Raw genomic sequence first — 135,640 nt, forward strand, 5'->3', positions numbered from 1 at the left:
TGGTATCAGGACGCCCTTGGCAGTGGTAGTCTTTGGTATCAGGACGCCCGTGGCAGTGGTGGTCGTGGGTATCAGAATGCCCGTGGCAGTGGTGGTCGTGGGTATCAGAATGCCCGTGGCAGTGGTGGTCATGGGTATCAGAATGCCCGTGGCAGTGGTGGTCGTGGGTATCAGGACGCCCGTGGCAGCAGGTTGATGTCCTTCCCCCTCCTTATGGATGCAACTCCAGGAGGCAAGAGGCTTCTAAAGCAGAAGTGTTACATAACAGCCGTGCTCTGGGAAGCTGAAGTCATTAATGCAGACACTGCTTCTGTATGATGAGAACAGGAGCAGATCAGATTGCCTTTTTACTGCGTCTGAGATATTCATGACTTTTCTCTTATCTATCTATTGTCCTGTAAGTTCTCCCATTGGCAAAGAAATTATTGACTTTTTGACTGAAATGATGATCAGATAACTGTCTTTGGATGAGCCAATGTGCAATAAGCTACTGTATCTGCAGCCTAGCCCAGTACAGTTGTTGGTACCACATTTAAATGTGTAGACCTAGACCCCAATCAACATTTTCTCCAAGAGTTAGGGTTTCGGCCAGATACTAGATATTCTCCATCTGTCCAAAGTGTTAGATGTTGGCTGTAGTGTGCTGTAATACAGGATGATATCATGTTTTGTTCAAATTCCCATCGAAATGCTCTATTTAGGAAAGTCGATTAACTTTCAGATATTTGCACACTCATGAAGTAGTTCCTGTTTTTTTGCCACATCATGGTTCTCCATCAATTGGCCAAACTCATTAAGGTGAAATTGACGGTCACATCAGGAGCGTTTCCACTGCAGGAACGTACAGAGGCTTTACAGATACAGATACTTTAATTATATCTTACAGTCAGCTTTTTGAGTTGAGGTACGTAGAATGAACAAACTAAGATCCAATGAAAAAATCAATTTGGAACAGCTCCTCATAACTTGCAGTGTCTATTGTCTTCAATTTAGTCCTTTTGAAGGTAGCCAATTTGCGAAAAAATCTAAGGCTGAATCTAAGGTTGATTTAGGTAGTAAGAATGTTTAGATTACAGTAGCTGAACACATAAGCATGATAATAAAGAATTTAACAACAGTGCAGTATTTCAGTGTGGTGATAATATTTGCTGCAGCTGCCATCAGATTTGACTTGAGCTAACGAGCGTTGTGATGGCAGGGTAAAGGCTGCATCAGAAGGTCCTGTGTCCTGTAAGCAGTGGAGACAAAATGGCTGAAAGGGCTGAATAGCGACATAGCCACATTACCACCTCAAATGGGCATTAATGACAACCAACTAACTACAGGGTAAGATTAAACTGAATTAGATCCCATGTTAAAACATCACCAATATCCCTTATGAACTTAGAAAGTAGCACAAAAGTATGGAAGAAGTATGCAGACAGCTGATATGTTTATTTTATTCAACTGTGGTACATATAACCTCCTAAACTACTTTTTGTGATATTAGGAAACAGAAGAACACTACTGCTTCTACACATATTGCTACTATATTTCAGAAGTGTCAAACCGATTACGGTACATTATGTAAATCAAGCCTGTGAGAAATTATTCAACCTTTTCCCGAAAACGTACTGGCACCAAAGCCTTCGACTAAAGACTGAATAACTCTTGTGTTCATAAGGTCTGACATCTCCTTAGAGAGGGAGAATAAATTTGGCCTTCAAGCACAGTACACTGGAAAGCGTGACAGGATTGTTTAAGCAGCTTGGGCTGAACCAGCAAGCTCTTCTGCAGATCTGTATACCCAGACACATAAGACGGAGTAATGTCTCCTTTACAATTTACATCACACTACAGCTGATTGAACAATAGTCAGGGAACAAAAATAATGACATTGAGGAAAGATAAATGATCTGTATGAGGTTTGGTAGGTTAGGACACAGACATGACAATCTCAAGATCACTCTTGAAAGACCAAGCAATAACTCAATCAATAATGCTGCTTTCAACAGACAATAAGCACTTAAAAACATAGCAGGTTTTATGCCCTGAAGCTGGCTAAATAGTGTATGGATATACTGTAACATGCAGAGATACTTGTCTCTCCATATAGGGTCACTGTAGTTCAACGAGGTGCTGGTGGAAATCATGAAAAGATCAGAGCAGCTGATCGCTGTGAGCATGTTTCATATGCTTTTGTTTTTCGTATGCTTGATTAATATAATCGTTTTTTTTCATACTGGACACCAGAGGAACCTTTTATTAACATTCCGGTAACTTACTGCTTAGCTTGCTGATTAGGGAGCTAATCTTGGGTTTAGACACCTATAGGCCAGATTACATACGCACAATAACATCGTTTTGACTTGACAGAGTAGGCTACCATACACTGATCCATTTTCTTATATTTGCTAAATAATACAAACCTAAAGGTAAGAGGTGCTGTTACCTTGTTTATTTGTTCTGTAAAATTCAGCTTCAAATCACAGGTTTTTTAAAAAAAATATTGTATGTGATACTAGGCCGAAAGATTTAGTATTGGGCAGTAATACATACCAATAGGCCTGGATTGTTTTTTTTGCAAAGCATTTGTGCGATTGCCTGGCAGATGCCCAAGCAAGCACTTAACCTTGAATAGGATGGATGGCAGGAGACGCATGAGATATCAGCCATCTCTTTATTAAGCCATAGTGTATGTGACCAGCTTCTAGGGTCTAAAAGACTCCTTGTTTAAAGTGGTGTGTTTATCTTTAAATATTCACAATTTGAATCCTGGCAACTTTGTGTATGATAAAAATGTGACAGGATGAACATGGCTGATAATGGCAAGATAAAAATATAAATATATATTTGATATTTATATACAGTATATATTTGTAGAGAATATTAACTGACACAACACTTACATAAGGGCTGATATCAGTAGGCCACTCTAAACTCATAGCAGGATTGTCTAGCCATGATTCACTTTCGTGTCCCAGTCACTAACCAATATGTGATAAGACCCCTTCAAATAATTGCACATGGAATAGAAACACAAAGCAAATGTTACAAAAATTTGACATGTCTGAATCAGGTAACTGTGCATGTTTGGGTCCATTCTTCACAGTGTGCAAAATGAGTGCCTGTGAGAACCCAAGTGAAGGACGGCACAAGCACAAGCCAAGAGGACAGTATGCAGCTGCTCAGGCCTGTGAGTGGTGATGAGTTGGGAGAGCATGAGGAAGGTCTCAGACAAAGAGAGGATGCCACATAGCGATCTGCTTGCGGGGGTTGTCAAACATCTGCTGCCAGTGCTGAAGGCCGGTGCCAGAGGCCTGAAGACCCAGCTGGCAGTGGCCAAGGGGCTCCAGCTGTCCCTGTCCAGTCTGGTTAAACACCTCCAAGTCCAAGCTGGACTTGGCCAGCATCTCCCGGGGAACCTCCAGCATCATCATCTCATTCCAGACAGGGTTGATCTTGTGCTTGACTCGTCGCGTCTGCTTCTTCTTCAGCTTGGTGGACTGGTGCTTCAGGGCCAGCTTCACAGAAAGGTCTGAGGACAGAATGGAGAATTAAAGAACAGGGAACACCGTTCTACTGAAATCAGTCAATCAATGGATGGTTATGTTACTTGCATATTGCAATATGATGAGTCCTTGAGTTAACCTTTATTGTGAAGTTACATTTGAGGATGGAGATAATTTCATCATCATATACAGTACGTTTGGAAACGTTGAAGATTACATGTTCTCCATGATAAGACACAAAGAGGGGGAAGTAAGTATTGAACATGTCAAAGAGGGGGAAGTAAGTATTGAACATGTCAACATTTTTTCTGTAAGTACTGTATACCTCCAGTGAGGCTATTGACATGAAATGTCCACACATATATTAAATAAGCCATAAATAAAGTTATGTAGAATAAAGTGGAATGACACACATATATTAAATAAGCCAAACATTAACGTCCATAAATAAAGTTATGTAGAATAAAGTGGAATGACACAGGACAAAAGTATTGAACACGCCAACTGACATTTCTTAAAGCCTTTCTTTGTAATAACATTTCCTGCATGACGAAACTAATAAGTTGCAGTATTCAGATGTGATTTTGGGCCATTCTTCTAAACAGATAGTCTTTAATTATTGAAGATTCCAGGGGCCCCTCTTGTCAATCCTTGTGAAAAAAACATGTTATAGCCCATCAATATACTAACCCAGCCAGCTTATATTAGTTTGCACAGATAGGAGGGATGATTACTCTCTAACGGATCACAGCTCATTCCTTGCCTTTCCTCGCCTTGGGTGCACTGCTTTTTTCTCAGCATGCATGTTCAACATGTTTTTCCTGTCATTCCATTTTATTACACACAACTGTATTCATGGACTTTAAATGAATTGGTTAGAACAAAAAATCTCAAGCGCTTAATGAAGTTTCATGCCAGGCTGTGTGAAACAAGCGGTTGGAATAACTTCCGGACTTCAAAACATTACCAACCCACATTACCAAACCACACTGTATCACACAAGTACTTCAACACGTGAACAGTCAAAACATTACCAACCCACACTGTATCACACAAGTACTTTAACACGTAAACAGTCCATTTCTAGCAGTTCCTAAAACCTCCCTGTTGATTTGATTTATGCTAACAGACAGAAATAACTGAGCGTGTGCCTGCATGTGCGCTTACCTATGTTGTTCTTCAGCCTGTCGGACTGGAGGCCTCTGGCCTTCATCACCACCACACCCAGCCTGTTAGCGGCCGGCAGGTAGCTGATGGACAAGAGCATCTCACCTGCAGACGCGGCCACCTCCTGTTGTTTGGAGTAAACACACACTTCTAATTAATAAGGCATGAGAGAACATTCCATCATAATTCATGCTGAAGGTCACTGAGAGACAATACAAGTGGACAGCACATGCATCTGCAGCAATGATGACTGGCCTCATGCTAAATGTCAAACAGTTTCTGTTCTGGCTAGTGCGCTCATCAATGAATATGTATGAAGAGGTCCCAAACTGAATAGGTTATCAGCGAATATGAATGAGGTTGGTAACTTTCAGGTGTACTACGTACACAGATGGACAAATCACATGATTTTAGTCATAAATGTATTTTGCCATGAACTGATTAAATTAACACAATACATTGCTTCAACTACTGATGTGAAATGTGTACATTTTACATAATGCACCCCTACCCCCCCGTCCCCCCGTCCCTCAATGAGCAATGATTTCTGTACACAGTCACACTGTGGAATCCAAGAAAATTAGAACATGTCCATTTCCCTCTGAAAACAATTTCGCGTTTCCATTTACAGAGAGAAACATTGTTATCAGAGAGATCTTTTATCCATTTTAAAAACAGGAAAAGAGGTTTTATTAATGTAAGACTGCTAGGAGGTCACAGAGGACCTTGATTAAAATAGGTTGAGGACATATCTCTTTCAAACCTGCACAGCATAGATGATTTCATCACTAAGGAGGAGACTCAAAAGGGATCATGCCACAAGAATAAGATGTGGATACTTATGCAATGTGGGGTACTTAATGAGTGTAAGTACACATTGATTTAGACTGAGTTAAACTGCTGTGTTGTATTTAGAGTTAGTGTTAGAGTTTATTAGAGTTAAAATGTAAAATGTAAAAGATAAAAGCAGCTGTCAGGAGTTGTCTCTTAATAATACAATGGTAAACGTTATTGGCCAAATTTGATTTCATTATGGAACAGGGCGAATAAGCCTGCTGTGAACCCAAGGAGCGCCTCTCTCTGTACTGCCTGCTCTGAATGCACTCAAGAGAATTGATGATGATGTCATTGATTTCCTATTTCAATCTCCGCTACATACTGTATACTCCAATGAGACCGATACAATTACACTTGGGAAAGCAAACACACTGTGACCTAATTGTGAAATCTATTTTGCGCTTTATATCATGTTTTGAAGGCATGTTATGAAGAGAAGACATTTCAAAAATATATATGACTCAGAATGTTGAATTTGCATGTTCGACTCCTCTGGTCCATCTGCTGTCTCCTCCGTGTCATTTTTAAATAAGGAAACGGGAGCCTCTGGATGCACAAACTGTTCAATCATTTATGGCCATGCTTCACACTTACGCAGCACTTGCGTCACAGCCCTCCCCGCTTGCCAATCCCACCTTCCTGCCTCCTCACCTTCTGTCCTCCTAGGGGACGCTAGTCTACTACCTCACATCCTCTATTACCTCACATCCTCTACTACACACACTTGATTTCGCCAAGCCGTAAATCAACTTAAATTCAGCTGTGATTTTATTTCTCAGCCGTTAGAATTCAACCTTCAGAATCCACTGTTCTTGAACAGAACACACGCATCTGTGATTCCTCGCGGCGCATCTATGAAACAAAAAAGAGGGAAGAGCGCCCTGAGGGATTCTGGGATGACGCACGCACACGTCTCTTGCCTGCGGAGCTCCCACTTGCTGTCGACCGTCGACAGGGCAGGACAGAGCAGGGCTTGGTGGGAGGACAGGTGGATGTTTGCACACACACACACACACACACACACACACACACACACACCCCACGTATGCCTCATTAGATACTGATCTGTGAGTAGAAGGACGATGGCAAGAACAGCTTGGTAAATAAATGCTGTTGTAAAAGGACCAATTTCTGCCCCTTTTATTCGAAAATTTGAAAACAAAGAGTATTCCTGTCTGTCTACTGTATGTATTAACAATAAATTGAGAATTCTCGTTGCAAAATCAAAATTCCACTGGAGCTCCAAGTGGTTTTGAACACACAGCCTTACTGCGCTGTTTACAGCTCTTCAAACCACTGTACAATGCCATAATTTACATACCCTTATGGAGTGGGTACCTGTGTTTCTTTAGGAGTCTCCCATCTTTGTTTTTATAGAAATTAATATTATGTGTGAAAATAGGGCTCGGGCGGTAATAGGTCACTTGTGTGACATCAGAAATGTCTGTCCATTCCCACTCCTCCTGGCTGGATTACATGTCCCAACAGAATAGAGGGGAAACAGAGCTGCTGCTGTGGAGGGTTTATATGACCTCTTCATCTAAACGCAGTGTACTAAAATAGTTTCAACATGATTAACATCTAGATGAGAGAGTAATCACACACAAATGTACAGTATACACTCATCCTCAAGCTACATGTACATGCAGCTTCAAAACAAAAATGATTGAAGACAAACCTCTATCCTCATCAATAGCTTGTGAGCATAGATGATCACAGAGCACCTCCACTGGAACATGCATTGGGCATTTTAATTTATCTTCACACTCTAATTTTATGTGTTTTGAATGTTAGTAATAGACATGGCATTGCACAGTATAATGCACTGGTAGTTGCCTTGGATACTACTAGAACTGTGGGGCAGTTCGTTGATGAGGTGGACAGTACCTGTTTTGGAGGTTGAAGGTCAACCCAGCAGTCTGCATCTGACATCATGCCCACGTCGGCCAGCTTAAACCTCATGGCCCCCAGGTTGGTGTTGCGGGAGAACCGGTCACAGCTGTGGAGGGACAGAGACACCTCTCCCTCCACCTGGTAGCCGTCTGGCAGGGGGAAGATCAGCTCTTCTCCCCACTGAACATGATCCAGGAGCCGGCGCACGGAGGTCTGAGCCTGCCGCTCCCGCTCCCTCTCCCGCCCCTCCACGCTCAACAGGCCGGCCACATAGCCCTCCACGCCGGCCTCCACCGCCACATGCTCCGCTGTGAGGACAACCACAGAGTGAAGAGCTGCAGTGCTCACTGTGTGTGTGTGTGTGTGTGTGTGTGTGTGTGTGTGTGTGTGTGTGTGGAGGACAATCAGAGAGGGAAGAGCTGCAGTGCTCACTGTGTGTGTGTGTGTGTGTGTGTGTGTGTGTGGTGGAGGAGAGAGGTGGAAGACACCTCTTGAATCTGTGCCCACACATTAGCAAGAGAAATTGTGAATTAATGCTTCAACAACAGCACACAAATAACTGAATTTAACTCAACAAATCAAAAACATATATCTGTACTTTGTTAAAAAATAGTATGTTGTGTGAACTATATCATATATGAACCAAGACAGGCTATTATGGCCCCAGCCGTGGCGCAACTGGCTGGGGCACCTGCACCGCACGCCGGCGACCCGGGTTCGATTCCCGCCCCGTGGTCCTTTCTGGATCCCACCCCTGCTCTCTCTCCCACTCGCTTCCTGTCATTCACTCTACTGTCCTGTCCAATTAAAGGCATAAAAAAAAAAAAAAAAAAGCCCAAAAAAATAACCTTTAAAAAAAGAAAAAGACAGGCTATTATGATCAATATGAGAAAAATATTTTCTCACAATACAGAAAAACAGTAACAACAGTCACACATCATTACAAATGCATAGCAGCATCTTGTTCCCTCGGGGAAGGAAGTGTCATTTGAATTATCTAATCCAACCAAGCAAAACTAATACACAAGATTTGCGGACTAACTGCATTGAGCACTAGGAGGAAAATATTGGAATCTTTATATCTTTATGCTAATGTTGTTCAATGGAGTGATTTTGCTGCGATAATATATAGCCTTATCCCAATTTATGTTTTGTTTCACACACAGACAGCATTTTTGGGATTATATCTCTACCATAGTTTTAGCCGCAGCTTATACATTGATTTTGCAAAATTTCTTCAGCTGTGAGGTTAATACACACGAGCAGTTCATGTGGTATTGATATGGTTTTGTTTCTTTTAACTTAATAAAACACTGTTTAAACTCAATGTGTACACATTACAGAGGACTACACAGGATAATAAACAGGAAATGACTGTAAGGCACTCTTTTTTAGAGAGGCTGCAATCTCAACACCCTCGTTTGGTATGTTGTAGGCCTTGGGAATATGATCATGAATTACATCGTAGAAGATGTAGTGTGGACGTTGTCATGCCGACAGATACATTCAAGTGTCACTGCATTCTGAAGGTGATGACGGCTCGAGGCACTCTCAGTTGGAAAGAATGTGTGCGCATATCTAATTAGCTGTGTGTGGTGGTACTGCTATGCTGACCTTTATGTCAGTCATTTGAGTGGACAAGCATTCTTGCGATAATGCAAACACAAACAGAAATACCAGAAATAACAGTCAACAGATTATCAAGACCATTGAGGACATTTTGACAGCTGAGTGCTAAAGACTGTTTTACTGAATGTTATTCATTTCTATGTGAGCTCCACTGTAGGCTACACGTGAGGATAATGTAGCATGTTATTCATTTCTATGTGTGCTCCACTGTAGGCTACACGTGAGGATAATGTAGCATGTTATTCATTTCTATGTGTGCTCCACTGTAGGCTACACATGAGGATAATGTAGCATACATGCTATAAAGCCGAAATAGCCTGATAATGCATTCAGTGACTCTGATTCTGGCTGTTTAAGCTACTAGCTTACTATACTGTATATAGTGGGGAGAACATGTATTTGATACCATGCTAAAGTTGCCTAAAAAGAGGAATATAAAATCATCATTTGACAACTGATCTTAATGTCTTAATTAAAAAAATTAGTACAAATCAAACCGCTAAGGACACAAATTTTCTTTGTGACTGAAGAATGTATCGTAAAGAAATAAATGTTCTTCCTTAAATGCTAGGGGGCATAAGTATTTGACCCCTATGTTAAATTCCCATAGGAGCAGGAGGATTTTTTAATATGTTTTTATTTGGCCAGCTATTTCATGGATCCAGGATATTATGCATCCTGATAAAGTTCCCTTGGCCTTTGGAATTAACATAGCCCCACATCATCACATGCCCTTCACCATAGCTAGAAATTGGCATGGTGCTTTTTCCAGTTCGCCTATTAGCCTGTTTGATGCTCATTGAGCTCAATGCAAATCAAACAGGCTAATAGGCGAACTGAAAAAAGCACCATGCCAATCTGTAGCTATGGTGAAGGGCATGTGATGATGTGGGGCTATTTTGATTAAATACACCCAAACACCTGCTGTTTTGTGGAGTATTGGAGTATTGTGTGTAGAGTGATGAGGAAAAAAAAAATAATTGAATGTGTTTGAAGATGAGTCTGAAACATAACAAAATATGGAAACTTGAAAGGGTCTGAAAACGTTGTGGTTGCACATGTACTGTGTGTGGGACTAAAGAGCTGCTGGCTCACCTTCTATGACTGTGACATGCAGCTTTCTGTGTTGCACACTGTAGGTGAGAGAGAAGTGCAGCTTGGGATGGAGGATGGAGGTACTCGTGGTCATCCCATTGCTCAGCTCGGAGCCAGAGGGCGTGCCCTCCGTGGAATCTGGAAAAGAGGGACCAACGCCGACATCGGATTCAGTTACAGTGTTCTGCCATTTGATAATTATCCCATTTTTTAAATCTGATATAGGGGTTTATATTGAAAATGTAGAAGTGCAACACAATACACCATCGCTCTAAATCTGATATAGGGGTTAATATTAACAATGTAGAAGTGCAACACAATACACCATCGCTCTTAGCTCCACACGCTGTCTGTCCAATGCCCTGACTCTGTAACTGATCCGCATTAGTTACTCTGTATCTGGAGGCTTCGTTTGTCAATTCTGCAGCGGTAACTGAGTATCATTGCAAGCACAAAAAACATTTAGAGTCCATAATATATAATGATAGTGTATGTGTGCTGTCACACAGCATTGCCTACAGTGGGCAACAGTGAATCTTTTTATAAACAGGATTAGTTACAGTTAGTGAACAGTATAGAATAACAGTGTATTGATAAGGGATCAGGTAAAGCACATTTGATTAATGCTGTTTATAAGATTGCTACCCAGTTGAATTCTGAGATGATTTATTTACCCTCTCTGGGGATGGCAAAGACTTCTTCTGGCCCATCCGTTGCTTGGTTACAAGCATCAGACTCTTTGGCAGTTTCCTTCGGTGGTGTTTGTTTTGTTTGTCCAAGGTCAGCACAGTTTAAGACTTCAGGTGAGGTGACTGATGGTGTAGGTTTGTAGATTTTGGGGAAATTCAGCAGGGCTTTTGGCTGAATTGGTTCTGTGGATTTCTCCACTCTGAACTGAAAGAATATGAGAAAAGAAGTATGGCTGTGTTATACAATACAGACAGGAAATGCTTTCAACAATAAGTCAAGGTCCTTGTTTCTAGTCACTGGTCACACACACACACACACACACACACACACACACACACACACACACACACACACACACACACACACACACACACACACACACACACACACACACACACACACACACACACACACACACACACACACACACACACACACACACACACACATTTGCGCTAATAATAATTAATAATATACTGTACAGCATATTGTCTGCAAATGATCTGTATAGTCTTGAGAGTGTCATACGATTGGCCCCGCCAGAAAAGAAGCCAAGAAATACAAACAAGACGCATTCTTATCCCACAGAATAGTCTCCACTTTCACACATATTCTTATCCCACAGAATAGTCTCCACTTTCAAACTCCTACTGAGAGTAGCTGGAGAAGGACTGTAGAAGTGACATTTCAATGCACTCCAGGAGAGCGTGAATGGAGCTATGCAGATTTGCTGAAGATGAGCCTTGCTCAAGATCACATCTTTCAAATATGTTTCCACACACACTACACAGACCTACAGCACACTGTTGAGCTCTTGCGTAGACCCCCTCTAGAGTGGCTGAGTCATTCATATCTTCATCACAGAGTCATGTCGGTATGCAGTATTTCTGCATTAGTGCCCATTTTCTCTCACTGAGGCAACATGGTGTTCAAGAGGTTAGATGGATAGCACAGAAGTTTGAAGACAAATGGACTCATAATGGAGTCAGACGGTGAGAACAGGTCTCCAACAACTAAGATGTAGATCAGGAGAGCCAAAATAAACAACTGCAATGTGAAGGCGGGTATCAAGTCAAGTCAAGTCAAGTCAATTGTATTATCCCACAGGGGGAACTTAGTTGTAGCCAGGTGTTAGGAACACATAACAAAGGACACAAAATACAAACTAATAAATAAAAATGAAGACAACAATTACAACACAGATAGACATGGACCAGTACATAAAATAAAATACAGTGCAAGATCACTCCACGGAGAGGCCAAGATGAGCAATAGTCCAAAAGTACAGTGTGCAACAGGAGCATAAAGTGCAATAGTGACATCATTTGTGCAAATTCAGCATGTTAATTGCAGTACATACAAAGGAGAGTTGATAATGTTTAGTCCTGTGGGTGGGAACTCCATATATTCTACCTGAGGGTAGAAGCACAAACTCGCTATAGAGGGGATGGTCAACACAGTCCAAAATGGCCAGAGCCTTCCTAAGGACATGACGGGCATCTTACAGACTACATAAATTCACAGATGGGTATTAGATTTACTCCAGAGGGCACAACCTTACATCATCACCGTGTGGGGGAGAAACTGACTTGAAGGAAGACATCACAAAAGAAAGATATAAGCGTAGATACTGTAGAAAATTAACAGTAGGCTACTCGGCTACACTTGTCATCAAGGAATATTTCCTTCATTCAAATAGACTCAATAGACAGTGGTATTACAAAGACATCCTCTGAAGTGGACAATTATATACAACTACAATCTGTAGAACAGATATGACTGGATTAGCAGACTGTATGCCCAAAAGTGTCTAGGCTAACCTCTTTCTAGCATTTACGGTCTCATTAGAACCATCAGACCCAGAAAATGCTTTGGCTGCTGATGTTTCTGATAGATTATAGAAAATAGATAATAACTACCAATCCAACTGGCTAGTCACCATAATGTGCCTGTTAATCAAAATTATGTTCTCTATTCAGACTCTTGAAGATGTAATGACTTTTGAGGGTGAATGGGAAGGCTGAAGTTTGCAACCAACACAACAGGCGTTCGACTCGTCACATTTACGTAACGTAACTCGCTAGCCTACTGCACTCAACCGCATACTGATGTTGATACAGTAGTAAGTGGTTCAGTGGAATTCTGATGGAATTTGGTTCATTCTAATTTCATTCATCAACAAACCAAGGATTTGATTAAGAAAAATGTTGTTAAAAATCAAACAACATAATTGTTATTATTTTCAGGAGTTACAGCCTATGTTGGAAGTGGGGTTGGTGACACAGACAGCTTGGTGTCAACCCCCTCCCCCTGTCTGTCCATGGTACCAGACACTGATGACTGATTTATCAGTTAGAATGGTTCAAACAAATCTGCAGCTAGGGCGTCATAGAGATGTGCCCTTTCCCTTCTTCAACATGGTGACTGAATCGTGAGTGTGAGTCATGCGTTACTCCGAGACGCCATCTGTGTTCTAAAGGAGGGCCCTTGACTCAAGCTCTTGGAAATCATGTGTGTTTGGTGTGAATTGTGAATATGTTATCTGAACTGGATGATTCAACAAAGAAAATAATCATTTGCACCAACTCAAGGACATATTCTCAGTACTTCCTGTTTGTTTTGACAGCTTCTTGTCTTTTTTTAAGGTATTTTTCATTTGCACAGAAAGAGAGATGTGAATTGTGTGAACAGTGGGAAATCTCTTTCACACCTTTGATGATGCTTTGATTTACAAATAATACACTTATTGTTTATTTTCTCAAATTCAGTTTCAAAGACCTGTACATGCAACATGAAATGGAAACGTGTTTGTGAAATGGGTTAGAACTCAGGTATTATGAAAATAGTAATAGGAATATGAATAATAACAAAAAAAAACCAAAACATACATGGCACTATGTCTGCATACACATGAATAATTAATGTATTGTTTGATTGTCTCTCTGAGTTTGGAATGGAGGGTAATGTTGGTGTAGGTGTGCATCATTGAGAGGGACACGTTGAATGGTTTTTGAAATCAGCTATTTTTAGTTGTAAATGATTCTCCTCAGGCATCATACAAAACTACTCCAACAATAGGAGGCAATACTCCGAGCAAAGCTGCATCAGTTACGTCCCGGGTATCCTTCAGCCAAAACAGATCTAATAATAGAATCACTGTCCTTCAGTCCTTACAGCTGAGAACCTCTGATTAAAACAAATGGCTCCCCGCTGGCTTGCCAAATGGCAATGCTACTATTTGATCTCAAGCCATTAGCCTGAACATGGCCACAGTATTCTGTATGGCAAAATGAAATGGTAATAAAACTGAGATCTGTTTTCCAAAAACAACAAAATACCTTAAGATGTATTTAAACCCTTCATATTATGAATATTTTTAAATTATCAAATAACTTATTTTTATATTTATGATTTCTGTTGTTTCTGCATGTCTGCATGTGCAGCGGTTTAGGTTTGCACTTTGTGCATACAAAAATGTGCATTATAAATAAATGTGACTTAACCTGACTTTAATATGCAGCCTATCCCAGCGACCCTTATTAAATACATATCATAAACTGATGCTATATGAGGAGGGGATCCTTCAATAGATTCAATAGACTGGGTAACAGAGTACCATTGGAGGTCTGTATGATCATTAGCAACTGTTCTTGGTGGTGATACACTGTGATAGGGACATTGCAGTGGCAAGCCATCAAGGTGCTTCTCTCTGTTTCCATTGTGGACACCTGGATGCCGTTTTCTAAACACAGCCACTGAAACACTACAATATGCGGCCAGACAATCACAATCAGACAAACATTGGTGTGGAGAGGCCATGTGTCAAAATGCAATGCTGAAAATGGTTTCATCTACAGCCAACATGCAGCTATATGCAGATAATGGTGGACAGAGACACTCAAGGTAGTGATATAAGGGATATACTGTATATTGTGTCCTTGTGCTGATTTCTATAGCCAACTAGATGCAGATATGCAGTCATCTTCAACAGGTAAAGACTGCGATTAGGGCCCAGATATGATGTCTTTTCATATGGTATGACTAAAAAGAAAACAAAGGACGGGGATATGATCCCATTAAGCTGGAGATGTCTGCAGTCCTCACAAGTCCACCCAGTCTGGGCTGCTCTAAGCACAAAGTGATCCCCAGTCAAGTACTCACATTGGACCACCAGTTCAGCAATGAAGAACAACAGTGACCTGGCAATCTACTATTCCACAACCGCAGAAACAATTTAAATGGGCCTACAATTTATGTAAAAGCTGTTTAGCTCATGATTGTGAAACTGGCAGAGACAGTTCAATCATAACTTAATGACCACAGTAGGGAGTGGAGTAATAAAAGCTTTTTGCCCGAGTCATAACGAACTGCTCAGCTTTCCCACATGACATCAAAAATGTCATTTTCCTTCACTATCACTTAATTTGGCTACTCTTAGCTCCTTTTTCTCATTGAACTCTTTCATAAAAATGCTGCTAAACATATGAGCACAAATCACTCTTATTTTTCCACAGTCAGGTATGCCTTTGAACAGGATATTCATTTGGCATGTTAATCACACGGAATGAATTAAAGAATTAATGATTGCATCTCACAAAACAACACGCCTGGACTTACATCGGCATCACTGCATTCATACAAATAATTGAAGCACCAAAATAATGCCCAGATTATTACTGATCTGCTGTTATCCCTCAATAACGTGTGAAGAGGTAAAGGGGTATGACATAAAACAACATGATTTTATGTCATCATTATTTAGAAATGTTTTGTTTCTATTAAAGTTGGGCCTACATTTGACTCACTCATAGTAATAAAAATGACTAAGTTGTGTGGTCAAATGAATGACTCAGACCGAGTCTCAGTGGAGTCTCAATGGAGAGTCAATGGATAGAAAACACTTACAATCCTACACATCACAAATCATGTTATGGTAGCTTTATATGGCAAAGGCTAAAAGTGAAGCCTCAGACATTCTTTGTATATATTAGTTTCAGATCTATTTCACTCTTTTCATATCCTAAATGCTGTCATCATGGCTCTTCCTTAAAGGGATATTCCGCCATTTTTGGAAATACGCTCATTTTCCACCTCCCCTCGAGCAAAACAATCGATATTTACCTTGTTCCCGTTCATCCAGCCATTCTGTGAGTCTGGCGATACAACTTTTAGCTTCAGCCTAGCATAGATCACTGAATCGGATTAGACCATTAGCTTCTCGCCTGCTAGCTTCATGTTTAAAAGTGATTAAGATTTCTGATAATTTTCCCATTTAAAACGCGTCTCCTCTCAAGTTAGAAAGTGCAATAAGACCAACTGAAAATGAAACCTGGCGTTTTTCTAGGCTGATTTGACATGGAACTACACTCTCATCTGGCGTAATAATCAAGGCAACTTGCAAACGTACCATAGGCGCAGTGATATCGTACGCAGCATCTGAAAATAGTCCCCATAGACATCAAGCAGTAGTAGTGCCAGTAGCTGCAAGTTGCCTTGATTATTACGCCAGATGAGAATGTAGTTCCATGTCAAATCAGCCTAGAAAAACGGCAGGGTTCATTTTCAGTTGGTCTTATTGCACTTTCTAACTTGAGAGGACACACGTTTTAAATGGGAAAATTACCAGAAATATTAGTCACTTTTAAACATGAAGCTAGCAGGTGAGAAGCTAATGGTCTAATCCGATTCAATGATCTATGCTAGACTGAAGCTAAAAGTTGTATCGCCAGACTCACAGAATGGCTGGATGAACGGGAACAAGGTAAATATCGATTGTTTTGCTCGAGGGAAGGTGGAAAATGAGCGTATTTCCAAAAATGGCGGAATATCCCTTTAACTTCACTCTTCATCTGCTTGAAACTATGTCATCTGAACCAGATGAAACTCCTGATGGCAAAACAATAATAACAATAATAATAATAATAAAGGGCTGGTAATGACTGTCAGCTGAACCAGAAGAAGTGAGAATGTAGAGCTAATCTAGACTTACCCGCTGGAGGGAGTGCAGAACACTGGCTTTGGCCTTTTCAGGGTCAGTCCCAGCTGCACTTTCTAGTTTCCCTTTCTTACAGGATTTGCAGAGGAGAGAGAGTCCACAGAGGGTGAGGATTCCTGAAGCGGTCCCCAGGGTTGCGCCCACAAAAGCAGCCGTAGTGAAAATCATGTCGGAGCTGCTACCAAACAGAACACAAGTGAAAGTGCTGAGAAAAATGAGAAAAGAGAGGGACTGAGCAGGTGGAAGGTCAGTCTTTAGACCACATTGCAAAGAACAATCTTCACTGATCTCATTTTAGTCTGTCCTCAAAACATGAAAAACTCCCCGTAAAAATGGTCCAAATTCAAGAGATAAGAGCAGGAAGTGATGGCGTGAGAGAGATCTGAGACCCCACACTCCTCACCCCAGCGGCAGCAGCTCGCCTAATGCTGTCAGTAGTCCACTGATCCGAGAACAGACAGGAGAAGGCTTCTGTCTGTGTGCCCGCGCCTGCAGCAGGAGGGAGGAGCAGCGCCGCGCATCTCCTCTCATGAATCCAGAGCAAATAGGAGAGGGGGAGGGGACGGAGGCAGAGGAGTACAAAAGGGGAGGGCGAGAGAGAGAGAGAAGGGAAGGAGGTAGGGCTGGCTACACATACAAAAAAGAGAGAGAGAGAGAGAGAGAGAGAGAGAAAACACACAGATGCGTTGCTGATGCAGTCCCAAGAGGGACAGTCATGTGTAATGCATAATGATGACGTCAGAAGCGGCCTCCTCTCCGAGTCTCTGAGCCAGACAGGAGCCTGAAGTCAGTGCACACACAAAGCCATCTCACATGTTCACCTGTCATCACAGAGTCCCCATCTCTGAGGAAAGGCTCACAAACCCTGATCATGAGCTGTTCAAGTGGCATTCAACTTTGCAAGATATGAATCATAACGATGCATTACAATAAAAATGTCCCAATTTTTTCCTGTCCTGTTCTGTATCAAAATAATTTACATTTTAACACTTACACACACCACCTTATCATTTCACAATTGGATCACTCTATACAACAACACTGTCCAGAGGCTTTTGACAATAGGAGGCAGACACAATTGTTTTTCTGTGTTTTTTAAACTCATTAACAGTTAACATTAACAGTGGGAATGAATTTGAAAAATTACACAAAATGAAAGTGGAAAACATGCACTGATCCACAAGCAGTTGATGTTCTCTTCTCTTTCCTTATCGAGGCCAGTGAATTCTCTATCTATTCTATTTTAGACCCCTCCAACTTTTGCATTAAATATAGACGTAAATGTGTTTCCATGGAAACCCCCACACCCTCAAACTGAGCATGCCCCTTCCCTTCTTCTCTGCAGCAATCCAAGGGGGGAAGCCGTGTAGGACTATCTCAGTTGCCATTTCCAAGTTCATATTCCTTCCTAAGATGATATGATGTTAAGCTCATAAAGTTGTCTCTGAGTCACTCATACGGACACTCTTGCATCTCATGTTGTGTATGCTCACTGATATGGAGCATATGCACATCCTGCAGCATTCTCTCCTCTTTGAGGAACACACAGCCACACAATAACAGAACACAAACTGTAGGCTACCAAAACAGACATAGCTTCTCTACAGTTCCTCTTTTAATGAGCAACATACTGTAGGTCACATGTCTATACATTTGAATCATATCGGAGTCATTTGATCACTGCTCACACTAAGCGGCGCTGAAACAGTGGGTTTTTTTAGGCTAGAGTAATTAGGAGGTTGATAAAAAAAGCCCATGAATATTGCCCTCTCCACATAGCCAACAGAATGTCAAATTACACCGACAACTTTGCATTATTATTGACATTATTTTCTTCACAATAGGGTCCACCACGTGCTATATACCTTGCAAAGCAGTCAAATTTAGACTTAAAGCAAACACTAAAATAAATATTGGTTGTTGTCATTACTTATGTCTCTACTTTAAACATTAATCTAAATGTTAAGCTAATGTTTCCCTATATGTCTCTACTTTAAAGAGAAACTATGCAGGATTGGCGATTTCATCTCCAGTTTCGGTTTCGCTTTTCGTTTTCGCTCATTTTATGCTTGCATATTTCTCTGCAGAGCTTCCCCTACAGCTTTAGCATGTATATTTACACATATATAGGCAGTATATATATAAATAAATTGCAAGCGTTGTTCTTCTTGTTCCTTACACGTCTCAGACTTCCAGATGTAAACAAGGAGCGATCGCCTCCTGCACAAACTGCAAAGTTGCAATAGCGGATAGGGACACTGGGGGCGGGAGGAAATATGACTGTTTTCGATAAAACCGGATAAAACTGGTCAGTCAAGCAAAACAACGATTTCTAAGCGATTTTATGACTATGAAAAAGTTGCATAAGGTCTCTTTAAATATTTATTTAAATGTTAATATAATGTTAAAAAAACACTAAAGCTAATGATGTCCACAGACAAGGTAGAGTATGTTGCACGATTATATGAAAGTATGATGCATTGCGACATCAAAGCAAGTCAAATGTGTAGTTGCTGATGTCTCATTTCATCAAACTACAGATAGCCTGCCCTACACTGCCCGATCTGGTAAAGTTACATAGTGCGGTTATAGCCGATAGAGGGCCGCGAAGTGAAACCAGAAGTTCCTTTCGCCCTGTTACAAGTTGATGAACCGCTGAAATGATTTTGGAAACATTATTTTTAAGGTACGAAAAACTCTTTAGTGTTGCTCTAATGTATTGTTTACTGATGTCATTGTAAGTTCTCTAAGAACCAAAAACAAGTACTTAAACTAATGACTTGTGACAAATGCATTGAAGTGTGTCTATCAAAAATGCATAGAGCCAGGAAAATGAAATTGGTATAGGCTATTAATATTAAATCAGGAATTATGTATTTCAAAAACAAAAAAGGCCCAACTTACAGTGTTTTCTACCCAAGATGCTCTCTTGAGATCCGTCTGTGGGTCTTGTGTGCCACCTAGTGGTTAAAAGAAATTGTGAAAATTAGATCTATTGAAAAGTTTATAAGTTGTTATGCCTTCTGATTAAAAAAAAAAGCTCGAATTTGAAGCACAACACCACATAGCCTACTGTAGGCTTATGCCACGTGCTCTACTACATATCCTAAGCCTACAGGCCACAAAAAGCTTCAATAGGCTATCTGCAACGTTCAACATTGAGAATGATTTTTAAGTTGGTTAGAGTAACATGTTTTCAGGCATGTTGTCGTGCAATTTGTCCTACATTCGTATCCCTCTCACCACCTGCAATGTGTGAACTATTTGACAACGCAGGAACTTGCAACATCCACTTATCGAGTCAGAAAGTGTCACGTGGTCACATCGAGAGCTTGACCTCAATGGCCTGCAGATAGATAGATAGCCAGCTTGGAATGATAAAATCAAAACAACTGATCCAAAACGTGTCAGGCTAGGCTAGGCACACAAGACGTAGGCTGCCCATGTAGCCTGATGATCGGGTGTCAAGAAATTTTAGAAAGTTCAATCAAGTTCAAATTCAAGTTCATATTGAGATGTATTAACCTATTTAATACACCAATCTCCAGTCCCAACAACCATTTGCATAGGCCTATACCTGATCGAGTCTGAGACTTCTACAAACACCCCATAGTGGACCATCGAGTTTTTCTCCTGTGAAGTCCACACATGAGAAATAGCCTTTTTCAGAATAATATTGCACTGTAGCTGCTACACTTCAAGCGTGAGCTTGGTTCCGCCCATCAATGCATCAGGTTCCAAGATGGCGGCGTCCATGGAACTGCGCTTGGATAATTTGCCTTCGGATCCTTTACTGTCGATTTTATCTTTTCTTGATTTCAGAGACTTGATCAGGTGAGTGCATGTCATCGCATTTGGTATTAAGAGAGGCACGTGTTATTGTGTATAAATACACAAGGAAAAGTTGTCGATATCGTATAGTACCTTTAAAAGTTTTGCAGTGTTGTTGTGGCTTACTTAGCTAAGAGCTAGCCAGCTAGTTAGCTGTTTAGGTAATGTAACGTTAGGGTTATCTCCGGTTGTTGTTTGGCTAGCTCGTATTATTTCATGTCGTCCCTCTTCATCCAAATCCTCGAATCCCACAATGCAGCAATCAGATTTCCCATCTCCCCGAGTTATTATAGCAAAATCTTTATGCCGAAGCTGAGTTTTATGTTCCCTGAAATGTAGTGAAAGTTTGACATGACAGTGAAATTGAGAGCGGGCTGATATGCAACGTTAACGTTACTTAATGCTAACATCTGGTATGAGGTTGTTTTAAATCGAGTTTTCATTATCGACCCACTTTCATGTTTATTTCTAAATAAACCTGCGATCGCATGCTTTAATCACTGGCTTAAACATGTGTAGTTAAGAGGATTGTGATGTTAGATAACTTACGAAGTTGGTTTCATAATTTCCTATCTAAACGCACAATATAGCATAGCCCCGTCGTTGATTAACGTAAGCCAGATAGCCATTATCTGCATCAGCTCCGAAACAGTAATGTGTCTGCAGGTGCCGTATCATTTCGAAAACATTCAGGTTTAGTATGTTGTGTCTGTCAAAGTCCCACAATTCATCTACCCCTATGACGTTAAACGTTGCCTATTTTTTGTTTCAAAATTATTAATTTGATGTTTAGATATCATCAGGTTGTTGTCAACATACGAGTCAATCGTTTTTCCCCACGTGAACATTGTTAATGTAATGTAATTTGATATTTAAGTGAACTTCTTTGCCAATAGATGTTGAACAATAATCATGTGCGTCTGTATAACAACAGACATGTCTTTGTCCATGCCCACAAACATTGTGTTTGTCCAAATGGGTAGAACATTTTTACCAGGTCATGTCACTGTCTTTTCAGCTTTCAGTAGGCATGTGAATCGAGCTGTTTTCTTGTAATCTATTCAATTGTAATCCTGCTACTCTGGAATTTTATAATGGTCTTCCTGAATAAACCTATTTTAATTTTTACCCAATATCCATTCTATACCACAAAGAAGCTTTCCCTCAGAGATGTTCAAGGGAGGATCACGGCATGCTTCTGATGGTGTGAAAGTGATTGTGGGTTAGGGGCCCAATTTGGGGCTCGAAAATGTTGTACCCCGACGTTCATGTGAATGGCTGGATTATGTCAGAGTAATAACAACAACAGGTTTATGAAAAAAAAAAAGTTATATTAGATAGACCATAGCATACATAAGAGAAACCAGAGCATACGAAAATTATGGAAAAAAATATTATGACAAGTTAGCCATTTTGACTAGGTCATTCAGTCTTTGAGTTTTCCAAGAGCCCTTTTCCAGTTTCCCACACAGCCCTGTGTTATTTTGAATGAATAAAGCTGAATGTTAAAACTGTGTTGGCCCAGGCCTCTTCTCACAGCTGACAGAGCTATAGCACAAGCTAGTATCTAGATTTCCGTGGGTTTATGACATGATGACAGAGTCCAGGCCTGCATGCTCTCCAAGTAGGCTTAGTTGGGCTGCTAGTCAAGTAAAGCTCAATATTTTAAAAAGTGCCTATTAGCTCACTGTCCTAAGAGAAAAATGGACATTTCTTCTCATCAGGACAAACAAACAAAACTGACAGCCAAGATTCTGGCAGTAGGCTACAGATTTGGCACAAAGGAAGCTAAAGCAATGTTGTTGATGGTTGGTAAGGAGAATAAGCCTATATAAGGCCTTAATAAAACTTTTTGATTTGTTTTGTTCATGCACTGCCCTAATGTAAATTGAACTAAATGACTCCTCCCATAACATTTGTGTGTCGTATAGTGGACTTGTGGGCCTGGCTCATGAGTCTTTGCCATAGTTAGGTCAGGAGGTATGCCATCAGACACCAAGACCTGTCACGCTGCCTAGGCACTAAAACATCTTGGCCAGCAACATAAACACTAGTTTACAAAAATACTTGGTTATCTCAGTTGACTTCAGCATTGCTACAATTGTTTTCCATAGCTGCAGCTTTGTGAATCGCCGACTCAATGAGCTGTCCGGACACAACCCACTATGGAGGAGACTCTGTTTCAAACATTGGCTTGTAACTGAGTGAGTTGTCCATATTTTATACCTACATTTGGTATTTCTATAAATGATTCTTGTGCCTTTGCTTTCATACAGAAACGCTTTCAACAGGGGTCTTAATATATCTGTTCAGCATACACTTAATTAAATGTTTTTTTATGAGTTATGGTTTGTATATTACCTATGGTATTTGTTTATTTTCATTAGGCTATTGATCATTGATATTGCACTGATATTATTGTTTATTATTGCCATTTTCCTTGATGTAGTCTTACAAACATTTTAAAACTGTTCACTGTTAATGTTTAACTATTGTAGGCTACTGTTTTTATTTGTAAGTCGATTTGGACAACAGCATCTGCTTAATCATATAACCATAACCATGACCATACAGTTCGTATGCTTATATTAGCAACAACAAATATGGATGTTTCGGCGAATCACATTTTGGGCTTTTTTGTTTGTACCCTCTGCGCACAATTTTTTTATTTTTAATTTTTATTTAAGTCCTATTTTTCTACAACAACTGCCTCCATATAGGTATAGCTTTTCTGGATTAAATGTGTCCATAATTGTTAACTTTTTCTTTATTGTTTTGATTGTTCAGGTCAGAAAAGACACAAAAGGGGCAGTCCTGGAAGGATCTTTTCCGATGGTACTACGCTGATCTGGGTCGTTATATAGACCACTACACCGTCCTGAAGAAAGCCTGGGATGATCTGAAAGCGTATCTGGCACACAGATGCCCGAGAATGATTGAATCCCTCAAAGGTAGAGTGGAAACATCAGCAGCAGTTTGTAAACTATGCATGACCTATACAACAGGTTATTTAGATTCATTTTCCATAGTTTTTCAGTATTGCAACTTAAATCTTTGCATGGTTAGTATAATACGTGATTTTTCCACAGCTGATTTTCATGGAATCCATTGTACTGTATCATTCTACTATGTGGATCCTGCTGCTTCTCAGCTGATATGTACTTCACTGCTCTGCTTTGATGTGTTTTGTTTTTAATAGAGGGAGCTAAGGAGGAGGAACTCGATGCCATTGAGGCCCAGATTGGCTGCAAGCTTCCCAGTGACTACCGCTGCTCTTACCGAATACACAACGGGCAGAAGCTGGTGGTGCCTGGGTAGGAGCAAACTTTTTGACAGGCTGATTTTTCAGAGAACTTGTGAGAGACAACATAGACGCTTGTGTAGTGAGTCAAGTGTTAATTAAGGCCTGTCATTAAGGGCCCCAGCTCTTAGCATGTAATGCACTGTCTACTGTAAGCATGTGATGTACTGTCTACTGTCAGCATGAATGGACTTGGTGAAGTTTGTAATCACATTGTATTTCTAAGTATTTTGTGTTGACAATTTTTATCTTATTTTATTTTCTGGCAACCAGCAGCATCTTCTGGAAGCATGTTTGCTGAAGTGTAGGAAAGAGTGGGACGACCAAATATATGATTGCCACTTTGGCCAATGATGGACATTTTGTGTCTTGAACTTGAAATGGGTCGTCATTCATTTTAAATAATACAGCATCATATTGACGTAATTTCTCAGGCAATTTGATACAAATGGATTTAACTGTGGTTCTGATTGTGCATGTGCATCCTATATGACCATGCTACATGTTCATTCGGCGAGACTAGATAGTTTCAAGGCAGCAGGTTTGTGGAATTTCAGTGTAGTGTGGAAATGTACAGTAGAAGATATTATGTAACCAGTAGCTAAAGGAGCACTTGTGGATGTTTGTCAGGTTGATGGGCAGCATGGCCTTGTCCAACCACTACCGCTCGGAGGACCTGCTGGACATGGAGACGGCCGCCGGGGGGTTCCAGCAGCGCAAGGGCATGCGCCAGTGCCTGCCCCTCACCTTCTGCTTCCACACGGGCCTCAGCCAGTACCTGGCCCTGGAGAGCACCGAGGGCCGCGAGCGCAGCGAGATCTTCTACCACTGCCCGGTAGGAGCCCCCGCCGTGCCACACTCCTTTGAGACCTACAGCTCAAACTTACATGTGTCAAGTCTTTCTCCTAAAGAGCTGCAGCTGGTGTCCTGTCCAGTAGCAGTGGTAGTGGTGCTCTCATGTAGCACAATATTGTTCTTTATTGAATGAAGACTAAGTGTACGGTTGCCACATATAGTTTTTTATCTGGGAATTTGCAGGCAGTTCAGTGCAGGGTCCTCTTTTTTTCTCCTGCATAATTGTGTTGTCACCACTAGGGGGAGGTCTCGCCCCCTGTAATATTTAAACTCACTCCTGAACCACTCTGACTTGCCATTCTTTTATAGGATCAAATGGCCCAGGATCCATCAGCAATTGACATGTTTATTACAGGTATAAAACTGTTTCTGTTTTCTCATAGTACAGATTTATTCTTAACAATTGACATGTTTATTACAGGTATAAAACTGCTTCTGTTTTCTCATAGTACAGATGTATTCTTAACAATTGACATGTTTATTGCAGGTATAAAACTGTTTCTGTTTTCTCATAGTACAGATGTGTTCTTAACAATTGCGGATGAGCTATAGAGTAAACTCAGTCACCACTCTCATCATGTCTGTGACCGAGTGGCTTGTATGTTTCTGAGCGTCTGTAACTCATCACAGGGTCCAGCTTTACGGAGTGGTTCACCTCGTACGTCCATAATGTGGTGACGGGGGAGTACCCAATCATCAGGGACCAGATCTTCAGGTGTGTGTGTGTGTGTGTGTGTGTGTGTGTGTGTGTGTGTGTGTGTGTGTGTGTGTGTGTGTGTGTGTGTGTGTGTGTGTGTGTGTGTGTGTGTGTGTGTGTGTGTGTGTGTGTCTGTTTCTGTACCCAATCATCAGGGACCAGATCTTCAGGTGTGTGTGTGTGTGTGTGTGTGTCTGTGTCTGTACCCAATCATCAGGGACCAGATCTTCAGGTGTGTGTCTGTGTGTGTGTGTGTGTGTCTGTGTCTGTGTCTGTGTCTGTATCCAATCATCAGGGACCAGATCTTCAGGTGTGTGTCTGTGTGTGTGTGTGTGTGTGTGTGTGTGTGTGTGTGTGTCTGTGTCTGTGTCTGTGTCTGTGTCTGTGTCTGTGTCTGTGTCTGTGTCTGTGTCTGTGTCTGTGTCTGTGTCTGTCTGTTTCTGTACCCAATCATCAGGGACCAGATCTTCAGGTGTGTGTGTGTGTGTGTGTGTGTGTGTGTGTGTGTCTGTGTGTGTGTGTGTGTGTCTGTCTGTTTCTGTACCCAATCATCAGGGACCAGATCTTCAGGTGTGTGTGTGTGTGTGTGTGTGTGTGTGTGTCTGTGTCTGTGTCTGTGTCTGTGTCTGTACCCAATCATCAGGGACCTGGGGCCGGTTTCCCGAAGCCTTCTTAACGCTACGTAGTTCGTAACCTCTATCTTAAGCTCTACCTTAAGTAACTCACGCATTTCCCGAAACCTTCTTTGCTACGAATGTCTTTCACACGTCGTTCGTTGGTAAGAGTGGTCTGGAGCACTCTCAGATCTCTCTTAGCTGCACCTTAGCAATGTTTCGACTCGCGACGCTAGTCGCCGCCACTGTACCCTACAGCAATTTCCGTTACGCTTGCAACTCATATGATACAAAATCACTATTTTGGTTCGCCAATGATTTTATGTAAGTATGCTAATTTAGAAAATAGTTTCTGGAAATGTTGTCATACAAATATGAAACGTGCATGCATTTGAAAATAGTTAAAAGCGCTTTATTCTTTGCTTCCCCCCACCGCCCTACAATGTTTAGGCCTAATGTGCGGGCTTGCTGTCATGTTTAATGTTAACCAAAGGCACACAATACGGAATGAGGATGTTGGTCAATCAGCTGTGATTAAAAAAAGTCTACATAGCCTATTTCAACTAGAAAAGCACAAACCTCCCCCAAGCAAACACATGTATAGCCTACGCCTCCTGCATCCAGACGGTGATACGAATCACTCACAAAATTAAATAGTTTCTTCCTTGGGTCATTTCAGATCTTCCCTGGAAATTTAATCGAAATCCATCTTTAACTTTTAGAGTTAGCCTATCTTGCAAACAAACGGAGAAACAAACAAACAAACAAACAAGCTTGAAAAGCACTCAGAGAGCGCAGACCTCTGCTTTCAAACATGAAGCGTTCGAATATTTTTATCCATGCTGGAAACAAACTAACACACCAACAAACAAACCCAGATGAAAACATAACCTACTTGGCGGACGTAGATCATTTAATTTCTAGACTACTTTTTTATCATTGTGTGCTAATAAGTTCATCCACGTTGAAGTTGCGTGAATGTTGTGGGGGCGATAGGCTATTATAAGCAATGTTTTTTGGTGCAAAGAACGCTTTCATAAGTCTGTCAAGCCTCCGCGTGAAATAAAAAATCGATTTCTGAGCAATCGATGTCACCTAATTCAGCACCTTCATGGTGGACAGTGCCTTATACGTCGGACGTAAGGAGCTTTTCGTAAGAAGACTCCTAAGTGATAGTTCGGGAACCACGACTAGAAAGGTAAACAACTTTGGTAAGTTATACCTTTGGAGTCTTCGTAGCTCGCTAAGAGTGAACGTTATCGGGAAACCGGCCCCAGATCTTCAGGTGTGTGTCTGTGTCTTGTGAACTCCCAGGGCTCCAAAGACACGAGGAGAGAGGTTTCCAGCAAAAATGGTTCCTTTTATTAACTTATAAAGCCTCAAACAGAGGTACTCAAAAAGGCAACAAAAAACTTCTCGATCTCTTTCGGATCTTGAGTCTGGAAGCTGGATGGGCCCTCTTGGCTAGTCTCCAGTCCACTCCGCTCTTCAGAATTCCTGGGCACAAATGATTAGACGTGAAAAAGATTTAAACAAACAAATCACTGCTTTAAACCAAGGAGATTGGCTTTTCGAGTCTCACAACCACAGCCCTGCTGTACTCTCCTCGTCTCTCCTAAAAACAGGTCCTTCTTGAGTGCTGTTCAGAACAAAAACTAACAAGTTACACCTGAACTCCAATTAGTGGAAGGGCTGACGAGCAGAGCAGCTCCCCATAGACAGGGAAAAATCCAGAACGATCTAATAAAGGTCACTACCAAACTTTTCTCAATTGATTCTATAGTACTTTTCCGCGTAGAATCCATTTCTGCTTGGGACATTTTTATATCACGCATAGTTAATTAGATAATTTGCATATTTGAATACATTAGGGCAATTCCATATCAGTTGGAACAGGTCCGACACCATGGTCCTCAGTTTTTCCTGATTTTTGGTCCAAATGTTCCTCCATGTCTCATTGGAAGAAAACCAAAATTTTAGCTGGGTATCTTGTTTAGTTTCTGAGATATGGGTCTTCAAATGTAGTTAGACGTGTCCTAAAAAAAGGCTGAAAATTCCTGTATTTAATGAGCACCACTTTTTTTTAAACCCCTCTCCTCTCTTAAGGCTACCATATTATTTTCTAAAAATTTGAACACTGGGGCAGTACCCTGTGTTGTTGTCCAAAATCACAAAGGAATTACAGTCCTTCCCACCATTGGAGACTTATCCATCGAAACAAACCCATATTTTTTTTGAAAGCAATGAAAAAAAAACCTGTTTTTGTTCTCTTATGGTCATGAATGCCTAGCACTCACATTTTTAAAACTCTACATATTTATAGTCCATGAGTAAGAGAACATGTTGATAAAAAATTGAGATGTTTTTTTTTCTTATTTCGAGGCTATGAGCCTTCAAAGTTGGCCAAAATGGCGTTTTTTCCTAAAAATGCCACTTTTATTGCCTTTTTCCAAGGACAAGATGAAATGCAAATCCAACATTTCTTTTTTTCTGCAATAGTGTGGCACTTCGTAGACCATGTGAATGTGGTAGATCCGACCTGTCCATTCTAATATCCCCACAGCACATGTCTGAAGTTAGAAAAAATGAAAAATAGTCTTGGCTGAAGGAGGTGTTGGTTTGATTTGTATGAACCTCTTAGAAGGACAATATGGGGTGTAAACCCATTTTTTCTGTTTGAGGGATCAGAATGCCATCTTGTAAATAGGATAAAAATGTTGTATCCCATTTCTACTCTTTAGTGATCCCTTAAAATATGTCCAAAAGTTGTCAAAAATGAAAAAGGCAACTACAGTTTTTCTCGATTGTTAACACACATTTTCTGAAAACATGCCTCATATTCTCAGAACTCTACACACAAATCCAAAACAACACACACAATGGGCAAAACTCCACAATTCTCCTGCAAAATGACACTTTACCTTCAAAACAATGTAATTTCTCCTCAAAATGCTATTTTGTTCTCAAGAGACACACACAAACCATCATATATCAAGACATTTATAAGGACCAGTTGAACACTGATGTGCTCAGTGTAAAACACTGTGATGAATTGAAAACACACATTATAATGACTTGGGCCTTTTTTTGTTCAGTGTTACACTACAAACAATAGATAAGCTGATACAGTAAGTTGATATGCTTACCCTATCAATATTTTGAAATATCTCATTGTTTTCTATTATTTTTCTTTGTATTTGCTGTAATGTTATGCCGTTTTTTCTGGGACAATGCTCATGATTTCAGTTTCCTGTTCAGGAGACAGAAGCCCTTGTGTTGGTAATCTTTCGGCTGCCAAACAAATAGTACAATACTGTAAACTGTGTAGGAATACAAAGTAGGATTACTTTCCCCAAATACTTGAAACATACTTTATTTTTACAGTCTTACAGAACAGCCCACAGGCAATACTGTACTACTGTGCTCATATAGCTGTATTGTACTGTCCGGTACTGTACTGATACGCAGCACTGCAGTGTTCTGGTGGCTCGGATCTCATCAGAGATTACGGTCCTTGGCCTCCCCATCCTCCTCCTCTTACTCTCACTCCTCTGGCTCTGCCTCTGCCTGTACTACTACTGTAATACTAAAGCTCTGATTGCTAATTGTAAGACTGTGTGACAGGAGTTTGCCCATCTGATGAGTCAGTGTGCATGGTAGGGCAGTTAGCTTTAGAATTTGAATGGCAGTGTGTTCTTTGTGAAAACAAGACATTTTCTTCATGAAAATTGTGTCTAATGCACAGAATTGTGTGTAGTGTTTTGAAAACAGTGTGTTATAGAACTGCAATTTGAGTGTAAAGCAGAAATTGTGCTTATAGTTCAGCAGAATTGGTTCAGGAGGTTGGTGCATGAGCTACATATTATGAGGATTGTGTCTCAAGTACCAGATATTGTGTGTAAACAATTGAGAAAAACTGTAAATTGAGGGGCTTAAATGGCCAAGTGGATCAAGTCACACAAGGTTAAAAATGTAATATAAGACAGATGAGAAACTGAGGGAGAACACTGTGAAATGTTTAACCCTGTTACGATGGCCTTTGAACCCACTGTGTCCCTAATATCCTGTGATAACCGGAAGTTGGTTTAAAACAGGAAATAAACTTTAAAAAGGCTATATCTAGAGAACGGAAGGTCATAGAAATAAACATTCACTTCTTGCTTGATCCTCATGGGCGAATTATGTCTGATGGAGCAAATCAGATTGAGTCTACGACCTTCCGTTCAATAGTTGTTCGCAAAAAACTATTTCCCATTGAAATGAATGGGGAAAAAAAACAAAAAACTGTAAGTGTTGAGGCCAAAATCATGGTTTGAGATATTGTGTAGGAGTATGTTTCAGACCATTTGGAGTTGATCGGTACCCACTTTGTGTGACATAAAAAACATATTATTAATTTAACTTATGGATGGATATGGATGACCAAAAAGTGTAGGATTTTCACTGGTCCTAGGGTTATGTTTATCTAAGTGGATCTCAGGTTAACTGTCCAGGGATACCATTAGAACAAATCACAATGCATGCTGCATCCAACGGTAACTCCAACAGCAACCAGGAGACAATATGCTTCATGCAGAAGAAATTTGTTTAATGAGAATGAACCTCAGTTAGGGACACAGTGGGTTCAAAGGCCATCATAGCAGGGATTATACATTTAACAGTGTTCTCCCTCAGTATCTCTTCTGTCTTATATTTCATTTTTAGCCTTGTGACTTGATCCACTTGGCCATTTAAGCCCCTCAATTTAGTCGCCTTTTTTCCCCCATTTATGACAACTTTTGGACATATTTTAAGGGATCACTAAATAGTAAAAATGGGATATAACATTTTTATCCTGTTTACAGGATGGCATTCTGATCCCTCAAAAAGATAAAATGGGTTTACATCCCATATTGTCCTTCTAAGAGGTTCATACAAATCAAACCAACACCTCCTTCAGCCAAGACATTTTTTCATTTTTTCTAGCTTCAGACATGTGCTGTGGGGATATTAAAATGGACAGGTCGGATCTACCACATTCACATGATCTACAAAGTGCCACACTATTGCAGAAAAAAAGAAATGTTGGATTTGCATTTCATCTTGTCCTTGGAAAAAGGCAATAAAAGTGGCATTTTTAGGAAAAACGCCATTTTGGCCAACTTTGAAGGCTCATAGCCTCGAAATAAGAAAAAAAAACATCTCAATTTTTTTGTCAACATGTTCTCTTACTCATGGAATATATATATGCAGAGTTTTAAAAATGTGACTGCTAGGCATTCATGACCATAAGAGAACAAAAACAGGCTTTTTTTCATTGCTTTCAAAAAAAAATATGGGTTTGTTTCGATGAATAAGTCTCCAATGGTGGGAAGGACTGTAATTCCTTTGTGATTTTGGACAACAACACAGGGTACTGCCCCAGTGTTCAAATTTTTAGAAAATAATATGGTAGCCTTAAGAGAGGAGAGGGGTTTAAAAAAAAGTGGTGCTCATTAAATACAGGAATTTTCAGCCTTTTTTTAGGACACGTCTAACCACATTTGAAGAGCCATATCTCAGAAACTAAACAAGATACCCAGCTAAAATTTTGGTTTTCTTCTAATGAGACATGGAGGAACATTTGGACCAAAAATCAGGAAAAACTGAGGACCATGGTGTCGGACCTGTTCCAACTGATATGGAATTGCCCTAATGTATTCAAATATGCAAATTATCTCATTAACTATGCGTGATATAAAAATGTCCCAAGCAGAAATGGATTCTACGCGGAAAAGTACTATAGAATCAATTGAGAAAAGTTTGGTAGTGACCTTTATTAGATCGTTCTAGATTTTTCCCTGTCTACCAGCCTCAGAGCAGCTCCCCAGGGTCCTAGAGCCCTTCCAACATCGCCCTGGTGAGGTATATGCCGTCCACAACCTTTCCCAAGGGGATTCGGCGACGGTTTGCCCTAGTGGGACAACAAGAGTAGCTTGGGGTACCACAGTCTGTGTGTCTGTGTCTGTGTCTGTGTCTGTGTGTTTCTGTGTGTGTCTGTGTGTGTGTGTGTGTGTGTCTGTGTCTGTGTCTGTGTCTGTGTCTGTACCCAATCATCAGGGACCAGACCTTCAGGTATGGAGCAGGGAGCGTGTAGTTGTATATTGGGTCATGATTGGCATGCAAATTACAAAGGTGTCTCTGTCTGTATGTCTAAATATTGGATCGGACTGTCAAATTGTGACCTGCTAAGGGACTGTAAATTAGCCCAAGACTATCTTTGGCATAATGCATCAAATGGCATTTATGTTTGAAATTGTACAGGGTCTCTTACAAATTGATTAAATAAACAAGTAAAGACATTAAAGATGCATCAGAAACAGAACTCAAAAACAAGCAAACCCGTGTAAGATGCATCAGAGACAGATCTAAGAGAATTCTTCACCCTCGGTGGGCTGGATCAGCACACTCTGGCAGGACTGCACTAATTAGCGCCTCCCATGCTGAGCAGCCCAGATGTTCAGGAGAGGCCGAGAGACCTGCTGTGACTCCACTTGTGCCGAGTACCTTCCTCTGGCCCTGCTCATGGTCCCTCTCCTCTCTGCTCATGGTCTCTCTCATCTCTGCTCATGGTCCCTCTCACCTCTGCTCATCTCTCCTCATCTCTCCTCATCTCTCCCTCTCATCTCTCCTCATCTCTCCCTCTGGCCCTGCGCATGGTCTCTCTTCTCATCTCTTCCCCTGTCCTGTCTCATGGTCTCTCTTCTCATCTCTTCCTCTGTCCCGTCTCATGGTCTCTCTCCTCACCTCTTGTCTCAGGTATGTCCACGACAAACAGTGTGTGGCCACCACAGGTGACATCACTGTCTCCGTCTCTACCTCCTTCCTGCCCGAGCTCAGCTCTGTGCATCCCCCGCACTTCTTCTTCACCTATCGAATCAGGTACGTTTCACTCAGGAGAATGATAAGGGCGGCATTCTGTGGGTGTACATTAACTGACTGTGTGTGTGTGTGTGTGTGTGTGTGTGTGTGTGTGTGTGTGTGTGTGTGTGTGTGTGTGTGTGTGTGTGTGTGTGTGTGTGTGTGTGTGTGTGTGTGTGTGTGTGTGTGTGTGTGTGTGTGTGTGTGTGTGTGTGTGTGTGTGTGTGTGTGTGTGTGTGTGTAAACTCACTGCTGTGGTGTATCGTCCCTGCATCAGGATCGAGATGTCCAGAAGTGCGCTGCCTGAGAACGCGTGCCAGCTGGACAGCCGCTACTGGAAGATCACCAACGCCAACGGCAACGTGGAGGAAGTGCGAGGCCCGGGCGTGGTCGGTAAGACACCTGCCAATCAGGTGACAGACCTGAAGCACTAGCTGTGGCAGTCAGACCAATCAGGTGACAGACCTGAGCATTAGCTGTGGCAGTCAGACCAATCAGGTGACAGACCTGAAGCACTAGCTGTGGCAGTCAGACCAATCAGGTGACAGACCTGAAGCACTAGCTGTGGCAGTCAGACCAATCAGGTGACAGACCTGAAGCACTAGCTGTGGCAGTCAGACAGGTGGGGCCAAGTGTATCAGTGTTTGTGTGTAGCTTGCCATAGGACCATGTGTATGCGAGATCCCACAATTTATCTGTGGACAGTTTTAGTCCTCGTTATCAAATGGTACATGCAGCTCTTCATGAATCTGAAAGTGAGTCAAATGGTGTGTATATGAACATGCCTAATGTCCACCCCATAATGATCCTTATGTGGTCTACACAGTGGAGCATGTGCTGTGGATGGCTCTTGAGCTACAGTAGCTCATGTATCTCCGCTGTGGAACCGCGGGCTGTGTTTCATCCTGCCCCTACTGTGTTCACTCGGACGCTGGATATCTTATTTATGCCCAACAGGGCAATTCTTTATTCAACCTTGACACACACATAAATCCTTCAGCCTCTTAGTGTGCAACTCATTCACTAGGTGCAACACTCCACCGGGCCGTGTTAACAGGTACGCTAACACAATAGCAGCCACAACGGTTACGGTCCATCGAAAATTTATGAGCAGGCTGAAGAGCCTTCCAGGAAGAGCCTGGCATTACATATGCGTGAATGCAATGATTGATACACAGGCCAGTTAGCCTGCTTGCATCACTTTCAGCTCCTTTTGGTGACCGCAATCTGCAAATCACAAATATTATGTGAAAGGCACCTCCAAACCACTATGTGCAGAAGTAGGCTGGTTTTCCTGCTGCAAAGTATCTTTTATGAATACTGTTCCACAGGTCGTGCTGTGTGATTTCAGTGTGTGTGAACCTTTGATACATGTGGTCTTATAGACATCACATCCCGGTATATTTTGAAGTTATGAATGACAATAGCATGTGTTTGTTACTTAGCAGCAGCTAAACAGATTAAGATTTCCATTCACATTAAGATTGCTGGTGAAATGCCTTAGGGACACTTCACCGATTAGCATTAAGCTTTGTATCTTTAGAAAATCAGTCATGTTTTTGAATGGTCGTGCATCATTCCCTCAGTTTGCCTTAAGATGGGAGAAATACGAATTTCAATGTTTGACTTCCTGCTTTCAATGATGTAAAAATCATTGAAATCCGTATTTCTCCCATCTCAAGGCAAACTGAGGGAATGATGCACGACCATTCAAAAACATGACTGATTTTCTAAAGATACAAAGCTTAATGCTAATCGGTGAAGTGTCCCTTTAACAGTTAGCGGTACTCTACTGTTGTTTCCTCCTGTGAGCTTGTGACTTTAATATATTCATATTGTGTTCAGGTTAGTGTGTGACTTTAATATCGTGTCCAGGCGAGTTTGTGACGTTAATATATGAATATTGTGTTCAGGCGAGTTTGTGACGTTAATATATGAATATTGTGTTCAGGCGAGTTTGTGACGTTAATATATGAATATTGTGTTCAGGCGAGTTTCCTGTTATGACTCCGGGGAAGGTGCACGAGTACGCCAGCTGCACCACCTTCTCCACCACCTCGGAGTTCATGGAGGGCCACTACACCTTCCACCGGCTAAAGAACAAGGAGGAGCTCTTTGACGTGCGCATCCCTCGCTTCCACATGGTCTGCCCCACCTTCCGCGAGTCCGTCGTTCGCTCCGTAAGTAGCGCCCGTCCCGTGCCTCTGGTGCCACAGCCACTCTCTGTGTACTGTACTTGATCAGTTGTGCTAGATATTGCCTGAGTTTGTGTATTTTCTAAAGCCGCTGTAGTTTTCTGCCTGCATTTTAGGGGAATAGTGCTGGTTTCAGGCCGCCAGAGCTCCTGTTCTAATTCCAAAGGTGATAGCGCAGGTTACACTGGTGCCATGACCCAGATTGGGTGTGTGAGGTTTAGGGGACGAGTGACCGATCACTACCCAGAGATGTGGCCTCCTTGCTAGGATACCTTCCTCCATGTCAGAGGTTACAAGTGTCAGTTTAGTTCAGTGTAGGACTGTGGCTACACAATGCAGTTTACACCAATCCTTAGAATCAAGCATATCATGCAATGACTGAGATTTGAGCTCTCTCTTGTCTTGCTGGACTACTCAGCCTTTCTAAAGGAGTTCCATGTAAGTGCCAGCCAGAACATTGCCCAAAGACAAAAGCCCCTAATTAGAGATATCCATTTGCCCAGATTTGATAACAGCAAGATTTGATTTCTGTTTTCGTGTTTGTCCTGAGAGATTGTAAGATAGTAATTGAAACAATTCAATTATATTTACACATTAAGAATTTCCTTTTGTTCTGTTTTTTGTTTTGTTTCCTTTACTCCTTAACGACATTCGAACTGCAACTGGACCATTTAGAGGGAATTACCAGCACAGCCACAGGATGTTATTTTAATCAAGGAAAGCCTGAGAGTTGGACGTGTACTTCTAAGACCTGTGCCCACAGCTCTCGTTTTCACACTCACCCTCGTGTGTGTCTCCCTCTCTCTCTCCCTCTCTCTCTCCCTCTCTCTCTCTCTCCCTCTCCCTCTCTCTCTGCTCTCCCTCTCTCTCTGCTCTCCCTCTCTCCCTCTCCCTCCCTCTCCCTCTCTCTCCCTCTCCCTCTCGCTCTGCTCTGTCCCCACCAGCAGAACCCAGTGAGCCATGTCTCCGTCGCCCCGTTCCACGAGGACAACTCTTCAGACACGGATGACTACGATGAGCCGGACCTCCGTGGCATGAACCTGGCCGCCCCGTCCGGTCGCTGCCCTCGCCACGTCTGACCCCGCCCGGTGGCACAGCACTACAGTATGAGAGGGGCGAGTGGGCAGTGTGGCAGGCCTTTACTCATGCCTAAGCTTTTTTTTAAAAATTGTTTTTAGCACAGCCGGCAGTAAAGGATGGTCTTCTTGCCCCTCTCGTGAATCTTCCACAGAGAGTTGAAGCTGCCAGTCTTCTTATGGTATTCTTTTGGTGATGAACAAACGCAGACTCAATGCTTTTGCTTATTTGTGTGGAGCAGATCTAAGGATGCGGCACAAGATGAGTGTGCTCCTCATAAGTTACATTTGTGCACATACAGACAAAGACAAACGACTCAGAGACTTGATTGCTGTGGCCTGACTTCTCCAATCCGCTGTTACAAATCTGCTTGTCTGCATCAGTGCAGTTGGTTTGTTTCCCAGAAAAAGACAGCTTTGCCACTAATGCTATGAACCACTGGACTCACATTCAGTGACGTCACAGGCAAAGAGGTCAGATATGACCACTTGAGTGGTTCTACTCCATCGAGACACAAATATCGGACGTGGTATGTAATAAAAATGAATTATGGTGCCCATGTCCTTACCAGCATAGGATTGATGTGTGTGAAACTTCCTTACAAAATATGATATTGGCCACAGACAACAGCATCCCACGTAGTTTAAAGATTTCTGTAGAATTTTGTGATTAACAGAGAAGTGGGAAGTCAAAAAGCACAGGAGTCCGATGCTAAAGTGACGCACACAGAGTAACGGAGTTACTTTATTATTCATCTCCCACTCTGGGGTCACTCACGCTCCCATACAGGCCGCTGGATTTGTTTGCTTGGTCTGATTCCCTGGCTTGATCCTGATTCATTGTTCATCCAGCGTTTAGCTTTATGGTCATCCAGTGTTCTCTAGTCTGTAGAACCTGAGTGTGGAATAACTGGTCAGGTGCAAGAGATGTATGCACCGCTTTGACCTTTTTGAAGCAGGCCATCATCTTGGTGTAAACACAGAACTGGAGAATGATCTGGTTCAATCAGAACAAAAATATTTGAATAAGTACCATGGTAAAGATTTCTTTTTTCATGTTTTGCCAAGTGGGTAAGTGTTCTACCCTTTTTTGGTGTACAGTATATATATGTATAGAGAGAGAGATAAGAGTTTCCTTTTCTTTTGTTATATTTTCATTTTATTGTGGGTGATTGCTAATTAATGTTGTAATTAGTTTCTCCTTTTCTGGAAAATAAGCTGTGCAATAGAGCTTTCATTTATCTTATATTGTTTGAAGAAAATCTCTTATTTGCAAGTGTATCAATTATATTTTTTTCTTTAAAATGTGTGTCATGTTTTTTATGTTTCAGGTAAAATAAACACTATGCTTTACTTGGCTGTGGAGTGACTGCTTTTTACCCAAATACACTTTGAATGGTGAATGAAACTCCAAATAGATGAATTACCACAAACTGGCACCAAAAACATTCAGACCAATACAGAAAAAAATCAGTCTTTGGACTGACCCCGGTTTTAGTTTAGGGGGAATATCTAGAATTCACCCGTGTCATTTGGGATCTAATGCATCTCTGGCTTCAACAATGACATCGGTCAAAGAATGACAATAATTCAGAGCACTTTCAACAATGGCATCTTTTGAGGTTGAGATTTTTTTTAATCCCAATGGCTGTTCGGGAGGACACATAGGCCTTTGTTCGGAGAAGCCTAGTCTTACAACAATCCTTTATGGGCTGTTTGCTCTCTTTACTTCGTGCTGCCAGCGTGACCTCAAGAGGCCTTTGTGGTGTGGGCAGGGGGCCTTTGTTTCGCCGCCCAGGGCAATCTGGAGCTGCTATGCCTTCATCCCTGTCTCCCGTGTCTCCACACTGGTCCTAAACGGCCCACCACTACTCACAACATATCTTCTTATGTCTCCCATGTGCTCATTGATGTGTACTCTTAGGGGAAGACGTATACGTTTGAGTTCAACAGGTTGTAAAGTGTGTGTTGTCTGTAGCCAGACAGAGGGCTCTGGTTGTGAGGGAACCTTACTCTTTTATTTCATGCACACGTTTTTTTCCATTGATCAGGAGAGGGAACAATTGAACCAGCAGTGACAATGACCTTATATTTGGCATGGTCACCCGTAGGACCAATTGTAATTCTGGCCAGAAGGCTTGGGGGCGTAAAGAGCCTGTGGGGTCCTCAGTATAGCGCTGTGCACAAGATCAAAACTCATTGGCAGAAGAAAGTAGAGGGTGCAAAGCTTCTCAGTCTCAGTGTACTCCAAGAAGGTAAGAAGCACACAAAACTATATGGATCATGCATGTGTTTTCAGGTGCTTATGTGTCAAGCAAATAACAGAGATTTAAGGCATTAACAGCTATCATGTGTATTTGTCTTATTTGTCTTATTTGTCTGGAGTTTGTGGTTACTGTGACTGCTGGGCAGATTCAGTTCAATGTACCTCATAACCAAGGGCTCATCATTAGAGTTGGCATTGGAAAAAGAGTTTGTTTCAGACAATGTTTCAGCTTGACTTGATGAATACTTAAATATTTACAGACATAAACTGATCATTGGGTGATACGTATTCATTATTTTATGTCTTTTCAGGAAGGAAGGGAGATATTTCTGGCATCCAAAGGGGATTTGATATTTGCACACAACGATGAAAACGTCTGTTGGGATTTGCATTGTTTTCTGTCTTGCAATATTTGGACTGGGTATGTAAAATGTTTACATTATATTGATGATCATTTTTCTTCTTCATTATTTTTCTCCTCCCTCGTAGTACAACATAACAAAGCACAACAACACACTAGACTACATTCCCATGAAATACCTATGGTTTAACAAATTATTTCTAATCTTTGTTGACTTCAAATGCTATAAATGTATCCATATCAGCTGATGTCATCACCCAATGTATTCCAATCTTCTTTATTTTCTCCTAGAATTGAATGAACAGCCCACAGTATCTATTTGATATTGTTGTTCTGAATGTACATGGATTCAAAGTTTATGACTATTTTGGAAACTGTATAACAAAACTTGTTGTTAAAGTGAAGAAGTCAATGTACAGTTTAGAAGTCAATGTACAGTTTTGACATGGCCAGTGCTGTGGGCAGACGATTGGACTGGACTCAATGAAATGTAATCATAAAGCTCCACTGGTACAGATATACTGGCAGGACACAATGAAATGTAATCATAAAGCTCCACTGGTACAGATACAGTATACTGGCAGGCTAATCCTGATAGAGTTGTCCCTTTCAACGTACGCCCTGGCTAAAGAGAGAGAGACTCTTCAATTGACCATCTAGATATATTAGTGCTACAGAATAAGTAACATATCAATTGACTATCTAGATATAGCCTATTAGTGCTAACTCAATAAAACCTTTCTCTCCAGGCTCTGCGCTGCAGTGCTATAAATGTAAAGACTACACGGGGAGCTGCTCCAAGGTCAAAGGCTGTGGCTGGGAGGATGCCTGCCTGACCCTGAAGGAGAGAGGTGATCTCACTTCTACACTCATTTACATCCAGTAAACTACACTGGCTCATCTTATTGGAAGTAGTGAAGAGTGGCCACTCTTTGCAAACATATTCATTCTTAGGTGTAAATTTCATGTCATAACATTTTATCGGTTTATCAATATATTGAATGTTATGAACCATGGCAGATATTGTTCAGTAATATTAGCCATGACCTTGGCATACAGTAGATGATGATGGGTAATGGGGTATTTGACTATTATAAGAATGAATCCTAACTCTTCTGCCCTCAACGCATAGGTGGCTTGATCTACCGCCAGTGTATCAAGTACTCCGACTGCGATTACAACCGGCTCTCCCAGATGTTCCCCTCAGTGGCCAGCTTCACGTACAGATGCTGCAGCAGTGACCTGTGCAATGCGGCCCCTCTCACCGCTGCAGGCAAGCCTCTGCTGGGTCTGCTGGCGTCCCTGGCCGTCTTCTGGTGGTGTGTCCTCTAACCAGCCCGGCCCGGCCAGCAGACATCCAAACAGTGTTGCAGATGGAGCAGCGATTCGGGGAATGACTAATCGCATCCTTGCTGCCTTTCCTGTCTGATTTGTGCACTAGGCTTTGTTTGTATGTGAATGGGAATATGCATTAATTTTATACGTCTAAAATTGACATTTTTGTTTGCAAATGAAGTCTGCGTACTTCAGAAAACACAAGGCGTAGATATGTGTGGCTTTGTGAAGATAGCTTTAGTAAGGGAGTGCTGTGGCACTCTAAGTTTCAGCTAAATGAGTAAAGCTCACACAGAACATAGTGTATGCACTACTGCAGTTATTAAGGAAGTGACAGGATAAACTTGCACATATGGCAAAAAATAATCTTTATATCTGCACATGCGTGTTATTTGCTGTATTTTGTAAAGACGTTTGTGTTGTTTTATGAACCACCTGCCATTACCAAACCATTTTCATTCTTCGCCCTACTCTTAATTCCTAAATATTGCCTTTCTACCCTATTAAAATAACAAAAAAGTATTTATCTTGGTTCTCCTGTGCCTTATAGTCTAGATGACATAGTGATTAATAGTCCACGTGATTACATCTGATGGACACAGGAGCAACATGTTTACTAATAGGCCAGTGGTACAACCACACAGGAAAAAATCCATCTCAGGGTATCAGATATATTTTACCTGTTAATGGCTTTCATGAATGTTTTTGTACCATTTAGTTAATCAAATCCATGTTCAGCTAAGTTCAGCTCACCCATATTCAACCTTTAGTTTCCATGTAGATACAGTAAAGAACGGTCACCTGTCAAGAAGAATGTTGTCATGTTAGTCAAAACAGTGATTTTATTGTAAAATATAGATGTTTACTGGGGCACAGCAAAGGCTTTCATTGTTGTGATTTTCTGTTTAATATTTTACACCCAAATTCATGGAGTGGAAAATGGAAAAAATTGATTTTTTTTCAGACTAACTGCTTTTTGCACAGTTTTCACGAGCAGTGGCTACCTGCTGCCTTGTCATGTGGAGCCAGAGGTGACTCTGGTGTGAGGTGACGTGTGGGAAGCTGCTCTGTGAAAGGGGAGAGTGCTCCAGAGGCCAAGGCTCCCTCTAGACTCCACCCACCCCTCTAGACTCCACCCCCTCTAGACTCCACCCACCCCTCCACAATGAAGCGCCTTCACATCTGCTGTCTGATCTCAGCACAACTGCTTTCTTTGAACGGCTTTCACAATGGATTGGATTGGTGTCAAAATTTAAACTGGAGTAAACAAGCTAATCTTGTGGACTGTCCCACGGGTTTCCCTGCGTATTGATATCTCTGGCTATCTCTGGAGAACCACTAGGTGCTGGTTGCTTGAGAGACTTTGTTTGTTACTGGGAAGACTCTGGGGCTGCCACAATATGTCCGGACATAGAAATACTCACTGGAGAAGAGGGTGGTAGAGCAATTGGAATACCAATGAGCAAGCAGTTGGGAGTTGGTTATGAAATACTGTAGCCCACGACAGTGTTTGTAGGGCAGAAAATAGCATGATACTACATCCATAACACCAAGCATTGAATTGTTTAAGTTATGTGGTGTAAAGCCATGGAGGTCGCAGAGTCTCCAAGGGTTTGAGATGAGAGACTACCTGACAGTCAGGTAGTAAGTAGCAGAAAAAAAACTTTAAACCGCATTTTAATGGTAGTCTGTCACTGAAGGTAAATATGCAGAAGTAAATGAACTGTGCACCAACTGTCTCCATTTTTCACAGAAAGGTACAGTATGGTATCTTCTAAACTGCAGCACTGGGGTTCTGCTCCTGAAGTTACAATGATATGCAAATGTCCTAACAGTACCAACAACAACAACACAAAGACATGGTTTCCATAGCTACCCTTGGTCCAAGTAAACTACTGCTGAAGTTCTGTACTGTAGGTGCACGATTCTCTGTAAATGTAGTCTGCTCATACAGATGCTGTGATGCCCTTTCAGTAGTTAGGTAGGGAAAATGGTCAAACCTTCAGCTGAATGATTAGAAACTGTGGGAAAGTAATAATAATGTATGATATATACTGTATAATATATGAAAAATATAGTAATAATAATAAAAAAGTATACTGTAAGTAGCCTATAAAGTATAACTTATCATATCAGTGCATATTAATAGGTCTGGGGGAAAGTCACCAATGCAGTTGTCCATACCTTCCCATTTACAAATACAAAATTAGTTTTTGTTTTCTGCTCGAGCAGATAGCTCCATTTTGTTCAAAACGTCGATTATGGGACGAGAAGTCTTGAAGACTTTATATAAAAACCTTACAAGCTATGATGTATAAGCAATGTGTCATTATATTAATCATATCACACCAACAAATCAGTAATAAGTACTCATGACTTTTTAAAGGAGTAATAAGAACAATGTTACACACCCAAAACTGCTCTCCGCTGGGATTGCTGCATGTTGATTCAATAATTTTGTGTGTGCTTCTCTACATCCTCGGCCAATACCCCTGAAACTAGTGATTTTTTATTATATATTGATACACCACACAGGCATATATCACATAGTAGTTTCTGATGGACAAAATGACAAATAATGAATTAAACCGAATACACCATTTTCTATAATGTTGTTCTCATGTATGTTGATTAAACAACTGAGGGGGAGCGTTCATTTTGTCCAAAAGTCAATTAAATAATAACAAGAGATTGTGTTCTGGACTATATTGCTGGGGCATTATGAAGATGAGATGGACTGGCCATTACTGTAATCACTTTGATCAACTACATTAAGAAAAAGCTCTCTTCAAAGAAATAGTGATGGGATCCATTATCAAAATATTGCAATTCTATTGCTGACTACTTTAATGTCTTACTTTATAGGCAAACGAATGACATGAGAGAAGATTGTTTGGGGGATAGCTTTTAGTTTTTATTGTGGGCCTGTCACTTGGTCGCCAAAAGCTTGAAACGGGACACAAATGAAGGAAGGAAATGTGTCATGTTGCCCTCAAAAAAGAGATGAGTTTGATGTATGAAAAAGGAGATGCTACTGTACTTGTGCAAATGACTATAACAGACACACTTTCATGGCAGAATATTTTTTTCAGACCCATCAGGTAATTACTGAAGCAAGAACTGGAACATGGCCTGCTACTGAGGTCATGCTAATGAGCTGAGCTCACTGAGCCCCTTTAATCAGTATGGAGAACGTTAGCAACATGCTACAGTATGTCTCTATGTCTGAGAGACTCTTGCTTGCACTTCAGGCTGGGAAAAGCATGAGGGTGTCTAATCCAGTGAATCCAGATCATTCACACTCCTACTCATCCTCTGGAAGAGCAGGTTTTCTCACCAAGGACAATACAAATGTGCAATCTGTGCCAGCTATACACGCATAGAGACACACTCTCTTCTATACCCCACCCCCCCCCCCCCCCAAAAAAAAAAACAAAAAAAACAAACAAAAACACATTCATTGCATGAGTTGTTCTTATACAGTCATGACTACTTCCCTTACCCCCCCCCCCCCCCCCCCCCCCCCCCCCCACAGCTTGTTGACCCCGTGCCCTTCATAAACACCATCCTGTTTGAACAGCTGGCCCCACATTGTGCAGAGAGTCTGAGAGGAAGTGAGAGAAAGCAGTGGGTTGGTGAGTACAGAAGCTGTGGCTGTATGTTCATTAAGAATTCGAGTGTTTATGGACATGTATGGAAAAGGGCATTAGCACAGAGTAGAAAGGTTATTGGTTGTGTCTTGAGAGAGTCACACAAAACACAGGCCCACACTCCACTATTGTTATATCCTGTCAAGGAAGATATCTTAGCCCTGCACCAGGGTTTTCTTACAAAGGAGATTTTTTAAAGCTTGCATGCATTCATACCCTGTATTCTGTCATTCCTGACTATCAAAGTGTATTAAAGCTGACTCAAATGAACGGCAAACCTAAATCTCTGTGTTGTCAGAAGGAAGAGAAAAACTCATTGTGATAAGCAGGTGTTGTGGTAAGCAGTGGTTGTAGGTTGAGATCTGTTGGTCTTTCACACACTCACAATAAGAAAGTGTTGGCTCAACATTAGCAAGGTGTTGTCACAGTAACATCTTGTAAACAACTGTTCTGTTGAAGCTCATCAATTCACCTCCACTCCTCCTATTGACCCTGCGAATACAAACCATCATTCCACTTTCCACACATAACAAAAAGAACAGAGTTGTTTCTCTTTCAGGGTTTGACTTCTGTTTGACTGGATTAGTTTACAAAAGAGGTGGAATGTTCATAATACAAAAGTACATTTACAGATCTAATGTCAAAAGGTAACAATCAACCTTCTGACTCAGTCACACTGATTGCTTCACCTTACACACATTTGAGCATCGTGTAACTTGACATGACTCACAAATCTTTCTGTTTAATCAAAAGATCAAACAGTATTCATGGCCTCTTCAAGGCCAATATGGCACCTGATCCTCCACCAAAAATCAATCAGACATGGTTACCATAGCTTTGAACATATTTTTCACAGATGTGAGGGTCTTTTCTTTGAGTACAGAATTAGGGCGGTGAGAACTTTCATCGTCCATCATCTGTCTACATTTGGTCTGGCGTCAATGAACAACCAGAGCAATGTAGTCAGCTGGCACCGTACGCGTTTCTACATGTTGTGTCATGAATGACAACAAGTTTGTGGAGGGGAATAGCTTTAGGTCTGTCACAAAATGGCAGTGTGCACACAGTTTGTGTTTGCAGAGTGGGAGGGGGGTCAGGGAATGTGGGGGCTGGCTATGGGATTGTCAGCAAATCTCCGTAAGCGGCAGCAGGGGTGGTCTGGACTGTGGAGATGAGCGGGACAGAGGAAGCTGGACGAGGCGAGAGAAGGGAGGAGTGCTGCCCATCATAAAACCGAGCGGCTGCAGACCTCGTCCCAGCAGAAGGATGTGAGGTGACCGGAACAGAGGACATGCAGGACACACACGGCACTAGCGCTCCTCAACACAACAGCCAGGACCAGAGAGTGAAGCACTGGACCAGTCATTGGACCGCACATCAGCCAGGACCAGAGAGCAAAGCACTGGACCAGTCATTGGACCGCACATGCTGAGGTAAGATCCTATTGAGTCCTTATTGGCAGCCAGCATGGAGATTAGTCTCCCTAAAAAGTTTGTTGAAATAAATCTTGTTGTATTCTGCTCTCTCAAAAAGGGGAAAGAATCTGTGCCGACAGTACACTTCACTTGGAGATATCTACATAAGAGTGACATGACACTGTCATGAATGTGTCCTAAACATTATAAACAAGTCAGAAACATCAGGGTTAGGATTAGGGTTAGAGGTTAGAGTTAAAGTTAGGGTTAGAGGTTAGAGTTAAAGTTAGGAGTAGGGTGTCATGACAGTGTCAGGTCACTCTTATGTAGATACCTTCAAGCAAAGCGTTGCCAAATCTGTTTTGATGTAAAGAAAATCACAGTACACATAGTATCACATAGTGTCACATAGGCCAAGATAAAATAATTATTCGATTTCAGGGGGAAAGATTCATTTAGCATCAAACCATACTTTCTGCTGATTCTGCTGAGGACTAATGTTAGGACCCCAGCATGTATACTGTACTGAGCTTGCATGCTTGGCTATCAGGTCACTAAAAGTCACTTGATATTTTCATGCTCATGTTTCTTATCATCTATTGGGAATGTCATAGAAAATGTTTTATCTTTATTCAATATAATGTTTGGTCAGCATATGAAGAATATTCCGTTACACATCTTCTTCACTCTTAAATAGCTGTGGATTGGTTTCCTTTTCAGCTACATCCTCTAAGAAGCGGAAAGGTAATTAAAGGAAGGAAAGGGGTACTGACTCAAGAGCCAGGCCAGCGGCGATAACAATCCCCACACCCTGCACGCCCAGGCTCTCCACCGCCCGCTACAGCCCCGCCGGACAGAAGGCCAGCCTCTGCTGAGAGGGAAGAGGACCGCTATCGGAGTCTTGATCAGTGGAGGGCCACAGTTACAGGAAGCAGCGCTCGTCAGTGGACGCTCCACACACGCGCACACACACACGCACACACACACACACACACACACACACACACACACACGCCACGCTGGCTGTTGCTGCCAACTGGGGAGCCATGTCCCTTCCGGAGGCACGCTTCTCCACTCCTTCACCTTCCCCTTCCCCTCCCCCCCCCTGCGACTACAGCGAGTGGAGCCCCTCTCTGGTCTTCATCCCCTCCGTCTACGTGCTGGTGTTTGTGCTGGGCTCTCTGGGCAACGGGCTGGTCCTCTGGGTGTACCTGGGCCGGCCCAGGGGCCGAGTGGCCAGAGTCAGCAGCTGCTCCAAGTCCAGCAAGCCCAAAGTGGCCGCTTGCAGTGGACCCTCCGGCCCATCGTCCTCCCGCTCCATCACGGACTCTCTGATCGCCAGCCTGGCCGCAGCCGACCTGGCCTTTGTGCTGACCCTGCCTCTCTGGGCGGCCTACACAGCGCTGGGGTACCACTGGCCCTTTGGCAAGCCCCTGTGCCAGGTGAGCAGCTACGTGGTGACCCTCAACATGTACGCCAGCGTCTTCTCCCTCACGGGGCTCAGCGTGGAGCGCTACTGGGTGATCGCACGCCGACGCCGGACGCGGGCCACGCGCGGCGCGCAGCTGTGCCGGGCCTCCGTGGTGGTGTGCGTGGTGTGGGGGGCAGCGGGGGTCCTGGCCCTCCCCGCTCTCCTGCTCAGGACCGTCAAGCAGGTGGTGCTGGGCAGCCAGAGCGATGAGCAGTGGCCAGACGAGGAGGAGGAGGGGGAGGTGGAGGACACTGCCCTGAGCTCCATCTCCTCCTGTGACATGGACTACTCCAGCCTGCTCCCCGCGGGGCTGGTGGATGAGGGCGAGCGCGAGCGTCTGGAGGTGCTGTGGGGCGCGGCGCTGGGGCTCAAGTCTACGCTGCTGGGCTTCCTGCTGCCGCTGGCCGTGCTGCTGCTGTGCTACTGCTCGCTAGGTCGCGTGCTGGCGCAGCACTTCCGCGAGAGCCCTCGGCCCGACCGCAGACGCCAACGCAGGCTGCTGCGCGTCATCGTCACCCTGGTGCTGGCCTTCTTCCTGTGCTGGCTGCCCTACCACGCCAACAAGAGCCTGGCCATGCTGGTGGAGCTGGATCTGCTGCCCTACTCCTGCCCCTTCGACCAGCTGCTGCTGCTGGCGCACCCCTACACCATCTGCCTGGGCTACGTCAACAGCTGCCTCAACCCGCTGCTCTACGCATGCTGCGACACCGCCTTCCGCCGCCGCTGCAAAGCCCTCCTGAAGAACATGGGCTGCAGGTCCAGGTGCAGCCAAGGGCCTGAGGCGGAGGAGGAGGAGGAGGAGGAGGAGGAGGAGGAGAGCGGGAGCAGGAGCAGGAGCTCAGCCATCCCCTCTGGACTGCACACAGCAGGGGACAGCCAGAAGGACGACCCCGAGAGAGACTGGACTGGACAGCTCCGGGGGGTGGGAAATGGGGAGTCTAATCCCTGTGGGACGCCATAGTTCAGATGGAGTCAGTTGAATACATGGACACAAGTACACTGTTCGTGAAATCTGAGGAACTGTGGGAACGGACTAGTGGGAATTAGGACTTGTTTATTTTATTTTGCAATTCTGTCACTGTTTTTGAGATTTGAGATGACCGAAAGAATTCCCTGTTGGAGAACCACAATGAGGATTCAACTCCCCGTTGGTGAACCACAATCAGGCTACATTTCACAGTGACTAAAAATAGGGTTTTTCTCCACGACCAAGACTGCATTTTCACTATAGTTCTCACCTCGTTAAAATAAGGAATATGAGCCAAAGAAAAAGACATCCTACAACTTTAAGACAGAGGACGATTTTTAATTGTCTGAATGTATATTCTAAATATTAGAGGTCGTGTTGAATGCATGACCTGTGGTTATGAGGTGCTATCCTGTATTTTGACATAAAATAAGGAGTTTCACTGGTGAAGTGGTTCAGTAGGAAAATTAGAGGCCCAGAATTAACTAAATCACTCAACATGAAAGTAGCATTCAGGAAATTGCAATATTTGAATAGCCATGCAAAATAGGCAATCAGAGACGTTTTATATGAATGTAAAATAATTTTTCCTTGAAATCCAGTTTTCTCTGGAAAATAAAATGTGGAGATGGCTAAACTGCACAGTGCCAAACAACATGGATGTGTGTCTTCTTCTATTTGAATGCAGATGAGCAATAATAACAGCAAGGCATTTCAGGCAATACTGTATACACTGAAATGGAAATCATGGGTAAGAGCATTCAGAACTTATATTTTGTTAGATCAATCAAGTATACAAATCATCTTCAACACTTAAACAATTGTCCACTTTCTCAGTGTCCAGCAGTGTTCTTCTGTGTGGTTATAAGATGCTACTATTTATATCTTCAGCAGGAAGTCAATGCCCCTTCCACTCTCCTCTGTCCTGAGCACTGCTTCCCAAATCTTACCCAGAGTGCAGCTGTCCTGCAGCTACTGATGTTCTGGCCACGTAGCCCATATAGAGAGAAGATATCACTTCCTCCTATTCTTCTTATCTTCACTCTGCTTCCTCCACACTTGCAATCTCATCTCATCTTCTATCTACAGTCTTCCCCGCTCAGCCTTCTCCTCTTCCTCTGCTCTATCCTGTTCTGCAGTGTTGTTAATGGTGTTAACGGTTGTCTGCTTGTTTTTGTTGTTGCTCATCAGTGCTCGAGGGACTTCCCCACTTTAAAAGCTAATTGTTGTGTCCACCACCAAAAGTAAACGCTTCCACAAGTCGGAGCTGGAGACACTGACTCACTCCTTTAGACAGGACACAGCTCACATTTACAAAAGCTTGTAATGACCTTCATTCTACTGTGGAGCATTGGCATAGGCCTGTGTTGGAGCAGATTGCCGTCTCATCCACCCTTCGCATTTTTACCCACCTGATGGCGCTGTTACGTTGCGTTCCAACATCCTTGCGATGAAGGTTTTTAATTGTTGATGAAATAGGCCTATAGGCTGCTACTCTACTCCATTTTGTGGAGCAAAACAACACAATATCAATATCATATATCAATTAAACAACATAACGCTCTTAAGCAAAATGTCAACAAAAGTGAGATTTGATATAAAAAAGATCGGAGTAGGCTACTTCTCACCATCCCCGTCTTTTCGACCCAAGAGGTACTGTGGCTTAAGGGAACACTTGGCGACAGTTTGTAAATGAGGTCAGCAAAAATGAGGTTGGCGGGTTTTCATCCATGTTTATGCTGAAGCAGAGGAATAGCTTCCTCCCTCCGCCACCTGCAGGCAGTGGTGGCAGCAGTCCACTTCGGACCGCCTCGCATCCTGCGAGGGAGCTTCGATGTGCCAAACTGGGGGAGGGCAGAAGCAGAGCACAGATGTTCACGGAAAACATGCACAGTTTACACAAACATGCCTAAATTTAACACGACGGCTAAACAATGATTATTGAAAATATTTTGTTAATACTCAGTCTTATTAGCCTGTAGTTTAGACCTAGCTTATTTTCCACGTTGAGAAGCGCAACACTGAAACGTTATTTTAGTGTTGCTGATAATTACCACCTGGCCTTGATGAAAAGGATGGGGCCTCATTTAGAATATGCACTGACTGGACATGGTCTACTGTCAATAGGCTCTCCTCTTTTATTTCATTATTAAAATGTAGAAGCTATCGAAAATGGATTGTCTGACGCAGGTTGTGAAGGAGGTGACGCACATGGGCGGATTTTCGGCGTCGTCCACCAATTCACTCGGACTGGCTCGCCTCGAGTCTGATGTTGTCTAGGTGCGACTGCTAGGCGGCAGGTGTGAGCTCACGCGCAGCTTAAGGCCAGCGAGCTCTATCTAGCAGCTTATCTCTTTTTAATTATAGCCAGCGACCTGATTTCAGCACCGCGGGTACGTAACAGCTCCACAGCAGCGCTCTCGGAAACGCCACCTTGCGCCTCCCCGTTCAGACACGGTGATAGGCACCGGACAGCGCAGTCAGAAGCAGCAGCGTCACCGTTAGCCAAGGGAGCTGTCCAAACCTGTCAGCACTTTCTTGTAGTCGTTCACAAGGTGTACAGATAGAAGACAAAATACGAAGTGAACATACCGGGAGCTGCACTCCTGGCCACAACTAAAATAATTTAGAGGATATACATTCAAGAATGGCGTCAAAGAGCTTGGGGATTCTGGTCTTAATTCAGGTTTTTGCTCTAACCGTTCACCATCTCTCTGCCTTCCCAACACCTGCCAGTGCTGACGGTAAGTGGACTCCAACAACACTATCATACGAAGTCATAGCCTATGCAGAAACTATTTATGAGCAGGTTTTCTGTTTTCTCATAGCGATGATGTAATAAAATGACAGTCCTTTTCTCAAGCGATTGCTGAAAGACACGATCTAACTTGATTATCACAATATAATGTTAATAACTGATTTTAATACAAGCCTATTTTGACTTAAAAAGATGAACCCTAATGTTACATTTTGTCTATTTCATATAATTGTAAGTCGATTGCGTTCTATTTTCATGGCAGTTTAATCTTTTGTTCACTAATCCTCTTATTCCGGTCTCTCCGATTGGACAGTGCAAGGCAACTTAATACAGTAGGCTAGTCTACATCGCCAGTGCAAATCATTAGATTTGGACTTGTTAGAATAAAGTAAACAGAACACTTTCTAACGAAATACCGTGCCATAGATTTTAGCCTGTGTACCTTATATTGAGTGTGTGCAGTTTATTTGTTATATCCTACTTTTTTGCCATTTCAGATCAAACAGTACACAACAGACAGTTAACTGAGGAGAGACCTGTTCAGGAGCAGGTGTGTGTCATTCAGATTTTGACATTTTGTTATTATTTTATGCCAATATTAAAGTTCTGAACCTTTAATATTAAAGCAAAGTACTTTCTGTATGCTCTATTTTTCTCATCATATAGGCCTGTAAGGTTGTATTAAAGCAGAGTAAAGAACTGTCAAGTAATTGAACTGTCCTTGCCTAGAGCTGAAATCATAAAGAATCCAATAGTATTGTTCAACCCAATATTCTTACTTTGTCAGGTAGATGTATGACATATTTTCTTGTCCTTACAACAGATTGCTGAAGCTGACAGTATTAAAAAGGCAGACACAACAGGTAAGACAGCAACCAAAGCCCCTTTGATTTACCCAAAGAAACTATTTCTTTCTGGGTTTGTTTTTGGTAAAACATTTATTTATTAACAATATTAAACATATTTCAGCTCCAGATACGAAGCAAGCTGAGGAGTCGAGCGATTCAGCAACCAACTCTGATAGTGATGACTTCACTCTCTTGAAGTCGCTGGCAGAGAAATCCAAGCAGGCCGAAAACGAGACCCCCAAGCCCAGTAAAGATGACCAGCTGGTCCCTGACGAGGCTGACTCCACCAAGAACAGAAGGCTAGCAGATGACTATGATTCCACCAAGAATGGTATGGACTACTATGGTGCTAGACACAGAGAAACGTCCTGTAACTGAAATCATTGATGAAAGAGATCATAATCATTAGAAAGAGTCACAGTATATCTCAACATGGCTTGTCTTCAAGCCCTACATTATGTTTTTTGTATAAAATATGTAGGTCTATTAGCGTGAAACTGAAAACGGAATGATTACAGCCTGTGTGCTCTGTTACGGGGCTACTGTAGGTCAGTGTTTGGGCTGCTGCTGCAACTGTATTTAGGAGCAGGGCCCAGCTGTCTGTCGCTTTGATCTTTAATTCTGCGCTCGCTGCTGATCTGACAGGTCAGTCTAGAGACGCGCTGTTTGAGATGGGATTATCTGTTCACCGTCTGTCACCCCCAGGCCTGCTAAACCTGTGCTACCTCTCAACAACTTACAGCCAAAAGCTTACTTACTTCTACCCCCCTCTGAGACTTTGATGTGCTATCATATTCCTCGACTTTTACCAGCTTTCCATCAAGTTTTCTGAGTGAACCAGTTCTCGATAAACAACTCCGCTGGTGTGTTTTTCCGCTGGTGTGTTTTTGTAAGAGAAGTGCACCCACCCGTATCAGATCAATACACTCCGCAGGGCGTATGTGGATTTGGCTGGCGAAGTGAGGCCAGTGCTGGAGTCATGTATCCCTCCTCTCTCACCCATGCGTCCTCTATGGCTCCAGCGCTGCTTTGATCCAGGCCATTCTTGCTGAGTTCAATCACTTTAACTGTGCTTAGTGCCGCTGGGTCAGCAACTGACTATGCGCTCGTACAACATACCCTGTGCTGGCAAGCATTCTGCTGAGAGAAATGCGCCCATATTTGATGCACTACGGATGTCTTTTAGGGCGGTTGCAGTGAGTTTGAAGCACTGAAAAATGCAATGTTGCTGTTTTAGCTTTGAGGTCTAATCACAGCACTGTGAGGGCTTGTCTTTTTATCTGTGGTGCTTGCGTTTCATCACACACAAGTGCAGAGATCTGCATGGTTCTGTTCAAATCCACTGCACCACCATGGGGCATTATATAAGAGTCAAATTACAGAGCCAGCAGGAGCTGGACTGCAGGCAGATGCATGCTGCCAATATGCCATATCACTTTCACTCACTTCCGCTGCGCTGGGGGGATCTGACTCATTAATAAGTGCCATGGAGGAAGGGATTGGCTGTGCTGCTCTTAATGATCCAGACTGTGGCTGTAGGAAGGAGAGGCCGACCACATCCCTGTACCAGCAAATGCACACACACACACACACACACACACACACACACACACACACACACACACACATATACAGAAAGAGAGAGAGAGAGATTGAGATTTAGACTGTAAAGACTGAAATGCAGTCTTATTTCAAAAGTCGTATTAGAAATCCAAATGGTAATTTCTGATGAATTTTACAAGAGGTTTTATCTGCTTTATCAGATGAATTTGACAAGATGTTTTGCTTTATTAGATGAATTTGACCAGAGGTTTTATCTGCTTTTTCAGATGACCCTGAGAGTTTCCGCCAGCTGGACGGAACCCCACTGACAGCGGAGGACATTGTCCAGAAAATTGCCAAAAAAATATACGAGGAGGATGACAGAGGGGTGTTTGACAGGATTGTGTCAAAACTCCTGAAACTCGGACTGGTATGACTATTGACTTCTACCCAGCATTAAGGACGTGTGTGGGTGCCTCTATCATGCGTGTTGCAAAAGACCAAACTAATCCGTGTGGACCCGTAACTCTTTGTCCTCAGATCACAGACAGCCAAGCAGACACGCTGGAGTATGAAGTGGCAGAGGCCCTCCAGGACCTCATCACCAAAAATGCCAAAGACAACGAGATCGACGAGCCCGACCTCAGCATGGACTACCCCATCTCCAGGGGCGACGATGTGGACACTGCACCTGAGGACAACATGGTGAGACAGGATGGAGAGAGGAGGGCATTCTTATCTTATCCACTGTTGTTTCTTTATGTGTAAACTACATTTATTGCAGTATGTCCTATAATAATAAGCACCCACATGCATGCATATATACATACATACACACACATGTGTGTGTGAGAAGTACACACATACAGTACTCACTGTTCTTATAACAGGATTGTAATGGGGGTGAGGGTCAAATCTGATGTGGTCTGACTCCTACACACTCACTCCTACCGTCCTCTCTATGGCCGCAGGAGGAGGCCGACAGGCTGCCCAGCCGGCGCTATGAGGAGGACGAAGAGCCGGAGAACGTGAACCAGGAGACGGACGAGGCGACGGACGAGGCAGCGGACGCGGTGTGGGACGCAGCCAGCGAGGGCAACGACAGGAACGAGCTGAGCCCTGTGGACAGCCTCCAGGACCTCCAGTACTTCCCCAACTTCTACCGCCTGCTCAAGAGCCTGGACTCAGGTGAGCAGCAGGACATGCTAGCACAGCTCTTGAATTTCCCCTTGGGGATCAATAAAGTATCTATCTATCTATCTATCTCTATCTAGCTCATCTGGCCACACGGCCAGTGTTTGCCTGATGGTTTTATGTTTTATTAGGATCTTTTTTTTTAATTACTCTAACAAAACCAAACAGTAATAGCAGATAAAAGCATAAATGGGATGCTTTTATCTGCTATTACTGTTTGGTTTTGTTTATGTAAAGCGTATTGAATGACCTCTGTGTATGAAATGCGCTAGATAAATACACGTGACTTGACTTGGCTTGATGCAAGATTTAATACAAGCCATTGTCTGCGCTGCTATAAAGTCTTCTTATTTCCTGTGCACTGTTTAACTTTAGATATGAGGGACAGTATTGGATGTAATGAATTTAACCCGTAGCACACTAACATTCAACAGTGCAGTAATACTCTGAAAGATTTAGTCAGTGACTCACAGTGGTTGGATATGGTTCAGAGACATCTTTCTTCAGAGACATCGTTCTTCAGAGACATCTTTCATACTGAAACAATGTTCACAATATGATGAGAAGATGCCTACTGTTAGTTCATAGCAGCTCTTCTGCAACCGTTGAGACTATTGTGCCTCACGCTACTCTTCTGACCTATAACTGAACAACTGCTATCATCTACTTCCTCCAGAGCAAGATGCTGAGGAGCGGGAGACCCTGATCACCATCATGAAGACCCTGATTGACTTTGTGAAGATGATGGTCAAATATGGCACCATCACTCCAGAGGAAGGCGTCTCGTATCTTGGTAAGTTTCCATGTTGCTTGATGTATCTTGGTAAGTTTCCCAGTATACTTTAACATGTTGCTTGATGTCCCTCTGATTTCAAACTGATGGCGTTTGTCTGCTTGCCTGCTGCACAGATGGCCTTGCATCACTTGCCAAAGACAGGCTGTAATTTGAGCAACGTTAAAACGGGAAACTACCATTTGCCATGTCTCATATTGATGTGATATACAGTATTGATTCAGATCATATTCCCTCCAAGATTACATGCTGAGAGTAGCCACATTACAGAGAGATTAAATATCACATTTCAATGCAAATGTCCTCTTGCACACTCACTTGAAAGGATACAGCAAAAGGGTGGATTGTTAACATTGAGAGTGAGTTATGTTTAAATTAGTCTAATGACTTTAGGCACACTTATTTTGAACTGTGATGTAGCATATTTTAAAGGGTGAAAATCATCCACATCAGATTGGGTGGGAGATCCCTTTTGATGGTAGTGGTATTGATGACACCGCGTGTGTGTGTGTGTGTGTGTGTGTGTAGTGTGTAGTGCATACGTATGTGTGTGGGTGGGTGTTTGATGTGCCATTAGGCCTTTTGTGTTCTCAAAGCCAGGTCTATCTCATCAGAGGCCTGTAAAAACACACACAGCTGCTGTGTTCTGGGCAATTACCCTCTGAAATAGGACAGACTCCACTGGAAACTACCTCTGCTTGATGTCATTTGCCTGACATTTCAGGGTCACTGCAAATGACCTTACCAGTTCAAGCATAGAGATCACACTCGGTCTACATGGCATACTCTCCTTTACTGAATCCTCAGATTTAGATAACCTATTTCAAGCCCTCATGTTGTTTTATTTTCTCCTCAACTGTGTACTAGGTAGAAATAAGTATTTAGAAAAAAGGTCATTTATGCAATGTAGAGGGAATTCACAGATCATTTACATTGAGTTGATCAGAAATGTTTGTTCTCTGTGATTGTAACAGACCGTAAAAAGTGTGTGTGTGTCTGTGTGTGTGTGTAAACCTATGTGTGTGTGTGTGTGTGTGTATTCATGCATGTGCAAATGAGTGTATGTTTGTGCATGTATACCCCTGTTTAAAAGGCTTTGGGTAACAGCAGGTTCCAAGCCTTCTGTTGGTACAGCCAATGATCCCTCGTTACATGGCTGACTGGGCAGCAGAGCCACTAGCACCGGCCTGCTCACCTGTTTGGGCCTGCTGTGACTCAACCCATCCACACTTAGTGAGCTGATGTGTCCTGGACGTGCTCAGGCCTTAGTAATTAGCTGTCCCTGTGATTTATTTCCACTGCGTTCAGACCTCTAACGAGGTTAGCAGAGTCATTAAGATAGCGGAGAGATAACATCATGCATGCCCCTGTTGCGTAAAACAAGGTTTCCACAGCAACCTCAGCCACTTAATGTCAAGGTTCTATGGCGACCAGGGGCCACGGAATTGTGTGTTGCCTGGTAACGGCCCATTGTCGACTCCTATTGTGACAGGGATGAGTCACCTGTCACTCTGTGGAAATCTGTTGGATGGAGATAGTGCCCCCTCTGTCATGACAACGTGTATGTACGCATGTTTGTCCTGTGAAAACGTGTATGTACGCATGTTTGTCCTGTGAAAACGTGTATGTACGCATGTGAGCGTGTGATACCAGCGTATGCACTTCCATTAGAACAGTAGTGTTAAAGCCTGTGGGTCTGTGTTTGTGCCAGACTCAATGGTCATGGTTGAAGTCTCTACTCATTTTAAGGGCGGTTACAGTGCAGATTAACAAGAGTATGGTCAAAATGACAACCTGCGGTTACAGTGCAGATTAACAAGAGTATGGTCAAAATGACAACCTGTGTGTGTGTCGATGAGCTATGTATAGAGATCATCAGCGTAACTGAACCTTTTCTCTGCAGAGAACCTGGATGCCATGATTGCCTTGCAGACAAAGAACAAGCTGGGCCAGTCTCTTGGGATCCCGGTTCTTACCCCACCTACAGGTACGTGTCCCTCTGCTAGCTCCTCCTAAAGGACACTGCTGCCCGTCATGACAGGCACATCTAGGGTGGTGCTGTAGAAGCATAGCACCTCACATGTTGCCCATCTCCCTCCACTCCAGGCAAGCTGACGGAGGACGACGACAACACCAAGGCGGAGGCAGCGAAGATGCAGAAGGAGTACGAGTTGCTGAGGGATTCCACCAAAAACGTGCAGGCCGCCACAGAGACCAGTGAGTTGGACACCATTCAGCACAGTTCACAATTCACATTCCACACACTACAAAAAACTGCTTGTCTAATAAAATCCAACCAAGTGTTTTAATCTTATATCAAGATAAATAAACTAGCTGGTATTGTTTTCAGTACAAAGACACTTACCTAGTGCTTTCTTTTGAAATCATTTGACTTAATTTAAGAAAAGTTTGTCTTATTTTAAGTCACTTCTTCCTGAAAACAAGCAAAATCATCTGTCCGTGCAGTAAGTAAATTTGTCGTAAAATAAGCAAAATTATCTGTCCGTGCAGTAAGAAAATTTGTCTTGATAAGTCAAAGTCTTCTTAAATTAAGTGAAATTATCTTTTGAGAGAGCGCTAGGTAAGTATTTTCATACTTAAAACAATACCAAATAGATTTTTGATCTTAATATAAGATAATTACACTTGGTTAGATTTCATTTTTTGCAGTGCACTCACCATTAGAGCCACAAATCTGAAGTGGTGCGTAGAAAAACTGCTCTGCACACACAACATGTTTGTGAGAATGCGTATCCAATGCTAAGTAATACGTAAAATGAAATTTAAGAATTTGATATTTAAATTTGAGTTTAACAAACTACTACTCAGGATATGTTATGTCAGCTGATATGACAATTACATGCATGTATGCACTAAGATATATGGAAGACCAAAATTTAAATTGATTATTGATCTTGATCATTTCAGGATATTAAAATTTCAATGATGCAGTGAAGAAAAAAATGCTTGAACAGTTGGTTCTATTTTCTCTGCATATGCGCCAGAGAGAGAGAGAGAGAGAGAGAGAGAGAGAGAGAGAGAGAGAGAGAGAGAGAGTGTGTGTGTGTGTGTGTGGGAAGGGCACCACTCGACAAACCCATCTGCTTGCACCTCAGGGGTGATCCAGGTTTTTCAGATATCACTTGAGAGGCCAGTGGATCTCTAGCATCCCCACACTGCCCTGTGTCTCCTGGGGCAGCTAGTCCATCAGCATCATCCTCATTACTGACTGAAAAACAACAAGTGTACAACGGCAACGGCAACAAGTGTACATTTTTTTTTTTTTTTTTAAGGCATAGACTGGAAGTTTTGTTTGTTTGCATTTCAGTTAGAATGAGGTCATCTGTATTTTTTATTCAACTGATCATTATTGGTGCAAATTCATTAATGTGAAAGATTTGGTGTTTTGTGTTCGACGAAGTAGAAAATGCTCCTTTAGAAAACCGAAGGCTTTAATTTGACCCCATTCTCTTGCAGGCCACCCGGGGAAATCTGAGACTTATTTGGAAGCAATCAGGAAGAACATTGAGTGGCTAAAGAAGCATAACAAAGATGCCAACAAAGAGGGTAAGCGTTTCCCCCATCTTTAGCGTACAGCCCAAGCACTAGCGGTGCTGTAGGAGGCAACTGGTGGCCTATATAACACTGTCCTAGATTAAGAGGACACCACTGTGATCTGGGTTTGTGTGTGTGTGTGTGGGGGGGGGGGGGGGGTAGTTACCCTAAGCTTCCTGTCACGTACAGTAGCTGTAAACAACATTCAAAGAACGGTAGTTTGATAGTGAAACCCATTTGTCATGAGAACTGGGGGCCATAAGCTACAGTATGTGCCTGTAAGGCAGTGTTTTTCAACCACTGTGCCGTGGCACACTAGTGTGCCGTGACACATTGTTAGGTGTGCCGTGGGAAATTATCCAATTTCATCTAAGTGGTCTAAAAAAGAGTAAATAGAAATCATTTCTTTTGTGTTCATTTGATTCCTATTCAAGACACTTTGACAAGAATGACTTGATATCATTAATGCGGGCTACAGATTTTTATTTAATTTCATTTTCCATAAAATTTCATTTTATTTAACATTTCCGGCTGGTGGTGTGCCTCAGGATTTTTTCAAGGAAAAAAGTGTGCCTTGGCTCAAAAAAAGTTGAAAAACACTGCTGTAAGGGAGCCATAAGCTCCAGTGTGTGCCTGTAAGGGGCCTGTAAGCTACAGTATGTGCCTGCTGTAAGGGAGTGGTAAGCGCACTCTGTGCTGTAACCGTGTGCCACATCACATGTACAGTGTTCACCTTGATTTGAGATGCTGCTGCAGAGGAGCAGAGCAGAGCTGGCACATGGGCTGGAGCGCATGGGCTGAGGGTCACATGGGCTGGAGCGCGTGGGCTGAGGGTCACATGGAGACGCACTCTGGAGCCCCATGCAATTAGGACCCTCTTTACGGCGCGTTAGTCACACACACATTTGCAATGGAAATCAGTGTCATAGTAGTTTCCAGGGGATTCGTGAATATGGATGCTTCCTTGATGGGCTTGCCCTAATTATAGGGATGTGGCTGCTGTTTCTCAAACAAAGAGCCCTTTCTTCCACTCCGTCTACCTGATGCAGCCCAATCCATGTGGACATGGAGATGAACTAAGATGATCAGAACGGAGTCCTAAATACAGTGCGTGATTCGTAAAGATGATCAGAACGGAGTCCTCCTAAATACAGTGCGTGATTCGTAAAGATGATCAGAACGGAGTCATAAATACAGTGCGTGCTTCGTAAAGATGATCAGAACGGAGTCCTAAATACAGTGTGTGATTCGTAAAGATGATCAGAACGGAGTCCTCCTAAATACAGTGCGTGATTCGTAAAGATGATCAGGACGGAGTCCTAAATACAGTGCGTGATTCGTAAAGATGATCAGAACGGAGTCCTAAATACAGTGCGTGATTCGTAAAGATGATCAGAACGGAGTCCTCCTAAATACAGTGCGTGATTCGTAAAGATGATCAGAACGGAGTCCTAAATACAGTGCGTGATTCGTAAAGCAGGAGGTGTGTGAGCACAAACAGGGTGCTGTTCCAGCAGCCAGTCCCAGAACTGCTGCTGCGTGTGTGTGTATGTGTGTGTGTGTGTGTGTGTGTGTGTGTGTGTGTGTGTGTGTGTGTGTGTGTGTGTGTGTGTGTGTGTGTGTGCTTGCGTGTGTGTGTGTGTGTGTGTGTGTGTGTGTGTGTGTGTGTGTGTGTGTGTGTGTGTGTGTGTGTGTGTGTGTGTGTGTGAGTGTGTGTGTGTGTGTGTGTGTGTGTGTGTGTGTGTGAGTGTGTGTGTGTGTGTGTGTGTGTGTGTGTGTGTGTGTGTATGTGTGTGTGTGTGTGTGTTGTAGGGCAGTGGATGCTGAGAGTGTGTCTGTGGCACTCCAAAGCCCCTTCTCCTTCAGAGCTCAAATGTGTATCAGTGTAGTAAGTAGAGCCTCCACATGGCATGATGTTGATATTCAATGCTGCTTATGGGTGTTGATATTCCCCATTGCTGCTTATGGGTGTTGATCGCAGTTGCATGCAGCAGATGTCAACTGTTGCCTGCAGCCAGACGTCACCTTACTTGATAGTCTCACTGTATTGGGAAATCTTCAAAATACACACTTCTAGAAAGAGACATTTTTCTCTTGCATACATGTCACTGTCAGGAAAAAAAAAGAAAGCATTAGCAAATTAAAAAAAATTTAGAAGGAAGGGAGGGTGCAGATTTGATTCACAATGCATTGCCATCTCACATCGACTCCAGGATTCCCATAAATTCTAAATGGATCTCATACATACTTGATAATGATATCTTAATGACTTGCAACACTATCATTGACATAATTCTTTTCGTTGTCGTTGTTTTATCTTATGTTATCACCCTCACTCCATTTTGGGTGTAGATGCCGGGTCTATCTGTCTTTTAATCGCTCACATCATGGCAAAAGCAATGGTCCAGTTTACTTCACATTTAAATTGTCACATACAGTATAGGGTCACACAGACACAGAGGGCCTCACAGACTGTAGATACCTGTATTCACAATGTGAATTTGAGCCTGGTCATACTGTATCTTGACTGTAGTATTCACAATGTGAATTTGAGCCTGGTCATACTGTATCTTGACTGTAGTATTCACAATGTGAATTTGAGCCTGGTCATACTGTATCTTGACTGTAGTATTCACAATGTGAATTTGAGCCTGGTCATACTGTATCTTGACTGTAGTATTCACAATGTGAATTTGAGCCTGGTCATACTGTATCTTGACTGTAGTATTCACAATGTGAATTTGAGCCTGGTCATACTGTATCTTGACTGTAGTATTCACAATGTGAATTTGAGCCTGGTCATACTGTATCTTGACTGTAGTATTCACAATGTGAATTTGAGCCTGGTCATACTGTATCTTGACTGTAGTATTCACAATGTGAATTTGAGCCTGGTCATACTGTATCTTGACTGTAGTATTCACAATGTGAATTTGAGCCTGGTCATACTGTATCTTGACTGTAGTATTCACAATGTGAATTTGAGCCTGGTCATACTGTATCTTGACTGTAGTATTCACAATGTGAATTTGAGCCTGGTCATACTGTATCTTGACTGTAGTATTCACAATGTGAATTTGAGCCTGGTCATACTGTATCTTGACTGTAGTATTCACAATGTGAATTTGAGCCTGGTCATACTGTATCTTGACTGTAGTATTCACAATGTGAATTTGAGCCTGATCATACTGTATCTTGACTGTAGTATTCACAATGTGAATTTGAGCCTGGTAACTATACTGTATCTCGACTGTAGTATTCACAATGTGAATTTTAGCCTGATACTGTATCTTGACGAGCACAATTTGGCCATCCTACAAGATCACCTGGACCTAGATCAGCATCCAGAAGAAAGATTTTTTCACATTCTTTACTGACCAAATGTTGGGACGAGGGAATGCCCTTCTCATTTGACTGGGTACCATAGTGGATCCACACTAATAGAAATGCCGACGGTCAAAGACAGAGCTCGTGCCCCAGCACAGTTTGAGCCCCGTGGAACACAGCCGTTTCCTGCAGCACTTAATGAAGAGGAGGAATGAAATGTTAATGAGAGCGAGATATTCATCAACACGTAAGGTCGTCTATGCACTTTGGCTGCCAAACACTAACCAGCCACAAAAGCGCTGCTAAAAATAGCAACACTCTTTTGAGTTTCTATCGCTTTCCTGTCAGGACTTGCACTCAAAGACACTTTTAGGCTCAAGCTGAGGTGAATGAAAGCATGCAATTTAAAAAGACCATTGGACCTAGAATGCTGTTTATGGCAGCAGACAAAAACTATGTTTTATTTGATTCCTTCCTCTTTTTCATCTAATCTCCTCTATGGTGTCCACTGTCCCGCACTTAGTTTGTCTCTTGTTCTTTCTCATCTTTTCTTGTGTATTTTCTTATTCCTGTCTTGTCCATGGTCCCCTCTCCCATCTCTCTGGAGGGCCCCCGTGGAGTGCACAGCCCTGTGTGTGTTGTCCATTGATCTTGTCCATGGGCCTGCTGAAGCCCCATTAACATGCAGAGAAGTGGATTGGGGCGTCTGGGAAAAGACAGACTCTCTCTCTCTCTGATTGATTTTAAAAAAGGAAGTAGAATAAAGGCCCCATAATAGGTAGGATCGGAGGGCTTTATGGTGACAGTGAAAGGCCCTGCTATTGGTGCAGGTCATTTCCCACTGTGTCTGTACGTGGACACTTAGTGCTGTTTACTTGAAGAGGGGAAAGTGAGACCATGGCAAAAAAAAAAAATAGACCACTGCATTTAATTAAACCATCACTACTCACTCAACTTGCTAACATGCAGGTATATTTTCAGGTAAAATCAGTGGAATTTAATCATATACTTATGCCATCCTTTTAAGTGTGATTGATTGATTTCTTTTATGTCCTTTGACTGCAGCGTATGGAGGTCACGAAACATGAAAATGAATGAATGAATTGAAATGAATTGTATTTTGATATTTTGATATTTTGATATAATTGATATTTTGTATAATTTCAATATTTTGTGTAATTGACAGGAAATATAATTAACTACAATGAAGCACTATAGGGCAGGAGAACAAACTTTCAGCAAAACAACCCAAATAGCCTACTTGTATTCCCTTGATCACAAATTGTCGGGGGTTGATGTGCATACGAAACATCTCTCTCACTCCCACCCACCACCTGTAGCGGCCATATTTTATAACACAGATACTGTAGATGTCCAGGCCCACCATGAGCAGGCCCACCAGAGGAAGACAAACAGATTTGCGTGGGTGTATAAGCTTTACGAGACGTCTTTGGCAGACTTGATGTACAAAATAAAGCCTTCATATTTATATATATATATATATTTTTAAAAAGCTGCTTCTCAACACTTGCTATTCTTAGCTTCTGACAAAATCCCAGAATCTTAGATACTCTAACATGCATGCCTTCTTCTTCATCATCCCCAGAATACGACTTGTCCAAGCTGAGGGACTTCATGGACCAGCAGGTGGACACCTACATTGATAAGGGCATTCTAGAGAAGGAGGAGGGGGAGGTGATCAAGAGGATCTATGGCAGCATGTAGAAATGACCGCTCCATGGCCATGTGCGACTAAGCTAAGCATTTATGTGATTCTTCTGTATGCTGAAGGGAAAATGACCATTTTGACCGAAATGACAAACGACAACTGTATTGAACATTACGCATCCCTAGTGGGTCGCTCAGAGAATGCCATAATGATGAAGGCATTGCTGAGGGCCTTTTAGTATTGATAGTATCCGGATGTAATCTAAACAGTCTGGGTAGCGGTAGCTGAATGCAAGGGAAGCAATCACCTGCACCCCCACTTGACAACACTTGCATCACCTTCAATAATTAGTCAATCGATAACCAAAACCTATTTATTGATCCCAATGGAACTTGCAAAATAGGGCACTGCCTTCCTAAAGAATGAATCCTCTGTGGCTAATGTGGAATGAGTGGCAAATAATTTTAGAAAATCACACTGTAGTTTTTGCATTTACTTCTATTTTGCAATAGACACTAAGATATGCGTACATCTATATCAAAATGTATCCATTCTGTGTAATCTGTCCTAGCATACTATTGTTTCTCTAATGTAAGCATAAAATCTATGGCTACTTAAGTCAACCAAAAAATGCTCTGTTTTGAGGTCATCTCAGTGACTTTTCTGTATCCTGTTTTATTTCCTTGTTCTTGGTTAATGTGAATAAGGATCTTTCTTTGTACTATTGTCACACTTCTGCACCTGCAACATGGGAGTTTACCTTCGGCATGTTTCAGTATGTTTTACTGTACACCGTTCTAGACACAAAATCAAGTATTTTTAAATGTAAATATTTGTGATTTTTCCAAAATGTTAAAGCAAATAAAACATTGCCTTTCTTTATCCTTGTAGTTTTTGATGTGTCATTAATATAAGTGCAACCTATGAAGGATATTTCAATAGGATCAGTCCAGTGCTGTCTGACATATAGTTATTTAAGTCATTATATGTTATCATTACTCTAAAATCAATCTGGTTGCAATTGATTTTGCTAGTGGCCTAGTTGTATTTACAGTATCAAGCATGTTAAAGAAAAACCGTCTGATTTCTGAAAAACACACTGGGCTAGATATGCATCAGTTTCATGAACATTTCTATGATATTACGTAGTGTATCAAACATCATTTGATATGATATTACGTAGTGTATCAAACATCATTTGATGCAATGGATAAAGGGGCATTACCACAGATTGCGATAAATCTACACAGGAGGATGACTGGAGGCATAATGGCATTTCTAAAATAGATTGGCAACTGTGCGACACACATTATGTGAAGGGGGCTGAGCTACATTAACTATACCATTAGGTATCTCTACACACAAGAAGTGTTCACATTGCAAAAGTGCCTGTGTAACTGTGTGAACAGTATGAATTTTATAACCACTCATTAAATGAAAAGGTAGCTTTGTAATCTAATATATCTACACAAACCTAATCAGTGCTCTACAGTATATGCACATGTTTTGTTTCAGACTACTTTTAACTGATGTGAAGTCATGGACATGCTACAGGCTTCATTTAAACATACTGTAGCATGCAGAGTTGTGAGGACTCATGAGTATTACCCTTAACGGCTTCAGAACAGTTTATAGTTATAAATCCCAATATGAGGCTCCACGCGCTTATATGGCAAGTGCTGAATTTTATAATCAAGAACACACTGGGTTAAAGAAATGGATTTACAGATGCATTTTATTATTACTCAAAATCCAAGACAAAAATAGCACAATACAACTGCTTCTTGTCAACATACTCAATGAGTGCGCACACACACACACACATACGCGCACGCACACACACACACACACAAAAAATACATTCACTCAAGAATGAAAATTTTCCCTTCCTACTAGCAAAAAAACATTTGTATAGGCAAAGAAGTTATAGTATTGATAAGCCATCACACACGGACAGCTTGCAGTAAATGTTGGGTCATTCAGGTGAAACATGACATGGTGAATCTCACATGTGATATTGCGATGGCTTCTTAAGAGAGAGAGCATTGATTATCCTATTTCTTGCAACAGCAATCATCTACTAGTGCAGAGTCCCTCATTTCACTTTGGGTCGAGTCAAGCGGACTTGACTAGAGCAGCGTTAAAAGCATGAAGTGGCCACCTGGTGCCCAAAATAATCTCCCATCAAAATAAATAAACGGATGTATGAGTGATTCATATAGACCTGAATTCTGTGTTTCCAAATGCCTCTCTCTTACATCCACAAAGAGCTGTAACCCGAGCTCCCTCTCTCGATGTAGGCTCTTCCTCTGCAATATCAATGACTATGCTAAAGCAGGTGTTCACCTGTGATGCTTGTCTGTGCTGCCCCCTGGTGGCAGTTTGGTAACAGTATGATGTGCCATTTGGAAACACGGCATCAAAAGCAGGTATTAATAATAATAATAATAATAATAATAATAATAATAATAATAAAATTCTACGTCAGCAAGACTCATAATAACAACAAAGAGTGAAAGGCAATGGATGACCTCAGTGCAAGAGCCTGGACATAACGTCCCATTTCAAGGTTTGGTAAAAGCAACACATAAAAAGAACAAGGACAACCACAAACACGAGGGCAAGATGGAGAGGAATTGTCATTGCTCCAGGTAAACAGTCCACCACCACTGGCTCAGATTTCCTGGTAGGATGAAGTTGGCTCTGATGAGTAGTCTTCATCCCTTCAAGGAGAAAAAAACAATATTAAATGTCAAGGTTTTCATAATGATTATTACAATGAGCTTTTATGCCCAGTTATCTTGTCATTTTAACCATTTGTTTTGCAGTCATTGTATGATATAGCACTGACCAAAAGGGACATTTGCAAATGTATATTTTCCATGAAAAAATGTCAAGGTCAGGCCAGATCAGTGAGATTGTCTAGACAACCGGATTCACGGTTAAAAGGATTAAGTATAGTGGCCTTCATTTGGAGCTGCCCCAAGAACACTGTATACCACACTTCCTCCTGCTGCCCACTCAGGTGGCCTGGTCAGCTGTCAAGACTCACGCCGTAGAGGGACCTCCGACCTGAGCCTGATGTTTGCTCAGATCCACCTTCCCAAGCAGCCAGGGGCACCTCAATTGTGCACGGCTCCTCGTGCAAACAGAAGGGTTTGTTCCTGGCTGTCTGTGTCATGAATCTTAAAACCCAGCAACTGTCTCCTGCACTTAAATTGAGCAAATACAGATGAGCAGTGAGCCAGACAGCAAACAAAACCTTGTGTACATGTGTGTTTTGTCTGGAAACTCACACACAATTTTGTGGAACCAACAGTAAATGTTAAAAGTTTGCCTCTGCCAACGCGTCACATCCTAAATACTGAGTGTTCATTGTCATAGTGATCTGACCATCCCAACATCAAACATATTTTACACGAATCTTTATGGTCACAAAGGCCAGAGTATAACATCAAGCTATTTGATTTTCCACCACCAACTAAGCCTCACTGGATCAATTACACACTACTGGAGCAGTATATCCAGGCAGAATGCCCTGCATGTGCTATGGACACAATACAGGACACAATACATACTTCTGAGTAAGCAAGGTGTCTTGTCTTCTTATTGTTTCCCTCACAGCTGGCCTCCACAGAGCAGACATGGCCTAGAGCTACTCCCCTTGCTGGCGTCATCATTTATTCACTACTGTGCACCTGATGCTGAACAACAGCGCAGCACACGGATCAGTTACACCAGCGCCATGATTCTCTCTGCCTCTCAGGAACCACCAGGCAAAGGAGAAGCGGCCTTTTTACGTTTCCTCCTGCTGCAATAGTACAAAGAACAAAGAAACAAGGTACTGCCCTTGAGTCCCAAACCACTAGGAAAGTTTCAAAACTATTTGAGCTTCTGTTCAATTGAGGAAAATCTTAATGTTAACAATTTAGATTTCATTGTAATATAAAACTGCTGCCAGCAAACTCTAAATGAAGAATAGGATAACGTGATTCCCTTTGCATGGGCGCCTGCATCCATTTGGAAACTATGTTCAAATATAAAGGGTCACAAAAAAGTGCATGACTCAAACTTGCCTTCACCCAAATGAAGGGTTGCAGGCCAACTGGGAACAAGTGCAACAAACATATTTAGGGAAACAAATCCAAATGTGTTATCTATGGACATCACAACTGAGAACCCATTTTCTAAAACAATTAATTTGCTTATGAAGCACTGATTAATTAAGCCACTACATTACACAAAGGCATCTTTGAGAGCTGACCTAAAACTGGCAGACAGCCGATAACAGGAGTAATGTATCTGGAATGATTTCCAAAACAAGAAAACAATATGTTTCTGTCTCACCAATGAGGCAGACTCAGGAAGCCTCTCTGTGCAAAGCAGATTGGGCCCATTACAGCAGCTGAGCTTGCACTGAGACACAAGTATGGCATCCACTCGGATTCTGTGCTCAGTAGACACAAAACTTTGGCTACCAGTCAGTCTAACTGACTCAGCACCTTGACAACAGGGCCAACAGCACTACTCTAAGGAGCACCAGCAAGCAGACTATCTAGAGAGATGCCAGGAAATGCAAGACATTCATCAGATCGCTCCACTTAGAGTGGACGTCAGCAGCCTTCTGGCCCAAGCAGTCGAGAGGAAGGACATCCTCATTATGTCAGCCCTCTGACGCAGACTTTTCTCGGTCTTGTCTTGACATTTTCAAATTGTTATGACTTGCTTGATGTTCGTCTCCTGTTAGTAGTTTCACAATTGTGAAGGCAATAGAAACACAGAACATTTTCCCTTACAAATTGAACCCTTCAACATACTCCTCTTCATCAATATGAGGCTTACCTTCTATCCTCCTCTTTCAACTTTCTTGCTGCCTGTTTGGATAATTTAATTTGCAAGTCCAGTCTATGCAAGTAGTCCTTGGCTGAGAGTTCCTCAGGCTGAGGGGGCTTGGCGTGGGGCTCCGGGGGACAGGGGGCCGGTGAGGCAGGGGGCGAGGGCCCATCACTATCAGGGGCCCCATCTGCCTGCTCCTGGAGAGTGGGGGCCTCACCGTCTGGAGACTCCAGCGACAGTCCGTTGAAAAGGGAAGGCTTCTTCGAAGCTACAGGGATATTCAGGCTGTTCCGCAGGAAAATGCAATCATTGCTAAAGAGTTTGTTGGCCCTCTTGATTTGCTCCATCTGTGTGGTAATTTAAAGGAAAGAATTAAGTCATTTTTCATACTGTCAAATGAGCTATGACTCATCAACTGATGATGATGATGATTATTATATATATATATATTTTTTTTTTTTAAGGCACTATATGTGAGGTTATGCCTACACATTAAATGTAGCCTTCAGAGTTAGTTTTATCATCGTTGAGGCTACATGTGTCAACAGAGTAGGCTACACCTACAGGTGCAACATTGTAATGATGTCAGACCATGAATGAGACTCAACAATGTCTGCTGCTCCACCAAGGTTGTTCAGCAACCTTGCTTGCAATATCGGCTGAATGGTGCCTCCCGAAAGAGCAATACGGGGTAAATTACGCAGTCCCTCCTAGCTCCTAGCTACAGGCTACTGCTAATCCATTAGCATAGTGAGACTGACCGCACAACGCAAACGCTGTGCGATTGCTAGGCTAATTTGAGAAACTGGCGTTTGGGTGCAATTAGGAAACGTTACAGACTCCGAGAGGTTGCGATTTACCCCGACATTTCCAGTGCGCAAAGTTTATTTCTTATTATGCAAAACAAACAATATAGGCTACGAAACCACTCAACTTGTAGGTTATCATACTTACGGTAACACCATATTTGAGAGCTATCCCTTGCAATGTATCGCTATCCGTAACACGATGTTCTATGTATTTCTCTCCCATAGAAGCCGTAACGCTGGCCGTGCTGCCATAGGACCGGGTTTTGGTGCGAGCCAAGCTCTGTGATAATTCACTCTCTGATTCTGATCCGGACCGAGACCTTGGGAAGATGGGTTGCCCAAATCGTCCGCCTCCATCCCGTAGAGGCAGGACTGGGGAGAACTCCGCCATCTTCTTTCTGATAAATAAAGAGGCTGCAGTGATACGCCAGCTGATCGCACACCTTCTGTAGACCACCGAGGCCTTTCTTTAAATTCTGGGAAGGCCCATGTTTGGCTCCTTGTCGGCAAAACAGCCTTGGCGCGTCCTTGGGACCAAACTGTCTGTCAAAATTGCAGAAGTTGGAGCTGTGGCCTCACACAGAACGGTGTGCCACCAAGGCACCGTAACATGATAGCCTAGAGGCTACTCACTGTGGCAGCAGTTCGGATCCAAAATTATATAGTCAAGGCTATAATTGTGTGCGAAATAAATAGCCTAAAGATTGTGTGAGAGTTTCCGATCTTAAGGGAAGTTTGACTACTTCCACATAAAATTAACCAAAATAATGTTTTATCATTTCATCAACCTGTTTTCACCCTTATTTTACTCAAAATAGACCAATGAAAACATCATGTTGCCTTTGGGCCTGAGCATAATTTTACATAGCCTAGGTTATTCTAATCCAGTGTATGGGCTTACATTAGCTAATTTTTCTAGGCCTTTAGCCTGCATTGTTGTGAATTCAGAATCATCTTGGGCTGTTGACATGGAAATCCTGGGAAATACAATGTTGTGCAAAATGAGCAGGTCAAGACTTAAACTATCACTTTGGATTGGATTGAAAACTGGGGGAACCAATAATTGAGTCCTCTCTCCAGTAGTCTCTAGCCTGCCTGTTCTCTGTCACCAACATGAGAGAAAGTGAATCATTAGGAGTCATTTGCATGCCCTGGACAAATTCCACAGGTGTCTGTAAGAGAACAAGCCTAGCCTACTTACAGGACAGCTCAAACTGGCCCCTCTTTGGTCCAGACCACCCAATTTGTTAAATTAAGCTGATCTTGTTGTCACTATTTAACCATTGTTTATTCAAAATATCTGAGTAGGCCCTCACATGCAGTTCAGCCTAATACAAATATCCAGAATATGTCTAGCTGATATGATCGGATTGGCTATATACATTGCTAAAAGTATTGGGTCACTTGCATTGACTCGCATGAGCTTAAATTAGGCCTACATCCCAGTCTTAATAGGCTTTAATCTTTACAGTCTATGGGTTTAATATGACGTTGCAGCTATAACAGCTTCAATTCTGGAAGGTTTAAGAAAGTGTTAGTTCCTTTGTGGGAACAGTTTGGGGATGGCCCCTTCCTGTTCCAACATGACACCAGTGCCCATAAACACACTCCTAAACCTGTGAAAAGCCTTCACAGAAGAGTTGAAGTTGTTATAGCTGCAAAGGACGTGGACCGACGTCATATTATACCCTATGGATTAAGAATGGGATGTCACTTAAGTTCATAAGACCCAATACTTTTGGCAACGTAGTGTACTAATATGAGCCATTAGCAATGTATAGCCGATCAATCAAGCTAAATTGCTTGATTTAATTAAATTGATTGATTAAATTAAGACTGCTAGGCTAAATTTTTAATGTAGGTTGCTAAATCAGTTGAAACCTATTGGATGAGCATCATTTTTGAGTCATGCTTGCTTTGCTTGCCACAGTCCTGAAAGAAAAATTGAGGGTTAATATAATGTTTCCATGGACAGCTGAACAGAAGTGGACAGAATGAAACAAAGTAGAGTCAGGTGAAACCAGGGTACTAAAGGAGTCGATCCATGCTGAAATAGATCCAGACTGTGGCATGCTGAAATCCGATACAAATGTTGGCCAACAAGGCCAAGAATTTCTATTTCAGAATTACTCTGTCTCAAATGAGTTTATTTTGTCCAACTCCATTCTGTTTTTGTATCTTGAAATGAAAAATACAGTAATTCTGTGGAAGACATTAACCATGCGTTTTGTCTGAGTGATCTCCTCACTATTTTGTGCACAACAATGTTAACACATTTGTGTCAGTCATGGCATGCCTCATTATTATACTGCAGTATTGAAAATGAAGTCTGCAATATGGTGCCCATATGACTCACACTAATTACAGAACAGAGATATATCAAGATCCTGCACAGGCTGCCACAGCTGAGTCCATAGCAATCAGGTGAAGGACCGGCCACAGGAGGAGCTCCCAGAACCTCAGAGCCACTGCTTCTAATACAGAGGTAGGCAGAAGCCCCATCACACAGAGATAGCAGAAATATATCCACTGATTTTATAAACCACTGCTTTTTTTAGATTACACCCGGATTTCCCTGGACTCACCATTACAATCAGAACATCCTAATGTGGACTCTATGTTATTATGCATGGTTCTGAAGCTTTTACACGGCAATATCAGTGGGCTGGCAGAGTGAGAATTAATTAATCTGGTCTCATACACATGAGAAAGGAACAGCTGGCAGGCAAATGGTAGGAGGAGGACCAGTCTATTATGCAACAAGTGTTAATAACCAAATGATACGAGGAGCAGGTGCAGCAAGGTGTCACCTAGCATGACGCTGTGAGCTGCCTGTGTGCTCATGTCCAAATGATTAAAGAAATGTTTGAATCTACTAAAAGGCTGTCGGACTTCCGATACGATGAAAGACAGCAGTCAGTCAGTCAGAGCAAGTTGTATTTAACATTAAACATGTTTAACTTGTATTTACGGGATTGGTCCTATAAAAGTAGCGGTTGGTTGTGATGAGCTCACGTATCAATTGACCCATCAGCACAAACCACAAACCACTCAGAGGCCAAAAGACTCCCATGTGCAGGCAGGGGACATGAAACAATGTTGCAATACCAAACAGCACCAGTGTTCTAACGAAAAAATTAAGTCTCACTTATACACTCATGTCTGTCAGAGAAGTCAAATTAGATAACTCCCAGTTCACATATATAATGCAACTAAGGTTGGTGGAATCAGGTTTATTGTAAACAAATGACATGTTATGACGTGATTAAGGTGCCTTGACCCACAGCTGTTCACCAATTCTCTCTTGATTAGGAGAGAGGGTCTGTTTGGATGGAAACCCAGCTAGTGACCTCCGGTGGCGGCCACTGCCTTAACAACTGATCGCTGATGAGTCATGTTTTTATCAACTCCTGGGAAAACATTACGTAATGAATCTTGTCATTTGATGATGACTCTGCCTGGAAATGTGATCATTATGGAGACATACACAGGGAGGAGGAATTTGATATATTCATCATCTTCTACCCTAAAGACCAAAAGCGCAGTGTAATTACTGGAAATGATATTCATTGGTGAGGCTTTGCTGACCAGCTGGTTGAGTGCAGGTGCTTTGGTTCTGTCCTCAGGCTGAAAGGCCAGCTCTGAAGGGTAAGTGGCACCTGGTGTCATCAAGGGTACAGATGTACAATCTGACAGCAAAACCGAGTAGGCTAAGCAAGAAAATATGTGAATGGTTTCTTGTAAAGATTTTTAGAATTACGGTAGTAATATTTCCACCATAATCATTCTAAGCAAAGGGAAATTAGTAGTCTATGCCTGCCTTAAATTGAGAGGGAATCACAAATCACAAAGAAAGATGACCAGCGTACATGTACTGCTTTAAGCTTTTTAAAGCAGATTAATTTGAGGGACTATAAGAGCGTTGTCATTGTGGAGACAAACAGAGGCATTGAAGAGCTGATCTGCGCAGGGCACTTGTGTTGTTATACTGGTGTTGCATTGTGGGACCTTCCCAGCTGTGTGTGAACACGTTGGCTTTGTTAAAGACATTTCAGAAATTGTAACAAAGGTGATCATTATAACATTGAGATGTATGTCAAGTATTCATACTAAATTAAGTTGAAAACATTTTGTTCCAATTGGTTGTTTTGTTATGCTCATAAACTTGCTCAGCTAACTGGAACCAGGCTGAATAAAAACAGCTGTTGTAACAACACTTGATCTGAAGTTTTGTTCTTCACCATAAAGACATTGTAATGTGCTTGAATGCTGATACGTCAATGTGTTCTATACAGTTTTGTCATGCAATCAGTTCCATCCATTTTTATTGTAACTGTGTGTATGCCAGCTTTACAGGGGCCTGTTTTGTTGGCACTCAAAATATCTTAATTTCTATCATGCTGTTCTCAAGTTTCACTGCAGATTTCATCACATTTTTTTCTAGTGACACAAATACATCTGACGGTAATAGTTTAGTGTAATCAGCAGAACTTTGATAATGAAAGGATACACAAAATGTATAAATGAACGTGACTACATATTGCCTGACAGCAAACTACTGTTTTGTTGTGTGTGACTGTTAATGTGTCAGTCAGACTGAAATAGCATAAGTATTTATATGCTAGAGCAGCTGCGCTCATCTGGGTATGTATCATCAGTGATGCGTTTGATCTCCATGGTGAGCATGCAAGCTGCTGTAGGCCTTTTCCTTTGTTGCCTTATCACAGTGGAAAAGCCCCACACTGACCCATCCCCACCTCACAGTAACTTTCCTAAGGCCCTCTCCTTGGACCCCTGGCAATCTCACACAGTAAGGATGGTTGTTAATGGCAATGCTGGAATGGGAAATTACCAGTTTGTTTGTGCCATCTGCATTTTGCTTTCATTTGATGCTTGAGTGGGGTGGGGTTGTGGGTGTGGGGGGCTGTTATCTGTGCAACAGGTGGCTTCTTTGAGGCAGTATGGTCAAACGCTTCTGGTTGTGTCCATCTTCGGGAGGAAGTCTGTGTCCCCTCAGCATGTCCGACCCTGATGAAGTCTATGCAGGCTTGAGACTTCAAGAGAGGAGCCTCTTCCCCAATAATGATTGTTGTTACGGCACGCTAAGTTGGGCTTAAAACATAATTTACACAGAGAAATAAACAATCAACAAAACATAGTCTAAGGTACAATAATATATTAGCGTCATAATCCTATGATTACCAGCCATCATAATGTTCCTTGTTGTGATGGTGCTATAACCACACACTCTCTCTCTCTCTCTCTCTCTCTCTCTCTCTCACACACATGATGGTGCTATAACCTACTCATTACTAGAGCCGTATAGAGAGAGAGAGAGGTGGTGCTATAACCTCCTCATTACTAGAGCCGTATATAGAGAGAGATGCTGTAACCTGCTCATTACTAGAGCCGTAGAGAGGTGGTGCTATAACCTGCTCATTACTAGAGCCGTAGAGAGGTGATGCTATAACCTGCTCATTACTAGAGCCGTAGAGAGGTGGTGCTATAACCTACTCATTACGGTCTTCTGAGTGTCTGTTGTGTCAACCAGCTATACACACTGGGGCAATTTCAGGATTTTTCTCATCGGTAGTTCCATGTTGGTGGAATGAGTTGCCCAGTGCTCTTCGTTCCAATAGTAGTTTTGAGTCGTTCAAGAGGAACCTGAAGGCATATTTATTCAATATGCATTTAGTCTACTAATGTTCTTGGTTAGATTTGCATGTTTTGTTACCATTAGGCCACTGATTAGATTGACATTGTTTTTATTATTGTTTTTATGCCAAAGTTATTGTTATTATATAATTGACTGAATTACTTTTTGTTTAACTGCTATCCTTTTTAGTCATTCTTTTATTTTCATTGGATTGCTTATATTGACACTATTTATTTATTCTCTTTAGTCTATACTATCAACTCCTAAATGTATTTATTGTGTTGTTTTGTTTGTATGTCGCATTGGACAAAAGTGTCTGCTAGCACCATCACCATCACCATCACCATCACCATCACCATCACCATCACCATCACCATCACCATAACCATAACCATAACCATAAGCTTCTATATGTTAAATTGGCCTGTAAAAAAGCCCATTGTAGTGATTGACCACGTTGCCTAATCAGTCTCAGAGCAGTGTTTACCATCCTCTTCAGTCTCCTGAGTCCTGACATGACCTTTCATTGTTCATCCATCACCGAGGACAGGTTAGTCATTTTTCCTCTGGAGGTAGGAATTTCCAAATATCCAATGTGGTATGAAGGCATCATCAGTTAGCAAGGGCATCATCATTCGTCTTTTTTTTTTTTTTAAATCTATTCTCCGTTCCTTACTTCCTCGATCCTCCGGCTCATTCCCACTGTTCTATAGAGAACACCGGATAGACTATACATCATTCTTTTTCTAGATCAGTGGACAGAGGACCGAGGAAGGAAGGGAGGATATATAAAATTACAAATGAGAGGGCCCCTTGTGTGCAATGACATCAGACTTGTAGTTAAAGGCACTTACTGACAGATGGCGATATTGCATCAGTAACATCAAGAAGCTGCAGATGGCCGGTCTGTGAGTGTACCTAAATCAGACCTAGGGTATCCCCCAAGTAAAACAATAAAACAGCAATTTGTCAAGATCAATTTTGTTCCTTTTCTAAACAGGAAGGTCTACATGAACTTGCCTGACTATTCATACAGACTATAAGGAAATGGTGTGTGTACATTTTGGCCTATGAAATGCATGCTGTAGGCTACTAAGGGTATGACTTCACTCTTGATAGCACTATGTTGTTGTTGTTGTTGTTGTTGTTGTTGTTGTTGTTGTTGTTGTTGTTGTTGTTGTTGTTGTATGTATTCTGTTGAGGGAATGTATTGCACAGCATTTATGAGAAAGTGGGCCATATAGAAGGGGGTAAGGGTGGTGGTGTAGAAGACTTGAGTTTACTGTGAATGTGAATGACCCAGGGCCAGTCTGGACACACACATCTACAGTCATACCCTGAAGCCAGTCTGGACACACACACATCTACAGTCATACCCTGAAGCCAGTCTGGACACACACACATCTACAGTCATACCCTGAAGCCAGTCTGGACACACACACATCTACAGTCATACCCTGAGGCTGATGATGGGCATCTGTTTGAGCAGTGTTGCAAGGCAATGTTCCTGAGCATCGTCATGTGGGGAATGGCCATATTCAGTACTGTCCAATGAGCAATGGAGAACTTTCAGTTGGCCACTTGTCAGGATCATCCATTCAGAACCAGTTATTTGGTTGCCCAGCGACATTGTTCAAAAAGTTACCCTGTGTATCATGACCCTACGATCCCTGTAGTCTCACTGCTAGGTGCAGTTCTCCTGGGTTTTAACCATTAGCCTACTGCAAGTTTTTGTTGGGGACCAGTTTGTATCTTGTTCCCCAAACTGAAATGTCCACTTTTCCCTCTGTTATGAACCACACCAAACCCACACATGCATTGCAGGCCCAGCACTCCCCACCCAAAACAGCTGTGCCTTTTCACAATTGCCCAGATGCTCACATAGCTGCCTTCCTTATAACGTCATAATGCAGATGTGATACTGATATGATGTGATAACAGACTGACAGGTCTCATTTGATCATGTCTGTATTTTATGACGCACATACCAATCCCTGAATTCACTGAGAGCTTACGATCATTACCATATAAGGTTGGTAAGTGTGTGGTGAGAGCCAGGCTACTGGAACAGGTGGCGGTGAATGGGACTTTTGTTTGTTTGAATCAGAGGTGGGGTTGCCTCCATATCTACCTGAGCTGACGTCATGCTCTCAGAGCTCTGAGAGACGCAGCCTTGAAACAGGCCCTTCCTTTGAAGAACAGCAGCGGGCATTGTTGAGACATGTTTTCGGGCATGTTGGGCATTCAATCAAAACAGTTTAATGACCTTTTATACACAAACAGCAGGTATGACGGCAGTTAACTATCAATATGTGGCGTAAGGAGACAGATAGTAGTAGCCTACGCATATCTGTTGCTGCAATAACATCATTAGCTTTCACATGGGTAAGCACCTTAGCTTCACCACAAGAGAAACTTTACTTTAGTGACATTTACATTTATATCAATGTGCAACACACATAACCTCAAGCGGTCTTGTCAAATGCTAGCATGAAGCGTTAACACATGGCACAAACCCTTCCTCTGCAACAGCTAGAACTCCCTCTCAACACTGTATATTATATTTAACATCAGTCTAGAGTGTCAGTTTCACATACACACAAAAAGTTTTCTTTTTTCCCTACTCTTGTCTATTGGGCAGTAGAAAGAAACTCAGTTGAGGCTGATAACTCCGGATGGGACAAAGTTTACTATGTGGCCCCAAGCATTCCCAGTGTGAAGATAAAGCAGTGCTCTCTCTGTTCTGGCAAAAGTGCACAGAATGACATAGCTGCATTACATCATCTTCCAGGCATGAGCAAACAATCATAGAGACTGGATTCAATTAGAGAGGCACCACCTGCAGGCTTTCCTCAGCTATATATGGATCTGACTTTATGGGAATCACCATGGAAACTACCTCCTAACGGCAGGAACACACATGTTTTTGCACTGCTTATGGCCTACATAAAATTGTACATGTAATTTGCAACAGTGTACCAGTTTGTATTGGCGGCTATAATGACGGTTTTAGTTCTGCCAGCTGAGTGTTCTCAGGATGAGGGAAACATACGGGAGACAACAGTGATACGTAAAAACATTTATTATTCAGAATGTTTCATTCTTTTTACAGTGCCACAGAGAGCCATGGAGTTAATAACAGTACATAATATTTCCTCTTCTTGAGTCCAGAGTTGAAGTATTAAGGTAAAAAAAAATCTGCGGAGAGTGCCTTACCATTGATATTTATTATTCTATATAGATATTTGTATTATATACGAAGGGTTGGGAAGAGTTTCTGTGAAGAAGAGGTCTCGAGATGGATATCTATATTACACATCAAAAGATCAGACATGTCACAGGGCAAGAGCCATTTCACTGACGTGGTTTATATAAGCATGATCCAGCTACCCGAAAAGACAAAAAAAAAGAAACATAACAAAACAAACAAACAAACAAACAAACAAAAGCAAAAACACCTGACATCATGGCTCAAAGCACAGATGTACAAAACCTTAAAAATGAATCGCAATACATACACTCAAGTTCATAGACAAAAGACAGACAGAAAAATAGACAAGCATGATCACAGACGTGCTGATTGGTCCACAAGGCTATGTTAACACATCTCTATTCAAAAAGAGGTGCAAACAACAGAACATAAAATGGAATGCTAAATTGGTCTGAGCGATCACATCTAAAGCATGCTCACGTGTTCCCGTGAAAAAAGATCCAGCCAATTCCTGTTGACCTCTTCCATAATGAACAGCATACTTCTGCTAGCATCCTATATAGAAACACAATTATGTGTATGTGTGTTTGCAAGAGTGAGTGTATGTGCATTAGTGTGCGGGGGGATCGTTTCCGCCTTAGTGGTGTGACAGCCTGGGAGTCCAGAGACCTTGTGCACAGGTTATCCCAGCATTTAGCTCCACAATTATAACCACAGTTGACTCTGAATGGAGCGCCCTCCATCCTTTAAGCTAGACATTACAGCAAACATAGTCAAAGTACAACCCAGATCCAAACATAAAGGAGCCCACCAGTGTTCATGAGCTGCATCAGTCTTTGGCATCGGTAGACCAGCTTTCGTCTGGCTACTCTTTTGAAACGCATTAACCTGATCTGCTTTTTATTTCTTTTGTTTTTCCTTTTTAAAAATTACCTTTTTAGCATTTAAAATAGTTCAAATCAAACAAGATGCTAATTGTCTAGTTCCCTTGTCCCTTGCCAGGGGAACACAAAGCATAAGAGATTCAACAGAACCGTGTCCCAGCGAGGGCACTTCAGTAGGGAGGGGACTATGGTGAAGCAGTCAAACCTGCTCTAGAGGTGCATGTCCACTCCCAGTCCCAATCCCTCTGACTTCTCAAATCACTTACACTCACACACACACACACGCACTCTCTCTTTCTCTCTCAGACACACACACACGGACTATCGCTCACACACACAAACACTGAAAGCTATGTGCTGTTATCCACATGTGTGACACCTCGGATAAACAGGCCCGGTGGGGCAGTCAGCAGTGCTAGTTTGTGGAGTGCTAACGCATGCATAGAGGCCTGTGCTGTATTTAACCAGCAGACTGTCCAGCTCAGTCCAGCCTGCAGTAGGTGTCTGACAGCGTCCCAGTCCTCTGCCACTGAACACGGCACCTGATGCGCTTCTGGCCTCCCCCCACAGCTGCACTGCGTAACACACAGGAGATGAAGCGGCCCAAGCTCACGTGCCAGACATAGGAACCCTGTCTCTCCCTATTCAGGAGGTTCATACGGTCCCTTTCCACAGGTGTATCAAATCAAGCACCTGGATTATGAGTGCAGACTGCATGGTGCTTGATTAACACACCAATGAAAAAAGGGACCTGGTGAAAACCATGAAGAGACACCTAGACTAGCAGAGACACACTGAAGACTTCAAACTTAGATCTTTCCATGGAGTCGGCCACAAAAGCCCTGTGAGCCCTCATCAGAAGATGTCCAAAGCTCAGTCTAGAGCGCGCGTCCATCTCCCACCTCTTGCAGTGACGCTTGAGAGGGTCAGAGGTCAGCCTTTAGAGATGGGCCTGAGTCCGAGAGGCTCAGTGATCACCTGGCCCGGATGGACCAATAACATCCTTTCTACTCTTTCTGTTACATGTGCTCTTAAAGGTTGGCCCTACAGAGCTAGATGCATGTACTGATGACCAAGGATTTGTACAGTCCAGTAAGCTGTAGTCATCCTATCCTAGTTTTCAGCTGAGTACAAAAACAAAACAAAAATTAATACCCCCAAAAATACCCAAATGAACAAAACCATTAGCAAGCCAAAACATCTTGCACAAGCAAGACAAGAAAATGATGAAAAACAAATGGAATGACAACTCTTGGAAAAAAAAAAAAATCACAGCTGGAATGATAATATATATAACATATAATAACAGCAAAAAACAAACACAAAATGTAAATGCAGAGAAAAGAAAAGAAGAGGGCTGTTCCAGTTATTTCCCTTCTTCCCGGGGGAGCTCTGGGTGGTGAGGATGCCTTGCTGCTCCGAGAGTTTTGGCACAAGACTGGGGGGGTGCAGTGGAGTCGGGGGGGTGCAGTGGAGTCGGGGCCGAGGAGGGGGGGAGCCGAGGAGCGGGGGGAGCGGGGGGGTTTGGCAGGCAGGCAGGCAGGCAGACGGGGACGGAGTGGAGTGGGCCGGCCGCTCAGCACCTCTACTCCCTCTCCATTCGTTTCCGGCGCACTGCGGAAGGAAGCAGGACAGAGACGTGCTCAGGTTATTTCTCAGCACCCAGGCGTGTGTGTTGCCGTACAGAGCTGTGGCCATGTGGCGTACTGTAGCTGCCTGTGGTTGTGAGGGTCAGCTGTGTCCAGCCCATGCTGCAGTGTTAGATCCACCAGTCACTCTTATCTGGACAAAACTAATTTACTACATTTAGACCAAAGACAAACCAGTGAAATTGAAACATGCACTGTGAATTGTGACCTGTAATAAAAACAGACAGTAAGTCAGAAGCTAACTGAGGAATTATGAGCCTGCATTCACGGAGGCTTAACAAGAAGGACATTTAGAAATGAACTTAATAAGTATGTTACAGCACTCCGGACACACACACAGCACCTGACTTGATTTCATTCTTCTCAATGAGATAACTAAATAATGGATCCAATGAGAAAGACACACAGTGAAGCGCCAACCTCACTAGATTTGTAACAGATCCTCTGCCAGGGAGGGTTTGCTTTCACCCGTGTCTGTTTGCTTGTTGGCCTATTAATTGTTTATTAGCAAGATGGTACAAAAACTAGTGGGCCGATTTTCATGAAACGTGGTAACTTAGCCACAGTCCATTTGGGAAAGTGAAACTCAGTGTCCCTTTGAACACCATATTTCACAACATTAGCCAAGGTAAAGACAAATTTGGATGGATCCACTCTAAGATCAGGTGGATTTTTCCTTGGCCCATTCCACACATTTCCACCAGTTTTCATGAAAATCCAGCCAGTACTTTTTTGTGTGATCCTGCTTACAAACCAACAAACGGACACAGGTGAAAAACAACCTCCTTGGTGGAGGTAATAAAGATGCAGCTACCTGAAAAGGTTCTTCAGTTTTCATCTAGACTAGCGGTTTCTGTGTGAGCAAGCACCTCTACTACCGTAACGTCTGAAAATCAGCTCAACCCTTCTTTGAGTAAGCAGCAGCAGTCCTGGAAATAAACCCAACTCATACTTAGTCTAAATACAGGCCTTTCAGCGTGAGCCAGGTTAATATCTACTCCCACACACGGCAAGATGTGACTGTTAGGGAACACGGTTAGGTTAAGAGGGCATGCTCCGGTCTCAGGGCCGCACTACCATGCGCACACCAGATACCCGGGTGGCAGGGGGCACCCCACACAGGTGGCAGGGGGCACCCCACACAGGTGGCGCGGTGTCTGTGGGCGTCTCGTCTGAGCTGGGCACCTAGGCCGCAGAGGGCGCGGAGAGGTCGTGACCCCACCCACAGCAGGGCAGCTGAGGGGCTTCAACAGAGAGAAGACACGCAAACAGAAACAATAAACAAGCAAAACCACACAGTTGCACACAAGGGTTTCAGTCTCCTTCACCGCGCCAATGAGATTCAACAATCACTTATTCACAAGAGTCTGTAACGCAGTTAAATAGTTAGGACACCTTCCAAAAAGCAGACAGAACAAAACGTCCTTCATCTCCTCTGTCCCCACATTCATTTGGAGGTCTGTGAGACTAGAACTTGGCCAGCCTGTGTAATGGCCCTGAAGAAGCCCATGGGGGAGGCGCTGAACAGGGAGGAAATGACTGAACACCAGGGACTTACGTCTCCAATCCCCAGCTCACTTTCCCACACATCCCCTTACGCGTCTGGCCCAACAGCAGTCAAATAACCATCTTCAAATTATTGCTGAACGATAAGTCAGAAAGTCATGGTGAACACATTTATTACTGGTGGCAACTATTTCTAAGCAGACTTTTTCTTCTGCATATATAACCCACTTCTCTACTAGTGTTCCATTAATAAATCGGCATCCGTCTCGAAGGACCATCTGGGCTTTTATACAAAGCAAAACTGCCTGACCTCTGGCAGGGCTAAAGTGGTAAGACAGTGTCACCCACAGATGTTCATAATGTTATCCTTGAGAATTGTTTTTTTTGTTTTTTGTTTTCTGCTAAATGGCTTACACAACCCGATACAAACAATTACTGTTAAAACAGGGTGTGCCCCTACCAGACTACACAATGACTTCCTGGGGGTGGGGTACTTTTTTTTTTTTTTTTACCCAGAGCACCAAGCATTATTGTAACTATCCATCCATCATGTCATATACAGCCAATGCAGATGATGTCACATAGCAACCAGAGATCTGTAGTCCACAGTTGGCATCTCCAAAAAGTGGCAGCAGAGAGAGCAATAACGTGTTGTGTGCCGTGTAATGTGTGTCTCGCGTGGCCTCTGCAGGTGGTCCCTGAGAGGGGCTCTGGGCCTCAGAGGAGCGGCGCTCTTACCCAGGTCGTTGTTCTTGGTGATGGCTGCTGCTGCTCTGGACCTCGGGCCTTGCTGGGTGAAGTGGTACCCAAACTTGATGATGCTCGGGTTCTGCTCCAGCATCTTGGCGATCTCCATCTCAGCGTTGGCTCCCAGCTGCTGTCGCTGAGCAACGCACACACACACACACAGGAGCAGGTCAGCCTAGATGCGCTCAACTGCGCCGTACTACACACACAGACAGGAGCCGGTCAGCCTAGATGCGCTCAACTGCGCCGTACTACCATAGACCTCTGAAGTTCACCTACAAATAGGATCCAAAGCTGCCATCTTTGCCCATATAAGGAGTTCCGGGTTTTAATTGACGCTAACTGCCTATGGCAAGTTGCATTGTAAGTTAGCTCTGGGGTAGCAAAGATCAAAGTGTGCCATAGATCACAGTATCCACTTGAGGACAAAACTTTGTGGCGCAAAACGTCTGCATTTCCAATTTCTTCACCCCCGTGAGAGTTTAGCAGGTGCGAAAATTCAAAATCCCCATGTTATTTTCCCATAGAAAAAATCTCAAGATACCAGATCTCCTTATTTTGGCAAAGATGGTGGCTTTTTGTAGGCAAACATCAGAGGTCTATACTCAGGATAGAGTGACTTCTCAGGCTTGTTCAGTGGTCAAAGATTATGTTGTTTAGAGCTCCTGTCTGTATCTGCCACGACAATCATAAATGCCATCCAATACAGGGCAGGCCTAAATTCTACTTTTGGGTCCTCTGCAAAGAAACAATCTAACTTTGCTCCATCAAAGTGAAATCAGTATACTTCAAATGCACTTGATTACGGATGTCAATGACTAGTCATCATCCAGGTAAAAATAGCAAAAGTTTGATGCAGAAAATGTATAGATGCGGTCAATACCTGATTGTCAATTTTGATCTCTATGAGTCCCTCATTGTCCCTCAGGGCTTCAACTAAGGCCTGCACCCCAGCGCTGGTGATGAAGTTGGACTCCAGGTTGAGGCTCTTCAGGGCCTTGTTCTCTCGCAGCATATCACTAAACGCCTGTCCAGAGAGAGGAAACGTACTGTAAGACACTTCATGATGTCCCACTGTTACACGGCCGGTGAATGTGAAAGTAAACACAGCCCAAGGGAACAGGATGTGAACCTGCAGGGCCAGTAAATGTGCTCATTCATCCAGAAATCCCAACAGGCTTATGAAGAAAGACAGGTTTTGTCAGAACAGAGCTATTTTAGTAAGTCTTTGAAAAGGGCTTCATAGGCACCAGATTTCTGAGAGTGTTTCAAGAAAGCAATCGGGGTGTAATAATGGGTTTGGTGAAGTTCTGTATAGCAGACAGCCAGCAGAGCTCAGCTGCAGTGTAAATAGAGCAGCAGGGAGATCAAAACACAAAGCTACGGCCCGTCTTTAATCGTGAGCTGGTTTATTTCTTCAGCTCTTGGCTATGGCACAACTCCTATGGACAGATCTCTGCTGCCGTAGCTCACCACGGCAATGGGGTCGTTGCTCCGTGTGGCCGCCAGGCTGAACTTCTTCACGTGCGTATTCTTCTCCATGGCCTTAGCAAAGTCCTTCAGTGTGGGTATCGGAATATTCTACAAGATAACACGATAACACGAGGTGTTAGAACCTTTGCACAGCAAAATATCTGGTTTGTAACCCCCCGAGCACATACTAGTATACCTTGATGTTGTTGAGGTTGACCTCAGTCAAAGAGGAGTCGTCTGACTTTATCCGCTGCAGCGTCTCCTCGACGTTGGTGGGGTTGGGCGGCTCGTCAAAAACAGGATTGACCTTTTCACCCTTGATGATGTCTACCATGAGAGATGAGATTACAGAGGTTTCTATGGTAATCCCTACACCCTGGTAGAAGTAATTATCTTGGTGGTAGCAGACAGTGGAAAAGGGTTTGGTGTATTCAAGGATTCAAGGATTGAAGGAGTTTTATAAAGTGAAAGCTGCAGTGAGCGGAGGTGTACTCACTATTGTAGGAGTTTTATAAAGTGTAAGCTGTAGTGAGCGGAGGTGTACTCACTATTGTAGGAGTTTTATAAAGTGTAAGCTGCAGTGAGCGGAGGTGTACTCACTATTGTAGGAGTTTTATAAAGTGAAAGCTGCAGTGAGCGGAGGTGTACTCACTATTGTAGGAGTTTTAAAGTGTGAAAGCTGCAGTGAGCGGAGGTGTACTCACTATTGTAGGAGTTTTAAAGTGTGAAAGCTGCAGTGAGCGGAGGTGTACTCACTATTGTAGGAGTTTTATAAAGTGAAAGCTGCAGTGAGCGGAGGTGTACTCACTATTGTAGGAGTTTTATAAAGTGTAAGCTGCAGTGAGCGGAGGTGTACTCACTATTGTAGGAGTTTTATAAAGTGAAAGCTGCAGTGAGCGGAGGTGTACTCACTATTGTAGGAGTTTTAAAGTGTGAAAGCTGCAGTGAGCGGAGGTGTACTCACTATTGTAGGAGTTTTAAAGTGTGTAAGCTGCAGTGAGCGGAGGTGTACTCACTATTGTAGGAGTTTTAAAGTGTGAAAGCTGCAGTGAGCGGAGGTGTACTCACTATTGTAGGAGTTTTATAAAGTGAAAGCTGCAGTGAGCGGAGGTGTACTCACTATTGTAGGAGTTTTATAAAGTGAAAGCTGCAGTGAGCGGAGGTGTACTCACTATTGTAGGAGTTTTATAAAGTGAAAGCTGCAGTGAGCGGAGGTGTACTCACTATTGTAGGAGTTTTAAAGTGTGAAAGCTGCAGTGAGCGGAGGTGTACTCACTATTGTAGGAGTTTTAAAGTGTGAAAGCTGCAGTGAGCGGAGGTGTACTCACTATTGTAGCCGTCTTTACTGCTGGTCCCGTCATAGCTCTGTGTACTCGTCACTAGTGTGTGCACCCCAAGGATCGCTGTTAGAAACACAAACAAACAAACACAAATAAATACATCTTAATAAGTATGTAAAGCATAATGTTAATAATGTTCATGTTGGAGTTTGGTGCTATCAATTAATCCTTAAATCTGCAAGTGGGCTGACAAAGAGCACAAGCCGACATGTGGACAGGATGAGCAGCAGTACACGAGTGCAATTCCCCAGTGGATTACAGGGAGGGGTGATGTTCCATTGTTTTCCATAACAGACATGTGGAAATGTATTTTTATGCGTGAGGGGGCGAAACAGACCCAAAAGTAAGGGAGACGTGGGCCGGCCCTGCGGATGGGAACGCTGCATTCAAAAGGGGCCGCCCTGGGGATCTCTATCTGGCTTTTTAAAAGGGGCTTTCTCGCTTTCTCTTCACAGAGCACTGAAAGGCTCTGGTGAACAGACTGCAGAGTTACAAGCACAACTGACATCAGAGACACAAAAACAACAAAAGTAAAAAAAAAAGAGACGTCTATTCCTCCCCGCAGCCAGGTCCACTGAATTAGGCTCCCTAAAAGCTTTGACTTCAGAGTCACTCAGCGAGTGAAGAGGGATGACTAGGATGGCAACTGAGGGTCCTTTGTTAGGGTTGCCCTCTTTCCCACTAGGCCGGTCTGTGTGAGTGAGCCGTTTGTTTCTTAAACTAAAATGTTGAACTTGCAGGACCTACAATGTGGTTAGCTGTTGTCCTGGCAATGCTACTAGTCGCTGCAGTCGCCTTGGTTACAAGGCGTCAGCCAAATGTGATGAAATTTGATGTACTACCAGTCCAGTAACTGTAGACAGCAGAACAGGAGACACTCTACGTTCCCTCACTCTTCCTACCTGCAAGGTCACAGAGTTCTGTGTCTGTGGCGCTGGAGAGGGCTTCTTCTAGTTCCGGGTCAAGGGTCGTCACATCCTCCTGTCGGGTTTCCATGGGCTTCTGCTTGGGCACAAACGCTTTTCCTGATGGCAAAAGAACAACGATTAGTCTACGGTCACACACATACAGTACACACACATGCATGCATACGTGCCTTATGCACACAAAATATTTTTTCACCTGAGTGGAACGTGTGATCTCACTACGAGCACATCAGCTGTATCAGGCTGTGAGCACATGGTTAAGCTTAAGCACAAAGACTCTATTCTGCAAGGGCCGCTGTCACACACAGCGTGTCTGTTTTATGCTTCATGAGTCCAAGTCAGGATCAGCTGTGAGAGTCCAGTCAGCTGTGAGACATCACCATGGAGATCTGGCTCATCCAATATCAAGAAGAACCAAAACTACTGTTGAATTGCGCCAAATGAGGCAATCAAGAGGATCTTAATCTGCCCAAGTTGTCAGTCACCTGAGGTAATGTGTTATTGCTTAAAACACACTATTTGTCAAACTCACAGGGCAAAGAACAGGAGGAGAGTTCACTGTGCCTGATGAGCGCTCATCTTTTTTAGCTTTTAAAAGGGTAGGTGATGGGAATACAGACATACCACAGCTGAACATAAACAAAAGGCAGAGGTGGAAAAGTCCAGCTTCAGAAAGTAACAGTCCTACCACATATCTGTGCCAACCATTCATTTAAACCAGCTGATTCTAATTAGCACACCTCTTCAGTTAGGTATAGAACAGCTAAGTAGTGAGATCACCTGTGTTAAGTCCACAGGTAGAACGAATACATGGTTGGATTTTTACTTTCTGAAGCTGAACTTTTCCACCTCTGACAAAAGGAAGAGAAAAGGCTGCAACGGTGTTATTCTATTCCAACTCATCCTGTTCTAGTCTCGCATCTTGAAATAAATAAACTAATCAAGCTGAGGTGCAGTACAGCTCACATCTGGTGGCTGAGTGCATAATCTGTACAGGGTGCACTGCACACACTTGCCATTAGAGTCAGAAATGAGCCCCACTAGCCTGATTACCATCGACTTTCAAAGGCTCTGCGAGACTTTAGTCTGACCAACAGCCTGTGCTAACACGGTTTCTAGCAAGCGCTGGTTGACCCGCCTCCTTTAAGTGCCTCGATTTGCTACTGGTAGATGTCAGAAAGCGGTTTGCCGAGTTTAAACCAATAACAACACTCTTTCCTCTGCCTTGAACACGCCTCTACCCAGAGCCGTTGGAGCTGCTCAAAGTTGATTGGTTCTCGACCAAAGGGGGCAGTTCCGCAGATTTCGGGAACTCAGAAATCCTTCTCAATGAGCAGTTGACCAGACCAGCAGCAAAAGCCTGAAGGCGTTGCGTCACTGGGAGGGCGTGCCAGGCTAGAGCCCCACAGCAAAGCCAGCAGAAACCACAACACGCGATCACATTTCCCCGTCAGCCTTGGCTTTCCACAGTGACTCACTCTAGTGCCGTGACCCAGCTGCATGGTCCTCTCCACTCCGTCCCCAGAACATGCTGACCACTATGGAACCCAAACCCCCCTCACTTTCTCTCGGTCATGGCCGCCACAGAAAACCGCTTTGTAGTCGAGTCCCATGGAGACCCTCCAGATCCCTTTATTGGTGCACGGGGGGTTAAAGATTCCAAACTCAGACCTGCAACCAGCTTCATATCTCTGACGTCGCTCACTGCTCGCAAAGCACTTTTCAAAAGAACTTCCAAATGGAAACAGACATCTGTTTTTAAGATGAGCGCCACATTAAAGGATGTGGTGTTCACTTGGTTGGTGCTTCGTGTTCCTTTTTGACAGAATTCTGGTGTGTTGCATCATGTGTGCGCACTTAGCCAATGAGTGCATAAAGCAGTGGCCTGCAGGGAGATATCCGCCACATCCAGCGCCTCTACACCATGATCATTACTGTGTCTGCAAGTCGATCTCATTTGAAGACACATGATCTACGGGGATAGACTTTCAGCTCAGTGCAGATAAAGAAAGTCATCTACTGCAGCGCAAGCCAGTGATGTCCAAGGTGCATGACCACCCCACACAGTGAAGCGATGGGAGAGCTGGACACTGCTGACGGTGGCTGGGGACATGTTAGCACCTACACTGGGTACCCTGCACTGACAGATGACGAGCCTCCCTGGGGCCTCTGACAGGAGCCGCCTCCATCTTCAAGAAATAGCTCACGTTAAATTGTGCGTGTGTGTGTGTGTGTGGAGGACCATGGCCTCGAGAACAGGAGAGAGGTAATAGCATGATAAAGAAGCTAAATACGAGTCTGAAACATTTACAACATCTAACATCTAAGTATCATCATTACTATGGTCTTTAACAATTGAGCCCCAGGACCTATGGATTTAATTATCCAGGGGACCAAGGACCTGTTTATGTAGCACCACCTCCACAGGATCCTGACTGACCACATATAAAGACATGGATTAAGATGCAGACGTCTTATCAAGGCGGGCATGTTTCCGGAGAGGCCGGTCCAGGACTGGGTGGACATTCCTGTATTTGTGTGTGTGTGTGTGTGTGTGTGTGTGTGTGTGTACTCTTCTCTCCTATCTGTGACTAGCATCTGACGCTAGAGACTAGGCCTCCACAGCAGTTTCCATCAAGACAGTGACACAACATCTGAATCTTTCAGGAAACACACAAGCGGTCCCCCAGGAACAGCAACAGAAACGCAACGGCCCATGAAAAGGAACGCCACAAATCAACAAACGTGCCGCCATACCAGAAACGAGGACGTTTGGACCCTGAAATATGGCCCAATCAAGTTTAGCAAGAGCCTACAAAGGATGAGGTAGGTGGAAAACTATTTCTGTGGGGGGAAAACAGAATGAGTAATTCTTCAACTCAGCAGGGGGAAGTTTCCCCTACGAGAGCACCCCCCTGCAGACCCCTGCCAAGAGGAGAGAAAACTGTATTTAGAGTAATTACACTGACTGCATGACTGAAATGATGTTTATAAAACACTGCTGTTCCTGATGCACTCTGACATAAGCCATCGTTAATCTTGGGAGTGAACACTGCCTTGGTTTACTTGTGCCATTCTCTGAGAGGCGTGTGAAAGAGTCAAACACACCGCAGTGCAGACCCTTTTGCAAAGTGGAGACGCAGAAGCTGAGAGAGAGCAGGCCCATCCTGACAGGACATGGAAATAGAGAGTGCCCATGATTCTGGTAAGGTGGCACTGAAATCCCATATAGCTAACACAGGGAGAGGAGAGGAAGCGTCGCCCCAGAGGCCATCTGCGAGCACCGCGAACAAGGTCAGATTCAGTTTTATCAAGGAGAGGTCACTTTCATGCGTCCTCAATTCAATCACTGGCTCCTCTGGAAAGCACCTCTTTATTGAGCACAGGGATATGTCTGTGTAGATTTATTAAGCACAGGGATATGTCTGTGTAGATTTATTAAGCACAGGGATATGTCTGTGTAGATTTATTAAGCACAGGGATATGTCTGTGTAGATTTATTAAGCACAGGGATATGTCTGTGTAGATTTAGTAAGCACAGAGATATGTCTGTGTAGATTCCTTGATGTGTGCTGCCCTTGCTAAAGTATGTTCTCTCTCTGATGTTTTGAAAACAGAGTTAAAAGAGAGAGTCCCTCTTTTCTTAGTAGCTGACCAGGCTGGACTGTGGAGCAGAGCTTGGCGGGTTTCCATGGTGACCTGCAGTGGGTGGCTCGGCTACAACTGACCCTTTGAGTTTACACATGCTGCCTCTCCCTCCTCTCCCCTGCAGTGATGGACAGATGGCCCATTCTCTCTCTTTCTCTCTCTCTCTCTCCATTTCTCCCTCTGCTCACCCGTTCCCCTCATTCTCTGGCTCTCTCCAGGAGGAGGAAGTGGCCCTGCTCCCTTGGCCAGCATGGTGAGGGGGTTCTGTGGGGAGCAGCGGAGCGCTGTGCTGGGCTGGGGTCCTGCGGCCGAGGAGATTCATGAGTGGAGATTAGTATCCGCTGAAGAGCCTTGTCATCGTTAAGCTGAATTCATGGCTGCTGCAGTGCGGCCAGAGGCCCAGGGAGGAGGAGGACAGTTCAAATGGGAGAGACTCAGCCATGCTGCCCAGGGAGGAAGAGTACAGTTCAAATGGGAGAGACTCGGCCATGCTGCCCAGGGAGGAGGAGGACAGTTCAAATGGGAGAGACTCGGGCCATGCTGCCCAGGGAGGAAGAGTACAGTTCTGCGCGCTCCACGCTCCGGACAACTACAACGCTATCCAAGAGGACACTGCCTGTAACAACACAATATGAGGGCAAGACACCCTGCTGCATCAGGAAATGACCAAGTCCACAATGAACAAAGCTTTTTGAAATAGCCTGGCATTTTTAAAAAGAAACGTCTGTGTCTGCAAGGCATTAGCACCGAGAGCAAGAATGTTGCCATGACTCCACAGCAAAAAGCAAAGCCTGCCCACTGCATCAGTTCAGCCATAAACGTGAACTTGAGCTCAATAATGTGGCTGCGCTGCAGAAGGTGAACTTGAGCTCAATAATGTGGCTGCGCTGCAGAACGTGAACTTGAGCTCAATAATGTGGCTGCGCTGCAGAACGTGAACTTGAGCTCAATAATGTGGCTGCGCTGCAGAACGTGAACTTGAGCTCAATAATGTGGCTGCGCTGCAGAACGTGAACTTGAGCTCAATAATGTGGCTGCGCTGCAGAAGGTGAACTTGAGCTCAATAATGTGGCTGCGCTGCAGAACGTGAACTTGAGCTCAATAATGTGGCTGCGCTGCAGAACGTGAACTTGAGCTCAATAATGTGGCTGCGCTGCAGAAGGTGAACTTGAGCTCAATAATGTGGCTGCGCTGCAGAACGTGAACTTGAGCTCAATAATGTGGCTGCGCTGCAGAACGTGAACTTGAGCTCAATAATGTGGCTGCGCTGCAGAACGTGAACTTGAGCTCAATAATGTGGCTGCGCTGCAGAACGTGAACTTGAGCTCAATAATGTGGCTGCGCTGCAGAACGTGAACTTGAGCTCAATAATGTGGCTGCGCTGCAGAACGTGAACTTGAGCTCAATAATGTGGCTGCGCTGCAGAACGTGAACTTGAGCTCAATAATGTGGCTGCGCTGCAGAACGTGAACTTGAGCTCAATAATGTGGCTGCGCTGCAGAACGTGAACTTGAGCTCAATAATGTGGCTGCGCTGCAGAACGTGAACTTGAGCTCAATAATGTGGCTGCGCTGCAGAGCAGCCGAGGGGCGGCTATGCCACAGGGGGCCAGCACTTCCTGTTTCCCCCTCACACACAACAATTAGACAGCAATCAATGTCACTGGTCTGGCTCGCGAAGGCAAACAAACAAAAGAGAGACCAATACCAGAGAGGGAAAAGCCCTGCAGTCTCACAGGGCTCCGACAGCAGCCACTCAACTCGTGCCTTATGGTTCAGCATTTGCTGTTTACTCCAAAAAACATACCAACTAAACATTTTCTGCATTAGCGGTAGCTCCATAGCACAAATCCTTCATCAATCAGGGATTTGACCGAGTGGTTCCTGGACTAAAGGAGGAGGGGCCTTTGTGGTCACCCCACTAAACCTACCCCTCTTGTCAGAGGAGGAGTGTAGAGACAGTGATCAAGCGCTCCTAAATCAGGCTCACTGCAGTCCTTGGCACAGCCAGCCCCAGCCCAGTCTGAAGCAGCCTGATGAATGAGGCTGCCGTGCCACCACAGCCACTCACTTCTACACACACCAAAAGCCTCAGAAGCTGACCAAACGTGAACCGCCAAAAAGGTATGCTATGACGTCTCTCTCTCGACTCCTTTCAGGAAGACAACATTAGGGGAAAATTACTCACTTCCTGTGCAGTTCTCAGAACCACAAATTCAGACCAGTAATAATTCACCTCTGTTTTTCACTAGTCATTTTAAATGTTAAAACAATTAAATCTCAAATCACCCAAATCACTTATCTGTGACCGGGCTCTAAGCGGGCCATTCATCTTTGTGTTTTAGTAGCGGGACTGGACTGGACCCAAGCGCCACAGCTTCCGCTGTCCACGCGGAGCCAAGCGGCGCTGAGCTCTGGGCCAGAGAGGAGCCCCTCGGCTGGAGTGTCCTGGGTGCAGAGGGCAGGAACGTGTCAAAGGTCCATTCTGACAGCAGCCCCCTCGCACCACCAGGGACCAATACTCACCACTCTGGAATTCCTCTGGACGAACTCCAGAACACAGCGTTCCATTACACCAAGAGTTTCTGGGCGTATTTCACATGTGTGTATATCCACCCTTTTGCACCAAAGTCCCTTTCTCGCTCCCTCTCTCTCTCTCACGCTCACACACACAAAATACGATCCCTGACTGTATAGTCTCTGGCAGACTCTTGAAACACATCTGCCTGCATATGCATACACAGACTCAGAGCTTCTGGAACAGCTTCAAAATTCATTACTCATTCCACACGCTTCTTTGTTCAGTCTGAGGACCTACAGAGCTCTTTATGTGTGTGAGAGCGTAGAGCGCTAAAGAAACCTCGCACTGCAAACGAGTGCAGACGGCAGTCGCACACCAGTAAGGATGGACACACTGGAATTCCATTACAGTGTGGATGTGCTGCTTTAAAAGATTCCATCTAAGAATCTCAAGTTACCAACCTCGTCCATAATTTTATTGTAGGTGCATTCCCCTCTCTCAGTGAGTGTGTGTGTGTGTGTGTGTGTGTGTGTGTGTGTGACACTGCAGCTGGTTGCATAAGAGGAGGCGGAGGGTGCATTGGTAATACCTGCAGTGCCAGCAGAGTGGGAATTACAACAGAAGCTGAGCAGCCCACACACTCAGAAAACACCAGTCGGCCAGCTGCCACAAATGCACAACTGCACTCACACAGTCCCACATGCCTAACTTTACAGCAAAACTAGAAGCCCAACATGAGACTGAAAACACACACACCAGATCCTCCGTCACTACTGGACCAAACAAACCAGAAAACATTTCACTCAGGCAGTTATGTGCTGATGGTGAGAAAAGCTCGCTCTCTCTCTCTCTCTCTCTCTCTCTCTCTCTCTCTCTCTCTCTCTCTCTCTCTCTCTCTCTCTCTCTCTCTCTCTCTCTCTCTCTCTCTCTCTCTCTCTCTCTCTCTCTCTCTCTCTCTCTCTCTCTCTCTCTCTCTCTCTCTCTCTCTCTCTCTCTCTCTCTCTCTCTCTCTCTCTCTCTCTCTCTCTCTCTCTCTCTCTCTCTCTCTCTCTCTCTCTCTCTCTCTCTCTCTCTCTCTCTCTCTCTCTCTCTCTCTCTCTCTCTCTCTCTCTCTCTCTCTCTCACACACAGGCTCACCTTTCCGTTCCCCTGTGAAGGGCACCACGTCTTCTCTATCTTTGTACTCCAGGGCTTCCTTCTCCAGGTAGGTGAGCAGCCGGTCTCGGTCGTAGGGGCCTGTGGCTTGCTTCCCTGTCTGGTCTTTCTGTCGCAGGCCAGCTGGCAACAGTGCATTCTGGAAGAAAAATAAATAAATAAAACAATTATTAAAAACACAATCCATCATCTTCCCTCTCTCTCTTATGGTGTTGCCGTGGGAAATGTATTCACAATAAATAATAAACATTTCAAGAGGCCTGAGAGGTATTTGAATAAGCAAATCAACAAACAAACCCTGGGCTGTCCACAGCACCTGTGCATGAGACTACAGAGTGCAAACCCTGGGCTGTCCACAGCACAAGTGCATGAGACTACAGAGTGCAACTTCATATAAAGTCAACCAGCAAGGTTGCCGACCAGAGAGAGAAAAAGACATTTCTTCATTCCTCTCAAAACACTCCTGCCTTACCTCTGGGTCCATCTCCTCCAGAGCATTTTCCAGTTGTTTGAGCTCCTCTTCTGAGAGCTTGTTGAGGATCTCATCCTCATCTATCTCCTTGTACTTCTCCAGGTCTTTCTTGAATGGCAACGCCATTTTTGCAGGGATACAGTCGTCTGGTAATGTCAAGCCAGAGATGGGGGGGATTCCTTAATATGAAAAGAAAAACAAATAGCAAGAGGATGTTATGACATATAAGAATATCTCTTCGCTATCACTCCATCTGAGGCATGAAGCATGTGCTTCAAATTCCCTCTCCACCATCAGCTGCGTGACACCAAGGCAGAGTGGAAGGTCACTGGCAAAACTGCTCTCTTTTATAGTTGTCTGAGGCACAATGGCAGCATTCATGCTAAAAACAGCACCAGATTCTCTGGACAGTCACTTAGCCCATGTTCAGTATTAACAACAAAAACACATATCTCCAGATAAGCTGAGCTAGGGTCAGTTAGAAATTACAAGCATGCATGCCCCCTCATGATGACTGATCTTAACAACGGTAACATTGTGCAAAATTCATAGTAAAGGCAGCAGGACAATAATGCAGAATAATTCTGTCTGGTTAAGAGTAAGAATATACTAGCTAGAAAATCTCTCCCATGGTCACTCGTCAAAAATGAGCTCGTTTTTTCCACATTTCCAGCAGATGTTTGCCATTCTCCAGCCACAAGCGGCCTGTCTCACACACACTTTGACCCTGCGCTGGAGCACTCGCTCTTACAACATCTCATTCCCAGCCCTTGGTGACCCAACGCTGAACCCAACTCTTCCTGCAGCTCATCTCTCAAGAAGAACACAACAATGAGTGGGGGGTTGGGGGTGGGGGAGTTCTACGCACCAGGACACTGTTCATGCATGTGTTACTTATTACATCCAGCACACACAGAAACTACCCGACTTATCTCATTAGTGAAAAGCTCCTTTCCCATTGCTGCACTGAGAACTGTTTTCATGCCTGTCGTAATACTCACAAGGACACTGAAAAGTCATTCTTTCCAAGTGACACACTGCCTTTAAAACAACTATTACAGCAACACTGCAGCCTGCATGAACAAAACAAATCCCATTTAAATGTGCAGTTCTCCATGAAAACCTCATGGCGAAGACAAGGAGAGGACGTTAAACTTCAGAAAGCGATGACAGAGGACATGAAACATGCAACCCGTGCTCTTGCATAACACCACATCATTCATTGGTCACAGCACTACACTACAGGGTGCCCTTTTATTAAAAAAAAAACAAAAAACAAATCAAAACAACCATACAAACCCCAACTGCCTTTCCTATTGGTGTAATTCAATCTCAAAAACACTGCCTTGTGACAGTATGCCATATATCATCCAGGAGGCCTTGATCCTATGTGCTGTAGAGGATGTCATGCGGCACGACTGTTGGAGGGCCGGGTGGCTGAGCAGTGAGCACACCACTAAAACTCAGTTTGGGGGAAAATGGAAAAATAGAGCGTGGCACTGGACGGGCTGTTGCGATAGTAAACACAGCAGCCGGAACACTGTGACTCACTTCAGGCAGGTCTACATGTGAACCGTTGTGGTCACAGCAATGACAGCCCAAGGTTAGGTCACCGCCTGGCTCCAGTCCCCAAACAGAACACACTCATACGTCGCTAGACGACACCAAGAAAGCTTATGCTCTTCATCTCCTACAGAATGTAATGTACCTTGACAACAGTCAAGTCTGACTATGATAGAAACCAAGAGCTCTGCCCCTGCACTTGTGAAATGCCCCTGTGCTTGTGAAATCATTTCATACATGAACACTGCAGGTGACGTAGTTATTCAGCTTCTGCTTTCTAAAAGAGTTAGAAGAAGTTAAAAACCCAGCCCAGGAAAAGCTGCTTTAATCCCAATATAGGACCGTTTTCTCTGCTCTACAGCTCCTTTTGTGTCAAAAGCTTAGGCTCATTTTCCACTATGCTAAGACAACACTGCAGCGGCAGCATACAGGCTGCAGTCATGCCAGCTGTACAACACAGCACAGTTTCTGACACAATGTCTCCAAGGACACAATAAAGTAGGATTCATGATGGTGCTGGAAATATTACTTGCACCTGCAAAAAATGGAGGATGTCAGGTCAGTGGGTTTGGGCTGTGGCCCTAAGTCTGCAAGCCCACCAACAGAGGCTAAAGCAGTCTAATCTACCGCAACATAATGCTCTTACGGGAAAGTCATTTGTTTACCGTCAAAACACAGGAGGGACACGTTTACCTACAGGACAAGGCAAATACAGGGAAACGCCCATCCTTCTTTAACCTATTGTGACGAATACAGACAGATGATGTCAGCATTTTAAACTCCAGCTCACTTCGCTATACAGTCAACTAGTATCAGACTAAATGAATTTGAAGGGATTTTGACATTGTGTGACTTTTTTTAGTTGAGTCTATTGATGATGTTATGAATTGTTAGAACTGTTTTCCCCCACTGTGGCCAGTGTGTGCTGGACAACATTTCCTTCGGCCCTTATTCACTTTTAACAGTTTCAAAAACAGCAACAACTATATTTACAATAATCATGCATTTGGTTCATGTTTCCTTAGTCAAAAGACTAGCATGCATTGTGCATTGATCATTACCTTAATACCTTCCCCGGTCTAAGGCAGGCCTTCTACATACCCCAACACTGAGTTACAGCTACAGGATTGGGCCTGGGCTTAAGTAGTAATTGTGTGGAAATTGTCCAATAATACATTTAATAAAACATTTACCCCAAGGGTGCGGACATACTGATATTGGAACTGGAACTTATGATTTTTATATTCAGACGTTATTTCCTGAGGTTTCTGTTATGTGTTCTTCCACATAATATGAGATGACTCATTGGTCTGACTGGGTCTTCATTTATCTGTGGTATTAAAATGACCATCAATACTTAATATGTGAAGCAAACACGCACTTTAAGAGTTGTGGTAATGTCCCTCCCCCTCCTCTCCCTTCTTTTGTAATACCTTGAAATACTTTTGCATTACTTCACAATTATACTTTGTGTTCTCAATAAAGACAAAATACTACAGGTACACATACGAGCTAAAATATGGCGAGGTAATGCAAATGTATTGTGAGAGACTGCAAACACAACTCAGAATATATATATATTATTTTTTTTTTTTAAGTAAGAAAAACAAGTCACCATGGGGCTCTGTACAACTGTGGGAGGAAACGCAGGGATTTTTCCCATTATGACACCAAACAGATGGAGTGATCAGGCTAAAATTAGCCTTCCTCAGCTCTCTGGAGTGGCATGCTAACAACCTCATTCATCTTCTGCACCCTACCCTCAGACAGACTCACACAGGAGAGATGATGATGGTACACGATGGTACAAGACATGAAGGAGACGTGATGGCATCATGTCACATGCACAAAGGGCTTCATGCCAACAGGGTGCACACAAATGAAACTTGGGCCACACCTAAGACATGGCTCAATGGTCTGCATGCTATAATCAAATATATCAGCATCAACGTGATCATGTCAATGAATGTCACATTTAGTCCATCAATATCACATCACTTCACTGATAAAATAATGTTGTCAATCCTGTTTACTGGGGAGATTGGCTGTATGACCAAAGACTGCTTCTTATGAATACAATTCAGAAGAACTAGGCCTAGACTACAATGCATATTGTTCAGCTGCAGGGTTCATTGTTTACATGGAAGACGACATATACCAAATTACATACGCAATGCAAGTAACATATACCATATGTATTTCTTCCCAGTGGCAGGGCTAAATCACTACAGAAGAGCGAAGCTCTCAGATTTCTTGGGTGCGTCTTAAAAACAACTCCCTCTCCCTTGTTCCTTATGTTGGACCACACCCTAGCCCAGAACTTATTCTGGCATTATCTCGACAGAATGGATCATTATAAAGGGGTAAGACAAAGAGATCGTGTAGCGTAGAATGATTCTCGATTAGGTCCTTAATGTATCTGTAAGCTACTATTCTTAATTTATCTGGGAGGAGGGCACCGATATTATAGAAAACCGCTTCATTCAAACTGGCGACGCAACGTATGAAGTGCCATGGTATTGACTGAAGTGTCAAATGCTATGTTTTTATCATTTCGGTTGCAGACACAATAACTATGGGTGCATAAATTCGCCATTTCCAACAGCTAGTGTGTGTGCGGCCGCTCAGCGATGGCGAGAAGGCTATGGAATTCCATTCAGCAGAGCTCGTGCGTTTTCGCATGGCTAATCAGACATGTCTCGAAAGTGGAGACTGACCATTACAACAACACAAAAGAATGAAAGAAAAAGTTGACTGAAAGAAAGCTTCAGCGGGGCCAAGATGCGACAAACATGTATCAGCCATCAACAAGACCAATCTAATTCACTTATGTTATATTAATACGTTAGCGATCCCATTAACGTTGTCACTTAGCTAACGGCAAGCGTAGTCAAATAACATCGCACAAAATCCTCCAGAACTATCCACTATGTACATTTAGGTATATCAAATGACTCAATGGGCTAACTCCTTAGTAACTGGGCTGAATGACTGGACTGTTTATTTCTACAAACTATCCAAGCTAGCTAACTCAGTCGAGTTGGTCATTAGTCATCATACATTACGTGAAATCGCATCTTTCATATAACGTTAGGTATAAAGTGGTAAGATACGTTAGGTAACATTAGCAGGCAAATCAATCAAGTTAATATATGCTTACAGGTTTGCTGTTTCTACAAACTGAGATTATGTCGCCTTATGATTCACACATTATGATCCATAGCGATGCTACAACAATTCATCCATGGCATTGCCACACTATAAAGAAGGTAGTGCTAACGTTAAACTTGACGTTACTGAGAAAAGTATATCCTGGTTGTCAGATGTGTACGTTACAATAAACACACTACATAGTATTGATGTCTACAAAAGAAACAGATCACAAATCAATGTTTCTGAGAACACCTTCCTAGCAAGTGTAGAAGATAGCTAACGTTATAGTGCCCTTGTATGAGTGAAGTAAGCACTGGCAACGACAGCTTAGCCAGTTAGCAAGCTAGCATGGCTAACAAGTTAACGTTAGTCAACGACGGGGTTTCTACAACACCATACGATGCTACTTAAACACAATAGTACAGTAAAATACGTTTTTCTTACCTAGAATTGTATTAATGTGTGAGCTCACCCCAGTGCGACTTTGCTGACACTACGCTAAATCCAAGAAATCTTCCCAGGGCGAGATCCACTCACCCAAAGGGCGGTACCACAGGAAGCTATCAAGTGTTGCACGGAGTGTTCAACCAAAGAATTTCTAATTTCCGTAGACGGACGCTGGTTGTGCAGCCCTACAGTAAAGAAACGGGCAGGACAGGAGGCGCCGTACGTAGTAATATTCCACCTATCAAAAGCAGATACGATTGAGAAGGGCGTACGCCAAGGACGTTGGGATAGGTAGTTAATAGAATTGATGGGGCTACTCCTTGCGGTATGTGTCCATTATTGCGGCGTCAATTCGCTAGCAGTCGACCTCTCCTCATGGCCGCTTCTGGGCGTGACGTGTAGTACTAGGCTCTAAAAAGTGTAATAAGCTACAAACAAATGTTTCTTTCTGGCAGGCAGACTAGAGTGAAGCGGACACCTTGTTTTGAAGACGTGGATGTAGCCTAATCGCTTCCTGCAAGAATCAATCTTGAAACAAAATATTTTATATCCTATTTATTGCACCAAAAACGTGTTTTACTGTTTATTTTTTTTCTGGAACAGCTCAGTAACAGGAAGATGTTTTACCCTGCCAATTAAGGCATCATTAACATCAACTAGGCCAGACACCTGGACACTGTGAAATTGGCTCTAACCTGCAAACTTCAAAAACGTCTGACGCATCTGTGCAGTTGTTGACGGGTGAAGAAGACCCAGAGCTTGGTAGAAAGATGTGCATAGCATGGCCTACAGACCATAGGCCTAATGCATCTGTCGTGATTTGAAATTAAAAGAAAAAAGAAAGAGAGTCTACTCGGAAGCCTGTCAGTCATGTTGTTTATTTGCACATATTTACAGATTAAATCGTCAAGCTTTAATTGGAGGCAGGCAGCCATGCAGTCTATATAGGCTATAGGCTACAGGCTCATACACGAAACAGTCAAAGCGGACATAATCGATCCATTTGACATAATCTATCGGTAGCCTATAAACTCTGAAAAAAAAATGTGAGAGGCTACTGGAACAATTCATTCGTTTGATGATTTGTAGATGCTTTTAATTAGCGGCGTGAATCTCTCCCTTTTAAGACCATTCGATATATCAATTCATAAAGATACGATTCACAGACGATGTGGTTTAATACCGAACGATTCAGTGCGATTCGATACGATTCGATATGATTCGATACTATGCAGCAATAGGCCCCAAAAGGTAGTTCTTTATCTTATTTCATTTTCCATACTTTTTTTTGCTACTTTAAATGGCATGAGAAAAGTTACAATTGCATGTCATTATATTTTTATATTCATAGACTTGATTGACTGGATTGAAAGACTGAGCAAACATTTTGATAATAAGAACGTGGCCAAATGCCTCTAAACGAGATCACTCTGCCAATTAATAGAGACTAAAATGACTTCCTTCAGGATACTACAACACACGTTAACGTCAGCGTTATCTGCGTTTCACTAAACTCGATAACTTTTGTTGCCACTGTAGCAGTGACGCTACTTACCCTCGGTTAATCTTTACACCCCTACTTTTAATCAACCAAATGTATAATAGGGATCTACTCAATGGTGTTTGCAAGGTGTAGGCCTAGGCTCACAATAACGCAATAATACAACCATAATTACATTTTCTACGTAGGCTACTTCAATATGATTGTGTCACAATGGGGATGAGCTATAAATAGAGCTGCCAGACTTGATGTTTGTCACTTCTTCTTGAAGCTGCTATGGACATTTTATTGGAACACATCAACAAGGACAGTGCCGGTGACAAGTCACCACTTCCAGCGAGCAAATCGCCAAGCCCCCGCCTTAGTTGGGCCGAGACCCACAAGATCGCCCCTAGTCCAATCCCTGAGCCCAGGTCTGGTGAGGTAACCCCCGTTCTCCCCTTTATCAGTGAGGACACCCTGATGCCAGAGCAGGTTGCTCAACAGGAGGCAGAGCAGGTGGAGGATGAGCCCCCTGCCAACAACACCTATGAGGCGACATCCCAGGAAGTCCTGCAGGATGACAACGGCATCTTGGTGGCTGATGTCTGTCTGTCTCACTGAGGCCCAGACATCAGGCGACGCTGTGGAGCTGCGAGCATCTCCCCAGCAGTCATCCTTTGAGGCCTCTCTGATGTCTCTGAAGCAGGCTGTCGAAACCACTTCCCTTCTTCAAGGCACCCAGGGTCTGCTGACCCCGGCACCTGATGTGGAGGACCATGCCTTTGGCCTCACTGTGCAGACGGATGTTATAACAGGTGATCAGTGTCTGTTGTTAACCATAAGCTTCAACAATGGCATCCAGATGGTGCATGAGGAGACACTGTCCTGTTACTGTTACTTTTGATGCCCCTGACACACCTGACACCCCCACTTTTCCTGAGACCCCCACTTCTCTGGGAGGGACCGAGGGGACCTCCAAGCCATTCTGGAGAAGGGTGTGGAGCAGGTTCAGATGGGCAAAGAGGACGGCCCCCACCGCCATCCAGGACTGCCCAAGTTTCTCGGGAGGAGTCCACCACCTGCATTCCCCTCAGAAAGATGTTGAGGGGATTTCTTAAAAGAAGCTAAATAAACTCAGTTTTTGTTGAAAAGACCCTTAATAGTCAGTCAACGTCTTCATTTGAAAGCCTTTAAGATAATCAGATCCACAAAGTATAAAAATAAACATTATATGAAAATCTTTTGGGAGGTTTTTCCTTCAATGTAATGCACTTTGGGTGCGTTTGGTTTCGGACCTCCAATTGATTTTCTAGAGAAATGTTCTCTTTACACAGATGGGGAAAAAGCTTCACTCTGTCTTTGTAGTGTTGTATCTAGGCAAACTGTCAATGTAAGTGATGGCATGTCCATGATAGCTTTCATGCTAGCAGCGCTCTTGAGGCATCGGGGAGTGAGGTTTACTAGCGCTCCACACGCACAGCTAACTAGCTGCCATCTGTTACACCAACACAAACAAATTAAGAATCTTCACTCATTGCCTTCAATGATACCGCTTCACATCAGCTACATAGGAACAAGCGTGTTCAAAAAATAAAATACCTCTTAGGGTGTGAGTTTAAAAAAAGAAAAGAAAACATTTTTTTCCCCTTTTTTTTCTCTAAATGGGTGTGTTTCGGCCCTATAGCCTATAGGCCATCACCAGCGTATCAGCCCCAGCATGGCATATAGGGCCGAAATGCGTCTGTTGGAGACATGAGCTTTCAACTTTACACAAATCATTTCACATAACATAACAAATAATTGCAAGTACTGCCAATTCATTTAGCTTTGCACTGGACAAGAAAATGACACCATGTGTCCAATATCAGTTGCTGGAGTTCATCCATATCTTTGTGTCGCTTAAAGTAAGTTCTTATTTATCAGATTGTGTCTTCCTTGGAATAAGCCATCATCTATAATGCTATGCACAAATAAAACAAAAAAATATATTATCATGCCAAACCTTTATATCCACTAGCTAGAGGCACCAGAGGCCTTTTGGTTAGCTTGTGCGGTGCGGTTTCAGGCCCTTGACATTCAATCGTTTTCAAACATCTTGGGCATTGCACTGCATGCGGTCTGGGGCTCTGGGCCCCGAGCTACTAGCCCCACTGGCCCGGTATTTAATCCAGCCTTGCCCATGTGTCTAGGAAACACCTCTCCTCAGTCCCATGGCTTTACTTGACCTACTGATCATATCGCATGACATTCAAGTCTATTAAAAAACAATAACAATCTAAAAATGATTCTCTTCATAAGCATGAATGACTGTTTCTCCATAGGTGAAACTCTCAATAGGGAAGTCACACTGTCCAATTCATGTCTAATCTCTTCCATAAGAAGCACAAAAAGCTGTGGAAATGAGAGCCAGACTTATTAATGTGGCTAGTGGCTACATGTCTTTCATGCCACCCAGTGGTCATTTTCAGCACTGCATTCAGGTCTGGTGTAAAAAATATTAAATATACTGAATGTTGAGATTTTAATTGCAGTTGTCCTCATTCTCGCTTTAAAATTGGGCCTAATTTTAGTTTAAGATAGATTATTTAAGGAGGGCTAGAGTGACAGCTGAAATAAAGTAGACACAGTTGAGTGTTTTCATCAAGCGCACGAGCGTGAAGCCTAGCAAATCAGAAATCGTCCCTCGGAGATAAATAATTTTTTTTTTATAAAAAAACTGAATTGAATTGAACATGTCTCATGTAGGCCTAGATCTAAAAAAAGAGCAAGCCTATCGCACACAGGGGGTATACTTTTGCTGATTTTATTTGCGTGAACAAGGATATCGTCTTTTTTGAGGTTCGACCACTCATCAACAGCATCTGGAAAAAAGAAGGACTGTGCACAGGCATTTTGAACTTTGCTGTCTCAAGCTTGTCAAAATTGTCTGGCAATGGAAATATTTCAGCCAGACTACCGTACACTGGAACTGTCCCATGCGGACCGTCCAAACTTTTCTAGAGACATACCGGAAGCAGGGACTTTTAATTTCAAAATACTTGTTGTCCACGCTTCCTTGAAAAAAATGGCGGATATGGATGAATTGTTCGGGAGCGATGGAGATAGTGATAATGAACAACGAGGTACGCATCTTTGTTTATTCTCTCACTATTATTACATATTAGTTTGTCCGTTTTAGTCGTATCACAGATCCTGTTTCTGACGGTTGTGCAAGGTAACCTTATAGTGCGTAGCTGTTGAGTTGTCTGTCTTGCTAGCTCAGTAACTAGCAAGGTCCCATCGTAACGTTAACGTCATTGTTGTGAATTTTTGCGCTAAAATAGTATGGAAACGTCTGACTATAAAATCGACAAGTGTGATAGTAAGTCCCATGACGTATACTCATGTTAACATAGTCACCCGGGGGCCTATATTCAAGTTTAGTAACTGTATTTGGGTCATGTAAACATGCCTGTTTGCTAGGTACTCGCACTACACATACGGAACTTATTGACACTTTCTTGTAAACTGTACCTCTTGCACATCTTGAGGACACTGCGTGTCAGGATGCTTTTTAAACATGAAGAGGCTTCAGTCTGACACAGTCGTAATCACATAATGCAGATCATGTTATAGTTTGGAAGGTGTGCTGATCATCGTTGTTCTTCACTGTCTTTAGTAGAGTCTGGCTCGGGGTCAGGATCAGATTCCGAGCACGAACGCCCTAGATCTGTCAGCAATGGCTCGGGAAGTGAGAGTGAACGTGAACGTGAACGTGATGATGACGATGATGAAGAAGGCCAAGATGGTGGGAAGCCCAGTAACAAAGAGCTGTTTGGGGACGACAGCGAAGATGACCGTGGGAGTCAACACAGTGGCAGTGACAATCAATCCGAGAGGTCTGGAAATCAGTCGGATGCAAGCATGCACTCCGAGCAGGAAGACAATGAGCAGTCGGACGCGGAGCAACACAGTGGGTCGGAGGGTCATCATGATGAGGATGTCCAGCGTCATGGGTCAGATGTAGGCAGCCCGGCATCAGGGGTAGGGAGCCGCCACTCTGATAGAGGCAGCCGCCACTCTGATAGAGGCAGCCGCCACTCTGATAGAGGCAGTGCAAGCCCCAGGTCAGAGGCCGGAAGGTCAGAGGCCGGAAGCCCACATTCTGATGCAGGCAGCCCCCACTCAGACCCAGGAACCCCTCAGTCTGGACTGGGCACCCCACACTCGGACCCAGAGGGCCACTCTGATGATGGGAAATGGGGCAGGGGGATTAAGAGCGACCAGTCAGATGATGAGGAGAAGGCCCAACGCTCGGATGAAGACCGAGACCACTCCGATGACGAGGGTCCCGGGAGTCGGCACAAGACAGGTCAGATATTCAAGATTATGCATGGAATTACTAGGATGGGTTGACATTTTGACTATTGATCTGTGTCTTGACTATTAATCTGAGTTTACACCTGCTGTGTTCATAGATTTAGTTTCTGAAAGAATCCATGTTTGTTAAAAATGATGCATATTCAGTAGTTAGCAGTAGCAGTAGCAGACTGAGAAGAAAACCATGTTTTAGGAAATAGAAAATCAGGTTGTCTGATGTAACCCAATCAGCTTGTGAGGCTCAGGTACTGAAAACAAAATTATTTTCCTTTTCGTTTGTTCTGAGCAAAGCCATTTTTTTTCGTGCCTTTCAGTCTTCCAAGGCCTCTCCTCTAAATGGTAACTGGTTAGAAAGCTATAGAAGAGCAGTTAAAAATGTTCCTTTAAAAATTACATTACCTTTTCAAATGGATTTATGGCAGGTGGTAGTCTGGCTAAACACAATCTTTTAAGATTGAACGTTAGTCTGGGGAGTCTGCGCTTTATTTCTATTGCACAAGAGGCATAGTTCAAATTACTCTGTAATGTATGCTTTTGGTTAGTCCTTCAATCAACCCGACCAATGATCTGGGTGCGTCTTTTGGATAAGCTAGTTTGTGATTGGACCCAGAAGATGTGGACAGGAAGTAGGAGAGATAGATGTGCAGGTGTCCAGCCTGAGCTGCAGGGCCAAATCCACATCGCTGGCAGATCAGACAGACACCCAGCCTTGGCAGGTGGCACAATGGCATAAGCTTTTTCTCTGTCCAACTGCCTTGAAGCTTAAATCAAAGCACATTACATATCCAGGCTTACTGTTAAAAACACTGTGCCTGAATTCAGGTGTGGGGCAAGATTTGAAAGTAGGAAATTAGCCTCATCTTAGATCTTCAAAAATGATATCCTACTAGGCACAGAGAATGTAAAAGCCCATAACCGACGCGTGATGTTACCAACTGCATGACGCTAGGTATAGATATTAACTTAGTGAATGTTATTTCACTTAATGTTCCAGTAATTCAGGTTCTATTCTTGGAAAAGGCAGTTAGATAGTGTTGGATAATTACATTTATTTTCATCAACTCCAGTCCTTGTAGGCCTAGCCTATTGGTGGAGAGACACGGACTAAATTTATCCCACAAAAGGTCTGGGGAACACTATATGGTCATTAAGCTTATGGACTTTCGAATAATATTCAAAGAGAGGTTAATTGGAACAACAAATACAGTTATTAACTGGTCATCTAAGATTGAAAATAGTGTTTCACTCCAGATCAAGGGAATTTGATTTTGTCGCCGTTTTCAATTACGTTCCAAAGAAATGTTTTGTTTTTGTTCTTTGAACTGTTTCAGTGTCAAATAGGGCTGCAATAATGATTTTCATGGTTATTGAGTTAAACAAAGTTGATCACTGTTTCCCAAAGCCCAAGTTTATGTCCTTAAATGTCTTGTTTCGACAACATGCCAAAGATATTTAGTGTACAGCCACTGAGGAGTAAGTATCCTAAAGTTGACAACTAATCGATTCATTGTTGCAGCCCTAATGACCATAATGTTGAACCACATTAATCTCTAGCCCAGCCAGAAAGGGTAAACTGCATTATATCACATTACAACTGCACACATAAACACTGATGTTGAGGACACGATGATGATCTTGTGGGAAGCAGAAGTTGAAATTATTTAATGTAATAAAGTTCCACAGAAAACATGTAAACCTTTCATGTAAAATAATTATTCTGATTTTGTGTTTTGTTGCTCTTCAGAGTCTGTGAAGGGCAGCGATAGTGAGGATGATTTCATTGGACGGAAGAAAAAGAAAATTGCTTCAGACTCGGATTCGGATAGTGATGCTGGAGGCTCTAAAGGTACGTGTCCGTTTACGCCACTGCACGCAGTAGCACTTGGCAGTGTAACACCACAGGATTTATGATTCAGCAGTCAGCAGCCAGTGTACACACAGTTACCAATTAGAATATTTTGATTATTTAATTGAATTTTCATCCAGTTGGCTTACATAACATGACTCAAATGCTCTATTGACCTTGTGCTATTATAAGTCTGTGTAGTACACACTATCCTGACTATATTGTAGCTGTTCTTCTCTCTGTCATACAAATGTCAAATTCAGTGAGTTCAGAAGTAGTTTTCCTGTAAGTGTTCAGAAGTAGAGTGCTGCTGTCCTTATGACACATTGAATGCTGCCCAGGACTTAACCATCTCTTTTCCCAGGTCCAAAGCCAGCTGCAGATGACCTGTTTGGGGAGGCCGATGACATTTCTTCAGACAGTGATGCTGAGAAGCCCCCCACGCCTGGACAACCACTGGTGAGTCTGTGCTCTGAAGTTTTATTTGTTTATTTCTTTATTTTAAGGCGGTTTTGGATTGGGACTCCCACTGCATTTGTGCTGTATCCACCTTATTCCTTAACCCGGAAATATTTATTGTTCCGAAACTGTTTTCAACTTCTGTTCATTCTGTTTACATGCGTTCTCAGTACGCTAACTAGAATATGCTTCAACTTAGATTTCTTGCGAAATGTTGACAATTCTGCCCTCAGCATGGATATACTACATCATATATAACCGATATAAAATAGAAAAGTTTACTTTTATATGCGTTATGAGATGTTAAGCACTGTCAACCGTCACGTTAAAATAGAATAGATAAGCGTTTCCTGAATGCTGAGGCGTCATGGCGACGGCCATTGTTGGCTACTTGGTGAAGCGTGCTGGTCCTGTAGACTGAGAGGTGGCGCTGGCTGATGGTGATGGTGATGGTGGCGCTGGCTGACGGTGTTTTCTGCAGGACATCGAGGAGGGGATGGAGGGAGAGCACCCGGAGGAGGAGCCTGTGCCCGAGACCAGGATCGAGGTGGAGATCCCCAAAGTCAGCACCGACCTCGGCAGTGACCTGTACTTCGTCAAGCTGCCCAACTTCCTCAGTGTGGAGCCAAGGTGATCATCTCCTCATTTCAACTGTCTGTCAAGCAAGAGTTTAACTTTTGAGTCATATGTGGTCACACTTTGGACAAATACTCTCAAGAACTGCTATATATGGAGCTGAGTTGATCCTTTATGACCTTTGCTGGCAGAGATGTATAGTAACGAAGTAGAACTACTTAAGTACTCTACTTAAGTACTGAAATGCAGTATCTGTACTTTACTGGAGTATTATTTTTTTCTCCTACTTCTACTTTTACTTCACTACATATTTTTGATGAGTATAGTACTTTTACTCCGATACATTTTTTATGTGCTCCATCGTTACTCGTTACTGGTGTGTCGGTCACGAACAAATCCGTTCCGGATTGCTCACAAAGTCCTAGTCACACTGATGCGTGTCACTTGTTGACAGCACGATCTTAGCTTTCCAATGGGAGTAAATAGTTGCTGTAATTAAGGGTTCGCGAGAAAATCAAGGTGAAGTTAGGCTACATGAGAAGCATTCATTTGTACATTAAGTAATTCTCGAGTAATCCCGTTTTTAAATTGCAACATTTCTTCTTGGTCTCCCGACTTCAGTCTGTGTAGCACCCCACAATAACTAGCCTACTACTTGAATATTGTGTTCTTCCACTTGTTTGGTTTTAGAACATTTATTTAAACTACATAGATTACATAGAAAACATAAGCATCACCTCCACATATTCCTATGCATTATGCCTGGCTATTCTAGACTAGCCGGATAACCTACCACGACTGAGGCCTAATTACTCTCATGTTCTTTTAAAGTGACAGGCACTCAATTAGACAATTGACATTAAAGATAAATGTAAGTCAATATGACAATCGTGTAAAATCAAAATAAAAAATCAATATCAAATACTCAACATACATGTATTTTAACTAATTGTGCAGATCATAAATAGGCCTAATGTAAACTTCATATGAATTTCAAAATGTTTGAAATACAAACATATGATATGAAGCCACCTTTTCACTGAGTGTGGGGAAGTATGCCTTGTAATGTCTGGTCTCCACTGGTGTGGTGGGGCTCCCATATCAAATCAGTATCAAAATTCTTAACTTTAGTCCATGGGCCAAAGACCCAAAATATAGCATACCGGTACCATCTGGGTGGGCAAATTCTAGTTGTGATTTTTTTATACCTACACATCCCTAGTTTATGTTTTGATGTGATAGACCTCTGAGATTGGTAGCTTTTTAGTGGTTATCACCTAATGAAGTACACCACCCTCTACAATAAATCGCATTTTAGACACCTGGTGCATATCCTGGTTGTACCCATGGTTAAGATACTTATCAGTGTTGTATAATATTGAGTGTGGTATCATTTTAAAGAGGACATCCTAAGCTTTCATTCAAGCACATTGGTGGAGCCCTCTGATGAACACAGAGGTCACTGGAGCTCTTTGAGCCAACAAAAACACAACATTTTCATCCATTTCCGCCTAAATTATACACTTTCTTTATGTCCTGTGGCATCAGAGAATATTACAGACACAAAAGACAGAAACTAAAATACTCTCAGGACTCCAATGATTCAAAAAATGTATGCTTTACCCATACTACTCCATTAAGGGATGTAATTTCAGGGCCAAACTAAAAAGGATGACCAAAATAAGAAGCAGGGCCAAAATTCCACACATGGAACTCCTTGGCCCCCTTCTGTTTCCTCCCCATATGTATCAATTTTGTATTTTGTATCAAATAATATCACTTATGTGAACTGTCTTATATTGTTGTGACCTCCACATCTTCCCTGGTGGGAAGCCGTGGTGTACTGGTTAGCGCACCGGGCTTGTAACCGGAGGGTTGCCGGTTCGATCCCCGACCAGTCCACCATGGCTGAAGTGCCCTTGAGCAAGGCACCTAACCCCTCACTGCTCCCCGAGCGCTGCTGGTTGGGCAGGCAGCTGAGCTCACTGCTCTGGGTTGTGTGATTCACCTCACTGTGTGTTCACTGTGTGCTGTGTGTTCACTAATTCGGTTAAATTGGGTTAAATGCAGAGAACTGAATTTCCCTCATGGAATCAAAAAAGTATATATTCTATTCTTTCTGTTTCAGGTACGTATCTTTCTATGTCTTATTTTGTAATCTTATATTCCAACACCACCCCAAGGACTTATATGTGTATACACACGGTGGAAACGTTTGTTGTAGTATCATTATGAGTAGGAGAGGCCAATGAGTTGAAAAGAGCAAAATACACTGAAATAGCAGAGGAGACAGCCCAGCCAGGTTGGAGTGCACGACTAAGGCCTATTGAAATCGGCGCTCAAGGGTTTGTGGCCAGATCTGCTGTTGGCTTTCTTTCTAAATTGGGCATTTGTGGATGAAGTCTAAGGCAGGTGGTTAGTACCATGTCCCTGGCAGCAGAACAAGCACGTGAATGGTTGTGGGTTAGGAGAAGTTAGACTTCCTGGGGGGCAAGCTAAGGTAGCTAACTGTCTTATTTGTTTTGTGTTTGTGACGGACTGTTAGGGTTAGGGTTTTCTAGGGTCATGGTTCAGTACGCATCAACGGGACGGACCAACCTAACCAACCTAGACCATGCCTAGGTTGGTTAAGAGTATTTGGATATTGGATATTGCAATGTGGTATTATGGTGGCAGCATGGAGGGGAGTGTCTCCAGGATGCTGGTTTCACTGTTAAGCCTTCATGAGGTGTTGTGGGCCTAACTTAATGAAACATCGGTGAATGAGGGTGCCCATTTGTCAGCAGTATACTGGTGTGTTTGTGACCATTAGTTAGCAGATTGGTGATTAGCTTGCTCCTTTAAGTTCATTTGGGCAGAGGCTTCTTAATATATTTTTACCTTGGATTTTGGCACAAGGGATTATAACACGTATTAATGTAATTATGGTGTGTCATGAGACTGACCAACTAACATGTTTTTTAATATTTCATGATTTGACGTGAAACTGCTATTGAGCTAACTAGCCTGCTTAGAAAAGTGAGAAAAAACATGGGCCTATAGCCTACCTAACCTATTTCATAACATCTAAAAAAGCACCAAGGCCTACCATAAAGTAATTGATATATTTCATGTTCCAATCAATGTAATATTGACCGTAAAGTGTTGTTTAGGAAAGGAAAATATGACATTTGTGCTCATGGCTCCGTCACTAAAAGATCATATTTGAATGAGCAATAATGGACAGATAGTTGGCATCTATACATCACCAAGGGACAGAAGTTATCCTCTGATCTTCATATTTAGAGTTGCGTAAGGTGTTGCAGAATGCGCACCTGTTTGCTCTATGACTGATGGCAGTGCCCGAGATCAGATGACAATACTTGGATAATGACAATTTGGATAATGTAGGCTGAAATATAAAGATAGATTAAGGTAGGCCTATATCAAACTATAAAGGGCAATGTTTAGGGCACTGGAAAGGGCAATGTTTAGGGCACTGGAAAACAAATGCAAAGATATAATAGCTTGAACCCCGACGTGCAGAAGGAATGAAGAATGACCGGCAAACTAATTCTATACTATACTTCACTTTAGCAAAAACATAGCCTAAACATAGCCTATCCCAAAAGAGACGTTCGGCCTACATGACACATCACGCTTATAATTTAGTACGCTTTAGGCTACATCAGCAATATATGACCTTGGGTCATATTGGAAATGTACTGTACCTTAACGTAGGCCTAAAGGTCTTTCATTCATAAGGTAGCCTACTATTTTCTACTGCTAAAGTAAATCTACCAAATGTATCACACATTGCATACCACATTACTGCAAGCAGAAGAAATGACAATGGACATGGATGCATAGAATCTCATTCCAGAATGCGCTGCTTGGAAAATCATAATTACAAACTATTAGAAATGACAGCGCATAAATGTAGGCTAGTTAATATCAGATGGCATAGGCTAGGCCTACACATGTTTTTTTGTGTGTGTACATTTGTTTTTTCTGAATCACACATACAATAATTCCAGAGATGATCTAAGATCAAATGAAGGGTGATTTCTACTCTATTTCTATTTTTATTAATGAGGCCCAGAGGTCAGTTGCATCTGAAGGTTTAGCAGCATCAGGAGGGTGAAGAAGATGGTTGATGATAGAGAAGAGCAATTTGGGGTGGTTTTAATGGTTATTGATGAGTGTGACACTAACACGTGGTGAGAGGTGCTACAAAGTCCTGAGAGAGAGGGTATGGTTGTAGTGTTCAACTAAGGGTAAGGGTGGTGGGTGACGAGATGAGTCGCTATGGAGTCAGATAGCGTCGAAGTAGATTAGGGGCTGTGTGGACCCAGACAACGTGAAGTGAACACATTCAAAGGTGGTCATATTGACTTTGACCAGGATGTGAGCACGATGCATAACAGTAAGCCCGCCACCATGGCCAAGGCTGTGAGGCTTCAGGATATAGCCATAACCTTGGGAGTGGCTTGGTTGAGAGTTATGAACTCTGTGTTTCTCCTGTGAGAGTTAGAATTATGAATTAAGAGCTATATGTATTAGTTAGCAGGGAATGCTGATATGCTAAATTATTTATTAGCATACGTGTTAAGTGCTGTCCAATCTTTAAGAATTACTTCATCTGATATTGATCATGCATATGGCAAAGGAAGACATGAGATCGTTGGTCTTGGAATTTTGAAATTGGAACCTGACGTGGAGATACTTTTCCATGTCAACGATGATTTTTTTAAATATAAATCTGAGCGTTGCCATGGATTTGAGCTTACACACCGTCTAAGATCAAATCTGTGCATAAGAACATTTTACAAATGAGGCCCCAGGTTCCTGGATTTCTTCCAGAAGAAAGTGGACACCATCCATGGGCAGCTCCAGTCTCCTGGGCCCCACACTGCCCCAACAGGATTCTCACCACTCAGCTGCCGGCTCACCTCAGTGCTGCCTATCCGCCTTCTCTCCACTGGATGCCGACCGAGTAAAAAAACTGGTCACCTCAGCCAAGACCTCAACAGCAGCCTTGACCTAATATCCACCACCCTGGTCAAGAACTGTCTTCCCATGCTCTGTCATCCAGTGGAAAACATCATAAATGCATCTCTGGTGTGGTACCATCCAGCTTCATCACCTTTCTGAGCTCATCGGCCTTAGTGGCACAGCACTGTCCTGGTTCCAGTCCTACTTCACAGACCGGAAACAATTTATCACTCTCAATGGCTCCAACTCTGATCTAGCACCCGCTACTCCTAGGTCATATTATCCGTAACCATGAACTCAGCTTCCACTGCTTTGCTGATGACACTTTATATCAGCACAAACTCCTCATGCCAGCTCCCACCCACAGAACTTGTAAACTGCCTGCAGGAACTCAAATCATGGATGACCACAAACTTACTCAAACTCAACAGTAATAAGACAGAACTCATGGTGGTAGACCCTGCACCCCTGCTCAGGAAAGTTGGAGACCTGGCCCTGGTTGTGGAAGGCTGATCCATTTCCCCATCTCCTGAGGCGTCATCCTTCCAGTCCCACATCAACATCACCAAGTCCGCCTTCTACCACCTCAGAAACATCTCACAACTTTGGCCTTCACTCACACATTCAGTAACACCCATCCATGCCTTAATCACCTCCTGTCTGGACTACTGCAATGGTATTCTGACTGGACTGCCCACCAAGGCCCATAGCAGACTCTGAGTATGTCCATAACTCAGCTGCCAGGGTTCTAAACCTCATAAAGTGGTATGGTTTGTTTGGGTGGTGTACTGTGTTTGGTTTTTGCCAAACATAGCGCCTGGAGTTCAGCGAAAAAGTTCAATCTTAGTTTCATCTGCCATAAAGCCTTTTTCTACATGGTAGCAGAATATTCCAGTGTATATTGCACTAATCTCCAAGCGCTATGTTTAAAACCAAACGCAGTACACCACCCAAAACACACCATACCTACTGTGAAGCATGGTGGGGGCATTATTATGCTGTGGGGATGTCTCTCTTCAGCGGTTCTGGGCAATTGGTCAAGATAAAAGGGAAAATGGATGCTGTCAAGTACAACCAAATTCTTGAGGAAAACCTGTTTCCCTCTGATAGACAGCTGAAGATGGGCAGGTCGTTCACCTTCCAACACAACAATGATCCTAAACATACTGCCAAAATAACAAAGCAGTGGCTTAAGGATGGGAAGTTGAATGTCCTTGATTGGCCAAGTCAGAGCCCTGACTTAAATCCTGTAGAAAATCTGTGGATTGACTTGAAGACAGCAGTCCATCGCCATTCCCCACAGAATTTGACTGAATTTGAGCAATTCTGCAAGGAAGTTTGGGCAAATATTCCCCAATCTAGGGGTGCAAAGCTAATAGAGACATATCTAAACAGATTGATGGCTGTAATAAAAGCAAAAGGAAGCGCTACAAAGTATTAAATCAGGGATATGATGACTTTTCCAACCCTGTTATTCTAGTTTTTCATTTTTTTTAATTAATTTTCAGAACTGTTGCCTTTTTTCATTATTTTGATGTTTGATGCTAAATTTGTAAATAAAAATGGGCTTTGATTTCAAGCTGTAAGACAAATAAAGTAACTATTTCAAAGGGGTATGATGGAAATATATGCAAAATCATGCATATTTAATGAGACAATTTTAAAAAACTTGCAATACTTTTTTTTCATACTTGTGTAAGTAATCAACTGAGGAAGTTTCATGGTGATATCTATTGTTTTAAAATTTTACCCTATTCACCTGTAGTGTCGCACCTTAAATCCCGAATATGGGGGAATGTGGTAAAAGAAAACTAGCAGACAGGTGGGGAAATGCACTGTATGTTGTCACAGAGAAGAATTGTGACATTCATGTGTATAAGATCCACAACTCTTCTACTGGCCATGAAAAGATTGTGAAGGAGAGGAAACAGAAGGGGGCCAAGGAGTTCCATGTGTGGAATTTTGGCCCTGCTTCTTATTTTGGTCATCCTTTTTAGTTTGGCCCTGAAATTACATCCCTTAATGGAGTAGTATGGGTAAAGCATACATTTTTTGAATCCTTGGAGTCCTGAGAGTATTTTAGTTTCTGTCTTTTGTGTCTGTAATATTCTCTGATGCCACAGGACATAAAGAAAGTGTATAGTTTAGGCGGAAATGGATGAAAATGTTGTGTTTTTGTTGGCTCAAAGAGCTCCAGTGACCTCTGTGTTCATCAGAGGGCTCCACCAATGTGCTTGAATGAAAGCTTAGGATGTCCTCTTTAAATTGATACCACACTCAATATTATACAACACTGATAAGTATCTTAACCATGGGTACAACCAGGATATGCACCAGGTGTCTAAAATGCGATTTATTGTAGAGGGTGGTGTACTTCATTAGGTGATAACCACTAAAAAGCTACCAATCTCAGAGGTCTATCACATCAAAACATAAACTAGGGATGTGTAGGTATAAAAAAAATCATAACTAGAATTTGCCCACCCAGATGGTACCGGTAGCTGGTCTGGCCCATGGACTACTTATGTTAAAACAATTGTGACACTATAGTCTTATCATGTATGCTACAGTATGGCTACTGACTGATGCATTAGATAGATAGATAGATAGATAGATGGCTACAGATGATCAATGATTCTGTACCTATTATTGTATTAAAAGTGAGTTGTATCGGTCATAACACCCCTACAAATGACATTGGGAAACCCATACAGTTATATTTATTCACCTTGTTTAACTAGTATCACATGTTTATAGCCTAGTCTAGGGCCTAGGCTATGGCCCCCGGGTGTCTGCCAAGGGGCCTGCACTGAACGATTGTGCTGATACCTTTTGCACCCATCTCGTTCGCAAATCAGCTAATTACACAATACTTCTACTTTTACTTCCAGTACTTGAGTAGTATTTTAAAAAATAAACTACTTGCAATACTTAAGTACAAAACATGTTTAATACTTTAGTACTTCCACTTAAGTACGGTTTTTAAAGAGCACTTCTACTTCTACTCAAGTCACTTTTTTGATAGAGCACTTGTACTTCTACTCAAGTCTGGATCTCTAGTACTTTATACATCACTGTTTGCTGGTCATTTGAGATGTGTGTGCCAATAATGCTCTCGTCTGTGTAGGCCGTTTGATCCCCAGTACTATGAAGATGAGTTTGAAGATGAGGAGATGCTGGATGAGGAGGGTAGGACACGCCTCAAACTGAAGGTATTGTCCACATTGGCTCTCAACAAAGATTTTGTTTCGGGGCCTCAAAAGCTGCAGTGTGTGATATTTCACCACACTGTAATTTGGACTGTATGTTATTCATCAATCGTGTCTTGTGGTCCAGGTGGAAAACACAATCCGGTGGAGATCCCGCAAAGATGAAGAGGGCAATGAGACTCGAGAGAGCAACGCTCGCATTGTGAAGTGGTCTGACGGCAGGTGGGTTGGACGTTATTTTTACATTATCAAAAACTCTCAACCAGATTCTCATTTTTGAGGAGCACAGATTACAATCTGTGGAGATTTACTGTAGCTAGTTACCTTTTTGTGGCCATGATGGAGCTGTGGTAAATAATGTCACACCGTTGCAAGTTTGTGTTGCTTTGGATAAAAGCATCTGCTAAATCCTAGTAAATACTACTGAACTTTAACCTTTTCTGTCCCCCATCAGTATGTCACTCCATCTGGGAAATGAGGTGTTTGATGTCTACAAGGCCCCACTTCAGGGAGACCACAACCATCTGTTCATCAGACAGGGCACCGGTCTGCAAGGTCAAGCCGTGTTCAAGACTAAACTGACCTTCAGGTGAGCCCACTACAAAGACTAAACTGACCTTCAGGTGAGCCTACTATTGAGCTGTGTTCTGCGCAACGAGAGCTCCAAGACTTGTTCTTTTCCAAGATCGTGACTGCTAGTTGTTGTAGCCAAAATCAGCAGGTGCAGTTTAAGGGTGCCAGTGTTTTGGATTATCACAAAAGGAAAACAAATGGTTTGTATATGCCGCCAGCAACAGCACAAATACTACTCAAGTATGTTCACTATGTCATAATACTTTAATAGCTTCTGGCTGGACAAGTGAGAACAAATTAAGCGTCTGATCTGACAGACCCCGTTGGCCTTTTGTATTGAACAGACTGCTGATTGACAGTCTGAACCTGTTGAAAGTAATAGCTGAACCTCAGCTCGTTTTGTTACTTTTAATTAGGGGTCCAAGTAGTGAAGCTGATCATGACCACTTGCAGCTACATTACTTTCTGAATCTAATTGTATAAATCCATTTTAAAGATGTTGTTTGCTTAAAATGCATCGAAATGATAAAAAAAATAGCATACAGCATACCCTGTGTATGGCCCTGCTGAGAGGGCCCATACAGGTTCAGATTGAGAGAGGGCCCATACAGGTTCAGATTGAGAGAGGGCCCATACAGGTTCAGATTGAGAGAGGGCCCATACAATACAGGTTCAGATTGAGAACTCACACGTGGGGTTGGATTTCCAGTCAGTGGCAGCATAAGCAATATCCGTTCTTTACATGGCTGCGTAACCTCGTAGAGGTATTTATGGCCTTTATGGCCTTTTCGTATTCTGGGTTGTTGCCCTAGTGGTCTTCCTGTGTGTCCTATAAAATGCGTAACCATTAACAGAGAGCAAGAACATGTGCTGTTTGTTTTGACTTCTCCGCCAAAGTCACGTTGCCCGTTTCCCTTGTTGTCCTGAAACTCTTTTGTGTGGCTGCCCTGCAGGCCTCACTCCACAGACAGCGCCACGCACAGGAAGATGACGCTCTCTCTGGCTGACCGTTGCTCCAAGACGCAGAAGATCCGCATCCTGCCCATGGCCGGCCGTGACCCCGAGTCTCAGAGGAACGAGATGATCAAGGTAAAGGCGGCTAAGAGTTTGATGAAAAGGCCTCCACCCCAGTGAGGTGTCTGCTCCAATAAAGGCTTCATGCACAGTCCTAGCTCTGGTAGCACACATAACTGTTGAGTTAAAATATCAACAATGTTTTTGCAAAACCGAATTGCAGACTTCAAACTTCCAGTCCAAACTTTTAGTAGGGACAATCAGATGACAATTGGTTCAGTATTGATCAGTATTGAGGTGTGTGCTGGTTGCTTCATGTCCACTGCTGTGTTTCTGCTGCAGAAAGAAGAGGAGCGTCTGCGGGCCTCCATCCGCCGTGAGTCCCAGCAGCGCCGCATGCGGGAGAAGCAGCACCAGCGCGGCCTGAGCGCCGGCTACCTGGAGCCCGACCGCTACGACGAGGACGAGGAGGGAGAGGAGGCCATCAGCCTGTCCGCCATCAAGAGCAAGTACAAGACCGGAGGACTGAGAGGTGAGGAGGAGGAGGAGGAGGAGGAGGAGGAGGAGGAGGAGGTTGCATGCCACTTACTGAGACTGGCCACTGCGTACAGTCCAGAACAAAAGCTTAACAACAATAGCACTTGGGATTACCTGGCGGCTTACTTAGGCAAATTAAGTGTCATTTGTTCCTCAGCAGACGCTGTGGCCCTGTTGTGTGGCTCAGTGTTTGTTTATGGCAGTAGGCTTTAACACTGAGAATGTCCTTGACAAGTCGCTTAGAAATTCAGATTTTAAGATGGATTTTCAAAAACAATATTAATTCCAGATTTAAAATGCTCATAATATGCCTGAAAGAACAGTATGCAAGAACCAGCACAAAAAAGTCCCATTATAATCGGTTCAGCCTTATTGTAGCAGTGCTTTGTTTAGTGTCCAAAATCGTTTTAATGTTCGTTGTTAGATGTTGCGCTGCCATCGTGGTGTGTCTCTAAACACGTGTTTTTGCTCTGTTGTCCTACAGAGGAGCGAGCCAGAATCTACTCGTCCGACAGCGATGAGGGCTCAGACGAGGACAAGGCACAGCGACTGATGAAGGCCAAGAAACTGGACAGCGATGACGTGAGTGCCACAGACAAGCCTCTCTAGCAGCCACAGCACTGTATGGGTTTTAACTGTGTCACTGAGACAACACACTCTTATCAGGAGACCTTTGTATTGGGGTGGGTTCACTCGTACTTCCGCACATGCTCTCCAGATGAGCTTCCCAGGCCGTACAGTGCAGGTATTGAATACACACACTAATGTGTGTGTAGCTTCTGAAGTGTCCCTCTTGTTGCTTTATTCCTCCACACTTTTACTCTGGCTTTCAGGACTGCTTACTGGAACACAGCGAATCTTTTTGAATCTTTAGCCTTTTCACCGTATTCCCCAGAGTTAGAGGAGTCGATACATCCCCTTTTCATCTCCGTGCGTGTAGTTACTCGGTCTGACGCACACACCCCTAGCCTAGCTTATCAACAGTTTCCTATTTACATCCTGTGATTTGTATAGTTACAATGTGTACAATTAACAATGTCAAATGAGACACAGCCATTTTGTAAGCATGTACATACGGGCATACGAGGCAAGTCCCTCCACTTGGCACCATATTGCAGCGCTTGTTGCACACTTATCAGGCATCTATTTTAGACAGAATTGCGAAAGCACAAGGCTTTACGAATCATGACACACCAACCTCACTCCAGCTGCGAGATCACAACACATAATTGGCATGATGTATTCACAACATCCCACATGATTGGCACAATGTATTCACGTGTCAACTTTTGGCGGCGGAAGGAGAGGAATATGTGTAAATGACGGCCATGTTTGTGTTACCCCCAGACATTTCTATGGGAGATTTTTTGAGTGCCATGTCTCCTCATTACAAAGTCTCTGGCTAAAGCCCCAACAAGTCAGTGTGCTCCTTTAAGAAGTATGATGACACTGACATCTCACTCCAAAGCCTCTGCTTCTATTCCCACCCACTAATCTCCAGCTATAATCCAGAGAGTTTTGATGTTTAAAAAGTCAGTAGACCATCCTCCATTCACTGTGTGCAGTTCCTCAGGGTAGCAGCAGGTGGCATAGTTTCACACTTTGTTGCATGCCCTACCATTGCTCTGGGAAGCGTTGAGCAGGAACAGCAGGAACAGCAGGAACAGGAACCTTTTGTTGCTGTGCGTGCCAGTCGTCTCACCGTGGTGAGGAGGGAAATGTACGTGGGAAAAGCCTGGTGTTTACTGTCTCACTGCTCTCTTTCAGGAGGGAGAGAACTCAGCCGGCAAAAGGAAAGCAGACGATGACGATGACGAGTCCTCCTCCCCCAAGAAGGCAAAGAAATATGTCATCAGTGATGAAGAGGAAGAGGATGATGATGAGTGATTTTTCTTTTCACTCATTTCTTTTTTTTAATGTTTTTTTTTATTGTTTTGTCTGTGTGTTTGACATAGTATCATGGCGTGTCCATTTGTACATTTTCTAATGGAACTGTTCAGCCGTAAAGAGGAATAAAGGCAGTACAGAGTAAACAAACTTGAGTAATCTTTTGCTCCGTAGTGTTTTTATGGAGGCAAGCTGCTGTGCCCATTGGTCATAAAATATCTAGTAGTTGTAAAGTATTATCACCGCTTTGCTGATTATTTATGCTATTTTAGCAATCACACGGTGTGTCTTTGAGCAACATTTTACCAACTCCTTACTGACCCCCATTTTGTAAATAGATAGACCTATTTATAACAAGCTCATGATTTAGCAAGGCTCACAGTCCAGGCAGATTCACTGGTGCACAGGTGCAGTTTGATATTGACAGAGAAGTGTGTAATCTGGCCTTGGCTTGACCTACTCTTGGCCAGGCAGCACAGAAGGGTTATGAAGTGGTCCTAGAGCTGCTAAATCTGCCCGCTCCCCTGGAGAATGCAGATCCCGGTTAGTGATTCGCCACCATTAGGCAGAGTGACGCACAATGAGCACTCAGGAGATAACAGGGGGGCTTAGCCCTTCACACATTTCCCCTTTTTTTACGGGAAGGTGTGCGTGGCCGCCGGCGCTTGTCCCTGGGATACCTCTGAGGCAGCCCCAGCCAGCCAGAACCGGTCCCAGAGTGCTGAGGTAGCGAGCGGAGGTAAGTATGTAGTGAAAGCGAGTTACGTAAAGTCATTTGCTGCTCAATCCACAACAGTCTTCATCTTACACCCCCCCCCCCCCCCCAAACCTCCATGCAGCTGTACCAGGCAAAGGCCTCGCATTAAAGCACTCTGCAGAAGAGAAACAAGGCTCCTTTCATGAGCCATGTTGACCAATGCCCCCTGAGAAAGTGTGCTAGTAAGGCACCCCCTGGCCTTTCACTCGTGCCCAGCTGCCACAGATTGTGGGCAGACCAAAAGGGCAGTGCCATCTCTGACAGTCACTACGTGCCAATTCCACCGGCCCAGGAGCTGAAGTGGCCGAAGCAGACAGTTGTGCCCCCGTCCTCACGCTGTCTGAGTCAGCACACGAGCTTTGGGAGGATGTCCCAGTCTTCTCAGCCAGGAGGAATATGTGTCCCAGTCGTCCTCTCAGCCAGGAGGAGGATGTTTTGTTTTTCCGTGGAAAACCTCAGGAGATCCTCCTGCTCAGGGAGAAGGGAGAGCAGGGGTCATTAATCACATCGCTTGGCTCACCACTGGTTAAGAATAGCAAATGCTCCGTGTTTAAAGATGCAACTGCTGCAGGGGCAGAGATGCTACATGTGTTGGCTAATGTGCCTCTGTTTGTGTGAGAGTGTCTGAATGTTTAGTTCCTCTGGTGCTGCGGTGGTGAAAGCTTTTCTCATGCCGAGCAATGTGTTGTGCTTGCAATGCGCTCTCGTGCATGTGTTGGATCAGATGGTCCGTGTGAGTTGAGGGCGTCACTTTGTGTTCTCTCGGTGTCTGAGTGGGATGCCGTCGTTTGTCTCTCCCCCTCTCAGCTCAGGATGTCGTGAGCGTCGGCGGGCCACGCTTGGCTGCCTCAGCCCCAGCGTTACATAACTCTGCTGCAGAGAAGGGCTGCACTGGCAGGCCACTGGCCATGTGCTGGAGGAGAAGGGGGTGGGGGGGGGGGGGGGGGGGGGGGCGCTCGTGGGGGGTGCAGAGGCTCTGCAGCATTTCATCACCCCCCTCCCCTCAACGCTGCAGCCTCCGTCCCCTCCCCTTGCCTCCAGCTGACAGCCCCAAGCACGGACTACTTGCATCAGGGCAGCACCCTCAGTGTTGCTGTCTTACTAGGACACAATGTGAAGCCCGTCAATACAGAGCACCTGGGTCCTCATGCGTCACTGAGGTCCAGGAGAAGATCAATACAAGCACATTCCTGTAATGTTTGTTTTAACCTTAAGCTGGTGTTTCCTTCTGAAAAGAAAGGCTGTATTCAGTCCTGTTGTTCGAAGCAGTGTATGACCTTGAAATTGTCAGATGTTAGATACTTGCACGCAGTCATGGTGATTGACAGGTGGATCCCTCGCCTGATTGGACACATGCTCAGGACCGCGTCATTTCCCCCCCCCCAGTTTGCAGAACGAGGGTTCTTGGCAATAAAATGTTGACTTAGCCTGCTCCGTCCTATAATCAATCACTTGATCGTGGGGGCACTGCACTCATTAGGTGCTCTTAGCAGAGGAACCAAATCCTTTCATCATGCTGTCGCTGTACCAAGTCAGCCTAGTCTTTCCTATGGAATTATCATATGTGTGTGGAGTCTTATAGCCAAAAGACAACCTATGTTCATATATTTCTAAGCAGTATAATCATGCCTGCGCTCCCCCCAGAAACACACCAGACTGCACAGGCAAATGAATAACAATGTTGTTTACTGACATGTAATGCAGAATGCTGTCCTCTTTATATCTTTAGTTCAGAGCAATATACCCCGTCAGTTTGAAGCTGACAGAATGGTCTGGGCTATTCTACACTAAAATCTTCTGGATTTGGTTATGGTGTGTCTTCCTCAGATAAGAATGCTTCAGAAGTGCCCTATATTCAAAGACATTATCTTGAGATGAATAGGTTTCCTTGAACATGTATTAAGCACATACAGCAAACTTTCTGTTGCCGCTGTTGCCACCCGCTGTTGCCTCGACACCCTGTTCAATACGTTCCTGTAAACAGTCTATTCATATCACACCTGAGCCACTAGGTCATTATTGTGGTACTCAGACAGTGGGGCCAATGGGTGCTAGTCCCCGACGGGCAGGAGCTATGCCATGACTTTAGAGACGCCCTACAGACAAGAGAAAGGAGAGACAGTGGCTGCTGGCTGGGTGGAGGCAAGAGCTTTTAGGCTGCTTAAACCTGTCTGAGCATGTCTGGGCCGAACACACGCCGAACGCACAGCTTATAGCCGACCGATTACGGTCCAGTGATGGACCAGTGGTTACATTGTTTACATTTAGTGATGTTTGAGGTTGTGTTTCAATATGAAATATTGGTTTGGGCATTTTATTTTACTCAGTGAGGCCTTCGCGAGATAGAAGCTGAAGACTGACATGAAAGCAAGGGGAAACATTTGGCTATTTCTATTCAATGTGAGTGTGACACATGGGCAGTCCCTGCAATGGATACTGGAAGAGATCACACACACACACACACACCAAAACACAGTGTTCCAGGGCCATTGTCCAGCAAGTCTCTTGAGCGGCCACTTTATCCAAGGCCCTGCGTCACTGGGTCCCTCGTTGTCATGACGCCCACTCTCAGGCCCAGTGTTGCTGCCCTGCTGCAGCCGCATTTCACTAGTTAGATGCCCTTTAGCTGGACAGGAGTGCCCCTGTGTCCCCGTGTCCCTGTGTCCCTGGCCAAGTTGCATAAGAGAGCAGTCTAATAAATATAAACATAATCCCCTGATACTAACTGTGCTGCGGCATGTCATCGTGATTATTCATAGACGGCCGTGATCAAGGCTCTCTGCTCTCACACTCCATGGGCAGAGAGGTGGTAGAACTTTGTCAGCAACTAGTGCTTTGTTTTGATGAACAGCGCCAGTAATTCTTTGTACGTGTTCACTCCTATCCTTTTTCTATTTGGGTCAGACTGTTCTTTAGAGGGAGGCAGTAGACTGTATAAGCAGGTAAAAACCCTCCACATCCCAAGATAAGATGTGAGAGTATACAAGCAAAACAAAGAAACGCATGACACCAAATATGCAACCAAAACAAGTCTAGAGAATGGTCAGACATCAAGGAGAAAACTTGGACTATGAGCCAGGAAAAGCAGCTAATGCATTCATGTTGCTAATGGGAATCGTAAGGAAACTCCAGATTCTTGAATCTTTAGAAATATGGTATTTGTTTTGTGCAAATGTTTTTCAGGATTTAATAAGAGATCAGGAATTAATTCAGAATTCTTTCATTGTGAATTTCTGAATTTTACAATGAAAGACAAAAAAGGTAACAAGATGCAAGAAGTAGCTAAATAGGAGAATGTGGACCAACAAAAACAAATGAGGCATGCATATGCAAAACTGCTTGACTGTGACTTTCTATGCAAGGGCACCGTCTAGGAACTGTCCTCTCTGGACTTCTTGAGCCTCCTGATGATGACAGCAGCATCTTCCTCTAGTGTCATGATTCATCTCCTTCTGGGCATGCCGGCCTGATAAGCGACCCCCACCCCAGCCCACCCCACCCCACCCCAGCGCACCCCAGCGACCGCAGGATTGCAGCTGCATGGGGACGATGGCCTCAGTTGGCAGAGGTCCGCATGCTCAGCACTCACAGTCTCCTGCAGACCTGCAGTATTTCAGACCTCTCTGCGAGGCCCGAAAGATAGAGCGTTCGCCTTTGCCCTTCAATTATCTAACTCTGGATCCGTAGCCAAGCACAACAGTACAGCACAGCGTTAGTCTCCCCACGCCACCAACTCAGACTGGCCTGAGTTAAGTAACGCTGGGAGACTGAGTAACAGAGTGCGCTTACACAAGAACCAGGGCATGAACGCTGGAATGTTTTTGGCTTACAAAATTTGCTGTGACATTTTTCCCACAGCGCTGTCTCATTTGTATTGCACAGTGTGTACTTTTACAAATCACCAAGTGACATCTCATTATTATTGCACAGTGTGTACTTTTACACATCACCAAGTGACATCTCATTATTATTGCTATTCTCCCTAATATATGTCGCTTTGGACAAAGGCGTGTGCCAAATCCAACAACCATAAACAGGGATGACTATTCTGTTAGCTCCACTGACAGGACAGGAATGGCTGGCCCATCATAAGATGCCTATCTAAGGAGGTACATGTTCAGTTCTAAACACAGTATGTATCTATATACATGCCATGGTTCAGTGACATGGACTGCTCCTATCATTATGGATATATGTTAATTCATTTCATCATTCATTTATTTAGTTTGATTAATAAATAAATAAAATTACATTTCTGTGGTATTCATTACAGAATTCTTTCTTATATCACCAGTGAGTCTGTTCTAGAGAACATTCAGAGCAAGTCTGAAGCAGTCAAGCTAATGACAAGCCTTGTCATGTGTCTGAATAGGCAGGCATATTTGGGTAGCATGTGGTTAAAATAGCTATCATTTCTTGGTAAATTTTCTTAATTTGACTAAAAATGTTGAGTTCTGTAATACCATGAAAGAAAACATGAACCATTAGCATAGCCTGTCATATGTCAGATGGATGCACTTCTAATATGATCAAAACAAATTGTTGCTCACACAATAACATTATGATTGGCGTAAAGCTCCAACAACAAATAAGGCTGTTATATAAGAGGTCTGCAGAGCAAGTCAAACTGACCTCCGTGAAAATATTATGGGAATGTCCTGCCCTCCTAGTGTGTGCTTGTGAAATCTCACAGGACCCCTCAGGTCCTCGCCTCACCAGCCCACAGCAGCCAAACTCAGGATGGCGTCACCCAGGCTGCAGAAGGCAGAGGTTTATGTGAGAAAGCCCTCGTTTGTTTACGTGCCTCTTTCTTTCTCTTGCCTCCTCTCTTGCTTTCATTGCCCAGAGGCTCGCAGGTGCTGTGCAGCAAAGACATAGCACCAGGTCATGTGTGGAAATGCCTGCTAGTAATGCATCACTCACAGTGCACATCTCCTCCTACAATCCACAATCATGTCCTACACCCCTTTAGAGAGGAATAGATGTGTTATAGCGCAGAATGCATGGCCTTAACACATGGCAAGCATCAAAGTGTCATGGCAAATAATTATTGATGTTATGGTGTTGAGGAAGTACTTGTTTCCCAGAAGTCCATTCATTGCCTGAATGACTATTTCCTTGTAGAAAATGGAGCCCAAAGGAGAACAAACACTTGACCTACTTTGGAATGTGACTATGACTCTTTCATTGACTCTGGTCAAACTAGGCCAAATATGTGCCTTAGAAGCTAGTGCAGCCTACCAAGTGTATAGGAGAAATAGGAAAATTATGCTTGGCTAATGTACGCTGCATTCCATGGTCACATAACTAAAACTTGTCTGACGTGCCTTAACACCAAATGAGAACTGGAATGAGTTCAGGTCAGATTGTTTTACACAACCTGCCCATAACAATCTTTTTTCCTGGGAACACTGGGGGCCTTTATTAAAATAATCTTGCACTTACATTATGTTTCGTAAGGATCTGAAGTGACCTCCTCACTGACTATAACCTTTAGTGCAGTTTTAATCCGTTTACAGGAGTAATTTGTTGGGTCTACATTGCGTTTGTGTCCTTTTTGCAGGGATTTGCTCTTTCCACATCAGGGCTGTTTGCTTGAATACTGTAAATCCTGCTGTAAAAGTTGCACCAGGGGCTCAGTTTCTGGTGTATGAGGTTGCCGTAATCATTGAGCAACATCTCAAGGACCTCTTCTGCTTAAAGAGATGTAGAAATACTATACACTGTTATTCTGTAGCCTTTTGTTTAATCAGGAATGCAATATGCTCCTCTCATCCAGCATCTGATCTGTCAGCATGCTATAGAACCATGAGTTGATGTCCAGGCAGCTCAACATAGTAAACAGGTCCTAATACACATAGAAAGAACATAGAGGAAACAAGAGAGGAAACTATAGAACTTTCTCACAGGAAAAGAAACAGGAGATACCATGGACTCCGAATTAGACTGAGGCCTGTTTATCTGGCTCCCCCACCCCAGCCTCAGTGTTCCTGTGCTTCTTTGCTGAAGGGCCGATGCCTGAGCCAACCTTGCTGATATAAATAGGCCTTGCCACATCTAGCCTTCCTTTTCCTTCTTTACTTCATAGAAACGACTGACAGAAATAAAGGGCTAGCACCCCCCACCCCGCTCACTGCCTTCCCGTCTGACTCCAATCCATCTCTGTGGATTCAGACGTAGACTTTGGTAACCTGTGAACTTTAACAGTTCTGTCCTTTAAGGCTGGGGCCGCGGTGAGTCCTGGTGCCTGTGGGAGCGGTCAGAGTGCGGTGGAAACTGAGCCCGCAGAGTGTCCTGTTCTGGCGCAGGGGCAAGAGGGTTCATGGTGGAACACAGGCGGCTCTTGCAACTCTGTGACGAGACAATAGCGTCGGTCTACCCATTCTCTCACTGGAGGCAAAGCTTGGCCTGTTGAGGTCTGAAGCACTGTATTCACTCTTTTTGTTGACTTGCCATTTTACTGCTGATTTAGCCTGGATCCGTGGATTATCAGCTCCCACTTTAGGGCAGTTTCCATTCAGACCTGCAGCTATTCAGAACCTATTCAGCCCAGCCCTCCTCCATCAGCCTGCTTCCACTATGAATTCAAATCTCAGATACATTTGCACACATGGAAACAGGGATATATTTCACTAGACACTACTGGTGAGAATACTGTATTCAACACATTAACACTGTGTTAAAGTTATGTAGAAAATGGCCTCCACACTTTAAAAGTCAAGTGTAAATGTTTCTCACTCTAACTTTAGTTTTTGGACATTATCTGGAGTGCACTTCTGTTTCCCTCGTACTTAGTATGGTATGTAGGCTAAAGGTCCCTTGTGTCCAGCCTGCCATGGGAGGGCGGAGCCTCCTGTCAGAGGGGCTAGAGATGGGGGGTGGAGAGGGGATTCGTCCACTCACTGAGGGGCAGCTCCTGGGCCTCCAGTCTGCTGAGAGTCTTGACCGGCTGTCAAATTCACATTCATGAGTTTTCATCTTTACTAAGGTTTTTTTTTTTTTTTTTTGTCTCTGACGGTGCATACTGTATAGCTGCTATGTGAAGAATAAGACTGTCTCTGACAGTGCAGATCTGTTATTGTAAACACACAAGGAGCATATGCATGTTTTAAACTGAAGTCAGTGTGTGTCATCAGAGTGATATCCAAAGAGGCATTTATATAATTAGTTATAGAGGCATATTACATCAGAAGATGAAAGGAAAAAAGACCAATTATCTCATTCGACTTATACTGCAGGCATCACTTGATGTTTTGCGGTGATAAGTTTGTAGTGATATTACAGAGATGCTGTCAAAAGTGTCCAGCATTGTGACGGTAATCCTTAACCTTTAGGACACGCCGGCTGAGACAGGGGAGGAGAACAAGCTTATCCCTGTGACTGTCAATACACCTTTGATATGAGGAGAGGATAATCTGCCAGTCTTAGGACACTGTGCACTCCACACTCCAAAACCTTTCAAATTCAAACTCTACACTTGTGTTGTTGCAGAAAGAAATGGTTATAAATATATGTTTTTTTTTCCTCCATGATTTTAAGTCCTCCACTCAAGCACGCAAGCAGTCAAAACATGGCTGCAGGTTCATCTGCGTTATGTAAAGAGCGTGTGAGTGTGAGTGTGTGTGAGCTGTTCATGTGGGTGCTCAGGATCTGCTTCACTGCCCACATCAGCAGGCAGCAACATCAGGCTCCAGGCTCAGAGACAGCCGTGCTCGTGGCATAGACCACTGTCCCACTGCACCGGGCCAAACTACGCACACACACACACACACACACACACACACACACACACACACACACACACACGTGCGCACTCAGACATATACACACACCCACAGTTCTGGGACATTGATGTTTGTCTGGGAAGCTGGGAAGGGGGAGAGAGAGAGAACGAGAGAGAGAGAGAGAGAGAGAGAGAGAGAGGGTTGATTATGTCCATGAAGATAAGTCCACAGAGACGCTCACATACTTGCACAGGATAAACAACATCTCTGCTGCTGTGTGCAGGTCTCAGTGGAGTGCTCTGTATCAGCTTACCTCCTCCCATGCTGTCTAATGTTCTCCACCCCCTCTCCTGCCACACACACACACACACACACACACACACTCCTTCCCTTGCCATGTACTCCTCCCATGCTGTCTAATGTTCTCGACCCCCTCTCCTGCCACACACACACTCACCTCTCCTGCCACACACACACACACACTCCTTCCCTTGCCGTGTACTCGAGGTACTGACACCCATCTTCACCTCTCTCATGCCTGAGCTGAGCTGTGTCCATGCGCTCTGAAAGGCCCCCACAGCAGAGGGTGCGCTGGCCGGCCCCTCTGGGCCTCGTGTTCCTCAGCCATCTCTCAGCACCAGCCTGCAGTAATCCCCCAACCCTCCACATCTCTGTGCCCGGGACCAGACTCAAATCCCAGCAGAGACAGGCTGTGACGTGAAGCTACCGGTGAGGGGAGAATGTTAATGGAGGTAAACGAGTCCCTGGGGATCCTGTGCAAAGCATGTTTATTGTGCATGAGTGGCTATGACGTTGCGGGAACTATGCAATAGATATCTGCTGATTACAGTTTATTCTTCAACAGTGACAACAATTCAACATTTGTTTACATCCTGTAACACGTTTGAACTTTGCAAACTTTGTAAAACACATATATCTTTTAAAAAAAATGTAATATCTTAAAATACAGTATATGTTATATTGCTCAAATCACAACCTATGAATGTTCAATGGTTTTTTTTTAATTAATTACTTCAATCTGAAACTGATATATAACAGAAATTCCTCATGAATCATAAAGAAAACTTCCTGTTGGCTTTTAAGCTGTGGTGCCTGTAGACCGATTTGTGCCTTATGCCAGATAACATATCCATTCCTCTTTTTGTACCATCCAAGGAAACAAAGACATGACTGTTGAAAATACCTGCCCTAGTTTACCCCCACAAGCACTCTCCTTCTCCTTGTGTCGTATCACACGCACACTGTGTCCTTTCCTCTCCTGAGGCCTGTTGCCATGACGCCACTGCTCCTATGCTCCTATGTACCGCTCATGTCTGCAGAAGGTGCATCATCTCCCTCATGCAACACCTGCTGCCCCACAAGCAGCAGGTCAGTTACTCTGGTGTTGGGGGGGGCACAGCAGGTCACTTCCTCTGGTGTTGGGATGGGCACATGTGTTGGGGTGGGCACAGTACAGTACACCCTGTCTGCATGTGATCAGCAGAACTTGGCTCTGCACTGTAGTGGCTAAAACTAAATAAGGAGAGACCAAAGAGATAAGTGCTTGTTTATTTTCAATGGCAATGGTATTTCTCTACTGAACCTTTTGACCTTTCTTAATTACAGTTTTGGTCTGGAGAAATGATAATTCAGTGTAGCCAATTTGACCCTAATGAAAATTAAAATAATGCTGTCAAACTGGTTTAAACGGGCTGTAACAAACCAAATATCCAATCAAATATAAGCCTCAAACAACAACACATTCTTCTTTACATATGGCGGTCATGGTTACATTGAATTCCACATAAAAGGCATGGACAGGGTTTTACTTCAACTCTCAAACAACTGAGGACATTCTGCCCTGATGCTGCAGTCCCAGCCCACAGATGACACTCCATTCTGGGGCAGTGGACAGGCTGTGTGCCTGCTCAGAGACCCGGTACATCTACTAGCAAAGCCTGCAGTCTCTATGGGAACAGGCGCCCCTTTCTTGTTTGATAAATCATTCTGTCTCCCACATAGACGGATAGACTGTGTTAAGGAGGAAGAGGTACATAATGCTAACACAAAATGCAGAAAACGTTCCATATCACTGGCAAATACAATAAATCCATGAAGGAAATAGATTCATTTTATCATGCGTTCCGATCGCAGTTGGTTTGAGGTAGATGTGCTTTATGGCCATTATGAAAGGTTTCCTCGTACTTCACAAGAATCTAATGACTCCGTTTTCTAGGAATGACTCCTGCTAGTTCATGGTATTAAATCATAGAACTGTATCATCTTGCCTTTTCCAAAGGTTAACTATGGTCAAGGAGCAGGCTGTTCACTAAGCAGAAAATTATACTTCCATATAATTTAGATTACTGCTTAACTGATCATAAAAACGTTCCTTTGTTAATTCTCAGAATGTATCTAATGGTTCTCAGAGAGGGGAATGCAAGGTGCTCACCATCACCTGATCAGGGTGAGCCAGGCGTGAAAGACAGCGTATTATTCCACCATGTCAGTGACCAATACACAGCGGAGGGGCACTCAGCTGCCCTCCTGCCTCTCAGTTCCCTGCTCTCCACGGCTGGTCAATGAGGTGGTCATAGTATGGGGTCAGACAACTACATGGCTATTTAAAAATAGAACATTTTACATCCCCCTTTCATTATTGATCAGATTAGTACTTAAATGACTGTGACACTACAACCACTGCTAACACCCTCAGTGAGGACAGCATGTTCATGTGTTTATTCGGGATGGGCTGTGCAGGTTACGCAATATGGTGGAAAGTCACAGATTCTTCTTCTTTAAACAGTCTGGCCAACATACAGTATATGTGTGTCTACCTGACACCCATTTTCACAGTACAGTGTGATAACTGATTGCTGCTATTAGTCATAAAGCTGAGGTTGATGTAAGGCAATGATTGTATAGTGTTAAATGCAACAGTGGGTAGAGCCTATTAGGTGGTGCAAAAGTGAACTTTAATGAACTGTAATAGATCCTGTGTCCTGACAGAGGCCCCATGGAAGGGCCCCATCCTTACACTCCAGCACAATGGGGCGCAGCTGGAGAAATAATAAACCGCAGGCATCTGTGAGCTCTGGCAGAGTGAACCATCAGCCCAGATAGACAAGTGCCTGTGGTATTTCAACAGACTGTATTACATGGGACGCACAAACAGGCAGAAGTGCTGTCCCACAGTCAAGAACAAAGCCGGCTCCCCTGGCCATGATAACAAACAAGAGCTTCTCACCATCTGCAGATGTGCTGTGCTGCAACTCTGATGGAGGTGCCCGAAGGGGAAGAGGAGCATCTGTTGACATCTCTGTACCATGCAGGTGACCCAACAGCATTTGGAGCTGCGCTGGTGCTAAGTGTGTGTGAACAGCCTGGGGATGGTGTCAGCGCCCACCTCCAGCAGACCTCTGTCTGACGTGCCTGATACAGGAGAGGGCCATAATGCATTTGTCTGTTGTTACATCAATGTTCCACTTCACCAAACCAACAAATGCTCCCAGGACAGAACTCTGTGTGCTCCGTCTCTCAGGCAACACATTGATCCGCTCGGGTTTTATGGTGCACACTGGAGCCACAGGGAGAGTCTGTTGGCTGTGCAGAGTCACATCATTCCCAGATAACACTAACTTGCCTTTGTCAAATACATATACACATCCCCACCCCACATACTCAGACCCACACACACAACCAGACACATACAAAGGAGGCACCATGGTCACCGTGCTAATAGAGCTTCATGAATGCAAAAGACTCCCACAATCCCCGATTGGCTGGTTGCCTTTACTTCACACAGGGCAATCAATCTTATCAAGGGGTTCGGATGAGGTTCGATGAATGATAAGGTTCCACAGCCTTGTTGTGTGTTGCTGTGTGTTGCAGTTTGCTGGTGCAAACTGTGTTATGTGAGTTGAAGGTCGTCGAGTGGAAATTTGCGGCGCTGGATGTGTTACGTGCTCGGCTGAGATAGTGCGGGAGAAGGGGGATTATGTAACAGCTCCTGACTCGCGTCTTTAGTCTCAGCCATATGGGACATGCCGGCATCACTTCCTGCATTCAGTCCCAAAACAAGCCTGTCATCAGATTAATGCCACCCTGACAACAAAAGTCTTTGCTGTGAAAACAGATGTTATGAAACTTCTAAAAGCATTGAAAACAGTTTATTGTGAGATGGCATACACTTTCCCGATTGTTTGAGATACAAATATTTTCAGTACAAATGGTGTTATCAAGCACAATGCACCATGAAAGGCTCGGAGGCCATTTAACCATTTAATGATTGTCTACTTGACCCCGAAACACAGTCAGGGTTATTTTCCAAGAATACTTTGAGGTCAACAGGACAATGTAATACAAGTTTACGCTGGCTAATTTTATTGAAGTACATCATGTGTGCTTTCTCTGATTATGGAAAGTTTATGGCATTCTTTCTTCCCCTAACGTCTAAGATCTACTCTGACACCATTCTGCCAGATCTCGCAAGGCTGCGCAAACTTTGCTCCATCTTTATCTTTATGGTTATAAGAAATCTTCCACTCACAACAGACTCTGTGTTGCTTCATTCACCAGGATTGAAAAGATCCAAAACAACAACTTAAACCTTTATGTGATTGATCAATTAGCTTACTAGTGTATCAGGTTTATTCATTGGATGCTGTGACTAATTAATATCAGTCATATGATTCTGAGAAATAACTGTAATAGTCACAAAGGTTAGACTGATGCATTGTGTTGATGCATGATTCATCGAGTAACACTATGAACAAGTAGCTGCTGCATGGGCCAAGTTTGGTGAGCTCATTTCATCACATGCTTCTCTTGCACATGAAAGTCTGTAGAGTAACACAATGTTCTCAACACCAGTCAACAACAAACAAGGTTGTTGCAGGTCTACAGGAACTTAGCCCACTAAATCTGGTGCAGCAAACAAGCCGAATGATCCCAGCCTCACAAAGCTCCATAAGAGGGGATTGTTTGGAGGTTAAATAAACCCAAAATGATCACCTTGTAAAGGCCCTACTGAAGCCCTGTTTTGAAATTGCACAAAGGCGACAAATCCCCTTATATCACCAGGAACCCAGTTTCTCCTTCAGCCAATTCATACAGACAAGCACACACACACACACACACACACACACACATTCACTGAAGCACGCACACAAATGGCAAATTTGGAGGGTGGTATTCGTAGAGCTGACACCGACAATTGTCCTAGGGCGAGACACAGCGGGAGCATGGTTACATCATGGAGCCCTATTTGCCCTCTGACTGCAGAGACCCTGTCTGCTGGGACTGCCAGCCTGTGTGTGCCAGCCGCTTCTGTGAGGAGTCTGAAGTTTGCGTCGGCCTCCTTGGCTCAAGGTGCTTGCAGATGGTGCGGATTCTGACAGATGGCAGTGAATCTGCTCTTACCTAATGAGCAGCTTAGCCATTTCAAACAAGGGCCACCGTGCACAGACCAGAGTTATTGGAAGTCCTCTCTGAGGGTTGTGAAGACGCTAACTAGGGATTTACACCGAAGACACCAAAGGTTAACCTAAGAAGAAAACAAACCCATCGTGTTTGAGTGAAACCCAGAATTGGATGAACATCCATGAGAGGGCATACTGAGAGGACATGCTGCCGCATCTGGTCACAGCCCCTGATTAGGCCTGTTAGCCTGCGAGAGACAGCTGTGGTTCCCAGACAGATCCAGACTCTGTTGAACATTTTTCAGATATGGCTGCAGAGTAAGCATAAACATTAGACCTGCTGGCCACAGAGGCAATCAAGTGTGGCGGCTTTCATCACTGTGACGCGCAGAGATCTTAGAACAGGACATTCAGTGAAAAGAAGCCACTAACTGCAAAGTTAATGGTTATGGTTAGCCCACCAAACCAAAGAAAATACAAAGCAAAACATCCTCTGTCATTTGAACCAACACTGAATACCAGATGGACTTACAGTTGATCCCCAATATTCACTTAAGATGTTTGGCAGAATTCTCTCAGGAAAATCTGCCACGATGGACTGAACTGGTTTATAGGAATAATAACAGCAGTACAGCAGAGCACAGAACCCCATGACTTAAGTCTCCTCTGTGTCCCTGCTGAGCTCACAAACAGGGTGCTTCTAATCCCCATATTGTTTCAAATGGAGAGTCCCACAGGTAGAGCAGAGCTCGCTCACATTTAATGAGGTCAGAAGTACTGTACCTCACTCACTGGGGTGCTGTGTCATTCCACAAGGGGCTCCCGCTTGGGCGTGAGCCCATGACATCCTTGCATGTGGAGCTATTATGATAACAAGAGGTGTTTGATTACTGTGGCTAGTTTAAATGTCACTAACATATCTTGACCCACATAAAACAGTTTGCTGATGTACACTCACAACATGAAGTGCTATTGACTTGCAGATGCACCCTCATGTTGATACTGTAGATTAAGTCATGTAAGAAATGCAATGTAAAATGCTTTACTGTACAGGGAATAATCAAGTCTAAATATCGTAGTTGAATTCGATTTTGTGTAGAGCGTGTCAGTAGGCTATATAGTCAGACTAATGACTTGACAGAAAGGCATGACATTAGTATGACCAAAACGTGGTCTTTCTTGTCTCTTCTTCTGTATTATCACTCATGCTGGATACGGTTTCAACATCACAGGCATTCAAAATATGCTCCTGGTTAACACAACAACAAATCTGACACTGCTTCCCTCATCATGAATGACTAGGCAAATGTATATTTATCTGTTTGACCTTATTACTACTCCTAATGCAAGACCAACCAACAGTTATGCTTAAGATTATGCACAAGGCATAACAATTAGGGAAGGACCATGTGTTTGTGTGTGACAGCAGAC

The 135,640-nt window shown here is 43.4% G+C and overlaps 8 protein-coding genes across 14 annotated transcripts; 5 read left to right on the plus strand and 3 right to left on the minus strand.

Moving 5' to 3' along the window:
- Nucleotides 1–1,415: 1,415 nt before the first annotated feature.
- Nucleotides 1,416–20,007, minus strand: syt13 (synaptotagmin XIII). Of its 4 annotated transcripts, none has more exons than XM_062549660.1 (8): nt 17,201–20,007; nt 16,792–16,972; nt 10,787–11,006; nt 10,438–10,545; nt 10,113–10,250; nt 7,383–7,696; nt 4,659–4,782; nt 1,416–3,517 (listed from the first exon to the last, which is right to left on the minus strand). In XM_062549660.1, the coding sequence occupies exons 1-8, from the start codon at nt 17,326–17,328 to the stop codon at nt 3,213–3,215; spliced, it is 1,518 nt and encodes a 505-aa protein (XP_062405644.1). In that variant the 5' UTR covers nt 17,329–20,007; the 3' UTR covers nt 1,416–3,212. The 4 variants fall into 4 exon arrangements, with proteins under 4 accessions (XP_062405644.1, XP_062405643.1, XP_062405645.1 ...); XM_062549659.1 differs by having other exon boundaries at nt 16,792–16,975; XM_062549661.1 differs by lacking the exon at nt 10,438–10,545 and having other exon boundaries at nt 16,792–17,002.
- A 221-nt stretch (nt 20,008–20,228) lies between these two features.
- On the plus strand, nt 20,229–37,598 carry fbxo3 (F-box protein 3). 2 transcript variants are annotated; one of them, XM_062549663.1, is made up of 11 exons: nt 20,229–20,631; nt 22,743–22,832; nt 23,416–23,579; nt 23,828–23,942; nt 24,560–24,764; nt 25,094–25,139; nt 25,415–25,499; nt 32,873–32,995; nt 33,252–33,367; nt 34,964–35,154; nt 36,114–37,598. In XM_062549663.1, the coding sequence occupies exons 1-11, from the start codon at nt 20,540–20,542 to the stop codon at nt 36,246–36,248; spliced, it is 1,362 nt and encodes a 453-aa protein (XP_062405647.1). In that variant the 5' UTR covers nt 20,229–20,539; the 3' UTR covers nt 36,249–37,598. The 2 variants fall into 2 exon arrangements, with proteins under 2 accessions (XP_062405647.1, XP_062405648.1); XM_062549664.1 differs by having other exon boundaries at nt 36,117–37,598.
- Nucleotides 37,599–38,372: 774 nt separating this feature from the next.
- LOC134095947 (CD59 molecule (CD59 blood group)) lies at nt 38,373–40,729 on the plus strand. Its single transcript, XM_062549665.1, has 4 exons — nt 38,373–38,500; nt 38,823–38,932; nt 39,622–39,723; nt 40,005–40,729. The coding sequence occupies exons 2-4, from the start codon at nt 38,878–38,880 to the stop codon at nt 40,202–40,204; spliced, it is 357 nt and encodes a 118-aa protein (XP_062405649.1). The 5' UTR covers nt 38,373–38,500; nt 38,823–38,877; the 3' UTR covers nt 40,205–40,729.
- A 5,589-nt stretch (nt 40,730–46,318) lies between these two features.
- aplnr2 (apelin receptor 2) lies at nt 46,319–48,231 on the plus strand. Its single transcript, XM_062548771.1, has one exon. It carries the CDS (start codon nt 46,319–46,321, stop codon nt 47,702–47,704), a length of 1,386 nt encoding a protein of 461 aa, XP_062404755.1. The 3' UTR covers nt 47,705–48,231.
- Nucleotides 48,232–49,918: 1,687 nt separating this feature from the next.
- On the plus strand, nt 49,919–64,278 carry scg3 (secretogranin III). Its single transcript, XM_062549802.1, has 12 exons — nt 49,919–50,454; nt 50,966–51,018; nt 51,292–51,331; nt 51,438–51,647; nt 53,146–53,288; nt 53,399–53,563; nt 53,830–54,046; nt 54,729–54,845; nt 56,749–56,832; nt 56,952–57,062; nt 58,323–58,412; nt 63,334–64,278. Exons 1-12 carry the CDS (start codon nt 50,358–50,360, stop codon nt 63,450–63,452), a joined length of 1,446 nt encoding a protein of 481 aa, XP_062405786.1. The 5' UTR covers nt 49,919–50,357; the 3' UTR covers nt 63,453–64,278.
- An 835-nt stretch (nt 64,279–65,113) lies between these two features.
- On the minus strand, nt 65,114–69,432 carry lysmd2 (LysM, putative peptidoglycan-binding, domain containing 2). The gene is made up of 3 exons (XM_062549605.1): nt 69,187–69,432; nt 68,239–68,579; nt 65,114–66,119 (listed from the first exon to the last, which is right to left on the minus strand). Exons 1-3 carry the CDS (start codon nt 69,430–69,432, stop codon nt 66,071–66,073), a joined length of 636 nt encoding a protein of 211 aa, XP_062405589.1. The 3' UTR covers nt 65,114–66,070.
- An 8,329-nt stretch (nt 69,433–77,761) lies between these two features.
- On the minus strand, nt 77,762–99,745 carry tmod2 (tropomodulin 2). 2 transcript variants are annotated; one of them, XM_062548785.1, is made up of 10 exons: nt 99,417–99,745; nt 94,229–94,407; nt 93,739–93,895; nt 86,410–86,532; nt 85,496–85,570; nt 84,364–84,494; nt 84,168–84,275; nt 83,578–83,721; nt 82,686–82,830; nt 77,762–80,406 (listed from the first exon to the last, which is right to left on the minus strand). In XM_062548785.1, exons 2-10 carry the CDS (start codon nt 94,352–94,354, stop codon nt 80,378–80,380), a joined length of 1,038 nt encoding a protein of 345 aa, XP_062404769.1. In that variant the 5' UTR covers nt 94,355–94,407; nt 99,417–99,745; the 3' UTR covers nt 77,762–80,377. The 2 variants fall into 2 exon arrangements, with proteins under 2 accessions (XP_062404769.1, XP_062404768.1); XM_062548784.1 differs by having other exon boundaries at nt 99,389–99,744.
- A 4,101-nt stretch (nt 99,746–103,846) lies between these two features.
- On the plus strand, nt 103,847–120,458 carry leo1 (LEO1 homolog, Paf1/RNA polymerase II complex component). 2 transcript variants are annotated; one of them, XM_062549121.1, is made up of 12 exons: nt 103,847–103,996; nt 104,533–105,225; nt 106,978–107,079; nt 107,444–107,538; nt 108,020–108,168; nt 116,216–116,300; nt 116,425–116,519; nt 116,752–116,886; nt 117,824–117,959; nt 118,227–118,416; nt 118,906–119,003; nt 120,189–120,458. In XM_062549121.1, exons 1-12 carry the CDS (start codon nt 103,939–103,941, stop codon nt 120,306–120,308), a joined length of 1,956 nt encoding a protein of 651 aa, XP_062405105.1. In that variant the 5' UTR covers nt 103,847–103,938; the 3' UTR covers nt 120,309–120,458. The 2 variants fall into 2 exon arrangements, with proteins under 2 accessions (XP_062405105.1, XP_062405106.1); XM_062549122.1 differs by having other exon boundaries at nt 103,850–103,996; nt 104,536–105,225.
- The last annotated feature ends 15,182 nt before the right edge of the window (nt 120,459–135,640 follow it).

Source organism: Sardina pilchardus, chromosome 11 (assembly GCF_963854185.1).
Source record: "Sardina pilchardus chromosome 11, fSarPil1.1, whole genome shotgun sequence".
NCBI classification, from domain to species: Eukaryota; Metazoa; Chordata; class Actinopteri; order Clupeiformes; family Clupeidae; genus Sardina; species Sardina pilchardus.

Coding starts and splice junctions, on each gene's coding strand:
- LOC134095947 (XM_062549665.1), top strand. CDS start 38,878: ATGAAAACGTCTGTTGGGATTTGCATTGTTTTCTGTCTTGCAATATTT. Junction 38,933..39,621: donor TCTTGCAATATTTGGACTGG/GTATGTAAAATG, acceptor CTTTCTCTCCAG/GCTCTGCGCTGCAGTGCTAT. Junction 39,724..40,004: donor CCTGACCCTGAAGGAGAGAG/GTGATCTCACTT, acceptor CTCAACGCATAG/GTGGCTTGATCTACCGCCAG.
- syt13 (XM_062549659.1), bottom strand. CDS start 17,328: ATGAGAGGAGATGCGCGGCGCTGCTCCTCCCTCCTGCTGCAGGCGCGG. Junction 10,546..10,786: donor CTTTGCCATCCCCAGAGAGG/GTAAATAAATCA, acceptor AATGATACTCAG/TTACCGCTGCAGAATTGACA. Junction 10,251..10,437: donor GTGTGGAGCTAAGAGCGATG/GTGTATTGTGTT, acceptor CCTCTTTTCCAG/ATTCCACGGAGGGCACGCCC.
- scg3 (XM_062549802.1), top strand. CDS start 50,358: ATGGCGTCAAAGAGCTTGGGGATTCTGGTCTTAATTCAGGTTTTTGCT. Junction 51,019..51,291: donor AGAGACCTGTTCAGGAGCAG/GTGTGTGTCATT, acceptor TCCTTACAACAG/ATTGCTGAAGCTGACAGTAT. Junction 54,047..54,728: donor GCTCAAGAGCCTGGACTCAG/GTGAGCAGCAGG, acceptor TACTTCCTCCAG/AGCAAGATGCTGAGGAGCGG.
- tmod2 (XM_062548785.1), bottom strand. CDS start 94,354: ATGGCGTTGCCATTCAAGAAAGACCTGGAGAAGTACAAGGAGATAGAT. Junction 84,276..84,363: donor TCAACCTCAACAACATCAAG/GTATACTAGTAT, acceptor GTTATCTTGTAG/AATATTCCGATACCCACACT. Junction 83,722..84,167: donor GCAACGACCCCATTGCCGTG/GTGAGCTACGGC, acceptor CTCTCTGGACAG/GCGTTTAGTGATATGCTGCG.
- lysmd2 (XM_062549605.1), bottom strand. CDS start 69,432: ATGGCGGAGTTCTCCCCAGTCCTGCCTCTACGGGATGGAGGCGGACGA. Junction 68,580..69,186: donor CTCTCAAATATGGTGTTACC/GTAAGTATGATA, acceptor ATTACCACACAG/ATGGAGCAAATCAAGAGGGC. Junction 66,120..68,238: donor TTGAAAGAGGAGGATAGAAG/GTAAGCCTCATA, acceptor TTCTCCTTGAAG/GGATGAAGACTACTCATCAG.
- leo1 (XM_062549121.1), top strand. CDS start 103,939: ATGGCGGATATGGATGAATTGTTCGGGAGCGATGGAGATAGTGATAAT. Junction 107,080..107,443: donor TGATGCTGGAGGCTCTAAAG/GTACGTGTCCGT, acceptor CTCTTTTCCCAG/GTCCAAAGCCAGCTGCAGAT. Junction 116,520..116,751: donor GTGAAGTGGTCTGACGGCAG/GTGGGTTGGACG, acceptor GTCCCCCATCAG/TATGTCACTCCATCTGGGAA.
- aplnr2 (XM_062548771.1), top strand. CDS start 46,319: ATGTCCCTTCCGGAGGCACGCTTCTCCACTCCTTCACCTTCCCCTTCC.
- fbxo3 (XM_062549663.1), top strand. CDS start 20,540: ATGGCGGCGTCCATGGAACTGCGCTTGGATAATTTGCCTTCGGATCCT. Junction 23,943..24,559: donor CAGAAGCTGGTGGTGCCTGG/GTAGGAGCAAAC, acceptor GATGTTTGTCAG/GTTGATGGGCAGCATGGCCT. Junction 35,155..36,113: donor GCGAGTCCGTCGTTCGCTCC/GTAAGTAGCGCC, acceptor TGTCCCCACCAG/CAGAACCCAGTGAGCCATGT.